This window comes from Leucopleurus acutus (genome assembly GCF_964270905.1).
Source record: "Leucopleurus acutus genome assembly, chromosome: 8".
Classification (NCBI taxonomy): domain Eukaryota; kingdom Metazoa; phylum Chordata; class Mammalia; order Artiodactyla; family Delphinidae; genus Leucopleurus; species Leucopleurus acutus.
In genome coordinates, this window is record NC_139151.1 from 21,871,155 (window position 1) to 22,015,333 (window position 144,179).

A 144,179-nucleotide genomic window follows, 5' to 3' on the forward strand; every position below is an offset into this window, starting at 1 on the left:
ACAAATTACCACAAATTTGGTGAATTAAAACAACACAAGTTTATTTTATGTTCTGGAGTTCAAAATTCCAACATAACACAACTGGGCTAAAGTCAGCAGGGCTGCATTTTTTTCCCCTGGAGGCTCTAGGAAAGAATGCTTCCTTCTCTTTTCCAGCTTCTGGAAGCTGCCCACATTCCTTGGCTCAAAGTCCCTTCCTCCATCGTCAAAGCCAGCAACACAGCATCCCTCTGACACTGCTTATGTTGTCACTTCTCTTTCTCTGACTCTCTTCTTCTACCTCCCTCTTCCACTTGTAAGGACTCTTGTGATTATCTTGGGTCCAGATAGATAGCCCTCCATGATCTCCCTATTTTAGGGTCAACGGATTAGCAACTTTGGTTTCATCTGCAACTTAATTCCCCTTTGCTACATAAGGTAACACACAGTTTCTAGAGTTCAGAACATGGATATTATGGGCATATTATCCTGCTACCATACCTCTCAACAACACTATAGTACTTATGGAACTACTATTATTATTACCCCCACTTTACAGATAAGACACAGGGAAGCTATGTGGATTCCCTAAGGTCACAAAACTGATATTTGAACCCAGGCAGTCTGGGTTTGGAGCCTTTGCTCATAAAAACTACATTTATACCAAGATAACTCACCATCAACATATTGTTGTACTTTTTATTTTAATGTCTTTTTTTTTGGTGCTTTTTAAACATAATTGTTAGATTATAGGCATAATTTTGTAGGTTTTTTTCCTTATACTATTTCTATTTAACATTACTACATGAACTTCCCCCACATCTTTAAAATGTCTGTATGGCATCCAATTTCAGCCTCAGGGCCTTTGCACCTGCTATGTCCCCTGAATGCAGTGCCTGTCCTTATATCCATGTGGCTTACTCCCTCTTCACTATGCAAACGTCATCTCAACAAGGAAGCCTTCTTTGACCACTGTTTCTAAATGAGCATGTTATCACTCTCAATCTGCCCAGTTCTCTTTATTTGCTTCATATCATTTGTCACTAACTGATTTCATGTAATATATTTATCATTTGTCTCCCTTACTAGAATGTAAACTCCATGAAGACAGGGACTCTATTTTGCTCATTGATGTAGACAGTCAATAATTATTTCTTGAATGAATGAATGAACAGTGGAAATTTTAAAATTAAGGAAAGCCATTCACAACACCAGTATGTTAACAAGGAACAGCTGTCCTCATGTTGTATTCATTGCCTGTCTGCAAATATAATTTTATGTAATTATAGCATAGAGGCAATTATATACATGTGTGTGTTTAACTAAATTTCAAATCTTACACATTTTCCTTTTTGCTCCATGGTTTTCATAACTATTAGTCTTAATGGCTGTATGGAAAACATTAAATTGATGTACATAATTAATTAAGCAATATTCCATTCACTGTCACTTAGGTTATACTTTGCTCTTATTAACCATGTGTTTAATCTTTCACAGGTAACATAATCTCTTTGAGCTCATTTCCTCATTAGGAAAAGAATATCTAGATTATTACTGTTAAATATAACTTAGATAAAGTACCCAGATAATGCCTGACAAATAATTGTTACTCAGTAAATTATAGTTTCCTTTATTTTGGTTTCATTTCTAATATATTCCTATTACAAAATAGTGCTTCATTGAACATTTGCTGCTGTTGAAAATTTTGTATTCTTTACTTTAGAATAGATATCCAGGAGTGGTATTACTATGTTGGAGTGGTTAAAAATATTTGCTAAATTAATAAAACTGAATCAATTTAGAGTAAATATCCATATCTTGGTTTTAGTATGAATTTCCCTAAAGGCAGATAAGTGATATTATTCTTAATATTATATTTTATTTAGAGTATAAAGTTTTTATTATTTCAGAAATATTTTTTTCTATTCCCAGTAATACGTTAATTCTTTCAAGGTATAACTCTCCTTTATGCCTTAAAACATTCAGAATTTTGTTTAAAGTTGCAAAATGATGATCTCACCTCTTTCTGGGCTGAGTGGATTGCTCGTTTACTCTAGTTCTGAATCTCCTTTGAATTTCTTAGAATTGGTGCCTAAATCATTTCCTTCTATGTTTTTTTCTTTTAATTTGACAAATCTTTCTAATTTAACAGTTGCTCTTAAAAATAGATTCATCATCAGTTTGTTGCTATAGTTGTCTGCATCTTTCCTGGTCTCAATTTAGCCACAGCATCTGTGCAAAATGGTATAAAGTTATTTATTACTCTACGATCCAAAGGGAACGCTTGATTTCTGACATTTATATTCCCTTGAACATAAAAGCCAGTTAAAAAGAAAATCAGACTTCATGCTCTGGGGACTGAACAGATTGCTCACCATGGTTAGGGGGGACTGTCCTCCCCCGCCTCCTTTTCCTGAATTATAAATACATTTTCAAGTCTTGTGTCCCCAAGTGACCAGATATTTTCCTTCTAAATCACATTTGAACTGGGGGGAAAAACCTATTGGGCTGGTTGCTGAATGGTTAAGAAAATAGTCTTCGGAGGCCTGTGGGCCTGAGTGGGTCCTCAGCACCTCTGTGACTGGAGCCAGTGCTCTGCCACTGCTCATCAGATTCCTGAGCTGTCAGTGTGATGATAATCACTAGCTCATAGTTTGTGTAAGGAGTGAATGAATGCAAAGTGTATGCAAGACAATGGAGTAATTTTATATGTTTGATGTAGTAAATTTTATATCCAGACAAACCATTATTTAAGTAGTAGGATGTAATAAGGATATCCTCAGGCATATATGACCTCAGAAGATTTACTACACAAAGATCTTATAAATCCAGAAGAAAATGGTAACTATGTGGGATAAAAAATAAGCATTATAGATTGAATGTGTCATCCCAAAATTCACCTGTTAAAATCTTACTCCCTCCCCAAAGTGGTGGTATTAGGAAGTGGGGCTTGAGGGAGGTAATTAGGATTAGATGAGGTTATGGGGGTGAAGCTCTTATGAATGCAGTTAGTATCCTTATAACAGTCACAAGAGAGATTGCTTCCTTTCTCTTTCCTTTATGTGAGAATACAAGGTGAAGGAAGTAGTCCGCATCCCAGAAGAGGCTTCTCAGCAGAACTTGTACATGCTGACACCATGATCTCTGAATTCTAGCCTCTGGGATTGTGAGAAATAAATGTTTATTGTTTAAATCACTCATGTTTGGGAATTCCCTGGTGGTCCAGTGGTTAAGACTCCATGCTCCCAATGCAGGGGACCCAGGTTCAATTCCTGGTGGGGGAACTAGATCCCGTATGCCACAACTAAGTGTTTGCATGCCACAGTGAAGATCCCATGTGCTTCAACTAAGACCTGGCACAGCCAAATAAATAAATAAATATTAGAAATAAATAAATTGCTCATGTTTGGTAATTTGCTATAGCAGTCTAAACTGACTGAGGCAGTTAGTAACTTAGTAAAGTTCACTGTTGTTCCAAAAGAAAGGACCATAAAAAGTATATTCATAATGATCTGGAACAAAATTATGGTTGTTTAAAAACATAGTTGGGAGAAAGAAAGGTGTAGAGACCAGAGGTGAAGAGATACAAAGTACTTGTTTTATTTATGAAGTGTATATTGACATTACTAATTTAAGAAATTAAATGATAAATATAAATAAAACTTTTGGTTTTAATAAATTTGGCATAACCATCAAATAATAAGCATAGAATATGTAAACTTCAAATGAGAAGATGAGAACCCAATTTATCTTTTGAAGCGCAGCAAAAGAGAAAAAGAAGCAGAATAAAAACGTAGTAAATTGAAAAGATGAAAAGGGTGGTGGAAAGGCATTCTCATATAAAAATAATACTAAATGCAAATGGACTTAGCTTACTGGACAAAAGACAGAGTTTCAGAGATATATTTTAGAAGTATGTCCCGCAGGGCTTCCCTGGTGGCGCAGTGGTTGGGAGTCCGCCTGCCGATGCAGGGGGCACTGGTTCGTGCCCCAGTCTGGGAGGATCCCACATGCCGCGGAGTGGCTGCGCCCGTGAGCCATGGCCGCTGAGCCTGCGCGTCCGGAGCCTGTGCTCCGCAACGGGAGAGACCACAACAGTGAGAGGCCTGCGTACCACAAAAAAAAAAAAAAAGTATGTCCCACAAATAGAGATTTTAGAAGAGGCACATTTAAAACTGAAAGATAAAGAAAATTTGAAATTACATGTATGGCAAAATATAAGCTGGATAAAGTTGTGATAGCAATTTTGATATTAAAAGAAGAATTCAAGGTGAAAACATAAGGGTAATAGTGTAGCATAAAAGAACAATAGATTAAGAAACTAATGAGAAACATATATGTACCTTACAAGATAGGGTAAAAGAAAAGCCACAGGGGCTTCCCTCGTGGTGCAGTGGTTGAGAGTTTGCCTGCCGATGCAGGGGACACGGGTTTGTGCCCCAGTCCAGGAAGATGCAGCGGAGGGGCTAGGCCCGTGAGCCATGGCCGCTGAGCCTGCGCGTCCGGAACCTGTGCTCTGCAACGGGAGAGGCCACAACAGTGAGAGGCCCGCTTACAGCAAAAAAAAAAAAAAAAGAAAAAAAGCCACAAACAGAATTATGGGGGAAAAGGAAGTAACACATTTAAACATACTCCTTTCAGAAACTGCTAGATCAAGCAACATGTAAATGCATTACTAAAAACTTTGGTGAAAGAGAAAAATTATAAGAAAAATTGCAGAATATTTAAAATTGAACAAATGAAAACACTACAAGCTAAATTTGTGGACCCAGCTACAGTAGTACAGAGAGTGAAATTTATAGCTCTAAAAATGTTTATCACTAAACCACACAGATGAAAACAAATGAGCTAAAGATCGACAGTTGTAGAAATTGGAAAAAAGTAACAGAGCAAATTAAAACAACCAAAGAGAAAAGATGTGTTAGATATAAGGGAAAAAAATCAATGAATTAGAGAATAACAAGAACTAATGACTGCCCACTAAGAGGTGAAACAAAATTGAAAAATCAGAAAAGGAGAAACTAAATAAAAGGACTGGGAGTAGACATCAACTCTACTTAAATATGGAACTGAGACTAAGTAATTGTGAGAATCACAAGTACAGAAGAGAATGCAAATACTGTAAACCATCACTTGTTGGAACAATAATAAAATAATTGTGTTAGGCTGAATAATGCCCCCTAAAAGTTAGCTATGTCCTAATCCCCAGAACCTGTGAATTTTACCTTAAATGGAAAATAGAACTTCATAGATGTGACTAAGTTAAGATGGGGAGATCATTGTGCATTATCTGGATCAGCCCTTAATACAGTCACATGTGTTCTTTTAATCAGAGATAGAGGGAGATATGACAGAAGAGGAGAAGACCATGTGACCACAGAGGCAGATTGGAATGACACAGCCACAAGCCAAGGAATGCTGGAAGCCACCCAAAGTGGGAAGAAACAAGGCAAGGATTCTCTCCTAAAGCCTTCAGAGAGAGCGTGGCCCTGCCGACACCTTGATTCTAGCCCAGTGAAATTGATTTTGGACCTCTAGCTTCCAGAACAGTAAGAAGGTAAATTTCTGTTGTTTCAGGCACCAAGTCTGTGGTGACTTGTTATAGCATCACAGGAAAATAATATAATAACCAAGGAAAATTTGAGGTGGGGAGAGGAGAAAGAGGGAAAGGAAGTGCAATCTAGTAATTTCCTCATCTCTAACAGTTAATAAATATTGTCTAAAGCTAAATAAAAAGAACTTTAATGACCTTACCCCTTAATGTTTTCATATTTTTAAAGAAATTTTTTTGGTATTATCTCTGACAGTTATGCAGATTTACTTCAGTTTCTTTTTAATCCTGTTAAAATCAAGCAGAAATTTATTATATCTATTTTTTCAAGACCATATACAAAGCATGATTTTTTTTGTAAAATATGTTCATCTATATTGCTCTGTACTTATTCTTCCCTTTCTGTGGGACATAGAAAAATATCTGGAATAAGGTGATCGAATATTAATGATGGTTGTTTTAGGTAGTGAAATTTTGGATGAATTTTAAACATTTTTCTTTGTACTTTTCTGTATTTAGTTGACTTTTAAAAAAATAACAAGCATCTATCTATATCTATCTATCTATCTATCTATATCTATCTATCTATCTATCTATCAATAATTTTTACAAATACAGAGTCAGTATTCTTTTTTTGGGGGGTATCTAAGTGAATGTTTATTTACTTATTTAAAAATTTTTTTTTAAATTTTATTGGAGTATAGTTGATTTACAATGTTGTGTTAGTTTCAGGTGTACAGCAAAGTGAATCAGTTATACATATACATATATCCACTCTTTTTAAAGATTCTTTTCCCAAATAGGCCGTTACAGAGTATTGAGTAGAGTTCCCTGTGATATACAGTAGGTTCTTATTAGTTATCTATTTTATATATAGTAGTGTGTATATGTCAATCCCAATCTCCCAATTTATCCCTCTCCCCCTTTTCCCCTGGTAACCATAGGTTTGTTTTCTATATCTGTGACTCTACTTCTGTTTTGTAACTAATAAACTTGGTTACAAAACAGAAGACTATGATTTAAAATTATAAGTTATTTTTTAAATTATTAAAAATTTTAAATTATTTTAAAATTATTTTAAGAAATCTGAAGTGTCTTTTTTGTGTGTTCTTTGCAGACTAATCATTTAGAATTTCCTCAGTCATTTCTCTTATAACCCACTTTTCAGACCCCTCAGTTCACATGCTGGATTTTCCATGCCCTTCTTAAAATGAAATGAATACAAAACAATACGCTGTGAATGGTTTGACCCTGTCCAAGATCAACAAGACTTTTTCTGTATATTATCCTGAAATGCTTGAGATACTGCTCCCTGAAACTCCCTAAAAACTGTGACAGAAAATACTAGATATGTGGAGAAGAAATCAGGGGATAAGGCTGTCTGAAATGTCCCAAATTTAATATTACTGTGGATTTTGTCTCTGGGGAGATGCTATGATTCAAATGTGTGTGTCCTCTCAAAATTACTATGTTGAAGTCTTAATGCCCAATGTGCCTTTGAGAAGCAGTTGGGTCATAAAGATGGAACCCTCATGAATGCAATTAGTGCTTTGTAAAACAGACCCCAGAGAACATGTTTGCTTCCCTTTCACCGTGTGAGGATACAGGGAGAAGGTACTGTCCATGACCTAGAAAGTGGGCCAAACAACGAATCTGCTGGCACTGTGATCTTGGCCTTCCCAGCCTCCAGAGCTGTGAGAAATACATTTCTGTTGTTTCTAAGCTACTCAATCTGTGATATTTTATTATAGCAGCAGGAATAGACTAAGACAGGAAATTTATTGAGGATAGAAATCGTATAGTTAAAGAGCCCATTAGCATCCCTTCAATAGTTTGCATCCTGGTCAGTGAAGTTGGGGGTGAGCAGTAATATTCTTCCTGGCATACTGGCTGTCCTGCAACTGAGTAAGCATAGTGACTCTGTGAAGTTTCCAAAATAAAGCAAATGACACTTTGTGCTCCCTCACAATGACCATATTCATTCAGGTTTTTAGCTGGTATACATCCTGCTTGCAGAAAGCACCTTTGAGTGGCAGACACTTTGCTTCTGTTAGTGCCCAAGAGGGTTTGGCATTGACTGTGCACTTATCATGGTAGGCTGTGTGCCTGTCAATCTCTGGGTGATAGGGCTGCCTCTCTAGGCTCCTCTGATTGCCTGAGGAACAGAGAGTGTTGTATACAGCTACCCTTTTGATACCTTTCTTTTCTTTCATTGTTCTGGCAACTGGGACCCCTGCATAATAAGACTGCCAAGCCAGGTAAGGAAATGGCTGGTGACGTGAAATGACCCTGCAGTGGGAATCAGGAGATTTGGGATTTATTTCTGTTCTGCCACTAATTTTTTATGTGCCTCCTGAAAAATAATTTATTTCCTTGTGCCTTTTTTTCTCAGCTGTATATGAGGTGGTTGGACTGGAGCAAAGTTCTTTACAGTTTTATCATTCTGTCACCCTCGCACTTAATATTTAATCAGCAGCAATAATAGGGATGTTTCTATCCATGTATGTGTTTTTAATTTAGTGTCATTATCATAAATAATAGTGGTCAGGAATGATCCTTCTGGAATATTGGAGCTGAAGTTCCTCTGAGTGCTTTTGTGAAAACATTATCTCAAAGTAAATGACATTTATCTCTCAGTTAGGTAGTAAAGGACAGGAATGGAATTTACATTCTACTGATTTATGCGCTTATTTTATTGACTTCATTAAACTTTACATTTAAACACTGTATATGTGTGTAATTTATTAGAAAATTAAATGGCAGTGACATTTGATACAGGCAGATGAGATGGAAAGGTTACATTTGCATGAATCCATGCTTTAGTTTTTAGTTTTAAGTTCTGAATTATAGCAGAGTCTTTTCTCTAGTTATTAACCCATTTTGCAATATATTGATTAAACTATCATTTGCTTGGAACTAGGAACTGTTTTTCATGGCTTTCAGTAAGCATTCCATAAATCGTTGAAAGAAGGAGTGAGAGAGGCAGTCATGCAACCGTGTGGATGGACACTGGTTCCATCCATGATCTAATCTGAGTGAAGCCAGCCCTCTGTTGGTGGTAAATTCTTTAGGTGCTTTTGGTCACTTTCCCCCATTTCCCTTAGATATTTTTCCAAACTTCATCATTAACCATAACCCACTTATACAATTCTTGCTGCCTTCACTTTCAGCAAATGACTCCCACACCTCCTTCCCTAAGAAAACTGAGGTCATCTCAGGGCAATGATGCTGCAACTCACTGACTTTGATGCTCTACAGACAGTAACACCTTGTTTAATGCTATTAAGTGGTCGGGAGTTCTGGGGTCTGGGAACACAGCACCCATCACATTATATCTGATTGTGTTATTGCCGGGTGTGTTACAGTTGAGTATGCCAATCAAGTATTGCACTCTTTCTCACAGACCCGAACTCCTCCAATTCTTATCTTTCTTTCATTACAAACCAGAAATATGTCTATACACCTACCCATTCTTTCCTCCCTTCCAGCAGAATCCTTCCTTTTCAAAGTCCACCTTCCACCAATGCATTTGATCTCTTCATCCCCTGCCTTCTCCAAGACCATGCTTTTTCTTTTGTGTCTTCGATTTCTCTCTCTCTGCTGCTTATTTTTGTCAATCTAATTCACTTTTGCATTCATTCATTCAGATCAGATTGAATTATTGATCCTAATTCTTCCTTCCCCTTTAATAGGATTATACATCCACCCCTTTGCCATATAACTTGGCAGTGTTCTCTCGCTCTCATTTCTCTGGGTCTGTTTCCTCATGTGCAAAAGGAAGTAGTTGAATGAGATCAGATTTTTTATATAGTTTAATATCCTGTGACACACTCAATATTTAATCAGCAGCAATGATATGTGTTTTGAGTTGAGTGTCATAATTCTGAATAATAGTGGACAGAATATACTTTCCCACTTCTTTGGTGTTGGACTTGGTCCTGTGATTTGCTGTGACCAGTGGAAGGTTCACAGAAGTAACAGTGTGGCAATCACAGCCCAGGCTTCAAGAAGCATGACATGATTTTGCCTGCCTTCTTGTTTTCCAGTGATCTGCTGAGAGAAGAACATGCCCCAGGCAGACTCTAGCCCAAAAAGAATGAAGAAACACATGGTGTGGAGCTGAACACAACCCACAGCCTGGAGCCAGGCTCAGCAGAGTTCATCTGAGATCAGCTGAACTCAAGCTGACCCATAGATTCATGGGCACGAAAGGAATGCTTGTTATTTTCAGACCTTGAATTTTAGGAGGATTTGTTATTTAGCATTACTGTAGCAAAACTAACTCATACACTACCCAATCTACTTTTCCACTCGACAATTATTTATTGGTAACTAATAAATGTCAGGCACTTATTGTAGGCTTCAGGGATACTATGGTGAATAAAACAAAGCAGGCAAAAATATATGAACAAAGTGATTTCACATTCTGACAAATGCTATGAATGAAACAGATTGGGGTGAAAAACAGGGATGGGGGCCATGGAAGAGTGTACTTTTGGTTTGGGTAGTCAGGGAAAGCCTCTGCAAACCCAACTGAATAAGACATAAATGACAAGAAGGAGGCAACCAGAGGATGATCCAGCCATAACACATTCCTGCAAAGGAAGAGCAAAGTCCTGCAGTGGAAAGTCCTTGGCCTTGGAACAGACTTGTGTCTCTCAAATAAGCAAAAGCTGTAAAATTAACATTAAACATAATTCCAACCAGTAGAAACTGGGCTGATATCTAGAAATAAAACCAAGCCTCAGGCAGCAGCTAAGCCAGAATAGAAAACCAGGGTGGCTGCAAAGAGGGGCCGATTCCGGACTTGCCTTTTTGGCTGCTCGTCACGGACATCTAGGGTGGGTCAGACTTAGTGTGCAGCTGACAGATAGCTGTTGTTGCACTGAATTGGATACAGTTTCTCTTCATTGTCTGCATCTTGTTTAGTATTTCTTGGGCCAAAGCTTTTTCATCTCAGCTTGAGATGCATTACATAATTTTCACCAGATGCAAATGATTTCACAATTTTCTATGGGAAAACTCTGTTGTTTTTCTTTTGTTGTTTTCTTTTCCCCCCATTCTTTTAATCAAAGTTACATGCATACATGGTTTGAAGAGTCAAATAAGTCTATAAAGTTTCTTATAAGAAACAACCATCCTCCATGAGCAGCTTCCTCACACTCACATCCACCTATCCCAGAAGAACTTGAACCTCTTTTACTTGATTATTTGGCCTTTTGCCTTCATGTCTTTAAATAACAGACATTGCTACTTCTTGATTTGCCATTTTTGGATATTTTATATTGATTCCTCACAACTGACTATGAGAATTTAATTTTCTTTCTTCCTTCCTCTCCCATGAAATACATATATCTATTCTATCACCTTTTCCTCTCAGTATAATGCTATGGTAATTCTACTTACATCAGCGTTCAGTATTTACATTATCATTTATAGAAATGCTTTTAACAGGTGAATCATACAATAAAAAGTAATTACTTTTCTTTTCTGCCTCTAAGATGGTCCCCAATGATCCCTGCCTACTAGTATTCAAGGCTTTACATATTCCCCTCCCTTGAGTGAGAGCTGGACTTATATTTGTTGCTTCTAACAAATAGAAGATGGCAGAAGCAATGAGATGTCACTTATGAGATGAAGTGACATAAAGACAGCTTCCATTTGGGGCACTCTCTTTTGTTCACACACTCTAAGTGTGATACAGATCTAAAGATGTCCCCCCAAATTCCCATTCCCTAGTTATTCAATCAAACACTCATCTCAGTACTGCTGTGAAGGGATTTTACAGATGGAATTAAGGTTCCTAATTAGCTAACCCTAAAATAGGAAGTATTATGAACTAAGTGTTTGTGTTCCCCCAGATTCATATGTTGAAATCCTAATACCCAATGTGATTGTATTAAGAGGTAGGCCTTTGGGAAGTAATTAGGTCTTGAGGGTGAAACGCTCATGAATGGGATTAGTAGTGTTATGAAAGGGACCCCAGACAGCTTTCTCAGCCCTTCTGTCATGTGAGCACCCAGTGAGAAGACTGCTGTCTATGAAGAAGGAAGCAGGTCCTCCTCATATACAGAATCTCTCAATGTCTTGATCTTGAACTTCCTAGCCTCCAGAAATGTGAGAAATAAATGTCTGTCATTCAAGCCACCCAGTTTATGGGAGTTTTGTTATAGCAGCCCAAACAGATTGCAACAGGGAAATTATTCTGGGTCATCCAAATAGGCCACTGTAATCACATGAACCATTGAAGGCAGAAGAGCCAGGTGGAGATGAGGCAAAAGAAACAGGAGATATGTGACAGAAGGGGAAACCAAAGAGATTCAAAATGTTAGAAGGACTTAGTTCCCCATCACTGGCTCTGAAGATGAAGGGGGTCATGAGCCAGGGAATGTGGGCTTTAGAAGCTGAGTGTGACTCCCGGTCAACAGCCAAAAGGAAATGACAGCCCAGTCCTACTACCACATGGGACTGAATTCTGCCAACCACATGAAGAGTCTGGAAGTGGATTCTCCCCCAGAGCTCCAGACAAGACCCCGGTCTGGCTGACAGATTTTATTCAGCTTTTGAGACTCAGATCAGAGACTCTGAGCCTACCTGGACTTCTGACCCACAGAGCTTGAGATAATAAGTGGGTGTATTTTTTTGTTTTTTTTTGCTATACGCGGGCCTCTCACTGTTGTGGCCTCTCCCATTGCGGAGCAACAGGCTCCAGACACGCAGGCTTAGCGGCCATGGCTCACGGGCCCAGCCACTCCACAGCATGTGGGATCTTCCTGGACCCGGGCACGAACCCATGTCCCCTGCATCGGCAGGCGGACTCTAGACAACTGCACCACCAGGGAAACCCTAAGTGGGTGTTTTTTAAGCTGCTAAATTTGCAGTAATTGTTACAGCATCAATAGAAAACAAAAACACGGCAGAAACCACTGGTCAAGTTGTGAGCATACAAAGGGAATTGGGGAAGTGGTAGTGTCAAGGATCCATCATGATAAGGCTACTTTATTAAATAAAATTTTCTCAAAAGATTACTCGAGAGAGGTCATGCATTTACTCAACAAATGCTTATTGAGTGCATGCTGGCAACACTACTATGAATAAGACAATGGTTCTGTTTTTGTGACTTTCACAATTCTAATCAGAAAAGAGGGTGTGTGGCTATTGATTACTTTTGTGTTCTGTTCTTCCAAGTCTACTCATAACCAGGGGAGAATTCATCATACTTATTTTGATACTTTTTAGGAAAATCTAAAATTATTTGACAAACATTTAATAAACACTGACTAAACCCTCAGATTGTTCCAGGTCCCATGTGGTAAAAAATGATTCCTGGCCTCACAACTCTTATGTAAGGAGAAGGCAGATGTGGAAGTGTATTGCTACTGCACAGGGCAATGCTTTTAAGAGGAGAAGGGAAGGGGGCCCAAGGAGGAGCAAGGTTAGGTTTCTAGAGCACTGATCGAGATGCACACTAGTTAGATATTTTTAATTTAGCAAGAACTGACTTTTTCACTTTGTCTTTCAGAATAACAAGGAAGACAGTATTTCCTTCTCTTCCTCTTATTTCTGATTCTAGTACAGATCCCAGAGAAAGGTAAGAATGCATTGCCCTTGAGCATTGCCTAAATTTTTACTTCTGCTCATAAAAAGTAGGGGTCTATTAGATATTTGGCCTTGAGCTAGACAGATGTGTTTGTGCAATAGCAGATTAGGATTTCCTGAAAGGCTTGGTTGCTTGTTTCATGCTCATGAGCACTACGATGTTTTGACGTGTGCTTTTCCCAGAGTAATCTCATTACCATTACTCATTTACTTATTTAGTAAGAGACTGTTTGCTTGGGGGGAGCCCTGTGTGTATTTAAAAAATAGTTACACTTTCAGGTTTCCTTGATCTTGTAAAAAGAACAAAAAGAAGCTGTTGGTTTTCCACACAGAAATAACTGATTTGAAATCAATCTGTTTTCTTCTATATACAAACATGGGCACAGATGTGTGTAACCTGCACTGAAAGAGTTTTATATAAGTTTGCATATATATGTCTCTGTGTTCTTTTTATTGAATATTGCTCTGTTTGGCTTTCTCATTAAGAACCAAAGAGATCAGAGGCACAGCTTCACATTTGTAACTCTCCTCTATTGTTTACTAATTCCACCAATAATTACCTGCTATGTGCCTAGCACTGTGATAGGTCTTAGGGATATAAACATGAGCAGGAAAGAGTCCCAGGCTTTAAGTAACTCAGTTTGATTGAGGAGCTGACGTCTAAATTAATTTCTGGAGAAGAAGAATAAGTAAGAAATGCTCTCCCCTTGAGAGAAGTTGGACCAGTGACAAGATGATACACCAACCTTGGTGACAAAAATAATTCAAGGTAGAAGAAAAGCTTTCTGCCTAGGAGAGTCCCTCCTTAGGAGATAGAATTGTGGGAAATAGAATTCCATTAGAATGAATCAGGTAGGAATTAGAAGTGGAAATTTGATGGGGAGCCCTATTTAAAAAAAACTGTATTAGTTAAGACAATGTTAACTATTACTAAAAAAATAAAAGCAAAATGTGTAATTGTTTAAATAGGATAAAAACATATTTCCCAATCATGTAAAGTCCAAAATAAACATGCCTAATTGGTGGAAACTTTCCTCCATGTAGTGACTCAGGGATCAAGGCTCCCTCCATCCTGCGGCTTTACTACATTGAGCCCTGGTTTCCAAGGTCACTGCAATCTGCACCAAGTCCAAAGATAGTGAAAGAGTCCAGATGCATGGGGAGGTTGTTTATGGTCCAGGCTTCAAAGTGGCACACATGCTATTGGCTAGAATTTAGTCATGTGAACTCACCCAACTAGAAGAAAAGTTGAGAAATAATAGTTTAGCTATGTAGATAGAGGGAAGAAAGAGACAAACAGTTAATTTCTGTCACAAAATCCTTAAGCTGAATCATAATACTTTAGGGTTGGAAAGTACTAGAGCGTTTTGCATCTATTTATTCTCTTCTTCCCTGGCTGGAGAACCCTTCAACTATTTCTTAAATGATGTATGTTCTAGGCTACTTTACATTTTTTGTCGCCTGAATCTGAACTCTCTGTAATTTGTCAACATCCAACTTTAAATAGTGGTGTCCAGAAAGATCATATTATTCCAGATATGGTTAGCCAGAAAGAAGCTTAGTGGGGCAACATTTTTCCTCATCAATTTGAAGACTGATGAAGAAAAATGTTGCCCAAGACAACCAAATAGCCCAAGATTAGATAACCAGATAGTTCTTCTTACTTTTTATCATATAATTTATTCACTTAATTTGTAGGTGTCATGGATTAGAAACATATGAACCACATTTTGGTGAAGTCACAATAAATGGCTTGAGTAAATGTTACTCTTTCTTGTTCACTATTGTGTTCCCATGTCTAGCATAATACCTGGTACATAGTAAGTATTTAACAAATATTTAATGAATGAAAAGAGTTTACCAGCATCTTACAAGTTTCCTTGAATTTAATAGACAAATTTCATATTTTCCATTTCTTATCTTTCTGGGCTGCATTCCAGGTGATTTCTGCATATCAGTTTTCTAATTTAGTCCTTATTCTCTTTAACTGTGTGCTGTTGAGTGGGTCATCAGTTGAACCACTTTTTTTTTTTTTTAATTTCTGTGTCTGCACTTTTAATTTCTAGAATTAATTTTGCTCAGTTTCCTTTTTGGATTTTGTTCCTTCCTTTATTTCTCTGACTATTTAAACATCTTTATCTTAAAGTCTCTTTCAGTATGCTCCAAGTTTGTAAGGTTCTGGCATTTGGAAGTTCTTATCTTGATCATCCTCACTGCGCATGAGCGCCATCTCTGGCTGATACTGCTGACCACAGGCACCTCAGGTACACCAAGCCGGGGACAACAGTGGTGTGTTTTTGGATGTGCCTCGGTTGAGGCTCTGTCCATAAAGTGACTTTTGGATCAATTTTTATGTTAATATCTCATTTTAGGGTTCTTTCATCTTGATGATAGTACAGATTTCGGCCACACGCTCCAGACAGGGGTTCGCAGTTCTTGTTTCTGGTGGATGACTGGGAATGGAGCCCAAAGCCTTCATTTCCTCCTCGCTGGGCTTAAAACCATATTCCCCTAGGGCATATATCTGGTTCTTATGCTTTGCCTGTCAGTTCCTTCTTCACTTTTGGCACTGTTTCTTGCTGTTTTATGCTTGACCATGTATTAAAAACATTAAAAGAATACATTCTCTCCAGCATTTCTATGGGCTTGGAGCAGCCACTGGGGTTTCCCACTGCGGTGGACACTGTGATACATGGCCCAGAAACCCCCTCCCTGAAGGATTTGTTGACCCAGCTGCTGGCAGTGCTGTCCGTGGAGAGTCTTCAGCTGTCAGCCCCTTCAGGGATTGCCTCAGCTGTGGAGAGTCACCTCGTCCAAGGTCACGTCCTTTTCCCTGGGCGGCCCACATCCAGTGATGGATTCATGTGGGAGTATAAGGCTGGACCATCTTGGCCCAACTTGGCACTCTTCAAAGAGCCATTCTAGTTTTAAAGCTCCCCATGAGTTTTGTCAAGGCAGTTACTGGACCTGCCTCAGGTCAGCTGTTCCCTTTGCCAGCTCCTGCTCCCTTCCTTGCCCCTCCACAGGTGTTGATCACAAGGTCACTGCTGGTACACAACCTGTCCTCTAAATGCCACTTCACTGTTTGCTTCCTGGGAGCCAACCTGTGACACCACATCCGGCCACTGTATATGAACCACAAGTCTCACATCTGAAGGCATTTAGGGAATGTTGTTATGATGGTGTTGATGAAAAACAGCTGCCAAGCCAGTGGCCTCTTCTCCCATACTAGGTAATAGGATCTCACCCATTTTTCTAAGATTTAAAATTCTCTTTAAAGAGTTATACCTTATGTTTCAAGCCATCAAGATTGTTTAAAATTTTGATTTCGTTTTTCGCCATTTGATTTCTTCTGTTTTGCAGCTTTATAACATATTGTAGTGTGATATGCATACCCCCTATATCGTCATCTGAATAACTGAAAAAATATTTAATAAGAAGGATTAAGAACCTTTCCTGATAATTCCTCCTAGGAGCACAGATCACTATTCAGACTCTAATTTCAAATAGCTGCAAATCTACACTACAATCTGTCTTTCATCATCTTTCCTGGAAGAACATCTAGAGAGGCTCGACTAAATAAATGAATTCATGAAATCCAGGTTTACTCTGTCTACTGAGTACCCCTCATTTAATAACTTTATAAAACGTATAATCTGACATGTCTTATTCTCAGTGAATATATATTGGCTGTTGCTGATGCCTTGTTTTTTCCTAAATGTTCACAAGTGCTGAAAATGTTAGCTGCGATTACTATGATTATGGAATTTAAAAAAATTGATCGTGTCTCCTATTCTAAAAACTGAACATATATACAACTGTAGTGATTAGGAGTTTTATTGGTCCATTTATTAGTTCTATATGTGCCTTAAAAATCTGTAAGAGCTGACAATATTTTATATCTTTATTTCTGGCAAAACATAAGCATGTAGACTTAATTCATAATATAAAGTTTAAATTATGCATAAATAAGAGTGTTTAAACACTGGAAAGAGCTGCTACTTGGGGTGTTGAAATGTCTTTCACTGGAGGCCTTTAAATATCTTTAACTGAAGGTCTTTAAAAAAAGTTTAGATATCCGTTCTTGACCTAATTTTTATAAAACTAGGAGTAACATTTTAATTCCTTAACACACAAAGGACATCTTTCTAAAAACAATACCCAGCATCATTCTCAAGATTGCATAAGCTACTTTGGTAACAGAAAAGATTCCAGTTAAAATAAAGAACAAGACCTACCCGATGTATATCACCATTGATGACGCAGTAGAACACAGCAGTAGAACACAAAGCAGAAACAAAAGCAATAAAATGCGGAAACATATATATGATTATTTGCAGATAGTTTAACTGCAAACTTATGAAATGGGAAGATAACTGACTACAGTTTTCTTAAAATTAATAAAAAATTTAGTAGAGTGGTTGATTACAATTTAAAAACACAAATTCCTATATTTAATTTAAAACTCAATAACCAGTTTTAAGCCACAAAAGAAAAAATATTGCATTCATAGTAGCAATAATAGAAACATCAATTAAACAAATCATAAAATTTATTGAATTGAAACCAACAATAATTGTGTAGAATATAATGAGGATGACTATTATTAAACTTTATTTGTATCCAAAAATAGTTGGATAAAAGGAGAGGCACCATATTCTAGATGGTAACATGTATATTGGAGAAAAGTAAATTCTCTCCAAATTGAAGGTCCAGGACTATTCCAATAAAAATCCTAATTAGTAATTTTATAAGAAATTTAAAGTTAGTCTAGAAAAAGAAACAGATTAGAACAGCTAAGAGCTTTTTTTAAAAAAAAAAAGAGGAGAGAAATAACTGGGGTCCTTCTTCTGCCAGATATTTGACTGAGTTCAACTTGATAAGGTATAGGTAGAAAATAACCTTGTTCTTCCTCACTGTTGACCCTTGACCCCTGGCTTTGTGGACTATTTCTTTCTCATCAGATGAAAACATGGGAGATTTTTGTAAGTTTCCAGTTACTTGAATGATAAGAACAGTCTCATTTCAGTGATTATAATGTCCAGTCTAGGTTAAAACTCTAAATTTCATTTAAAATTATATCTTCTTGGCCATAGGATTCATGACTGTTAAGGATACTGCTCATCTGCTCTTTGATTTACTGCAGGCTCTGGCTCTTCCAGTGGTGAAGAGAGAGATGGAGGAGAGATGAGGGACCGAAAATGTCTTGCTGGCTGGCGCAGGGACGATTACCCATCATGACGCCATCTAGATGTGCTGATTCTTTGTCTCTACTGCTGATTGTTCCTTTCAGGGGGCTCTCAGATGGTAAGTTCTTAACATGCACTGTGGTTTTCCTCTATGAACCACTTCTAATTCTTCCATCAGCTCCCAGGCATCTGGCCACCACCCCCACCACCTTCCACTGGCTGCACCACCTCTCCAAGTGCGCATCTTTGGCAGGAGTCAGGACATCTTCCAGTGGTCCCATCTGATTGGTGAGATTCACTGTCCCTCCCAATAGGGGGTAGTGTGGTCAAGCTGAGGGTGTTCCCCTCTCTTCTGTCTCCTCAGGCAGCTTGTAGGCTCAGCTTCTCATAATCTGTGCCCCAAATTTCAGGGGACAGGGTTAAACACTCTGAGTGGTGTTCATGGAACCCTCACTCTCACTTGGTTAAAAGTGAGAAAACTTTTTCTGTCCCCATCCCTCCACAGGGGTGGTGGGATGGGGAGAACAAAGCGTCTTGACAACTCTCTAAAAAGAAATCCTCCTTCTGGGCTTTTAAAATTTCAGTACTTTTATGCCCTTGAGCCAGGTGAGACTAAAGTCTCAAAGTCATTTTGAGCTGGTTGTGACAGACAGACTTGAAGGTGGACCCAGGACCCCTGCTTCCTGGTGTCCATGCCTTTGTGTAGTCCTCTCCTGCATAGGAAAAAAAATCAGCAAAAGCCATTAATTCACAAAAGAATAAATGTAAATGACCACTAAATGTAAATATATATATATAAGAACAAAATAAGATATTAATTTCCAACAACAAATTATACTTAAAAAAATAAAATGTCAACAAAAATGACAATACACTATATTAATTAAGATGCAGTGTGACAGATATTGCCATAACCTACTATGGAAATGTAAATTATTACCAATGTTTGTGAAAGCACTTTGATAATAACTATTAAGAAATTTAATGGAATTCATAACTTTTGGTTAAATAACTCTGCTTTTAGGAATCTATCTTAAAGAAATCTGAAAAATGAGCAAAGCATTATGTAAAAGCATTTCCCAACAGCATTGTTTAAACTAGCTAAAAATTAGGAAAGAATTAAATCCTTAATAATGGTAGACTAGATAAAAATAGACAAATGATTTAATAATACATATATGTGATGAAATAGTAATCAAACATTAAAACATTTTTAACAACGTGAAAATACTCATATGAAATATTCATTGAAAAACTGGATATAAAATGGAATATGCTCATCCACTCATTAAAATTCTTTATTAAGTGTAAATGTCTACTATTTTTTAGGCATTGCGTTAAATCCTGAGTATGCAGTGATCCCAATTTTGTTATATATCTCTATAGAAATAAATATCATCATAGTTACCATTGTTTTGAGTCATGGAATTATATTTTTTTATTAATTGCCTAATATTTCTCTTTATTTTCCAAAATTTCTCCATGTAGATGGAAAGCAATAAATGAAAAGCTTTAAAATGTCATTTCTTGTAGTACTTTCACCGAGGCTCTGCCTGAAGATTAGGCGGCCTCAAGCCCTCAGTGAGGCAGGAAATTTGGTAACACAAATCTTCTCCTGGTTTATCACTGGTTAATGGGGTGTGGGAATGGTGGGTAGTTAAAAACAAACAAACAAGAGAAGCTTACATTTCTGGATGCAGTAGAAGATTGCAAGGGTTGCATAAGGAGAGCTTTTTAAAGAGGGCAGTGGCTTCCTGCTGAGATTCTGCAAAGCTTCATGAGTGTTTGAGCTCCCTGAGAGCCTGGCTGCCTAGCAACCACCACATAAAGTCATCTTTCTCTACTTTACAAAAAATTCCAGGCTATGCATGACTTATATGAAGATGTTCTAATTCACTGGAGCTTGGAGAGCAATTACTTGTAGCTGTCTTTGGCATTTGTGCCAGGCATATCAGAAAATAAAATGAAGATGCTGTGCACGCCCCGTGTCTTCATCTCCAGCATGCAGAAAGGGGTGAAATGAAAGGACCAGCTGTTCTCCCGAGGCCTTATTTCTTCTCTCCTGCAGACTGAAACTCTCAGAAAGTGCAGAGCCGCAGTTTTAGACCCAGTGGGCCTGGCAATCTTTGCGTTCTAAAGGCAAAGAGTGGGGGGAGGGTGGGGGCAGAGTGGGGGGCACTTGAGTTTACTAAGAGATCCTTCAGCTCCAGGCTCATTTTTCTGCCTTCTTCAAGGGCAATACCCTAGAGACACTTTCTAAGAGCGAGATTAAAGAAGGCATTCTTTTCCCTGAAGTCACTCCATCCCTCTTAACCATGTCCTATAGAAACTTAACATGGCCCTAGAGCCTTCCCCATTCAAATTTTGCCCTGCTGTCCGCACACCCACACATGTTATGTTTTAAAACTCTTCACTGGACATTCCTGGATGATCCTGATCAACACCTTCTCCAAAGTGACTGATGTACTTCTTCCCATGTCACTCAGGTCTCCAAGGCCCCTTCATTTGCTGACTCCACTCTTGCTTCTGGGTTGTCTTCAGAATAGCACCTCAGTTATGAAGCCATCTTTTCTGTTACCAAAGTAGCTTATGCAATAGGGTGTTTAAAAACAGCAACAGTGATGGCAAGGAGGGACAGATGAGGGAGAGGAATGGCCTCTGTGACAAATTGGCTCTCCTCTTTTCTTTGTGAAGGTAACAAGTATTAATGACTTCATATGCCTGCACTGTCTCTCTATGTAAAATTAAAATTAATTTTAATTAGTGACTGTCTATTGTTTGTAAGGGGTATTTAAAAAGAATTACGATATCCTGCTCTCCAAATTGCTTACAGGCTAATGCGAAAGACATACTAGTAAACAAATAATACAAAGGACAAAGAAAGAAGGGATGGAGGGGACAGTGTTTAATGCAAACTGTCGCCTGGGGAGAACCGCCTCTGTGTCTCAGGCAGGGAGGCTGATATCATGGCACAGAAGGGTTCTGGTGGAACAGCTAAATGAAATGTTCCCCCTGGAGCTGGGGGCTGAGGAACAGGCCACATGGAGGGCTGAGAAGCTGAAGACCAGAAGAAAGATTCTTCAGGATCAGAAATGGATAGTACTAAACATAATGGTAGGACATCTAACATGTGAAGCCTGAGAACTTACAGGAGGGCAAGGATCCTGCAGAGTGGAGGAAACTTGAGGGATCAAAGAAGCAGAAGCCTTCCTTAACTAGAAGAACCCAAAGGACCAGCCTGCGGAGCAGGGAGGAGAGAAACGGACCACACTGAGAGGACACCTAGGATGTGGGCCCTAGAAACAACAGACCCTGCTGCTGCTGGCAGGAGGGCGACCTATGTGAGGAAACCAACATTTACTCAGCAACCTCTGTATACCAGCCACTGTGCTGTTGCCAAGAATTGTGAAAGGTCTGAGATTTTACCCTAACAAGTTAGCCTGCCAGTTTCAGGGATGCTGGTAGAAGACATGGAACTCCTGGGTTAGAGAAGACACAGCCTGTGGCCTGAGCATCTGCATATTTGCATCAGTTCCCTGCTCAAGTTCCATGAGAATGATGCAGATGGGACCAAACGGCCACCTGTGCATGCAGTAGGTTTCATTACAGGGGAGGAACCTGGAGCTAAGGGGCCATATCTGTTTTTTTTTCTTTTCAATAATATAAGTGCTTTAAAGATACAGCATGTGAATTACAAAAAATTGCAAAATGCAGGCTCAGAAAAAAGCCCCCTCTCCTTGTGTTATGACTCTTTCATGCCCTCACTCCACTGGGGTCACGTGGAGCTCTAACGGTTCTTCTGAAGAGTTTTTCTCAACTAACCTCCTAGAGGATTTTTTTTTGAGGTATAATTGACATAAACATCATGTTAGTTTCAGGTGTACAACATAATTATTAGGTATTTGTATATATTGCAAAATGACCATCAAATAAATCTAGTTAATATTTTTCACCATACATAGGTACAAAAATGTATATTTTTAAATGAACAGTATCTTTCTTAATGAGCAGTAAGCATGTTTTGCTCTTTTCTCTGGAGGGAGACATTTTTCCAAGGCTGTTTGCTGTACACATACCCTTTAAAATATAGTCTGAAAGAAAGGATAGTCAATGTTTCTGCCTGCAAGGTGTTCAGACATGCCACAGATTCCGGAGAATTGTCTCCTAATAGCTGTGTGCTTAATAACTGTACCTGTACTAGCATTTAAAATGGTATGAAAAAGGTTACTGAGCATACTTTCAAGATGGAAGTTGAGAATTTTAAAAAAGGAAATTTATAAAATTTCTAGAATGTTTATAATTTTCCTCATGTTTCTTAATTTTGTACATGATGTCTTTTTTTTTTTCCCTAGGAGATGGACAGTGATAGTTAGATAAAAGGATTCAGCAAGGAAGGAGAGAAATAGAAAGACAGTTGAGATCTTCTAGCATCCTACATGAAACAGACTGGGGTAATCAGCCTTCCATCAGGGCATCCGTTTGCCTATTTCTCCAATGCCTTCATGATGGGCTCACCTCCTTGGGCTCTGCACCACTGGGCAGCCTCTGTTTCATTTCAGGTCCTGCCTCCCACCAGTATTGAGAAAGAGGGCAAATAATTGTACCCAGAAATCCAGCCTCAGGCTACAGCTGCATGTGGATACTGTCTGGACAGGCAGTTTCCTGGATATTATACAACAATGCATTTAAGAAAGAATTAATCTAGGCAGCAATGACAGTGCTAATTTTAGGCTCTTTAACATTGATCGTAACTCTCACACTCAAGGATTTCTAGAAAGATTAATTTGATCTATAAGATTCAGTCTTAACCCTTTCAGAAGAGCTGAGGCTTCTGTGGATTTCCAAAGCGTTGCACTCCAATATTCAATTCCTGTTGTTTTGTGCCAGTCAATTATCACATTGTTCTGCTTTGCTAAGATTCCAGTTCCTTTTTTTCCATCTCTTTTTTTAAATGGCCTGCTTAAGACATTTTATTATCCATCAGCTTCTAGACCAGAATTAATTTCATTAAGGAAAGTGACAGGATAGGAAGTTGTAGACTTCTTGATTGCTAGTAGTTGGCTCTTAGCAAAGAAAAATTGGTTGGAGAAAACGGAAAACACCTGACGTCACCTATGATTTCTCACTTCTCTATGCAAAATTAACTAATTCTCTGTCTAAATTCTAGAATTTATCACATCCAGAGAAATAATTAATCAATGATGAAAGCAATGCTATATGATAGCAGTTAAGTTTAATCAACGTTGTCTACTTATAATGCTGAGGGGGAAAAAACATTATAGAAAGTTTTCTTAAGGCTTTCCTTAGATGACACCTGGAAATTCATCTGGAACTTCTTATTTGGTATGGGATCAAGCAAGAATGTAATATTGAAACTCACCACATTAAAATTTATGATGCCCTTCAGAGAGACAACATTGATTCATTGTTTTTCTGCAGAACCTTTGTTCAAATTTCTTGAATATTTTTCAGAATTAATCAATAATGGCTTTAGACTAGCATATATCCTTGGCAATGGGGTTTGGTAATTCTTTTAGAAGATATAGTTCTTAGGGTTAGACAAACTGGTGACCATTACTGAAGAACCTTTAGTATCTGAGTTAACGTATAACTCAGGTTTATGGGGTAGGATTACATTCATCCTAATAAATGAACATGGACCATGAATCAGAATGGAGCTCAGACTAAGAAGTATAAATGGCTTGGCCATAGGCCATACTTGCTATTAAATAATTATACTGAAAGTATTGGTCTTTGGAGGGTGGGTCTATACAGCATATACTTCATATGCACAGGACATTGTGTCCTGTGAACCTATATTTTTTCCTGTTACTGGGGTGGGTTTAGCACAATGAACAGGAGCTTAAGCTTTGGAGTCAGAGAGACAGAGACAGAGACAGAGAGAGAAGCAGAGAGAGAGAGAGAGAAACTCAATGGTTTATTTGGTTTATTCACTTGCTAGCCAGTAATTTAACACGTTGTCTCTTAAGATTAAGAAGGAGAATATAAGAGCACCTATCTTCTAGAACTTATGAAGGATAAAGTAAAATAATACATGTAAGGTGGTTAGCATAGTGTCTGGCACACAGTGTCTGGTACTAGCATTCATTAAATGCTAGCTCTTATAGTTACCACCATGGGATTTATACCCAGCAGTCCTAAAACAAATTAGTAGTGTCAACCACTAAACACACTCAGCAACAGTTTAAGACTGGGAAACCCAGAGTGAAGAGATTGGTCTTGCTGATGAATCTACCAGGGAAATGCTAAACGCTGTAGTTCAGAATAGTTGACCTACTAAATTAGAAAATTTCTGATACACATGAAATTAGAGGGAGATTATAAAAACAAAATCAACTTAACAAAATTCAACAATCCATTAATTTTTTCATTTAATAGATAGTTTTTGAAGACCTAGTGCCTACATGAAAGATATATATGCTTCATCCTTGCCCTCCACTCCAGGTATTGTTAAGGGCAAAAGGACAGAATTAATATTTTTTTATTTAAAATCAATGACAATTTATCTATGTAAACTTCAAGCTACTTTTACATTTTTTTTCCCATAAGTACAGTAAATAGAGTTCTTGGCAAACAGAAATAGTTTTCAAAATTTCAAATGTTAGATTTCACTTCCCTCAGTTCTTTTTCTAGCAAGTCTATTTAGCCTCCAAGAGTGTGACCTATTTAGTTTTCTATTTGCTTCTAGGCTAAATATTCTGACAGCTTGGTCTCAAGGATAACCTCCACCAAAGACAATGCCAGTCTTTCAGTCTTTCTTGTCAGAAAGATATGAATTTATCAGAAATTTTAACTTTTCCTAATCTAGGACAGAAAATAAAATGCCAAGTTCTTTTTCCCAATAAAGTTCACTTTATGTTTAGTTGCCCAGAAAACCTTCTCCCAGGCAACACCCACCAAAATCTGCACTCATACTTTCAGGCAATGACTCCAGAACACCGTATAGCATTTCCTAAGGTAAAGTTTCATGGCTATAAGTAGGCCCCAGGGCACTCATGACTGTCACAGGGTGACCTCAAGTTGCCAGGGCTCTGTTGGTCACAACAAACTGCAGGTAGCTCATGGAATATTCTGTCCATACCACAAGCCAGCACTAGGCAATCTGGGTGGAACAGTCAGAGATGGGGCAGGGATGACAAAGCAGGGCTTCTCTACCTTCTGCCTATCTTGGCACACCTAGAATTTAGGGAAATGGGTGAGATTGTTAAATACCCTGAGGTGACTGGCTTTCCCTAGTGTTCACAAGATCTAAACAGTCCATATTTTCTCATATCTGTGACCCTTCAGAAGTTCTGACTATGAAGAAGGTCCACTAAAGGGCTCACCTGCCACATCCTGAGCTAAGGCTCCTTCTGCCCCATATTGAACCTCTTCTACTGTAGCCCTAGAGATGTCATCCTGCCTTCAAGTGTCCCAGAAATCTCCCTTCCCTTGGAAGCCCCCACCCCAGTTTATTTTTTGTCAGTATGCAAGTATGTGTGCATGCGTGTCTGTCTACCTCTCTGTGTGTGAGTGTGTATGTGTGTGTGTTGGAGGATGAAGAGCTGGATTTGGATCTATGTCTCCCTGACTTAGGACCTGTTCTGAAAAATGAGTCATGGAGCAATCAGTGTAAAAGCAAGAGTAAGAGCCAAGAAAAGTTGGGCCAAACATAACTCTAGAGAAGTGAGGTGTTGGCATGGATTGCCGCAATCAGAAGAGGCTCCATGAAGGATCTGGGACTTGCTCTAGTCCTGAAACAATGACTAGAACTTGGATAAGTGGAAGATCACTGGGTTAGATGTCAGTGTGTGCTTTAGTTCTGTGTCTTCTACTTGACTAGCCATGTGACTTTGGATAAATTTCTTCACTTTGTTTAATTTTCTTCCTTTACAAATGAAGATACTTGCTCCAGGATCTAAGGTCACTTTTAGTTCCTAACATATATACTTGATAATCATAAAAGTATTTGACAAGCAGTTAAATGCTATATCAATGTAATGGCAAGCAAAAAGATGTATTTTTGTGTTGTCTCACATCAGAGTTTGCTATGGAGAAAATGCTTGTTAAAATGTGAATTTATTTGATGATAACCTATTCAATTATTTGTTCAATTCAATAAGCACTTATTGAGTACTTGCTGTGTGCTAGGATCTGTGCTAGGTGCTGGAATCATGATGCTAGGTGCTACAGAGATGAACCAGACATAGTCTATAAAAGAAGTCAGTGTTTAGGAAAGTGAAATATCACTGTAAGTTCAATAACATAATTATTTTCAGAATATAGAGGAGGACATGATCTAAGTATTGGATAGAGAAGGCCAGGGAAGCCTGCTCAGAGGTTGTGCTTCTGATCTGAGGTTTGAAGAATTACAAGGAACTCCTAAAATAAATAAGAGAGCATAAGAACATTCTAGGCAAAGGAGAAGGTATAGAAACAGACATAAGGTAATGAATCTTCTTGTGAGTGTGGAGAGTGAAACGTGAAGTGGGAAAGTAGGGAGGGCTGCTGGGGTGGGAAGTAGGGAAGGACTGTAAAAGATGAAGCCCAGGGAGGTGATTAGGTATAAAATATTGATGGTTTTTGCATAAGGATGTATAGTAAAAATGCTAATCTAGGAGGCATTATGAGTCTAAGATCAGTAAACTATTACAGTGAATGATTAAGTTTCCTAAGGCTGCCATAATGAAATATCACAGACTGGGTGACTTAAAAAAGAAAAATGTATTTCCTTACAGGTCTGGAGACTAGAAGTCCAATATCAAGGTTTCACAGGGTTAATTTCTTCTGATGCCTCTTTCCTTGGTTGTAGATGACCTTCTTTGTTACGAGTCCAAGCTTGTACTGCTCACCACACGAAAGGCCAATACAGTTGTTGGGGCAAGGAGTAGTGACTTTATTTGGAAGACCAGCAGACCCCAAAGATGGTGAACTAGAGTCCCAAATAACCAGCTTACCTGAGTTAATATTCAGCCTTCTTTTATACTGAAAGGGGTGTATGGCTAGTTGTTGAAAACTTCTTGATGCTGGAATCCTTTGTTCTTGCAGCTGTCCACATAGGTCAGGTCACAATGTTCCTGTAAACCTCCAACAAGACAAATATTATTCTCTGTTCTGCAACTTTTTATCTCTATTTGAATGGAAAAGTGTTACACCTTTAAAGGTCAGAGCCTTGAGAATGGGCTATCCTGTATATTTCAGGCTATAGGCAACATTCTTTTACAAAAGGTTTAGAACCAGTATGACTAAGCACAGGAAACAGATCACAAATGTTAGAGCTAAAGGAATAGATCCAATATGGAGTCAGGTTTGTTCTTCTCTGTTACATCTTCTCTACTATGTCTTCACGTGGTCTGTATCCTAATCTCCTCTTCTTATAAGGACACCAGTCAGACTTGATTGGGGCCTACTGATATGACCTCATTTTACCTTAATTACATCTTGAAAGACTAGGTCTCTGAATACAGTCACATTCTAAGGTACTGAGGGTTAGGGCTTCAACATATGAATTTGAGAGGGACACAGTTCTACATGTAAGAGGAAAAGTCATTCACTCAGATTGACTGGAACCTGAATTTTTGTGACCAGCACCCACAGTCAGGAGGCTTGTAAACTGTCTTGTCTGGTAAGAGGAGTGTGCCTTTTACCTTCTTTCAAAGATTCCTTCACATATCCTCTGTTGAAAAACCTTCCCTGATTAAGTGAAAGCAAAGTGGCTATTTCCCCAAAATTCTAATTTCTGGACCCAAAGCACAAACGTTATAGCCAGCATGGGATTTAAAGAATATCCAAATCTCCCTGTCTTTTGAGGCTCAACTCAAATACTGCTTCTTTTGTAAGCCTACCCAGATCTCACCTAGATGGAGGACCATTTTCCTGTCTCTGAACTCCTATGACACTTCATCTGTGCCTCTCACGGAGTTTATCTTATTTAGGTTTCTGTGCCTCGCAGCTCTGAAATAAGCTCAAAAACACCCCCACCTTATTTCTTTCACTCCCTTGAGGCCAGAGTTTTAAATTTTTGCCTCCCATTACCTGGCACATGGTGTGCATCAGTATGTGGTAAAATAATGAATGTGGTTTATTGCTAAGTTCTTTACAGAACTTTGGGATCTTGTTGACCTAAGATTCTCTTTCAAGCCTCATTACTATATTTCTTCTTGTGTTAAGTCCAGATAACTCTGGTCCTTCCTGAAATCCCAAAGGAGAAACTACAGTACTAGATACTAAGTATGGAGCCACAGACCTTAAAACAAGATTACCCAATGATAAAATAAATGATAAAAGAGACATTCAAAGTTTCCTACACTTTGAGGAAATATGTCAAACAGGAGGAAGGCAGACAGAGAGCACAATGTGACAGGACTTTCACCAAATCTCAATAGTTTTCTACAGATATCACAGTGAATTCTGTTCTTTGACAAAACAAAAAACAAACCTAAAAGAAACACAAAACACTACACCCTTGCTGTTTCTTCTGAGTCACGGTGATTTTCAATCTGTGAGTGGAGGACTCCTGTTGGGGATGGAGTGTGGGAAAGAAAATTCTTGCAAAGGCCTCCATGATCAAAATGCTTTCCAAGAAATTGTTGGCAACACCTCAGACTGAACAGAAGAGAGATGCTTTATATGTATATATATTGTCATTTTCAATGGTCAGATAAATATACTGTTATAATTAATAGAATTAAAATTCCTCTAAATACTTTTATGGAATTACTATTATTCTCAACTGCCTGATATTGACAGTGAGTGTTCTGGAGAGTTCTTGAAAGTATTGGAAGCTAAAAAGGGGATCCTCTTAAATGAAAAGTTTGAGAGTCAAATACTCTTGATATAAATGCTTGTCTTTCCAAAATGCAAAAATCAAAATTTCTGCTCCAAGAAGTGAAGTTAGCAGCTACTGAGATCTTTAAGGTTTTGTTTCCATCTTTTTGGTTCAGTTTGATGACACTTTGTTTTCAGTGTAATTCCCTAGGACAGCTCGAGGGTAGGGCTGGGGGCCAGCGGTTTGTTTATCTTTCAGCCAGCAGGGAGAAACTCCGGGATTCCTCTACAGGACACATGAGGACTAGTGCAGAGTGCAGACAAAACAGGATATTACTTTCTGATTTAGTTACATGCGAGAATTTCCCAAAGGGCTCTCGTGTTGCTTCTCCTAAATAATCTGCATGGCAAAGTGGCCCCAGACCTGCCCTGTGACCCCTTTGCATATTAGTGTGAATGAGTGTTGCCAAAGAAAAAGTGATTCACAAAGAGGGATTTAACAGAAAATAGAGAAAATGCTAGAAGGAGCAGTGATGAAAGCATATATTTATGAAAGGTATTTTAAGCATGGTTTTGAGTGGAGAGATGTATGTTCATAGACATTTACAAAGACTCAAACATCTGTTCTGACGGGGGAGGAGTATGATCAACTCAAGAGAGAGGGAGATGAATCACACTGGGTTTCAAATGCACTGTCAGTATGTTTGGCACCAGCTTCACTTTCCTTATCATTTTGGACTTGGACTAATATACATGGAACTTAGAATTCCCTGAACATATTCTATAGGAGAGTTGGGTGAGGGGTGGTGGGGACAAGACTAGGCTATTTACACCAGCATTCTTTCCCAAAGGTCCAGACAGAGTAGTGGCTCCATCCCTCTGCCCCTTCTCCTTTTCAGGATCCTTGATCCATTACCTCTATCTAAGCCTGCCCTCAGGAAGGGCCATAGAGGAGCTGGTTAAAATTTGGATGCCTTCTCACTGGTTGTAACATAGAGTTCAGGTTCCCTCTAGTCCCAGACTAAGTTTGTAGCCCCTTCTCTTATCCTATGCTGTTTTCCTTTGTTCACTGAACCTGCTAGGCTTGTTCACAATCCTTTGAATATTCAATTTTGTCTGAAATACCTTTCTCTAGCTGACAATTTTCTTATTTTGGAAGGGAAACCTTCCTGCAAAGCCATTCCTGATTCCTCAATCAGGCAAAATGCTTGGCATATAGTAAGCACTCAGTAGATGATAGCTGATATTATTGTTAGGTAATTAGTCTTTCCCACCTCTGGATTCCCATAGTTCTTTGTCTATGTCTGTTAGAGCTCCTGGGTTCCATTGTCATTGTTTGTGTATCTCACTAGTCTGTTTTGTACATCTGGTGTCCAGTACAGTACCTGGCACAAGATTTGTTAAATGAATCAGGTTCCAACTCAGGTCCCTGGAAGAGTCATTGAGTGTCACATTAAGAAGATGAGTTATAACTACAGGGAAGGGTAGAGGCTAGGGAGAGAGCTTCTAGCCTAGAGGGCCTGCATCTACTCCACCCTGGGCAATTGCTGCTATGCAGAAATATTCAGATTAAAAAAAAAGGAAAAGAAACTGTAAACCCGAATTTTGATGTGTACTCTATGAATTTTTAAATCTTGGCAACTAATATGATTTTTCAAAACCACTGTGTGGGCCAAGTGAAACGAGGGCTGCAGGTTTCCATGGTTTAGAGACTGGAGGAGGCAAATGAGTGTTGACTGGTCTCCAGATGATGCTCCATTTCCCCCAGAGCAGGATGGCCCCTGCGGGTCTTTGTGCCAACATCAGAAATAAGAGTGCTTCCCTTTCCACTCCCCAGAGCACACCACAATCTTCCGTTTCCAGGGTCTTTCTGGGTTTTCACACTACTGACAAGCTGCCTGCCACAGAACTTCCTGTCTATGTTAATGATTGGGTATCAATGCAGTTCAAAATCTGGCTTGGAATCCTTGAATGGGCATGTCTGTCTGAGTCTGGATAGCACCACCTCTGAGTAGGAAGTGAAGACAGGGGGACCCTGATTAGAAAGGAAGGGTCGACCCCATCTTCAGATGGGGAAAGAGGACATGGTTGGTAATCAGGGGACTTAGATTTCAGTTCTGATAGTTCTTAGAATTGTCTGAGTGGTTGTAAGCCCTTTATTTGTGTTTTTCATAGTTATTCTTCAAACAACCTTGCAAGGCAGGTATTTTTATCTTTATTCCATTGGTAAGGATACAGAGCTTAGAGAGAAAATTCACCCAATATCTCACAAGTACAAGGCTGAGAACTGAACTTTGTCTATATGCCTTCAAATTCTTTGATCTTGTTTACTTTTTAATGATGTCCCCAACAGCACAAGTGGGGCTTAGCCTGGGAGGAGAGATGGAGAAATGTGTCTCCCTCACTTTTTTCTTCTATCTGCAAGGGTCAGGTAACTCTGCAGGGAGGGGGCAGTTCCTCTGCCCCTGATTACCTGATTTCATAGTCCCAACAGCTCTAACAGGAGAGAAAGAGAGGGACAGGTTTCTGATAATAAATAGGCTCAAGTTTTATGAAAACCACAGTTAATGATATAGAAAGGTTGCCATGAAGAGAATGTTCAAGAAAGCACCTCGCTTATGAGAAAGCTTGTCAACTCCAGGAGTGTCTATGGACAGAAGGCCAGGAAGGGAGAGGCTAGGAAACATTTCTCTCTGTAGGAATTTTAAACAGAATAGTTTCCCCTTGGCAAGGCTCAGGTGTGGTTGTTTCTAGAGTCGGAGGATAGATTTGATTATCTCAAAATCCTTAGAGATCACCTAATTTAGCCATAATTTAAAAAACCACATTTGAAAAATGAGGACCAGAGAAGTAAAGGGACCACACAAATTTGCAAGCAGGTTGATTGCAGAGCTGAGCCCTGCAGCCTCATCTTAGAAACTTGCTTTCTGCTATAATGTCCTCTCCCTATAAATCTTCTGAACAGATACAAATGACCAGTGATTGCAACAGACTTCTTCTTGCTGCAGCCAAGCAAACATGAGATGTGTGATGACCACAAATGGTCGGCCCGGCTGGGGAGCATGCCTAATAAGAAGACTCACCCAAAATAAACAAAATACTACAGGATTTGGGATTCCTGAATGTCACCGCAAGGCAAATTCCAACTTCTTGTAACTTTATGAGATGTCATAATTAAAAATAAATATGCAAGCCTGGGAACCCACCCCTAGGTAAAGATTTCACAGTCTCTCGTGCTGTGACAGGCCATTAGTTAGGGTGATTAGGCTATGTGTGCATCTCTCCTTGCATTGCCTTCTCACTGCGGGCAGGGTGCTGGTTGGAAGTGGCACTGGGGACTCTAAGCTCTGAGACGTGCTCATACTGGGAGGGGAGGGTGGGACTCCCCCTGGCACTAATGAGAGAGGGTCCCTGGACCATCTCCAAGTGCTTCAGGCTGCAGTCAGCAAGGCTCATTAGTTAGCCCTGACAGGTGATGAGTTATCCTTCCAACTTGAATGAGGCTCATTATTCACAACGAGGTGCCACAGTGCCAGTTGGCATGGCTGAAAATAAATATATCCGAGTGTTGTCAGCAATGTCATCTCAACTCCTACTCTGAAAAATTTCAGATGCGTCCCACCTCCCTGTTGTTGGTGCGCACTGTGTAGCATAAAGTAGAAGGCTTGGCTCAGCTGTCTGAGGAAAGAAGTAGAGGTGGTGTTGTCCTCATTCTGTGGACCGAGAGATCTGGAAACATTGTATAAAGGAAAGCACTCAGCAGAGTGCCCGCCCAGCCCAGCCATGCAGAGGAGAGCCGCAGTTTACTCTGAAACAATAACCTCAGGTCTCTGAAGCTTAGATGGGCTTGGGTTTGAACCGGGGTTCTGTCACCGTATAGATTTGGACAACTTACTCGAACTTCACTTTCCTCATCTGCAAATGAGCAGAGTAGTAATATCTTACTATCCACCTTGAAGGACTGTTGAGAACATCGAAGACCATGAGGTGCCCAGTACAGTGTCTGTACATCGCAGAGCATCAAATACCCATGATTGCTCATCTAAATACTACTCAGATATAATCAGAATTCCCTTTCATAATCTAGATAACACTGTTTGCCTGATCCTTCCTTCTGCCCCACCTTGAATGTTTCCTCAAGTTAAGTCTATGTACCTCTGCTTGTATGAAAAAGAAGAATACATATAGATAATACCTGCTGAGTACTTAGTACTTACCACATTCTATTCTAACACTTTATAATGCAAACTTGTCTGATCTTGACAACCACCCTATGGGGTTTTAGAGATGACACAGCTGAGGCACAGAGGAGGGTAATGATCTCCCCGATCATGTCACGTGTCCAGTGAGTAGCTGTGCTAGTATTTATACCCAGGCAGCTCTCCCCAGGAGCTACACCCCACTATGCCTCTACCTCTTACAAGACCCAGATACCTTTCCTTTTCTCTCCCTCAATTCACTGCAGGGGATTTCATGGACAGGTATCTTGTAACCATAAATGTAACCTTTTGAATAGACCTTATGAAATAGTTGATGGACTTCTGTGCTTTTAGATTTGTATGCTGGCTCCATTTTGTGGATGGGACAACTAAAGACCAGAGAGAAAGGCTCCTGGACCTTGGTTTAGCCCCAGTTGCTCAATCTCAGTGCTGTTTCTGTGATGCTGAGCACTTGAAACTCCCTTTCCCAAGCAGTTTAGTCCATTTTTTCCAGCTTATGTGTCTTGGGCTTGAATCAGCTCCCTGAATATCTGTGTGATCAAACTACTCCTTAATTTATTTTTACTTGGAGGTGTTTTAAAAATGATTCTGCTTCCAGGCAGCTAAAACTGAAAAACAAAGTGTCTCACATATAGTCATATAATTAATTCCCTTCTTCTAATTGGAATTAAATTAGATATAAAAATAGGCTTTTTACTAATAAAACACAAGTAGTGCAATCATGATAAAGTAGTTAGAACTGCTGTCGTTTCAGCTAACGATCCCTGCTTGTTGCTCTCCTGAACTGGGGTGTGACAACCAATAAAGGATCTGTTACCAAATACAAGTTCATGTGCCCAACCCACAGTGAGGCCAAACAGTGCCAAAACATTGACGTTTGGAGTAGAGAAAGGTTTATTGCAGGGTCATTCAAGGAGAATGGGTGGCTCACACTCAGAAAAAACCCTGAACTCCTTGAAGGTTTTCAGTGAAGCATTTTCAACGGTCAGGTGAGGGAGGGGCATCCCAGGATATGTGATCAGCTCATGCACAATTGTCTGGTTAATGGTGATCGATCCTTAGGTGCCAGAAGATCTGGGAACTATGTGCTCATGATCATCAAGTAGTTAATTTCTTCCATTTGGTGGTGGTTTTTAGCATCTGAAAAACTCACGAAATATGCATAAAATACTATTATCTATGTACTTTAGAGAGGAGCTACAGCAGAGGATATGGAGGAGGAGTCTGTCCCGGGAAGGCCCTGTAGGGTCCTGCTTGTTACAGATCCATGCTGAATAGGCTAGTAGTGACAGTCCTGAAGTCTGTCTTATACATTGTGTTGATGGGTCCTCTGAGAAAATTCATTTACTAGAGACACATCTGGGAGCCAAGTAGTCTCATCCCACACTGTTGATACCATCCTGAACTCTCTCGCTCACTCTTTTGAGAGGTCATTTATTTCTTCCAAATTGCTGTAGCTGGCAGGGACACTACCATAAGCAGTCACAAGATTTGGGGGCCACAAAATTCAAGGAAATATTTTAATTTGCTTTGAAAATTAACATGTGATAAATCACAAACTTATTCAAAACCTTTGTCCAATCCAACTCGGAGTACTGTCCATCTGGAGCCTTTAGTTAGTGTTCCTTCTTTATTAGACCAATATTTTCTGAGACTTATCTCCAACCTTGGAGCTAGAACACCAAACATGACAAACATGTTCCTAGAAAACCATATATCTAAGATATTCTGTAATATACAGTTCCAAATATATATGTAATTAATGTAATTACTTAGTGGGACTTCTTAATTTGAATGATGGTGGTTTCTAGCAGGATTATTCAGCCTCCTTTTTTTTTTTTTTTTGCAGTATGCAGACCTCTCCCTGTTGTGGCCTCTCCCACTGAGGAGCACAGGCTCTGGACACGCAGGCTCAGCGGTTATGGCTCATGAGCCTAGCCGCGGATGTGGGATCTTCCTGGACCAGGACACGAACCCGTGTCCGCTGCATTGGCAGGTGGACTCTCAACCACTGCGCCACCAGGGAAGCCCCAGCCTCCTCTTTTTTGAAATGTTGTCTTTTGAAAATCTACTTCATCTCAACTTGCTGGTAAGAAGAAGGTAAAACTGTGGGCCTCACATGCAGACAGTCTAGGGTATGGTGTCCTAAAGAGAAGGCAGGAGTTCAAGTTCCTCTGTGCTGTAAACCAGCTGCATAACCTTAAACAAGAATTCGGTTTTCTGAGTTTCCGTATACTACTCTGTAAAAAGAAATTGGGATAATAACACAGACTCAGAGTGGTCACCATGAGTATGAAATGAAACAAAAGAAGAAAGCAGTTTGTAAATTCACAATGCTAACCAATTGTTCAAAATTTGAGGAAAATTTGACTGGATCTTCTCTTGCCTCCAGATGATCTCCCTTCCCTGCTGCCACAGCTTCCTGGCATCGCAACACTGATGCCTTGGGGTTAAAGTGGGAATACTGTGCAGATGTACAATGTATGTTTCTAGAAGTGGAGACTCATCAAGGCATAGATACCCTTCTAGATGTATTTGTCCCATTGCTTAATAACAATGTTGGTCATGTCACAGATTGTTAAAATGCCCTCTTTCTGGCTTCAAAGGCCCAGAACAATAGGCCAACTACCCCAGATCCCAAAACAGTGTTTAGACCACCTATGCAAGACTTTCAAAGAGAGTGGCACAAAACTCATTCGGGTACCCTTAGCCCATCATCATTTAGAGAGATCAAGTTAGAGGATAAGGCAATAGAAGAAGTCTGTGTAGAGAGATGGCAGAGAGCTGTGTATTTCACTCCCCTGTCCCTACCCCACCTCTGGGAGTGGAGAAGGGGAGTGATTCTGCTCTGTTTCTTCTTAAGCCACAAAGAGGGTGCCCCAAGGAAAGAACGCAAGTACATTGAAATAGCCCTGTTAGAACTGGGGAGCATAAGGACTGGAGTGAATCTGTGCCTGGATCAGACTGGCAGTTGCAACCCAAGGATCCCATTTGGATTGTCTCTGAGGAAGCCTCAAATTGCCCTAAGAGAGGAGTAGCTAGCAAGACATCTGCCATGCCCAGAGTACCATCTCCAGGTTAGGTCTGTGCAGGTGAGAGGTTTCCTGCTCCTTATCTCTCCTCCTCCTGTATCCCTTCCATCCAACCCCCAACTCTACAGGCTCAGAGGCAACCTGAGAGGGAGGCAGAGATAGTGGAGAGCAAGATGCAGAAGGAGAAAAAAATCAGCTATCCCCTTCTCCTCTAGTAATTTCCTGGGTGAAGCCTGCTGTAGCCAGAGAAGGGGAAAAGTTTTAAACTGGGTAAGAATATGGAGTTATATGATTATGACTTAGGAATAAATATTTAAATTGTTAAAATCACTCTTCTTGTGGATGACAGTGACTTGAAGACTAATTTCCTGACAATGGTGAGAAAAGCTGTGTGATTTTCTTTTCTCTTTATGGAATGTTTTACTTAAAAACATTTTTAATGCTTCTTGTTTAATTGCAGTATCAGGGAAAATGTTCTAAATGATATTGATTCTTTGGTAAACGTTGATACTTACTTTGTGAGGCTTCATTTATGAGTCTGTGTTCCCTTCAAATGACCTATATGAGCAGCCTTGGATGTTTGAATTTGACCTACCCTGGTCCTATTCAAAAGTAGATATTGTGTAATCACAGAATCAGTATTCTAAAGTCTAATATGCTTTGAGCAGAAAAAAACAATTACCAATATGTAGCCTTTTTTTGGTAATTGATTCATGTCTTTTTGAAAAATAAAAACATATTCTTTATTTAAAGTACAGGGTCCTCTCTCTATATATCCATCAGGTTAAATATGTTAATTATATTGTTCAAATTTATTCATTCTTACAATTTTCTTGTCTGCTTGCTCTTTCTAAAATAGTGTGTTGTAGATTTATTAATTTCTTTTTGTAATTAGGTTAATTTTTGCTTTATGTATTTTAAGGTTAAGTTGATAGGTACATACACATATATTTGTTACATCATGTTTATTATTGTATAGTGTCCCTCTTAGATTAAATTATATTTTGTGAATTAAAGTTGTTAATTTTGTTAATTCTATTAAATTCTACTTTAATACTCTACTTTACTTTTTAAATTCTATTTTTCCTGATCACCACACCAAATATTTTTGGTTAGTTTTGTTTGTTTGTTTTTACCAACATGTTGTTTTCAAACTTTCTGTGTAAAATTTTCTTTAGTAGATTCTTTTGTAAACAGTAAAGAACTTTATTTTGATTTTGTATCTAATATAGAAACCTCTGTCTTACAGCAGACTTCAGAACAAGGACAGTCATCAAGGGGTTAAGAAGGGCATTACATAATGACAAAAGGGTAAATTTCCAAGGAGACATAATAATCCTTAATGCGTGTGCACGAATAAAACATCAACGTGCTTGAGGTAAAAACTAAGAGAACTGCAAAGATAAATAGACAAATGTATAGTTGGAGACATCAGTATCCTTCTGTCAGTAAATGACAGATACAGAAGTCATAAAATCAATAAGGATATAGTTGAAATAAATAGCATCATCAATCAACTGGATCTAGTTGACATTTATAGATTACTAAATTCAACAACAGCAGAATACACCTCCTTCTTAAATTCACATGGAACATTCACCAAGACAGACCAAAATTTGAGCCATAAGAATACGCCTTAACAAACTTAAAAGAATAGAAATCACAAAGTATGCTCTCAGACCACAGTGAAATTAAATTAGAAATCAATAACAGAAAGAAAGCTGGCAAAATCCAAAATACTAGAGATTAAACAGCACACATCTAAATAATACATGGGTCAAAGAAAGAAGTCTCAGAGAAGTTAAAAAAATATTTTGAATTAGATGAAAATACAACTTTTCAAAATTTGCAGGATGCAGCAAAAACAGTACTTAGAGGGAAATTTATAGTATTGAATATATATGTTAGAAAAGAAGAAAGACCTAAAAGCAATAACCTAAGCTTCCATTTTAGGAAACTAGAAAAAGAAGAAATTAAATGCAAAGTATGCAGAAGAAAAGAAATAATAAAAACCAGAACAGAAAGCAATAAAATGGAAACCAAGAACATAATAAAGTCAATAAACCCAAAGCTATTTCTTTGAAAAAGATCAATAAAATTGATAAACTTCTAGCCAGACTAACTAAGAAAAAAGACACAAATCACTAATATCAGAAATGAAATAAGGGCCATTATTATTGATCCCATGGACATTAAAATGATAGTAAAAGGGAAGTTATGAACAACTCTTTGTCCACAAATTTGATAACTTAGATGAAATGCACCAATTACATGAAAGAATTTCTGTTTTAATGGTTATGTTTTTATTTCCTCTCTCTTTCTGTTCTTTGTTTATCAAAATTTTTCTTTTTCTTTTCTATCTTCTACTGAACTGATCTAATGTTTTTCTTTTAAAACCACCCTCCCCAAATTTGGAGGCTACACATTTCATTTCCAGTGTTCAAATGGTTTACCCTTAAGGAGACTGCCAGAGACTGCTAGTTATTCCTTATTATTAATTTCCCCCTTCTCTTTTAGTAATAAAAAGGCTGATTTTAGTTGAGATGTGGCTGCCTGGAATAAAGACCACACTTTACAGCTTTCCTTGCAGCTACGTGTATCTACAAGTGACCATGCTATTTAGTATCCTGGAGGTCATGATGACCATAACAATAGCAGTTTGGGTAGAGTGATGGAGGTGAAAGCCCAATTTGTGTGAGGTTCAGAGAAATTGAGAGATGAACAATTAGAGTAGAAACAACTCTTTTCAAGAAGGTTTTTTTTAAAAGTAATTTATTGAGGTGAAATTTATATAAAATTAACTGTTTTAGAGAGAAAATTCAATGGCACTTCATACATTCACAATATTGTGCAAACACCACCTCTAGCTACTTCCAAAAATACTTCCATCACCTCAGAATAAAACCCCATACCCATTAAGTGGATTTTCCCTATTCTCCACTCTCCCTGATCCCTGGAGCAAACACCAATCTACTTATATCTCTATGGATTAATCTCTTCTGGATATTTCATATAAATGAATTTGGAAAGTTTGTTTGCTTGTTTGTAAAGAGAACACAGAAATGAGGCAATAGCAGATAAGGATATGGAACCACATAACTAAAAGTCAAGCCCCTTGCTCTTTGCATTCTCTGAAGTTGAAATCTCTGCACTTCTGATAGTGGTTTGACTCTATCTCCTGTGGCCACTTTAAGTGCCATCTCTGCAGCTTTCTATTTAAACAGTTCCAGCCCTTTCCCAGTGACTGCTTCCAAGGGGGTTGGGCTGGGGGTGGTAAAGGGAAGGGGTCTCTGTTCTTTCTGGTTCCCAGCAGCCCTCATTTAGGCTGTAGTTGAGATTATACTTGCAATGTCTTCAAAGGCATTTTAACTGCCCTTATTGTCCAGAAATGGATGAGAACAGACCAGTGGAGAGGTGAAAACTTCAAAGCTTTAACTCACTTCTCCTGTCTCAATGACAAAGTGGGAGAACAATCAGGATGGGCTCAAGGGGAATATTGTGCATCCTCAGCTGGAGGGACTGAGATCTTCCAAGGCCATGCATGGATTTGGTTCTTCGCTGAAAAGCAGTGCTTATGTTAATTACAGCCACTATTTATTGGCACATTTTCCAGCCAGTGTTATGCTGAGTGCTCTTCATGCTTATTCTCATATATCCTTACCAACCATTTTGTGAGGTAGGTGCTATTATTGCTAGTATTCCCGTTTTATAGGTGAGCAGCCATTTCACAGCAGGAAAGTAACTAGCTCAAGATAATACAGCTGGAATAGATGGGGATTTAAGGCCTGGTTTAGCCACTACCCGATGTTGCCAGAATTCTAGCTGAACTTAAAAAGCATCTAAGAGATGATGGCAGAGCAGTGGTGCCAGGGGAGCTTGCAAGAGAACTCTGAAAAGTCTTTCTGAGGATGCCACTCATATTCTGTATTCTATTCAAATCAACTTGACTGACTCAATGCTTCCTTATATTTTATGAATTTACCTTGCAGTTAGAAATTGGTTGGATGTTACCTTTGGCACCGAGCCAGTATTTTTTCATTTTTCTCACGTTTGCATTCAGCCATTTGAGGGTTGCATTCTGTCCCTGTTTGCTCCCAAGATCTACTTTGGCTGCCATAACCCATCCATTGCTATTGACTTACTCTTTCCTCACTTGAAATTTCATCAGCCTCATTTCTCACTTCCCACCCTTGGGATGAATGTTCAAGTGCAGCTTTTCACACCCTCATTCACACTTGCTCTCTTGCCTCCTACTTCTGAAGGCTGGTGAGCACAGCTCAGATGTCAGTTATGAGCTCAGGAGACCCTCTCCCGCTTGGGCCCCTCAGCCTGAGGCTGTGCTCTGCAGCCTGTGGTGCATCTGGCCACAGGGCTGTACCTTCCTGAGGGACATTTTGAAGGAGGCTGGGCATACAATGGCAATACTTACGTTTTATGGGCATTGGAGACAAACTCAGGAATTTCAAGCAGTATTTGTTTAGTCTGTGGTATTGATGGTGAAGGAGGTTTTGGCAAACTTGGAGGCAGGGAAAAAACAGATGGAAGACTCTCAAACACAAAGAAATGTGTCACAAAGAACAGGAGAAGAATACTAGGAGATGATTTAAAAACCTGTTTCTATAACATATATGGTTTTATGAGATATTATCATTGGAAGAAGCTGGGAGAAGAGTATATGGTACTATTCCTGAAACTTTTTGTGAGTCAAACTATTTCAGTATAGAAGGTAATAATAATTTAAAACATTTTAAAAGCCTGTGTTTACTTTTGTAGCTATATCCATATCCCTATCTATACCAATTTTACTACAGATCTCACTATTGATCTACAGTGGGGACTGGGAGGAGCCAACCTGGTTATGCCACTAAGTACTCTGTGGCTTTGAATTGCTCACATGTCACATTCTCTACGATTAAAATTATATTTTTTAAACAACTCTTTGAGATATAATTCGCATGCCATGCAATTCATTCATTTTAAGTGTACTATTCAATGATATAACCATATTCGCGAGAGTTGTATGAATATCACCCCCAAGAGAAATCCTGACCCATTAGCATTCACTCCCTTTTCTTCCACACACACCTTCCCGAAGTCCTAAACAACTACCAATCTTTCTGTCCCTATGGATTTGCCTATCCTAGATATCTCATATAAATGGAATCATATAATAAGTGGTCTTTTGTGAGTGGCTTCTTTCACTTAGCATACTGTTTTCAAGGTTCAACCATGTTGTACTATGTGTCAGTATTTCATTCCTTTTTATTGCTGAATAATATTCCATTGTATGGATGTATTTCATTTTTTTTAACATCTTTATTAGAGTATAGTTGCTTTACAATGGTGTGTGAGTTTCTGCTTTATAACAAAGTGAATCAGCTATATATATACATATATCCCCATATCTCTTCCCTCTTGCATCTCCCTCCCTCCCACCCTCCCTATCCCACCCCTCTAGGTGGTCACAAAGCACTGAGCTAATCTCCCTGTGCTATGAGGCTGCTTCCCACTAGCTATCTAGTTTACATTTGGTAGTGTATATATGTCCATGCCACTCACTCACTTTGTCTCAGCTTACCATTCCCTCTCCCCATGTCCTAAAGTCCATTCTCCAGTAAGTCTGCATCTTTATTCCCATCTTGCCCCTAGGTTCTTCATGACCATTTTTTTTTATATATATACCAGAGATATGTGTTAGCATATGGTATTTGTTTTTCTCTTTCTGACTTACTTCACTCTGTATGACAGACTCTAGGTCCATCCACCTCATTACAAATAACTCAGTTTCATTTCTTTTTATGGCTGAGTAATATTTCATTGTATATATGTGCCACATCTTCTTTATCCATCATCTGTTGATGGACACTTAGGTTGCTTCCATATCCTGGCTATTGTATATAGAGCTGCAATGAACACTGTGGTACATGACTCTTTTTGCATTATGGTTTTCTCAGGGTATATGCCCAGTAATGGGATTGCTGGCTCGTATGGTAGTTCTATTTTTAGTTTTTTAAAGAAGCACCACACTGTTATTCATAGTGTCTGTATCAATTTACATTCCCATCAACAGTGCAAGAGGGTTCCCTTTTCTCCAAACCCTCTCCAGCATTTATTGTTTGTAGATATTTTGATGATGGGCATTCTGACCAGTGAGAGATGATATCTCATTGTAGTTTTGATTTGCATTTCTCTAATGATTAATGATGTTGAGCATTCTTTCATGTGTTTGTTGGCAATCTGTATATCTTCTTTGGAGAAATGTCTATTTAGGTCTTCTGCCCATTTTTGGATTGTGCTTTTGGTTTTTTTTATATTGAGCTGCATGAGCTGCTTGTAAACTTTGGAGATTAATCCTTTGTCAGTTGCTTCATTTGCAAATATTTTCTCCCATTCTGAGGGTTGTCTTTTGGTCTTGTTTATGGTTTCCTTCACTGTGCTAAAGCTTTTAAGTTTCATTAGGTCCCATTTGTTTATTTTTGGTTTTATTTCCATTTCTCTAGGAGGTGGGTCAAAAAGGATCTTGCTGTGATTTATGTCATAAAGTGTTCTGCCTATGTTTTCCTCTAAGAGTTTTATACTGTCTGGCCTTACATTTAGGTCTTTAATCCATTTGGAGTTTATTTCTGTGTATGGTGTTAGGGAGTGTTCTAATTTCATTCTTTTTCATGTAGCTCTCCAGTTTTCCCAGCACCACTTATTGAAGAGGCTATCTTTCATCCACTGTATATTCTTGCCTCCTTTATCAAAGATAAGGTGACCATATGTGCATGGGTTTACCTCTGGGCTTTCTATCCTGTTCCATTGATCTATATTTCTGTTTATGTGCCACTACCATACTGTCTTCCTTTCTGTAGCTTTGTAGTATAGTTTGAAGTCAGGGAGCCTGATTCCTCCAACTCTGTTTTTCTTTCTCAATGTTGCTTTGGCTATTCAGGGTGTTTTGTGTTTCTGTACAAATTGTGAAATTGTTTGTTCTAGTTTTATAAAAAAATGCCATTGGTAGTTTGATAGGGATTGCATTGCATCTGTAGATTGATTTGGGTAGTAGAGTCATTTTCACAATGTTGATACTTCAAATCCAAGAATATGGTATAGCTCTCCATCTGTTTGTATCATCTTTAATTTCTTTCATCAGTGTCTTATAATTTTCTGCATAGAGGTCTTTTGTCTCCTTAGGTAGGTTTATTCCTAGATATTTTATTCTTTTTGTTGCAATGGTAAATATGAGTGTTTTATTAATTTCACTTTCAGATTTTTCATCATTAGTGTATAGGAATGCAAGAGATTTCTGTGAATTAATTTTGTATCCTGCTACTTTACCAAACTCATTGATTAGCTCTAGTAGTTTTCTGGTAGCATCTTTAGGATTCTCTATGTATAGTATCATGTCATCTGTAAACAGTGACAGTTTTACTTCTCTTTTCCAATTTAGATTCCTTTTATTTCTTTTTCTTCTCTGATTGCTGTGGCTAAAACTTCCAAAACTATGTAGAATAAAAGTAGTGAGAGTGGGCAACCTTGACTTGTTCCTGATTTTAGTGGAAATGGTTTCAGTTTTTCACCACTGAGGACGATGCTGGCTGTAGGTTTGTCATATATGGCCTTTATTATGTTGAGGTAAGTTCCCTCTATGCCTACTTTCTGGAGAGTTTTTATTATAAATTGGTGTTGAATTTTGTTGAAAGCTTTCTCTGCATCTATTGAGATGATCAAATGGTGTTTCTCGTTCAATTTGTTAATATGGTTTATCACATCGATTGATTTGTGTATGTTGAAGAATCCTTGCATTCCTGGGATACACCCCACTTGCATGGTATATGATCCTTTTAATGTGCTGTTGGATTCTGTTTGCTAGCATTTTGTTGTGGATTTTTGCATCTATATTCATCAGTGATATTGACCTGTAGTTTTCTTTCTTTGTGACATCTTTGTCTGAATTTGTTATCAGGGTGATTTTGGCCTTGTAGAATGAGTTTGGGAGTGTTCCCCCCTCTGCTATATTTTGGAAGAGTTTGAGAAGGATAGGTGTTAGCTCTTCTCTAAATATTTGATAGAATTTGCCTGTGAAGCCATCTGGTCCTGGGTTTTTGTTTGTTGGAAGATTTTTAATCACAGTTCAATTTCAGTGCTTGTGATTGGTCGGTTCATATTTTCTATTTCTTCCTGGTTCAGTCTCGGAATGTTTTGCATTTCTAAGAATTTGTCCATTTCTTCCAGGTTGTCCATTTTATTGGCATATAGTTGCTTGTAGTAATCTCTCATGGTCCTTTGTATTTCTGCAGTGTCAGTTGTTACTTCTCCTTTTTCATTTCTAATTCTATTGATTTGAGTCTTCTTTTTTTTCTTGATGAGTCTGGCTAGTGGTTTATCTGTTTTGTCTATCTTCTCAAAGAACAAGATTTTAGTTTTATTGATTTTTGCTATCATTTCCTTCATTTCTTTTTCATTTATTTCTGATCTGATCTGTACGATTTCCTTCCTTCTGCTAACTTAGGGGGCTTTTGTTCTTCTTTCTGTAATTTGGATGTATCTCATTTTATTTATCCATTCCTTAGCTGATAGGCATTTGGATTGTTTCCACTTTTTGGTTCTTATGATAAATGCTTCTATGAATATTCTTGCACATGTTTTTGTGTGGCATATGTTCTCATTTCTCTTGGGTAAATAGTTAAGAGTAGAATTATTGGATCATATGGTAACTCTATGTTTAACATCTTGAGGAGCTGCCAAACTGTTTTCTAAAGTGGCTGCACCATTTGATATTTCCACCAGCAGTATATGAGAGTACCAATTCTTCCACATCCTCACTGATATTTGTTATTATTTGCATTTTTGATTATAGCCATCCTAGTGGGTTTGAAATGGTATTTCACTCTGGCTATTATTTGAATTTCCCATGATCACTAATGACACTGAGCATATTTGCATGTGCTTATTGGCCATTTGGCTCTCTTCATTGGAATAAGTCTGGTCAGACCTTTTGTCCATTTTTAAATTGGGTTATTTATCTTTTTATCATTGAGTTGCAAGACTCCTTGGTATGTTCTAGATAGAAGTCCTTTATCAGATATATCATTTACAAGTATTTTCTCTCATTTTGTGGGTTGTCTTTTCACTCTCTTGGTGATATCATTTGCAGACACATCTCCTGAAGTCTCAGTATCTTCATGGGTATATATCAAAAAATGTGAATTAAGATTTTTTAAAGGTATTATGGGTAGAAGCTGAAACATTTCAGTTGAGACTTGCCAGAAGTTGTCTGTCTTGCTGAAGATTAGACCCAATTCTTCCTAGAGAAGCCTATTCCTTTGGTCTGGCAAGATCAATTAAATAGGCCCTTGAGCTGCACAGGTATAAACCAAATCCTGACTCACTGCACTGACTTGACAGTTTTCTTAATGCTGAGGCTTTAAACAGAGAAGCTGGGTTCTTTTAGTTAATGTAAGCTCCTGTGTTTTAGTCAAAGCAATGCCTTTGCAGATTTGCTATTGTTTATTTGGTAGTGGGGTGGGTGGGGAAAAATGTTTCCTGGCACTGTTTGCACTGTGCCTGTACTGTGACTCTTTCTGACAGAGATGGATGGTGTTTGTGTATTTGTCTTAGAGTTAAGCATGAGAGATGCACACAGAGAAAAGAAGTCATAGAGGCTGTTTTCACAGGAGGCCTTCTGCTCTTCTGGGCTCACCCAGTGTGGCTTTGGGATCCAGGTGCCAGCGCAGCACTGAATTGGACAGAAAAAGATTCTCTCCTCTCTGTAGCCTGGGAAATGGTGGCATTGAAGGCACTGAGGTAGCATCCTTGGAACGTACATTGGTGTTTCCACAAAGGCACATTCAGTATTAGCCATAGTAATATTTCTTCACCAGCTTTGAGATCAGCAGCCCAAGAGGAGATAGAGAGGTGAGAAAGGGAGAGAGCAGAGCAGACAGCACGTGTTGACTGAAGATACAAAGTTGTGATGCATCCCAGGAACAACTGGGCTTTCCTTGGAGGGGGAGGAGTTTGAAGTTTAACAGTCAGCTGAGCCATTGTAACTTGTGTCTTATGTACTCATGTGACTGCAGTCATACCCTCAGGTCACCTTTAAAACAAGAGAGTTGGGTCAGGAGTCACTGACTGACAGCTGGGGCCAAATGCGGTCACTCTGTGGACGTGGTTTGATAAACACAACTTTTAATTAGATTTGAATTTAAATGCTATAAGGCACATTCATTCTCTCTTTATTTTGCCACAGACCCTACTACTCCCTATTGTTTCATACCACCTGATTCACATATTCATGTTACCTATCTAACCCCTGGGGATATTTGAGTTACTGAGCCCTTCATTATAGTCTCTCAAGTGACTTTCTATTTCTGACATTCTGTGATTCAGAATGATCTTGGTAAGAGAGCTTTGAGTATCCCTTCCCAGCTTGTGGACATACAAACTCAACCAGCAGTCCCCTGTGTTAGGGTGGGGATACTTATGGTGGCTGATGGTAAACTGTGATCATGGGAGGTAATTGCTGCTTTACCACTTTTTCCTGCCATTTTAATGATGAACTAATGGACCAAGAAGTGAGATACGGCCCAGAGAAAGCCAGTATACATAAATCCTTTAGAAGACTGGTATACCAAGCAAGGATCAGTCCACTCCCTAACATCCAAACCTACCTCTAGGACAGGTTCCAGAACCAGTTTTTAATTTACACCATAGTTTTGAATCCATGTCAGTTTCTCTGTTTCAGAAGTTTCTCTTTGCCAGCCTCTCATCTCTAACAAATGTGTCCTTGGTGATTGATTGCATTTTCAAATATCAGTGAGTAGGTGGCAAAGGCATCTTTGCATCAGAGATGTTTTCTAAATCTCTTGGAATTTCACCACACAGGAACTGTTTATTCTGTTTATCCAAAGGCCAACACTGAGAATTAAGAAGACATCACTTAATGAGAAAATAACTTCTTCTTGCAATGTTATGTCTACCCCTCTAATGACAATATTATCAAATTATGGGTGGAATTCTATACATTTTGAACTCATTTTCATGCAATCATCACTTATGATTCAAACTCCTAAGAGATTATACAGCAAACAGTATCATTCTGATTTTACAGAAGGAAGCTGAAGCACAGAAAAATTAAGAGCCTGCTCAAAGACACTAATTGAGTGGTTGAAATATAAAACATCATGAGTTCTCACACATAATACACTCAAATAAAATTTTTTTGGAACACTGAATTTACCTTAAACTCTTACTCATAAACAATATTTATATAAGACTCTTAATTCCTAGTTTTGTGCTTTTCCCCCTTCTATTTGTCCTCTTGATTTGGATGTCTGCAGACTGGGGCAGCAATTATGATAAGGAGAAAGCTGAACTATGATACCCAAGCACAGTTCCTGTGCCATCTTATGATAAATTACTGAAGGGATGTCCTCAGAGGAGAGGTTAAGTGTGGTGGTGTTGAGAACTGCTGGCACATAAAAAGTGTAATAAAATCAGTGTAGCACAGAAGGAGAAGACGGTTTACTGTGAACTTGATCTAATAGAATCAAATCAAATAATATCCAAAGTTACACAAGCAGGATATAAGAACTGCAATCTCTGATCAAGATATTCCTGTGCAGATAAAACCTAGCCAAAGGTGCTGGTCATGGTTTGCATTAGCAATGCTACACTCCTAGGACAGAAGGGATTTAAAGAGTGCATCAGCTGAAAGTGTGTGAAGTTAAAAGCCAAGAGTAAGAAAACAATTAGAAACAGACATCTTCTGCTTTACACAGCTTGACCAAAGAAAAGTGAAGATGGTTTACATAAGCAACAGGGCTCCCCGAAAGAAAGAAATGTAGCTTTTGAGAAAATCTTCAGGGGAAATTATTTTTCCTAGGAAAGAGAGAATGCAGTATTTGTAGGAGCATGGTAGGTAAGCACCTTGGAAGAATCCCAGAACCCCTAAGGAGCTGCACACCACAGAGGGGTTTGTCTCTCCTGAGAGAATGGGCATGAGGAAGTTGGTTTGTATCTTGAGCTTGTGGTGCTGTTGTGAAGCTCAGTTGTTAACTTTAAATAAGCCTCTAACCAACATTGAGAACTTTGATTCTGTGGCAATATTGACTGTTTACAATCATGAGACAGTGAATTCTAAGAAATTGTGCAATAATAGTCACTACGAACTATAATTAAGGGATAAAGCTCTTATTCAAAAGAAACAAATGGCTGGAAGAACAAACAGGATTCTCATTAGTGACTTTTCTAATTTATTTTCTTCTGCAGCAGCTCATCAGTTGAGAATCACTGTGTTAGGCAAAATGCATCTGAAAGGTGTTATCAGGGCATGTCCTTTTTTGGACTCATGTTCTGATTCTTGGTCATTCATTCATATCTAGGTTTTCTCCTGCACTTTTTTTTTTTTTTTTTGCGGTACCCAGGCCTCTCACTGTTGTGGCCTCTCCCATTGTGGAGCACAGGCTCCGGACGTGCAGGCTCAGCGGCCATGGCTCACGGGCCCAGCCGCTTCGCGGCATATGGGATCTTCCCGGACTGGGGCACGAACCCGTGTCCCCTGCATCGGCAGGCGGACTCTCAACCACTGTGCCACCAGGGAAGCCCTCTCCTGCACTTTTTAGTGGACTTTCTGTATTTCATTTAGACATGGTGCAAGGACTGGCAGGACAGGCCTGCTAAAGGTCTGTTTATGTGAGAAGCAGAACTTGCTCTAAGGAAAAAGAGAACTGAGCAGCAAGTGTTTAGCTAAAGGTGGTGCTGGGCAAGTACAGAAATGGAAGAAAAGTTCTTAATTCAAATGTTTACCACTCAATTGTCCAATGACCCAACAACTACGGATTCACATCTGAGTCCTAGGTTTAGGGAGCTGCAATAAAAAATCAATAACAACCAAAAAAACTGGTTTGCTAGAATCTCCATGGGCTATTGAGAGCCCAAGGTGTCAGCAAAACAGTGCCAGCAGAAACAGAGGACAGCACCCTTGTTGCTGACGTAAGTGTCCCTGAAGTAGTGGGAGTGTGTTGTGGGGAGGAGACAGTAAGCAGATACAGTGGGGATGTTGATGAGAATCAGCTCTCTCCTGGCATCAGCAACAGTCAGAGATGGAGCACCAGGGCCTTGGGCACAGAGACCAGCCCTGCCCACTTTGTGGCTAAGGTAGAGGCCCTGACAGTGATGGCATAGCCATCAGCATAGCTGCTCCTTTATCATTGGCAGCAATGCAAATCATCATTACTATTGTCCAGAGCAGAGGGAAAAGTGGGGAAGGGCAGAGACAGGCATGAGCTAGCCAAAGCTTGTGCTTTCCCAGAGCTGTATGGGAAGAATTTCAAGGGACTTGGCCTTCTTGAAGGTTGACAGTGAGCGTATCCTAAGAAACTCTGTTTTGTCATTGTAATCTCACTGTAGTCACAGGTAGGTGAGGGCTGAGGGAACTCAGATGATACAACAGAGAAAGAGAGAATGAAGAATGGGTGCTTCCCCTTGGCTGAATCTTGCCCCTAAAATGGTTTGATTATGTTTGGAAGTATTTGTTTTTCAAATCATTTGGCAAGGAGAAGGGATCTTTCTTGGATTCAGGTGGTGAGCAATTCCTTCCTTCTGTTCACTGCAGGGAAGAGACTTTGAAGCGAGAGGAAAAAACGTCTGGAAGACATGGAGTATGCTGTAATTCCAAACTTTGGTAGCACAGAAGGAAAGAGTCAGCTTTGAGAGTGGAAAAAGAAAAGCAGACCACTTAGCATATTAGCTTTATGTTCACAGAAATAGTGGAGAAGAGAAGAAGAGGGTGAATTATGATAGGGGAGAGTATTTGGATCCAGGAGAAAGCAGCCATGACTAGAGGGAAGTCTGGTGGAGAGCCACAGAAAAGTTTGGGGAGTAAAGAGAAGACACAGTCAACACATTAGGCAAAGTATACACAATCTTTTTAAATTTCAATCAAGAGGAAAGAGCTTCTTAGCCTGGTGAGAGAAGCTAGTTACAATTTCTCCCCCTCCCCAAATAATTGAGGCTTAATATGACAGGATATAGGAGGGATTAGAGGAAGAAGTGGTTATTGGCTTTAATGAGACCTAGTAGTAGGAAGAAAAGGGGGAGTCCTTGTGGGAGCTTTCTGAGAGCAGAGGTCCCATCTTAGTCATCTTTCTGGTCTTGGGGCCTGGCACAATCCCAGCGTGTAGTTGGCACTTAACAAAATAGTCATTTCTAAGGTTATATGCTTGGAAATAGAATCAGCAAATGGTGTTTGCATATTTCTTGTTCTTCCTCCTTTTTTCTGAGTCAGTTTTTTAAAAATTTGTTTTTAGTTCCAAGGTATATTTTTCTCATTGCAACTTGAACAGATAAGCATTTTTTTCCCCTATATCCTCTCCCTTTCTTCTTTGGTAACCATAAGTTCATTTCCTATGTCTGTGGATTTATTTCTGTTTTGTATATAAGTTCATTTGTATCATATTTTAGATTCCACATTTAAGTGATAACATATGATATTTGTCTTTCTCTGTCTGACTTACTTCACTTAGTACGATAATCTCTAGGTCCATCCATGTTGCTGCAAATAGCATTATTTCATTCTTTTTTATGGCTGAGTAATATTTCACTATATATATATGTGTGTATATATATATATATATATATATATATATATATATATATATATATCACACCTTTATCCATTCATCTGTTTATAGACACTTACCTTGCTTCCATGTCTTGGTTATTACAAATAGTGTTGTTATGAACATTAATAATAAATTCTAGAGAGGGTGTGGAGAAAAGAGAACCCTCCTACACTGTTGGTGGGAATGTAAATTGGTGTAGCCACCATGGAAAACAATATGGAGATTCCTCAAAACACTAAAAATAGAGCTACCATATGATCCAGGAATCCTACTCCTGGGCATGCATCCAGAAAAATGAAAACTCCAAGTCGAAAAGACACAGGCACACCAATATTCACAGCAGCACCATTTACAACAGTCCTTCTTTCTTTTTTCTTTTCAGCATATTTAGTGTCATAGTGTGGAAAATAATTGCAGTTTCTTACATTCTCCATAGAATATTGATATTTACTTTAATTTGTATGAGATTTTCAGGCACTATTGACTTTTGATTATACTCAGAACAAACTTAGGTCTGTTCTTTGTGAATGCAATAAATGCAAATGCAATAAATTTTAGTCTTTGATAAGATAAAACTAGCCTTGTTCTATTTTTAGGCACATCGTAGGTTTTGTCAGCAAAGGGAAGGAACAACTCTTGCTAAAGGATAAAATGCCTGGAAACATTTTGTTAAGATTCAATGAAAACCACCTTGGAGGAATAACTTTCTCCTGGTTGGACCATTCTGAAAATGATATACAGTCACTATTATTTATTCATGTGAAATTAGTATTGAGTTTGGTTATTGGTATTTCCATCTTTAAAAGTGAGTGGCCTGCTGGAGAGGGTGTGGAGAAAAGGGAACCCTCTTGCACTGTTGGCGGGAATGTAAATTGATACAGCCATGATGGAGAACAGTATGGAGGTTTCTTAAAAAACTAAAAATAGAACTACCATATGACCCAGCAATCCCATTACTGAGCATATACCCTGAGAAAACCATAATTCAAAGAGTCATGTACCACAATGTTCATTGCAGCTCTATTTACAATAGCCAGGACATGGAAGCAACCTAAGTGTCCATCAACAGATAAATGGATAAAGAAGATGTGACACATATATACAATAGAATATTACTCAGCCATAAGAAGAAATGAAACTGAGTTATTTGTAGTGAGGTGGATGGACCTAGAGTCTGTCATACAGAATGAAGTAAGTCAGAAACAGAAAAACAAATACCGTATGCTAACACATATATATGGAATCTAAAAAAACAAAAAACAAACAAAAAAAAACGGTCATGAAGAACCTAGAGGCAAAATGGGAATAAAGACACAGACCTACTAGAGAATGGACTTGAGGATATGGGGAGGGGGAAGGGTAAGCTGTGACAAAGTGAGAGAGTGGCATGGACATATATACACTACCAAATATAAACTAGATAGCTAGTGGGAAGCAGCTGCATAGCACAGGGAGATCAGCTCGGTGCTTTGTGACCACCTAGAGGGGTGGGATAGGGAGGGTGGGAGGGAGGGAGATGCAAGAGGGAAGAGATATGGGGACATATGTATATGTATAACTGATTCACTTTGTTATAAAGCAGAAACTAACACACCATTATAAAGCAATTATAGTCCAATAAAGATGTCAAAAACAAAAAATTCAAAAAAAACACAGAAAACAAAAAAAACAAACAAAAAAGTTAGTGGCCTGTTGTTCTGTTTTTCATGTGTTCAGTGGGTTTGAATATTGGTTGTTACAATTGTTCCAGACAAGGGTGGCATGCATTTCTCACAGCCTATATGGGCTTCCTCTATCACGTGGCAATCTGTGCTGTCCACACTGCAGAGAAGGGCTGGCATCATTTTATAACCAGTGACAGGAAGAGAATGTGGGCAGGAAGAATGGCCACAAAGAATGCCTTCAGGAACCTGAATATTCCGCTGCTTTCTGCTTTTGCAGAAGTGAGATTCCACTCCATAGAACCCTAAAACAAAGGCCTGTTTTCTGCTCTTCCGTTTGCTGACATCTTTCGGGATTATGAGGTCATTATGGCTGAAAACATTCCTGAAAACCCTGTGAAGTACCTCTATCCTGACATTCCCAAAGACGAAGACTTCAGTAAACACTACAGCTCCCAGTCATGCAAAGGTTGGGTGTTTTCTGTTTGCTTTCTTCTTCAAGATTTTGGAAAATAACTTCCCACTGCAGTAAGGTAAATGAAGTTCCTCTTTTTATATTTACTTTGATCCTTATAAGATCTAAGGGGTACGTAAAGGTCAAAGCCTTAGAAATGAAGCGATGTGTCAGCAGTTTCTGAAAATGTTTGGTGTTGAGGGGTGGGTAACCAGCTCTACTACTACTAGCAGAGTAGTTAGTAATCAGTACTTGTAACCAGATTTCACCATGGCCATGGGAACCTCTCAGCCACGGTAGTTTCCGTTTTCTCCTTCTTAAAGCAGGAGTGGTACTGACTTCACTTCTATACCCTGTTATCTCTTTAAGCTGAAGTGATTAATCTGAGTCACATTCCTCATCAGACCTTCTTCCCATGTCTCCAGGTGTATATGCAGTGCTGAGAGTTTCACAGCAATTGAAACTGCAGTATGTTTCCTTTCTTTCCATTGCTGTCAAGGGCATTTCTGGTGAAGCAAAGATGGTGTGTGAATCAAAGGGGGTGAAGATCTGCCTTAGGCTTGACAGTCATCCCCTTAGATATCTCACAGGATGTTTCAGATAGAAAGAAACTTAGACGACATCCAAACAAGGTGGAGATGGGGGAGAGGTTAGAGGCGTATGATAACATTTTGATTCCCAATGCTTCTCTGGTTTTTAAAAAGTATAAGCTGAAGTAGTTCAGCTTCCTAGTTAAATAGGTATTCCAGACCATTAGGACCTTAGTGCATAATTTGGGCCATTGAATGAAGCAAATAGTTCTTTTTTAAAAATTGAAGTATACATACAATATTATATTAGTTTCAGTTGAACAACATAGTGGTTCAATATCTATATATATTACAAATCAATCACCATGATACGTCTAGTAACCATCTGCCCCTATAGAAAGTTACTGCAGTATTACTGATTCCCCTATGCTATATTCCCCTATGCTATGCATTATAACCCCATGACTTATTTATAAAATTGAAAATTTGTACCTTTTGATCAATCCCCTTTACCTATTTTGCCCACTTCTCTGCCCCCTCCCTTTTGGTGACGACCAGTTTGTTCTTTGTATCTATGACTCTGTTTCTGTTTTGTTTGTGTATTTTGTTTTTTAGATTCCACATATAAGTGAAATCATACAGTAATTGTCTTTCTCTGTCTGACTTATTTCACTTAGCATAATACCCTCTAGGTCCATCCATGTTGTCACAAATTGCAAGATTTTATTATTTTAATGGCTGAGTAATGTTCCATTGTGTGTGTGTGTGTGTATATATATATATATATATATGTGTGTGTGTGTGTGTGTATACATATATATATACCTCATCTATTGATGAGCACTTAGGTTGCTTTCATATCTTATCTATTGAAAATAATTCTGTAGTGAACAGAAGGTAAGGGTGCATACATATTTTCAAATTAGTCTTTTCATTTTCTTTGGATAAATATCCAGAAGAAGAATTGCTGAATTGTTGGTAGTTCTATTTTTAATGTTTTGAGGAATCTCCCTACTGTTTTCCATAGTGGCTGTAGCAATTTACATTCCCACCAACACTACCAACAGGGCACAAGAGTTCCCTTTTCTCCACATCCTCATCAATGCTTGTTATTTGTTGTCTTTTTGATAATAGCCATTCTGACAGTTGTAATATCTCGTTGTGGTTTTAATTTGCATTTCCCTGATGATTAGTGGTATTGCGCATCTTTTCATGTATCTGTTGGCCATCTGTATGACTCCTAGGAAAAAGTTCTATTCAGGACTTCTGCCTATTTTTTAAATTGAATTGTTTGTTTTTTTGATATTGAGTTGTGAGTTCTTTATATATTTTGGTTGTTAACCCCTTCTCAGATATATCATCAGCAAATATCTTCTCCCTTTCACTACGTCATCTTTTCATTTTGTTGATAGTTTCCTTCACTGTGTAAAAGCTATTTAGTTTGATGTAGTCACATTTGTTTATTATTGCTTTTGTTGCCCATGAGGAGGCAGATCCAAAAAAATATTACTAAGACTAATGTCAAAGAGCATACTACCTGTATTTTCTTCTAATAGTTTTATGGTTTCAGATTTTAAATTAGGTCTTTAATCCATTTTGAGTTTATTTTTGTATATGGTATGAGAAATGTTCTAGTTTAAGTTTTTTACATGTAGCTGTCCAATTTTCCCAAAACCATTTATTGAAGAAACTGTCTTTTCCACAGTGTGTATTTTTGGCTGCTTTATCATAAATTAATTGACCATATAACTGTGGGTTTATTTCTTGGTTCTCTATTCTGTTCCACTGAACTATGTGTATGTTTTTGTGACAGTATCATACTGTTTTGATTACTATGGCTTTGTAGGATAGTTTGAAACCAGGAAACATGAGATATCCAGCTTTGTTTTCCTTTCTTCAGATTGCTTTGGCTATTTGGGTTCTTTTGTGGCTCAATACAAATTTTAGGATTATTTGTTCCAGTTCTGTAAAAAAATGTCATTGATAGGGATTGCTTTGAACCTGTGGATTGTTCTGGGTAGTATGGAGATTTTAGCAATATCAATTCTTCCAACTGGTGAACAGGGTATATCTTTCTATTTATTTGTGTTTTCTTCACGTTCTTTCACTGATATCTTAAAGTCTTCAGAGTACAGGTCTTTCATCTAACTGGTTAAATTTATTCCTAGATATTTCATTCATTTTGATCCAATTGTAAATGGGATTATTTTCTCAATTTCTCTTTCTGAAAGTTTGTTATTATTGTATAGAAACATAACAAATTTCTGTATATTGGTTTTATATCCTGCAACTTTACTGAATTTACTTGTTCTAACAGTTTTTTGGTGAAGTCTTTAGACTTTTCTATATGTAGTATCATGCTGTCTGAAAATGCTGATTTACTTCTTCCTTTCCAATTTGGATGCATTTTATTTCTCTTTTCTTGTTTAATTGTTGTGGGTAGAACCTCTAATATGATACTGAATAAAAGTGGTGAGAGTGGACATCTTTGTTGTGTTCCTGATCTTAGAGGGAAAGCTTACAGCTTCTTACCATTGAGTATTATGCTAGCTCCAGGCTTGTCATATATGCCCTCTATTATATTGAGGTATGTTTCCTCTGTTCCCACTTTGTTGAGCATTTAGTCATAAATGGGTGTTGAATTTTGTCAAAAATGTTTCTACATCTACTGAGATGGTCATATGATTTTTATTGTTCACTGTGTTGATGTGGTGTATCACATTGATTGTTCTGTGGATATTGAACCATCCCTGGAATAAATTCCACTTGCTCATGGTGTATGAACCTTTTAATGATCCTTTGAATTCGATATGCTAATTTTTTTTGGATTTTTAAATCTATGTTCATCAGGGATATTGTCTTGTAATTTTTTTCTTTCTTTCTTTCTTTTTTGTTTTGTTATGTCTTTACTTGGTTTTGGTATCAGAGTAATGTTGGACTCATAGAGTGAGTTTGGAAGCATTCTTCCTCTTCAATTTTCAGGAATAATTTGAGAAGAATAGGTAGAATTTAATAGGTGAAGCTCTTTGGTCTTTCTTGGACTTTTGTTTTGGGGGAATTTTTTTTTTTTTTTTGCAGTATGCGGGCCTCTCACTGTTGTGGCCTCTCCCATTGCAGAGCACAGGCTCTGGACATGCAGGCTCAGCAGCCATGGCTCACGGGCCCAGTCGCTCTGTGGCATGTGGGATCCTCCCAGACCGGGGCATGAACCTGCGTCCCCTGCATCGGCAGGCAGACCTTCAACCACTGTGTCAACAGGGAAGCCCTTTGGGGAATTTTTTGATTACTTATTCAATTCCACCACTAGGTATTGGTCTGTTCAAATTTTCTATTTCTTCCTGATTTAGTCTTGGAAGATTGTTTCTAGGAATTTATTCACTTCTTCTAAGTTGTCCAATTTGTTGGTGTACAATTGTTTGTAGTGATTTCTTATGATCATTTCTATTTCTGTGGTGTCTCTTTTAACTTCTCTTTCATTTCTGATTTTACTTCTTTGGGCTCTCTCTCTCTTTTTTCTTGATGAGTCTGCTTAAGGTTTATCAGTTTTGTTTATCATTTCAAAGAACCAGCTCTTAGTTTCATTAATCCATTCTTTATTTTTCTCTATTTTGTTTATTTCTGCTCTGATCTTTATTTTTTATTTTTTCCTATTAACTTTGGGCTGTATTCTTTTTTCCTTAGTTCCTTAAGCTGTAAGGTTGGATTGTTTATTTGAGATTTTTCTTGTTTCCTGAGGTAGGCTTGTATTGCTATAAACGTTTTTCTTATAACTGCTTTTGCTGCATCTCATAGATTTTGAATCATTCTGCTTCTATTTTTATTTGTCTCCAGATATTTTTTATTTCCTCTTATTTCTTCAGTGACCCATTGGTTGTTTATAGCATAATTTTTAGCCTCCATATGTTTGTGTTTTTCTTGTAGATTTTTTGTTTGTTTGTTTTTTAGTTGATTTCTAGTTTCATACTGTTGTGGTCAGAAAAGATGCTTGATATGACCCCAATATTTTTCAGTTTGTGAGACTTATTTTATGACATAGCATGTGATCTATCCTAGAGAATATTCCATATGCACTTGAAAAGAATGTGTATTCTGCAGTTTGGGGTGTAATGTTTTGTATATATCCATTAAGTTCATCTGATATAATGTGTCCTTTAAGGCCACTGTTTCTTTATTATCTGTCCAGATGATTACCCATTGATGTAAATGAGGTGTTATGGTCCCCTACTAGTATTGTATTACTGTAAATTTCTCACTTTATATCTGTTACTATTTGTTTTATGTATTTAGATGCTCCTCTGTTGTGAGCATAGATATTTACAAATGTTATATCCTCTTGTTGGATTGATCCCTGTATCATTGTGCAATGTCCTTCTTCATCTGTTACATTCTTTGTTTTAAAGTCTATTTTGTCTGCTATATGTATTACTACCCTTGCTTTCTTTTTTCCCATTTGCATAGATTTTTTTTTCCATCCTTTCACTTTCAGTGTGTGTGTCTTTAGATCTGAAGTGAGTCTCTTGTAGGCAGCATATATATGGGTTTTTCTTTTAAAAAAATCCATTCAGCCATCCTATATCTTTTGTTCAGGGCATGTAGTCCATGTACATTTAAAGTAATTGATAGGTATGTATTTGTTTCTTCTCTCTTCCTTTCTTCATCTCCTGTTCTCTTCAAGTGTGATTTGATGACTTTCTTTAGTGTTGTTTTTGTATTCTTTTCTCTTTATTTTTTTTATTCTTTATATTTTGTATATTTTTTGTGTTATTTTTTGATTTTTGGTTACTATAAGGTTCATATATAACAACATATATATATATATATATATATATATATATAGTGGTCTATTTTAAGTTGGTTGCTTAAGTTCGAGTGTATTCTAAAAGCACTATATTTTTACTCCCTCTTCCCAAGTTTTATGTTTTGACATTATTATTTTATATCTTTTTATTTTGTGTATCACTTAACTAATTATTTTAGAGATATAATTTTACTACTCATGTATTTTAACTCTCAAACTAGCTTTGTAGGTGGTTAATCTAATACCTTTACTATATGTTTGCCTTTACCAGTGAGGTTTTTTCTTTCAAAATTTTCTTGTTTCTAGTAATGGTCTCTTCTGTTGAAAAAGGTCCCTTTAACATTTCTTGTAAGGCCAGTTTAGTAGTGGGGATCTATTCCTTTAGCTTTGGCTTGTCTGGGAAACTGTATCTCTCCCTCAATTCTGAATGATAACCTTGCTGGGTAGTGTATTTTTGATTATAACTGTTTTCTTTTCAGTACTTTGATTATATCATTCCAGTCCCTTTTGGTCTGTAAAGTTTCTTTTGAAAAGTCAGCTGATAGTCTTATGGGGGGTACCCTAGTATGTAACTGCAGGCATACCTGATCTGATAGCAAAGATGGCTACTAAGAGACTAATGAGTACATAGCATACAGGTACACCTTGAAGATATTGTGTGTTTGGTTCCAGACTACCACAGTAAAGTGAATATTGCAAGAAAGCAACTCACAGGAATTTTTTGGTTTCTCAGTACATATGAAAGTTAGATTACAGTTATACTTAATAGACTACTGTAGTCTATTAAGTGTGCAATAGCATCATGTCTAAAACAAACAATGTACATACCTTGATTAAAAATACTTTATTGCTAAAAATGCTAACTATCATCTGAGCCTCCAGCGAGTTGTAATCTTTTTGCTGCTGAAAGGTCTTGTCTTGATGTTCACGGCAGCTGACTGATCAGGGTGATGATAGCTGAAGGCTGGGGTGGTTGTGGAAATTTCTGAAAAAAATACAACCATGAAGTTTGCTGTATTAATTGACTCTTCCTTTCATCAACAATTTCTTGGTAGCATGCAATGCTGTGTGATAGAATTTTACCCACAGTAGAACTTCTTTCAAAATTGGAGCCAATCCTCTCAAACCCTAAAGCTGCTTTATTAACTAAGTTTATGTAACATTCTCAATCCTTTGTTGTCATGTCAACAATCTTGATAACTTCTTCACCAGGAGTAGGTTTCATCTCAAGAAACCACCTTCTTTGCTCATCAGTGGAAAACAACTCTTCATCCATGAAAGTTTTATCATGATATTGCAGCTAATTCAGTCACATTTTCAGGCTCCACTTCTAATTCTAGTTCTCTTGCTATTTGTACCACATCTGCAATTACTTCCTCCACTAAAGTTTTGAACCCCTCAAAGTTATCCATGAGGGTTGGAATCAACTTCTTCCAAACTCCTGTTGATGTTGATATTTTGACCTCTTCCCATGAATCATGAATGTTTTTAATGACATCTAGAATCGTGACTTCTTTACAGAAGTTTTTCAATTGACTTTGCCCAGATCCATTGGAGGAATCACTATCTATGGCAGCTATAGCCTTACAAAATATATTTCTTGAATTTCTTAAGATAAGACTTGAAAGTTGCAGAATGGATGTTGTGTTATCAGCCATAAAAACAACATTAATCTCATTGTACATCTCTATCAGAGCTCTTGGATGATCAGGTATATTGTCAATGAGCAGTGACGTTTTGAAAAGAATACTTTTTTTCTGAGCAGTATGTCTCAACAGTGGGCTTGAAAGATTTATTTACTAAACCATCTTGTAAACAGATGTGCTGTCATCCAGGCTTTGTCATCCACTTATAGAGAGCAAAGGCAGAGTAGATTTACCATAATTCTTAAGTGCCCTAGGATTCTTGGAATGGTAAATGAGCATTGGCTTCAACTTAATGTCACCCGCTGCATTAACCCTTGACAAGAAAGTCAGCCTTTCCTTTGAAGATTGGAAGCCAGGTATTGACTTCTCCTCTCTAGCTGTGAAAATCCTAGACGGCATCCTCTTTCAATATAAGGCTATTTCATCTATATTGAAAATCTGTTGTTTAGTGTAGCCACCTTCATTGAGTATCTTAGTTAGATCTTCTGGAAACTTGCTGCAGCTTTTGCATCAGCACTTGCTGCTTCAACTTGCAGTTTTATATTATGGAAACAGCTTCTTTCGTTAAAGCTTATGAATCAAACTCTGCTAGCTTCAAACTTTTCTTCTGAAGCTTTTTCACCTATTATAGCCTTCACAGAATTTAAGAGAATTAGGGCCTAGCTCTGGATTAGGCTTTGGCTTAAGGGAATGTTGAGGCTGATTTGATCTTCCAACCAGACCACGAAAACTTACTTCATGTCAGCAATAAGTTTGTTTCGCTTTCTTATCATTTATCTGTTCACTTGGAGTATCACTTTTAATGTTCTTCAATAACTTTTCCTTTGCATTCACAGCTTGACTAATTGGCACAAGAGGCTTAGTCTTTGGTCTATTTCAGTTTTTGACATGCCTTCCTCACCAAGCTTAATCATTTCTAATTTTTTATTTAACGTGAGAAACATGCAAATTTTCTTTTCACTCTAATTCTTAGAGGTCATTGTAGGGTTATTAACTGACTTAATTTCAATACTGTTGTGCCTCAGGGAATAGTGAGACTCAAGGAGAGGACGAGAGACAGGGAAACAGCTGGTATGTGGCACAGTCAGAACAATCATTATATCTATCAATTAAGTTCACTGTTTTTTATGAATGTGGTTCTTGGCACCCCAAAACAAAATAGAAACATCAAAGATCACTGATTACAGATCACCATAAAAAATACCAGTGAAAAAGTTTGAAACATTGTGAGAATTACCAAAATGTAAAAGGTAGATGTGAAGTGAGCAAATGCTGTTGGAAAAATGGTGCTGATAGACTTGCTCAATGCAGGGTTGTCATACACCTTCAGTTTGTAAAAAATGCAATATCTGTGTAGTGCAATAAAGTGATGCATAGTAAAATGAGGTTGTCTTCCTCTTTATCTTTTGACATTTAATTATAATGTGTCCTGGTGTGGGTCTCTTAAGGGTCATCTTCTTTGGGATTCTCTGTGCGTCCTAGACTTGAATGTCTGTTTCCCTCCCCAGGTTAGGGAAATTTTCAGCCATTATTTCTTCAATAAGTTTTCTGTCCCTTTCTCTGTCTCTTCTCTTTCTGGAATCCCTATAATGCAAATGTTAGTATGCTTGATGTTGTCTCTGAGGTCTCTTAAACTATCCTTATTTTGTAAAATTATTATTTTAATATTATTATTATTATTTTACTGTTTCAATTGGGAGATTTACACTATGCTGCCTTCCAGACTGCAGATCCTTTCTTCTGTACCATCCAATCTGCTCTTCATTCCCTCTAGTGTGTTTTCCATTATAGTTATTGTATTCTTCAATTCTGATTTATTCTTTTTTATATTTTTCTATTTCTTTGTTGAAGTTGTCACCAAGTTCCATGAACATCTTTATAACTTTTACTTCAAACTCTTTATCAGATAAATTGCTTACTTCTGTATCATTTAGTTCTTTTTTTCTGGGTTTTTGTCCTGTTTTTTCATTTGTAAGATATTCCTTTGTCTCCTCATTTTGCATAATTCTTTGTTTTTTTCTCTGTGTTAGGTATATCAGATATATTTCCCAGTCTTGAAAGAATATATCAGGCTACATTTACCTTATATAAAAGGTATCCTGTGAAGCCCAGTGACACAATCTTCCCAGTCACTACAGCCAGGTTCTCCAGAGGTATCACCAGTGTGGGCTGCATGTGTCCTCCTGTTGTGGTTTAGCCACAATTGCTGCAAGTGCACTTGTAGGTGGGGCTGGCCCCCAGACTGGCTGGCTGTGAGGCCTGGCACCAAATGCTGTAGATGCCCTGGTGGGTGGGGCTGACCCCTGGCCCAGCTGGCTGAGAGGTCCAGCTACTGGTGTGTGGTGCTAAACCCCCAGAGGTGGGGTTGCTTTGAAGGGGTACCAGTGCTGGTCAAGGTCACCTGCCCAAACTTTTATATAAGATTTGTCATTTAGAGTTGGGAGTCTGTGATGCCCACTGAAATGGGCAGGAGAAATAAACTTCATTAATCAACTAAGTTCCTCATCACTGGTCCTTCTAATTGTTACCTGATGTCAAACTTAAGTAGCTTAATAACTGTAAACAGATGTGCTGAATTGGGTTGAGCACAATGAAAAACTTTTGTAGCCAGGATCAAAGAAAACACCATTTTTCTATGTCCTCTATCTCCTGATGTACATGGGTCCTGAGTGGGCAAATGACTAAGAGGAAGGGTAAGCAAACTGTCCAGGCCCATAAGAACATACTGGATGTTAGGTCATCATGAAAGAAGTAGTGATATCATGTGAAAACCCCTGGAGTGGAACTTGAATTCCAGCTATGCCAGGTGACCTTGAGAATGTCATCTAACTTCCCTAAGTATCGGTTTCTTCATCTTCAGTGAACTTGGAGTAGTTGAATCCTGTGATCCTGATTAGCACTAAATAACTACTATGCTTATGGGTGCTCTCCAAAGTTAGAAGAATTAGTGCACTTTTGGTTGTTGATTGTTTACTGTAGTATTTAACCTTATTTTGAAATATGGGCAGCCTCTAACATGTGCTCTCAGCCAGAGATTAGGATGCATCAGGAAAGGCATAAAGATGGAGAGAAAGGCTTTTTATTAAGAAGAGCCCTCTCTGTGGTCAGTTTAATGAGGAGGGGAAAAAAGAGAAAATGCTTTCATATGTATTTCTTATCTATATGCAAAAGTTACTTGAGACAGTTTAATGAAGAACATGTACATATATGTTTATACGTGTTTACACATATATAAATACATATATATATATATATATATATATCTCCACAGATAGATCTATTTCTAGATGGATTATATTTTGATGAAAGAAAGACTTATTCATTCATTCAACAAATATTTACTGAGTATTAGCAGCATACCAGATGCTGTACTAGGTCTTGGGTTATAAAATAAAGTTCATAGAGCTTCTAAGATATAAGGGAGAAAGAGAGTCTTCTTTTAGTAACATTTATAGAGTACCACTACAATTGTTACTAATCATTGTTAACCCTTATAAATGCAAGAACAGGAAAAATAAAGACTTTGATTTGGTTAATGGGTCAGCAAGTAAGTCTTTTGGTGACTATAAAGAGGAGAGAATAATGTAGATGTTTGAGGAGAGTAGTGAAAGATGGAAACAATAATTTATAGGAGAGAAAAGTGACTATGGTATGAACAATGATTGTGAGGTGGTGTTGAGAAGAGTACTGGAGACCATGCATTAAAAGCAAGATATTCATTAACTATGCTGGAAACAGAGAAGTTAAATGGTAACAATGGTCCAGGAGAATTATCAATAATTAGGAAATAATTAATCTGATTGCAAGTGCAAAACAACCCAACCCAACCTGGCTTAAACAGTGGCTGCATCAGCTAAAAAACTGAAAATACAAATGTAAGGCTGTCTGCAATAAAATTTGATACTGGGGATCAAATGATGTCACTAGGGTCTGATGTTTCTCAGTTCTGATTCCTCTGGGTTGGCTCCATTCTGAAATAGACTATTCTAACTCTAGCAGAGACTCCTCCCTATTCCTGACCCCTCAAACAAAAGCCCTGGCATTCACTCTGATTGGGGCTGATGGGTTGAGTCATGTATCTATTCCTGAATCTGTCATTGGGGCCAGAATGAATAAAGTACATGGATTGACTTGAGTACTAGTAAAATGTTCTACCTGCAGCATCATGGACCAAGTGGTGGCAGGGGTAGCTCACCAGAGGAAAATTGGGAAATTTTCATTTAGAGAAAGATAAATTGATACTAGGCAGCAAAAACAAGTGTCTTTTTCTGAGATTTTTCAAAATAAGCATGGTTGAAGGACAGACCCAGAGGTGAGGGTTTCAAAGGAAAACATGGGTAAATGATTAAAGATTGATGGGCTATGGGTCTGTGTCAGATAGGAAACAAAGTGGAAGAAAGTAGAGCCATATCAAGATGGGAGATCCTGGTGAGGCTGAAGAATATCTGCATTGGAATTAAGGGAGTAAGAACTGTGTGGTCACTGGAGGCAAATCTATAAAGGAGAGGCAATTCCAGTCCAGAATATAGCTGTGGGAGAGTTTTAGCTGGTCTTGTCATGGAAATCAGTTCCTGAAGCAAGAGCTTGTGTTTAGATGGTTTATTTTTGGATTATTTTATTCAGTCCTAGGGAACAGGAGTGAGAGACTGGGGAGGGCACATAGGGAAGGTGGGAAATGAATGCAAGAGTATGTTAGTGAATAAATTAGTTCTTACTATGGTGCTTCATCCTGCTTTTTTTTTTTCTCTAAGGATTATATACAGTATGTCCAAAAAACAATCTATCTAGAGGAAAAATGGGAGAAGAATTTATCCAATAGCTACCACTGACGATTTGTTGAGGGTTGCCTCTTGAACCCTTGTTAACTCCTGTTAACTCCTCTCTATTTATTGGTTGTGCATGAAAGGAGCCAATAGTGTTTCCTTGGGCATCCCTCAATAAAGCCCACGGTACACATCTGAGGAGGGGCATTGTCAGTGCAAAGTGGGTCAAAGCCTGCCTGGAACTGATTGTCATACCTCTGTCTAGAGTCAAAGGTAAGGCCAAAAACAGGTTAGCAAACAAAAAGCAAAGGATAAAAGCCCACGCTTTACACCATTCATCATTCAGATCTGGGGCAACTCAGATCTTTATCCCCAAGATGTCTAAGTCCTTAAGTCACCTTGCCATTTTTGAGTTTTGGATGTTACGGTTCTCTATCTACTATCATCATTGGGTATGGACCACTGGTCATAGATCCACCACAAAGAATCTCTTGAGTTCCCTGTCCCCATTGTGCTTATCAAGGTAATCAGGGTTGATTATACTCACTAATATTGTTTTCTTTGCCCATTGGTCCACCAATATGAGGAACCCAATGAGAGCAGTTGGAAGTCATAACTTGAGATCCTTTAACATCCCTTAGTGGGAATGTCCCTTCCCACTCCCATCTCAACAACTAGGACATGTAATCTGGGAGAATCCAAGTGTGTGGGGATGGGAAGCAGTAACCATATGTGAGTCTCTGGGAGTAATGATTAGAGGGGCTGATCTTAAATTCTCTCCTTGATTTCAGGTGATGTGCATTGTACATTCCAGCAGTTGGGTACCCAACACCATATATCAACTGGTGGTTCAGTGCATATACTACATCTTGGGGGATAGCACCCAAACACTGTGGAGAGTTGTCCTGGAGTCAGTGCCTTAGCTAAGCCTTTAATAGGCCATTTCATGATTCTAGGTCAGCTGAATTCACATGATAAAAGTTTGTGGTAAAAACCAGAGTATCCTGCAATCGTGCACCCACTGTTACAACTTCTTTGCTAAAAATTTGTTCTGAAGTAAGGTCTAACATCCCATACTGGTAAATTAGACATCCTATTAATTCCTTGGGTGTGGTACTAGCAGAGGTATTGAGGGGAACAGTGTAAACCTATACCCAGCGTAGTATGATCAGCTCCATAAGGATGTTTGATTGTCTTCTTCAGGGTAAAAGTGCTGTGATATAATCAACCTGCCTCCAGTGACTGGTTTCATCATGGGATGATACCATGTAGAAGGTTTAGTGTCGTCTCTGCTGCTGGCAGTTTGGGCACTCAGTTGTGACAGTAGCTAGATCACCCTTGGTAAGGGGGAGTCTGTTGTTGGGCATAGCCTCCATCCACACATGCCCATTTTGCAAGCCCCAGGGTGGCTGATATTCACAGGACAAGCATCCTGTTCAGCTGGTTGTTAAGTACCTCCTCTCTGGTGGGCATTAATGTGAAGCAGCAACAAAGATCTACATGCTTTGTGCTCACTCCCATTGGCCCATTCACAAGTCTCTTTCCCAGAATTCCTTATCTCTCATCTTTCAATCTCACTCCTTCCAGACTCTAATCAACCAAAGAAGTCATTTACTATGTACATCCCAACCTCAGGCCACTTTTCCCTCCACACAAAGTAAATGAACAACTTTACTACTTGAAACTCTACCCAGTGATAGGATTTCCATTTGCTATTGATCATGTAAGTCATCCCTGAGTGCAACTAAATGCAGGGGCAGTCCCCTTTTGGCTAGCACCAATGTAATAATCTCATTCATGTACACATCAGCCCAAATAATTTTCCTCCTTGGTCAGTTGGTCATAGGGACCCCATGTGAGGACATAGGTAGGTGACATGGAAATATGAGTCTACTTGCTCAAGATTCTTACCTGGGCTCCTTGGACCTGCCGAGGTCCAATCCTGACTTTACCATTCCCATTGTGTGATATGTTACTGCTGTGTTCACTCAACATTATGACATAGTGGATCTGTTAATACTAGATCGTGATGAATAGCTCCAAATATACTAGGGCCCTGTGGCTTGGCAGAATCTGCTAGCTCTCTGACCCAGAAGGATGGCCCTTCTCCAGAACTCTAGGGCTTTTTGGTTCTCCAATGGGGTGTGACAGAGATTCCAACAGCATCTCTGTGTACCACAGAATCCTTAGCATCGTGGGATCTGCTGGCTCATAGGCCCAAATCATAAGTATGCAACTTAACAAATTCGTACAAGCAAATACTCCTGTGAAACCAGCACCAAGATCAAGGAATAAAACATCAGCTCAGGGCTTCCCTGGTGGCGCAGTGGTTGGGAGTCCGCCTGCCGATGCAGGGGACACGGGTTCGTGCCCCGGTCCGGGAAGATCCCACATGCTACGGAGCGGCTGGGCCCGTGAGCCATGGCCGCTGAGCCTGTGCGTCTGGAGCCTGTGCTCCGCAATGGGAGAGGCCACAACAGTGAGAGGCCCGCGTACCACAAAAAAAAAAAAAAAAAAAAAAATCAGCTGACACTAAATTTTAAGAGAATTTGTCAGGTGACATTTTACACTGAGGAATATAAGAGCCATCATATGCTGAAGAAATCACAGAAACTCTCTTTATATGGTTGTTCTTTATATTCACTCTGAATAAACACTAAGAGTGTAGTGTTGCATTCTGAGGCTCTTTTATGGTGAGTAAATGAATAAAGCACAGTGCCTGCCTTTATGGAGCTTGTAGTCTAATAGGGGAGATAGGTATTAATCATTAATCATTATGCAAATGAATATTAGATTGTTTCTTCTCCCTCAGGTTCTCAGCTTTCTGTCAGCTTGATGTCATCTTCTCAGCCCAGCCACTTAGGGTTATGACCACAGATTTGTCCCATACTTCTGGTTCCTTTGGTCTTGGCATCCAGCCTTTCTCTTCATGGTAAATGGACTTCTGCTTTCTTATACAAGCTCTGGCTAACTTCCCACCTCTTGCTCCCAGGTCTTCTAAAGTCTTGGGAAAAAACAACCTGCTCCAGCTTAGTTCCTGGTGGAGTCCAATACCCACTTCTAGCCACTGGGCTCTTATAGGTGGATTGGAGGCAGCAGGAACAGCAATGTCCCAGTGGCTGTCCTGACACAAGAGTGACCTCACTCTCAGAGGCTGTAGTTTAGTTGATCTACAGCATTTAGAGTTCAGCAGAGCAGCAGATGCAGTGTCCTTCCCAAGCTGGTCCTGCTGTATGGTTTGGGGAAGATCTCCTGGAAGATTGGTCTCAAAGCTGCTCCTTCAGCCTCTTCTTAAATTCTGGGAATTACCTAAAATCTAAAATTAATCCCTTGTCTGCTTAAAATGGAGCCTGCCATTTGCAACTAGGAACACAGAACCATATGCATGGTGGGACCATTGGTGAGTCAGAGTCATGGAATGCCAGAATCAGAAGGAACACTTAGAAATTAGACAGACTAACTGCTCCACACCCAACTTGATTTCCTGATCCATTCTAGCTCCTACAATTCATTTTCCACAGAGCAGACAGGAGGATTTCTAAAGCAGTTAAATCAGATCATATAACTTACTTGTTTAAATTCTGTTTAAAATCTTAGAATAAAATCCAAACTCCTTAACACAGCTACGAAACCTCATATGCCCTAGGCCCTGCCTACCTCTTTGACTTTATTTCCTACCACTCTTACCACTCTTCCCATAGTGGTCATCCTTCCTGGCACCTGAACATGCCAAACACAGTCCTGTCTCATACCTTTATCCTTGCTCTTCCTTATAACTGCAATATTCATCCCCAAATCCTTGCATGACTGACTTCTCATCATTCAAGTATCAGTTCTTCAGAGTGAGCTTTCCTACCCTCCTAAGAAGTCCCCCTATTGCTTGCTAGCTCATCACTTTTATTTTCTTTATTGCCCTTTCCCTTTCTATAATATGTTTACAAATATTTGCGTGTAGTCTCTCCCTATGAGAGCAGCAACCTTACCCATCATGTTTATGGCTGTATTCCTAGTGCCTAGTAATAATTGTGGAATGTATGAATAAGCTATTAGGGAAATAGTTGTGAAGGACTTGTGATGTGAATCAGAGAAATTGTATAGAAGGAATGAGAAATGGGGCCACTCAAGGGAGAGGCAACACACAGTACTACTGCACACTGTCATGCATCCACAAAGACACAAGATCTAAAGAGGCACATCTACATGGTAGAGGGCACAATTTGTATATTATTATGACACTTTTCTGGAAGATAAGAGTTAAATGTTCTAAAACAAGAGTTTTTGTTCTAACAAAATTAGTATATTCTGAACAATCATCCATCAGGTGGAAGGACGTCTTCAGATGGGAATACTTGTTTCTAATGCTTACATACCATACGGGCTAGCAGTGACCTTAACATGAAAGGAAGGTACGGAAGGCTGAGAGGAGTTTGGCACACTTGTGCCACAAGGGAGGGGCGAGGCTGGTGCAGCTGAATGATGCAAGAATTGAAAGTCAGGTAAAGGAGTCTTGACTTTGTGTGTTAGTAATTAGGCACCATTGTAGAGCTTGCTCCGGGTGGGTTCAAGGGTTCTGCTGCCCTCCACAGGTGCCTGGGAAGAAGTCCAGGAGGTTCTAAATGAGCAAAAGGCCATTGGGAGGCATTGCTCACAGCCACAGACTTCTGCTTTCTTCCATGGTGCTGCTGAGCAGGAAGGGATGAGAAATAATGCACAGTGCCTGCCACATGGAAGACAATCAATCAATAATTGCAAAATGATGTATGAGGCAAAAACCTACATAAGCCATAGCATGGAAAGTATCTCCTGGGATCTAGTTGGCTATAGATGACAGTGTCAGCATAGTCATGGGGACAGGTTGGCAGAAGAACTTACAGAGAAGATATGCTTGTCCTTAGGAAAATTATGACTTCCACCATCTCCTCAGTAAACACAGCCCCAGAAGACAAAGTACAACTGGCAATCAGACTCCACAGGGCCTAGTGGGTGTCTTTTTTTTTTTTTTGGATCTCTGTTTTGTCCAGATGAAATCTCCTGAGGTGGGCATAGCTCACAGAGAGAAAGTAAGCCAAGAATCACTGGTGAAAATGCCTCTGGGTAGAAACAACTCCCCGTCTTCATTTTTCTCTGTTCCTTGGCCGTTTTTGTGAACACAAACCATGTATTTTTATAACTGTTCTTCATTAAAATCATTAAGGACTGAAAACAGGAGAGCAGGCTGGCGCCGACATTACTATTTCTTTGCCTCGCCAGAAAGTCCAGGAACAGGGACTGATGAACTGACCCACCTGGATGTGGTACAGGATGCAGGTTTCCCTCCTGACACACTCTCCTTCTCTGCCTCTTTCCTTTTTCCTTTCCTTCCCTACCTCTCTCCTTCCTTCCTCTTCCTTCCTTTCATCTTTCCCCTTTTCTTTCCTTCATCCACTTCAGGTCCTTCTTAAATACCACCTTTGTTGCAGATAACACACCTATGTTGAGGACAATTTGAGGAATTAGTGAGAAAACTCTTTCTTGAGGAGTACACACTTGAAACTTTCCTTGCATTTTTCAGGAATTTGGCTCAAACTCAGGATTAGGGGTAAAATGTCTTGCTTTGACTGTCAAGGCTGCCGGAGCTCAAATTCCTACGTCTTTGTTGATAAAGAGAAATTCATATGCCTTTGTTGATAAAGAGAAAAGAAAATTAGTTAAATTCAGAAGTTGAGGACCGCAGATCAAGGTTCTGTTAACAGTTTAGTTACTAATAAGTTGAGTGACTTTGAAGAATTAGTTAACTAATTTATCTAAGTCTCATCCTTCTTACTATCAAATGGGTTTCATAACATTACCTACTTCACAGTATTATAAGGGTTCATTGTAAAAGGAACATAAAAGTCCTTTGCACAATGAAAATTACTGCTTAACTAGATCTAGGCATGATAAACCCTGTGTCTCAGAGTCATGATACATGAGGATGCTGTAACACTTAGCTCAGGTGCCAGTGACGCTCCTGAGATTAGCCTGAGATTCTTCCCCGTCTTTGCACTTGCTGCCTCAATATTGAACTTCCTTCCTCTTTCACACATTTCACTCAAACTTGGCCCTTTAAATGAGAGTTCCTGATATTTCTCTCCATAGCAATCTGATCTGTACTAAACAAGGAAGCAGGGGTCTGATGACTTTTAGCATCATCCTCTCCATGCCCCCCTGCGTCTAAGAAGCCTAATTCAAATACCCTCTGGCCACACTGAGCCCATCTACCCATGGCTATCACGTGAGCCCTCCTGGCCTCCCTCATGGGGACCCTCTCATCTCCAATCATCTTCCTGTCAGAAGGGTTGTCCCCACCTTCACAAGTGACCATCTTATTCTCAGTGGCTTTCTAGGCAAATTCCTCTGAAGTGTCTGTCTGCTGGTTAGGATTTGACAAAGTCTTTATAGCTGATTCATAAACCCCATGAGAAAGCTTATTTGTAACATATTTTAAATAGTCATTTGGCTTTGGACCAAAGTCTACCTTTCTCAGTCTAATCACTCATCTTTTTCTAGAGTTTTAATTCTGAATGACTGTTATGTTTCTAAAAATTAAACTCCCCACCCCCAATGTGAATTTGCCATCATTTTAAAGATGTAAAAATTATGCCATAGATATTAAAGGCAATTCCCAAAGAGGAGTCATTTTAATGTTTTGAAATATTAATCACTGAATTATGCCTTTAGCCTCTGGAGACTTCCCTTTTAAAGGGGCAGCCCTTATTTGGATTCAGGAATTCTAGTATGTTTGCATTTAAAAAAAATAACTTATTTTACAATCAGGGCTATGGTCCTCCTGCAGCTAGTTACTCATCTAAGGACGCTGTATTTGTAACCTACCTGTTTCCAAAAGAATGTAAAATGGCTTACAATAAACATGTCTATAATAGAGCTCTTAAAATAGAAACTTCAAAACCATGAGAAAATTGGGAGGGGATTAAATACTCATGAATCAGAGTTACTGTGTTTGAGCATTGCATTGAATTGCTTGTGAGCCAAAGAGGGAAAAACACGAAAGACTAGAACTCAGTCTTTCTATCATTAAAAAGGGAATATTTCAGTTCTTTAAGGGGAACAGGACAAGGCAGCTGATATTTAGTCAGCACCCACTTAATAACTGCCAAGAGCTTTCAACTGCATCACCTTGGACTCCACTTGCTGGGAGATACTTACCTTCCACCTTGGGGCTGCAATCCCTTACCTCTGAGCTGGGGAGATGTTGATCCTGCACTCACTCACACGTTTGTTGTGAGAATTCAGTGAGATGCTTATTAGGCTCTAGCAGAGTGCTTTGCACATTGTAAACATCCAATAAACAGCACCTGCAATTCCTATAACACCCCCTCCAGGTAGTGTTACTATCTCCATTTAAGAAACAAAGGTACACCGTTTGTCAGAGTGTCAGTAGTGCATGGAAGAGCTGGGATTCCAATCAAGCTCTCCTTAATCAAGAAGTCTATGCCCTTTCTACTGTTCCTGTCAGCTCTAAAAGGAATTTGCCAAATGGAAGTGGTTTTTTTTTTAATTTTAAAGAATTTGAATGACATGATGAACAGTGTAGGAAACAGCCTTCCTGGAGCTATTACACTTTTAATAAGAGCCTTGAGATTAACATTAGACCACGACTCAGGGAAACCATTTCTGTAAAGGGCCAGGCTACAGTCCAGCTCTCTAGGGAGCTAACTTAGTATACATAGAGAATGGGCCCCACCATCTGCTCCCACACCCTGAACCCTGGCTGATTACATGGGTATTTTATAATATCAATGATAGCTTAATTGGCCTAATCACAGAAACAGCTCATCATAAGTATCCTTGGATGGCTCACAGATCACGTTAAAAGAAGCCTTTTTATGGCTGAGTCACATCTTCTTTATCCATTCATCTATCGATGGACACTTAGATTGCTTCCATATTCTGGCTAGTGTAAATAGTGCTGCAATGAACATTGTGGTACGTGAGTGAGGTGGATGGACCTAAAATCTGTCAAACAGAGTGAAGTAAGTCAGAAAGAGAAAAACAAATACTGTACACTAACACGTATATATGGAATCTAAAAAAAAAATGGTTCTGAAGAACCTAGGGGTAGGACAGGAATACAGACACATGTAGAGAATGGACTTAAGGACACAAGGAGGTGGAAGGGTAAGCTGGGACGATGTGAGAGAGTAGCATTGACATATATACACTACCAAATGTAAAATAGATAGCTAGTGGGAAGCAGCCGCATGGCACAGGGAGATCAACTCGATGCTCTGTGACCACCTAGAGGGGTGGGTTAGGGAGGGTGGGAGGGAGACGCAAGAGGGATACAGGGATATAAGTATACGTATAGCTGATTCATTTTGTTATACAGCAGAAACTAACACAGCAATGTAAATCAATTATACTCCAATGAAGATGTTAAAACAAAAAGGGAACATCTACAGAAAAAAAAAAAAAAAAAAAGCTTTTCTCCACACCCCAGCAGCCCATCCCCAGGCTGCCTCTTTGTTTTGCTTCTAGTTTTCACATCCTTGGCAACAGGCTCCTGCTAGGCATTGTGGGCCCTCAGCCTGCCAGGATCCTAGGATGTGTTTCTGGCAGCACAGCAGAGAAACGGTATCCTCCTCATCCTGTCTCCTTGACCAGTTTACTCTGTCAACATTCCTGGCTGGAGCTGGCACGTGGCCAGCTGTGAATCAGTGTCTCCCCCTGCCCTGGCTCCACCCCTGCTGCATCCTCCTTGGGCCTTACCTCTGGGGCAACAGAAGGAGAATGCTAATGATCCTAGGTGCCACCTCACTTCTGCTCCTTCTCGCCTTCACCAGCTTCTGTTTTAGGCTCTTTCTGATCAGAATCTCTCCTGGATAACTGGGTCTATTTGCCCTAATCAAGGTCTTTTGTTTCCTACTGAATTATGACTTTGATTAAAGTAAATGTAATTGATTGAAAACACAAGTTCAAGCTGCTATTGATTACCTAGGCTATTTTGTTTGATCCTCATAGTAAGGCCTAGGAAGTGAGTAAATCAAACCTCAGGGTATCTCAAAGCTCAGGAAGAGAAATAATTTGCCAGGTGTCATAGCACTTGTGAATGGGAAGAGGTAGGGCTTAAACCCAGTCTGAATGACTCCAACCCAACTCTCCCTCTTAACCAACTACCTCTCTCTGATCAGGTTTGTAGCTTTCTGGGCAGAAACAGAGCTTAGAAAATCTTAGTGGTCATTATCTTTGTCTTGCTGGCCCTTAGATTTAGAAAAGACTATTTCCCAGGAAACTAGTGATAAAGAACCTCTCAGTCTCTGGATATCTTACTGCAGAGATTAGTTTTATCCACTGTCTACACATGAGCACAATTCTATTTCTTCTTTAATAATAATGAGTGATGAAAATGGGCCCAGATGCCTGATGGATGTTCAGTCTCCTGTTTTATTTGCCAGGACGTGCCAAGTCAGTGGGCCTTTTTCAGCATGGATGCACAGGACTTCCGACTCACTGTGTATTGGATTGTGATGATGGAATCACTTATTTTTAAGTCCAGGCAACTGTGGGGAGTTGAATTCTGAACTTTAGGGGATGAAAAGATGAAATGTAATTTCCAGCTTGAAATTATTTTTTAAACTCCTCAGCGGGATGGATTTTCACTCTTGGCTGGTTCTGTCTTTTCAGACATGTAGGGTTGGCAGCTCTCCTCAGAGCCTGTCCTGAGACAACACTGCGGAGAAGCTGCCTCTCCACCCTATTTCTTACTTCCTCATCCACACCGAGCTCTCTCCTCTCCTCTCGGGACCCTCAGCTCGCCTGACTGGCAGCACAGTGTGGGGCAAAGAACAGTCCCTCTGGAGGGCAGGGCCTGGTTTGGATCCCAGCCCAGCCAGTTACTAGCTGAGTCCTTAGAGAGGTCTGGTATCCACTTAGGCCTTCATTTCCTCATTTATAAGGTGGTCCTGATAAGCATATAACTTACAGCAATGCTCAGAGACTCAGTGGAGATAATGCATGTGAAGCACTTTACTAACTGTAAGAATCTCACAAGTATTGATTACATTTTTCAACTTTTGATTATCTCAAGCTACTCTCCCTCATCACCCCCACCTTCTACTAAGGCTTACACTCGAGTTTTCTTTCCCCTCTTCCATCCCTAGTGAAGTTTACAACTCCTCGGGTCACTTAAACTGGAGAGAGAGGCCAGAGGAAGAACAAGACATTTAGCCACCCTCTTCCCTCCCCACAGGGCCAAAGGAGGGGGTCAGTGCCATTGATGTCCCCTTCCAGGAAGGACATATGAGCTGAGCCACCTTGGGAAATGTTGCTTCTTCATCGCAGCTGTAGGGAGCCCCAGGAAGACTCTTATTCTAAAATTTCTTATGAAGGATACGGTGGAGATTCTCCTCCTGAAAAAATTTGCTAACCAAGGGTCATTATTATTTTCTTTTTATGGAATATACTGTGCTTGGAAAGAAATTCTATGGAGAGGGATCATGAGTTGTTCAGTCAAATGAAGTGTGGGCCTCTTTCTCTCCTTCTTTCAGCTTCTGATGGGAAGCATTGGTAGTTGAGAGAGAATACCTTGTCCCAGCCCCACATGGTGATCTAAGGAGCCCTTATTCTACTTTTGTGCTTTGAGCAGAGCTTAGCTATCATAACACTTATGGAATCACTTTTTAATTATTTGTTCACTTGTGTGCCTCCCCTACTAGCCTTAGAATTGCTTTCTGAGAGTGAATGTGTTTTACTATTCTCACAGCCCCATCACCTGGCACAATTTGGCTCAGGGTGGAAGCACATTCAAACTGGTCTCTCTTTGGCAACCTCAAGTATTTAATCTTAATGCTATACATGAATTTATTTCCCTAATTATTTTGTAAAGGAAAAAATCAAAGTGCTAATTTTCATAAGCTGGTAAAGTGGAAAATACCTTCCCTCTGTCTGTGTGGCCTCCTCCAACCTTCTCCAGTCAGTGTTTTGCAAAATTCCTAATGCTGTCAAATGAGTCTATTGAGATGAACATTCATGGTCTCAGTGTCTCTCTGGGGAGCAAAACAGATGCAGGTGTGATGTACTAGCAGGAATGTACGTAAAAACATTGTTTCCCTCCATAAAAATCAATTTCCTTTCTATTTCATTTTTTAGTAGTTAGTTAAATTAAAAATTGACACTTACATATAGTACTTATTTTTAAGTACAAAGGTCTATCCATTGAAAAGAGGCTTCCCTCCATCCCAGTTCCCAGCCCACTCACCACAGAAGAGCACTAGCAACAGTTTCTTGTGTAATTCTCCAGAAACTTCTATGCATGTGCAAACATTTAAACATAAAAATGAATATAATATATATCCTTTTTCATTTTACACAAATGAATTCATTTTATACATGCTGTTCTGCAACTCGTTTTTTAAACCTAATTGTCAATTTAGGAGATATTTGCTTCTAAGCACCTTGTTCTTTTTAACAACTGTACAAAACTCTTTTGTTTCAGTTTATCAAAATTTAACCAATCTGCTTTTAGTGCACATTTAGGTTGCTTGCAACATTTTGCTATTAAGAAGACTGCTGCAAGAGCATTTTTGTGCTTGTAACGTTCTAGTGTTAGTGCTGCCAAATTGGCCTCTGACATTCCCACTTAGATACTGTGGTGTGCTGTCCACTTATAACTTTGGTAACAGTATGTATTATCTGATATTTTAATCTTTCCCATTCTGATAAGTGAAAATGGTGTCTCATAATTAAAATTTCATTTCATTTTGTTGATGGTTTTATTTCCTTCTTCAACCTCTCTTCTGAACTTTTTCTGCTCACCATCAACTAATTCTCGTCCCACAATTTCTTACTCTCTTTTGCCTCTTTCTTCAGCTCTTTCTTCAAAAGCCTATGTTTATTTAGTTAGTGTCCATGGAAAAGTACTTGTTTGAATTTTTCTCATTTGGTGGGATATTAGGAAATTTGTCCTTCATGTATATTTTTATTTGATCAACTTCTTCTCTCTCCCTCTCTCTCTGGTTGTTACCTAAGTATAGATCTCATGCTGGATTGTTTCTGATAATTATTCATCACTGAAGGGGGTCAATCCATCAGGGAGAGCCAGTTACTAAAGAATAGTGTTAGAAGGCATGGAAGGCAGAGGGATGGGCTGGTTGGCAACTTCAGGTCAGGTGTATTGTCTCACAATGCCTTCTTTCTCCATACGCTGCCTCCTCTGCCTAGGAATACATCTAGTCAGCTTTTGGTGTTGTTCCTTTAAGGTAAGATAGGATAAGAATGATGTATAATGAAGCCCTCTATGTAACAGGTATTCTCTGTGGTGGTTTGTCCGGATCACTACAAGAGAAAACCTGCTGTTGCTTGTTTTCTCTCCTTTTCCCACTGTCCTTCCAGTAGTGTCTTTAAGAGGTGGCACATCTGTAGTGCATCCTTCCCTGTCTCTTCTGCCATCCTGGAATGTGGAATGGATTCAGGGATGCTCCTGGGGCCCTCTCACACCCATAGGCATTGAAAATTTGTGTCAGCAATCATTGGATGGACCTTTGTACCAACTACCATTTGAGAACTCTGTATTCTACACATCTGTAAAGACATGTTTCTGCTTGGAAGATTTTATTTTTCTTGAACATTTTTTTTGGGGACTTACAGGTGATTTTTTCCCTAGTTTTTCTGAAGATAGCAATTTCTCTGTTTTTCATTCTTTTTGTAGTTTTTAATTGACTTCAGGGAGGGGAAGGGAGTAAAGTGTCCTTTAACATTTTAAGGTAGAAGTCCTTTAAAATCTAGCTCTGATTTTTTTTTTTTTCCTGCGGTACGCGGGCCTCTCACTGCTGTGATCTCTCCCGTTGCGGAGCACAGGCTCTGGATGCACAGGCTCAGCGGCCATGGCTCACAGGCCCAGCCACTCCGTGGCATGTGGGATCTTCCTGGACCGGGGCATGAACCCGTGTCCCCTGCATCGGCAGGCGGACTCTCAACCACTGCGCCACCAGGGAAGCCCCAGCTCTGTTTTTTAATGTATAAGAAAAAAATATCAACCTTTACATTGTATATTGTCTTGCAGTTGGAAGAATTATTCACAGTTGATGTGATCGTCAAAACAGCAATCTTTTGAATAAGCACAATATTCCCACATCACACCACATCCCTTTTTACATGGCAGCTGAGTCTCAGAGTAGAGAATAATGATTTTTCATGCTTGCCCAGATTTCCTTTCTTCTTATGCTAACAGTAGTTCTGTTCTGCTTTTCCTTGGGGAAAATGTTCCTTCCTCATGCCATGTGATTCTAATGTGTTGTCAGTCATAGGGACATCAAGGAACATGGTCACTTGACCCAAGGCAAGCAATCCTCTGGAGATTATAATTCAGATGACCATCATGACACAGAAAGCGGGGCCTATTGGCCAACCCTGGAGAGACTATAAGTCACTGCTACTGAGATCCCTAGAGGGCTCTTTCTTCCTGTCCTTCCCAAGGCCAGGTCACTTGACTACTTGATTCTGTGAGCTATTTGTGTCCTTTCCATGAATTTCACATACACAAGAGTAGGTTTTTGTTGCTTGTTCTCAAGTATCCTAATTAGTACATTCATGGAAATTCTGGAATCTGCCCAAGGCACGCTGCCAGGAAGTGGCAGAGCTGGGGGTTGAACCAAGATGTTTTGACCCTCAGTTTTGTGACCTTTCCTCTAAACTTGAGGTGAACTAAATATACAATAATTGTTTCACATCTTGGGACTGGAGTGGGTATAGCCTGAACATTATTTCAGGATAGCCAGACTAGGAAGGCTGAGGACCAAGAGTCTGGCTCGTTACTAGGCTGGAGCAGGTAGAGGGGGCAGTCCAAACTGCAGACACTGAGGGAAGATTCAGTAAAACTATAGTATCCAAGAAGTGAGGCAGAATTAGGATGTAGTTTAAACAAAAGTAACATTGAGGGTCAAAATACGGTATGCGTGTGTGTGTGTGTGTGTGTGTGTGTGTGTGTGTGTGTGTGTGTCTTTATGGGATGGGTAAAAAGTGAGGTGGTAAGGCCACTCCAGGTGGGCGAGTCTCTGTAGCCACAAATGTGAGTGAGGAACAGGCAGGAAGGCAGTTGTCATCAGAGCTCTGAAAAGGGCAGCAGAGGCCCCGCCACTGACCTGTGTCTCAAAGGTAGGACTCCCTTCTCCATCTGTTTGTTGACCAGGAGCAGCAGGATAGCACAGGCCTGGGAGTAAGACACACACCTGGGTTCAAATTCCAGCTGCAGAAATTACTCATCATGTGACCTGGCAAGTTCCTTAACCTCTATTTTCTCAATTTCCTCAACTGTAATTGGGAATAAATGTGTCTACCTCATAGTGCTGGGGTCAGGGATGAAACACGAAAGCTGTGTGTTCCGCCTGACAGATTACAGATGCTCTATAAAAAGTAGTTGTTACTGCTGCTAGTGACAAAATTAAATAATTATAATACAACTCCTAGTCTCCAGCCTCCCCCAACTCCAGTTCATCCTCTGCATTGGCCAGGTTTCCCTCTAAACAGAGACCTGACTGTGCCAGCTGCCAGCTCAGAATCTGTCCCCACATCCCAGGATGTCCGGCTTTCCTTCCCAGGCTCACCAGCCACCACCCACCCACCCCCTTTTTTTCTCAGTCATGTGAAACGTCCTTTTATTTCCAGAGTCTGTAAATTACTTTCGAGTTGCCTGTCTGTTCTGAGTGATGCTCCCTCTGCCTAAATGCTTTCTGCTTCTTTCCACTTGCCCCACCTCTGCTGCCCCATCAGTACCCACTCACTGTCACCTCCTGCCTGAGGCCCTTCCATCTCCTCAGAGTTAGGTGTATGCTCTTGTGTCTGTAGCACTTTGCACATGTGCTTACTTCAGCAATTTGAAAGCATGAGAAGTAGCAATTAATTTCTTTGTTATTTGTTCAGCCAGAGGAACTATCCCTCATCAGGAGCCCCCTCTGTGACCAAAGCTCTGCTTAGGTTCTTCCACATACTCTAATTTATCGCCACAATAAATTCTATCAGCTGGGTGGCATTCTCTCTACTTTTCAGCTCAAGACATAAAGGTTCAGAGGGATTAAGTACCTTGTTCAAGATCACCCAGCCAGTTAGTGGTGAATACAGGTTCTCTCTCATTCTGAAGCCCAGGCTTCAGCCAGCACCTGAGAAGGATAAAGTGAACAGTGCTACCCAATGAAGATGCTCAAATTCCAGGCAGAAGAAAAAAATCAACACTTCAGTTAGCCCACCCTAACACATAGGGTGTTAGGTACATGTGGCACATAGATGATGTTCATCATGCTTTTGGAAAATCAATCCCAGCCAAATACCATCATGCCATTGGTTTGGCACCATTGAAGGAGAACGGAGAATGCATTTACTCAGCGTGTGTCTGTCCACACACATTTCTTTCTGAGGAAGTGCTCAAGCCAAATGTGTCTAATATCCCTGCCATCCTGACAGTGTCCTGCATGGTCCCACCCCTGTGCGGGTTGTGCAAAATAGAGTCCACACTCCCGCCTCTGTCTTTTTCTCCACGCTCTGCTACTGGAGCCTGTGTATCATCCAAACACCCCAGTGAAGCTGAACTTACCCTGTCCTCGTATCTCCCTTCACCCTGTCGGGTGTTTGGAGCACCTACTGTGTGCTGAGCTTTGCCGGCTGCCCACAGCCTCTGACAAACAGGTATGGAGACTTAGCTCAGCACTCCTTGAACCTCTAGACTGTAAAGCATGTAAGCAAGCACTCAAGTAAATGTCGCCCTTCTCTGAGGCTGACTTGTCTGGATGTCTTATGCTATTACCTCCTTCACCTAAGAGCCCTGCTGACATTACTACTTTTATGACATTTACATTTGCCAAATTATCTTTATGTCCCAGAGCTTCTTCTGGTGGAGTCACCTTATTTGTATTCAGGAAATTGTATGATGAACTCATACAAAGAAAAGAAGGGTTTCTTGGGTTTACAAAAAACAGAGATGAATGGACCCACCAACCACTCTGCAATGTAACCCAAGACTGAATTTCTTCCACACCATAACAGAGGTAAACTCTTGCTACATTTTTATTTTCACCTTTGACCCCCTCCACTCAGTTCTCCCAGCTTCCACCTTCTATTGCTGTTAACATATATAGTTGCAGTCAGAGCAGGAGGGCTCTTATGACGTGAAAGACACTTTCATTCAGATGTGCATGTTAACAGGCTTAGATCTGAAAGATGGGTCTGGGGTTTGTGAGTAGGATCTGGAGAGAGAGAAACTCAGATTAAAAAAATATGAGTTCCTAAGGGAAAAATGAGTTGGAGCAGAAAGAGGATGAGAGAAGGAAGAGGGGTGACAGTAGCATGAAGAGGGGTGAGGTTATTGAAAGGGGTGGTACATCCCCGCAAAAAATTTCTCCGGAGCTGAGTGGCCAAATATTCCTAAGAATAGGAATGTTTAATATTCCATTTGAAATTGTTTGCTGTGCTGTGATGCAAACCACCCCATCTATCTACCCCCAAACATAAGTAAACTTTGGTATAGACAAAAGTTTTCTGGGCAAAAATAGAGAAAAGAACACAAAGTTCCAGTTCTGAGTCATTGTGATGTGCTTTAGGGTCCATGTGTGCATGAAAATGAGACAGTCCAGAAACTGAACCAGTTCAGGGGGTTGCCATTTTAAATTTGGGTTTGACATTCCATATGACCTAATAGTAAGGTGATAATTGGACAGACACCTAGAGAAAGTAGGTGAGTCATAGGGGTATCTGCAAAGAAAGAGTTCAAGCAAAGAGTACAAAGCAAGTTCAAAGTCCCTGAGGTAGACAGAGTCCAGAGGGCAAAAGAACTAAAAGGAGTACAAGCTACACTGGAGGAAAAGAAGGAGTCTTTGTTTCCAGAGCAGCAGTCTGGAGGGGGGGAGGGTGAGGGTGGCAAGGGTGCAGCCTGGTGACCAGTTCACCTCTCAGGTGCCAGGCAGCTTCAGGTTGGATGATGCTCCTGACTGTCAAAGAAGGCACCTTTCTGAGTGTCAGTAGTAAATTCCAAAGGTCTGAAAATCAATGTGTTCTTCCTGAAAAACTTTGCTGAAGTTTCTCAGGTGCCCTGTTCTCACTTAAGTGTATGCTGCATTATAACTCTGGAAGCCATTAACTGTGGGCATTACCTTTTTAGCAGAGCCACTGAACAGCTGTTGATAAAAGGTATACTCAGCAACTCACACCTGGGGAGTTAGCCTTATCCATGGGATTGTGTGGCACAGAGAAAGGGTTTATTTTGATACCTACACTACAGTTCCCCTCCCCCAAACCAACAACCCACTTTGCTTAAGTCACTTGTCTGAAGATCAGATTGCAAAGAGTATAGAATTGGACATAACTGCCCTCTTGTGAAGTGAGATAGCCACATATGACCTCATGTCTGGGGTGCAGGTTCAAAGAATCCCAACCAGGTCCACCCCTTGTGGCCCTTGGTGCACATGACTTATATCAAGGCAGAGCTGAGCATGAAACCTGCCTGGAAGCTGACTACTGCTGGCTTGATTGTGGTGATCTCTGGCTCATCACTAAAAATACTTTGCTTCTGACAATATGCAGAGCCAAAGCATACCTAGATGGTTCTAACCTAGCCCTTCGAGACCTATACTTGAAATTGCCATAAGGAGAGCCTGCTAGAAGGAGATAATTCTATGTCCCTGTGATTAATGACAATTCCACCTATGTCACAAACTAAATGGAGAACATTTCACTCTAGGTCTAGGTCTAAAGTGTCTCACATGTCTTTTTCCAGTAATGTAAGTGATTATATAGCATTTTCCCCTCACTTCCCAAATCACTCTGGGCACTGTTCCCTACTCCCCACCCCCACTTTCATCCTTCCACCTCCTACCCCCTTCATTCCTACCTGGATATATCCAAAGAGATCCTTCTCTTTCCCAAATAACCAAATGTGATGCTTCATCTGGTCCTCCAACTGTAAGAAAGAAAGATATAAATGAGAAGAACAACTTGGTCCTCGTCTTCCTGTTCTCTGGCCATTGTTTTCAGCTTGTCTATTGTTGGCTCCTTCTCTTCCATGTGCACCCTAAGTGCTGGTGCCCTAAGTCCCAGCCTTGGTCCTCTTCTCCCTTTTTTTTTTTTAAATGAAAGCTTCTTTTTTTCTTCCTTTCTTCCTTCCTTTCTTTCTTTCTTTTGGCTGTGTTTGGTCTTCGTTTCTGTGCAAGGGCTTTCTCTAGTTGTGGCGAGCAGGGGCCACTCTTCATTGCAGTGCATGGGCCTCTCACTATCGTGGCCTCTCTTGCTGCAGAGCACAGGCTCCAGATGCTCAGGCTTGGTAGTTGTGGCTCACGGGCCTAGTTGCTCCGCGGAATGTGGGATCTTCCCAGACCAGGGCTCGAACCCCTGTCGCCTGCAGTGGCAGGCAGATTCTCAACCACTGCGCCACCAGGGAAGCCCCTCTTCTCCCTTTTAACCCTACAGCTCCTCACTGGTGGTCTCATCCAAACCCATGATTTCAGAGAACGTAGCTCTCAAACACGTCTTTCACCCAGACCTACCTCCTGAGCGTTAGACATGCTACATCTTACTGCCTGTCAGAAAATCCACTTCAGGAATGAAGTGAATGGCATCACAAACCAGACATGACCAGTCCAGAATCCATGATTTCCCCATCCAAGCTGGCCCTCCACCCTGGTCTCAGTGGGTCTTCCCAGTTGGTCAGGCACCTCTCCCTCTCCCGGAATCAGTCAGCCAGCTGCTGCGTCCTGACTACGCGGTCTGTCTTCTCCATGTTGGAGTACCCCCTACCTCAAGTCTCACTCTCCTTCGGGGTTACAACAGCGTCTTCTCATTGGTCTCCCTGCTTCCTGCCTGGCCCTCTTGAATATCTTCAACACTGCCATAAGAGTGAGCTTTCTAAACATCTGTATCTGTTAGTTCTCTAACTTAAAACCGTCAGTGGTTTTCTCTGGGTATATGCCCAGGAGTGGGATTGCTGGGTCATATGGTAGTTCTATTTTTAGGTTTTTAAGGAACCTCCATACTGTTCTCCATAGTGGCTGTACCACTGTACATCTGAAACTAATACAACATTGTAAATCGACTATACACCAATAAAAAGTTTTTAAAAAAAACACAAAACTTTCAATCGTTCTGCTTTCCCTTAGAACACAATCCCAACTCCTTAGTCACATACAGCCCTTCACCGTCTGGCCCTGCTCACTCTCCAGACTCACACTCTGTGGCTTCTCCTCGCTTACACCAGTCTTGGCTCCTGCCACACTCACAGGCCCCTGTCCACACCAGCCTGGTCACACTTCTGAGTCTTTGTTTATTCCCGCTGTCCAGAAAGCCTGCCCTGCTCATTCTTGAAAACTCGCGTTCATCTTTCAAGACCTGAGTCTTCCTCCTCTGGGAATCTTCTCTGACTTGCCCCCACCTCTCCTTAACCAAGGCCAGCTACTTACTCCTTTGACCCATTCCCATGCCAGCTTCTCTTCTCTCCTCTCTGAATCTTCCTGGCCCCATAAGGTTATACAATACCAGAGGGCCTTTGTTGAATCATCATCAATCATCCAACTAGTTCATTTTGTAAACACTTGAGAGTAAAACCAGACGTGAAGTAACTTGTATAAAGTCACACTGCTAGAACCAGGGCTCCTGACTGCTGCTGCAGTGCGTGTTTGTGACTGAGGTCTGCAAGGTCAGTATATCTCTAGAGACCAGCAATAGACCAATGTGCACTCACACCACACTGATAATTTCCCAGAGACACAACATGGTAGAGATCAGGTAGGCAGAAATCAGGCCAAACTCAGTGTCAGTGTGCTCCTTCCCATGGATCTGAAATCTAGTGAAGGGGCCTGGAGGGCAGGGGTACAGGTGTTCATAGAGGGTATGCTCAGAGGATTCTGAGGAAACCCACAGCAAGGGCTTCTGAGAATAAAGTCAACCCAAGGGCAATAATCCCTGGGAGTCACTTAGGACTAGGCTGTCTCTGACCTGTCTGTCAAGGCATTTCCTTCTGTGGATTTCTTTCCAAAAGCCTAAATTAACTGAGCAGGCCAGGGTCCAGGAACCAGGGAACGTCTCTGAAGACAACATGGAAGAGAGAGGTTCCCCCCAGGCTAAGGGTGCAAGGGGTAGCGAGGAAAGGGAAGGCTGTGTCCTCACAGCCCCGAGAGGTTGTGTTAGGACCTCAGCATGTGTCACCAGGAAAGCCATGTCCCAGGCCTGAGAACTCCAGCCTCACCAAATGCTCCTCTGCCCCATGTCTGGGGGCGGAAGAGTACCAGGGGAGAGGACTCATCACAGGCACCGCAGACAGACCACCAGAGGAGAGAGGACACCCCAGAACCACAGTGCTGCTTGAAACCCCACAGCTGGAGCACAGTCCCAGAAAGAGCGGGAAACTTTGAGAAGGCTGATTTCAAGTTTCTCACCAGCTCATTAAATCAAGGACTTAAAATTGAACTTGGTTTATAAAATGAAAGAAATGGAATTTTCCTTGCTTTCTCTCTCTTAATTTCCTTTTTCTCTCTTAATCCTTTTAGGGGCCAACATGGACTTTCTTGGGTTTGAACTCCCCCTCTGCTATTCACTTGCCTTTTGATTTGGGAAAATCACTTAACCTCTTCAAGCCTTAGTTTCCTGATACATAAAATTGGGGTGATAAGAGAACTCACCTCATAAAATGGTGGACAAGGGGAAGTGAGGTCATGCACATGTAACAGAGCGATGTCTGGCTCTGGAGTGATGTTTCTGGTATAAAATAATATTAGAGTCGACACCTTCCAGAACTCTGCACTGTCCATCTGGTTTAGATGTGGCTCATTTATTCCTTTCACATGGGGATGACCAGCGTTCCCATTGAGCACCCTGGGACTAGTGCTAAATCCCCACAAACTCTCTGCCTAGAGGCACACCTGTCTCTCCCTGCTCCCTACGGGTTCTCCGGGCCCATGTGCTCTTTCATTGCCTCAGATGTGCTCTGTTTTATTGTTTACTCGGGGCCTTTCAGGCATGCTGGTTTCTCTGCTGAAAATTTTCTTCCCTCCCTTTGCCCTGAATTCTCTTCCCTCCTCTATGTGTGGCCAAATTTACTCAGCCTCAGGTCTTAGCTTAAATATTACTCACCCAGAGAAGCCTTTTATGTGCACCTAGACTGGGTTCAATCCTTTTATGTGCTCCTGTCACACGTGAAGTTTTGAACTTTTCTTCTCTGACAATCCTCATACTTACATAATTACTTACCTAACTTCTGTTTTCTCCAGTGGATGAAAAACTACATGAGGTAGGGGGTGCACATCACTCTCATTCTTGGCTGGATAATGATACAGTGCCCAGGACATGGTTCATATTTATGAATATTTGATGAATAAATGGAGGGACACTCTTCTCAAATATCTCTAATCATTCTCCCCCTGCTGTACATCTATTAACTTGTGTATATCTCTCTTTTTAGATCTTATTTGCATATGATCGTTAGGGGGCAAGAGAAAAGGTAAAAGTGATGTTGATTCTAAACTAACTGATGGGACAACTTTGCTTTATGTATTTAAAATTTATTATGTAAATAATGCATACTTGTAGAAAAATTGTAAAACGTGAATAAGTAAAAAGAAAATGAAAATCACTTGTCATCCCACAACTATTAATATTTGGTTGTATATTCTTTTAAACTTTTTCCCCTGTAAATTTACGAAAATGTAAATCATTCTTTACATACTGTTTTATAACCTGGTTTTTATTTTTATTTATTTATTTTTAAATTTTTCTAAACATTTTTATTGGAGTATAATTGCTTTACAATGGTGTGTTAGTTTCTGCTTTATAACAAAGTGAATCAGTTATACATGTACATATAACCCCATATCTCCTCCCTCTAATGTCTCCCTCCCACCTTCCCTTTCCCATCCCTCTAGGTGCTCACAAAGCACCGAGCTGATTTCCCTGTGCTATGTGGCTGCTTCCCACTAGCTATCTATTTTGGTAGTATATATAAGTCCATGCCACTCTCTCACTTCATCCCAGCTTACCCTTCCCCCTCCGAGTGTCCTCAAGTCCATTCTCTACAACTGCCTCTTTATTCCTGTCCTGCCCCTATGTTCTTTTTTTATTCAGCTTTAAAAAGGAATCAAATTCTGATACATGCTACAACATGGATCCATCGTGAAAACATTATGCTAAGGGAAATAAGCCAGACACAAAAGCACAAATATTGTATGTTTCACCTTATATGAGGTACCTAGGATAGTCAAATTCATAGAGACAGAAAGTAGAATAGCAATTATCAGGGGTGAGGGGGAGAAGGGAATGAAGAATCATTGATTTTTCTTTTCTTTAAAATGAAAAGCAATGATTTTTATTATTGAGGTATAATTGACATATTATATTAGTTTCAGGTGTACAACATAATGATTTAATACTTGTATATATTGCAAAATGATCATCACAATAAGACTAGTTAACATCTGTCACCACAGTAAGATACATAATTTCTTTTTCTGATGGGAGATTTTCAGATCTACTCTCTTAGCAACTTTCAAATATATAATACAGTATTACTAGCTGTCATCACCATGCCATGCATTATATTCCCAGGAGTTATTAATCTCTTTTTTAAAAAATTTATTTATTTTTTTATACAGCAGGTTCTTATTAGTCATCAATATTATGAACATCAGTGTATACATGTCAATCCTACTCACCCAATTCATCACACGACCACCCATACCACCCTGCTGCTTTCCCCACTTGGTGTCCATATGTTTGTTCTCTATATCTGTGTCTCAATTTCTGCCCTGCAAACCAGTTCATCTGTAGCATTTTTCTAGGTTCCACATATATGCATGAATATATGATATTTGTTTTTCTCTTTCTGACTTACTTCACTCTGTATGACAGTCTCTGGATCCATCAACATCTCAAAAAATTACCCAATTTCATTCCTTTTTATGACTGAGTAATATTCTGTTGTATATATGTACCACAAATTCTTTATCCATTTGTCTGTTGATGGGCATCTAGGTTGCTTCCATGACCTGGTTAATGTAAATAGTGCTGCAATGAACATTGGGGTGCATGTGTCTTTTTGAATTATGGTTTTCTCTGGGTATATGCTCAGTAGTGGGATTGCTGGATCATATGGTAATTCTATTTTTAGTTTTTTAAGGAACCTGCATACTGTTCTCCATAGTGGCTGTATCAATTTACATTCCCACTAACAGTGCAAGAGGGTTCCATTTTCTCCACATCCACTCCAGTATTTGTTGTTTGTAGATTTTCTGATGATGCCCATTCTAACTGGTGTGAGGTGATACCTCATTTTAGTTTTGATTTGCATTTCTCTAATAATTAGTGATGTTGAGCAGCTTTTCATGTGCTTCTTGGCGATCTGTATGTCTTCTTTGGAGAAATGTCTATTTAGGTCTTCTGCCCATTTTTGGATTGAGTTGTTTGTTTTTTTAATATTGAGATGCATGAGCTGTTTATATATTTTGGAGATGAATCCTTTGTCTGTTGATTTGTTGGCAAATATTTTCTCCCATTCTTAGGGTTGTCTTTTCGTCTTATTTATGGTTTCCTTTGCTGTGCAAAGGGTTTTAAGTTTCATTAGGTCCTATTTGTTTATTTTTGTTTTTATTTCCATTACTCTAGGAGGTGGATCAAAAAAGATGTTGCTGTGATTTATGTCAAAGAGTGTTCTTCCTATGTTTTCCTCTGAGAGTTTTATACTGTCCGGTCTTACATTTAGGTCTCTAATCCATTTTGAGTTCCCTTGTATGTTATTTGTCGTTTTTCTCTTGCTACTTTCAATAATTTTTATTTGTCTTTAATTTTTGCCAATTTGATTACTATGTGTCTCGACATATTTCTCCTTGGCTTTATCCTGTATGGGACTGTCTGTGCTCCCTAAACTTGGGTAGCTATTTCCTTTCCTATGTTAAGGAAGTTTTCAACTATAATCTCTTCAAGTATTTTCTCAGGTCCTTTCTCTCTCTCTTCTCCTTCTGAGACCCCTATGATAAGAATGTTGCTGTGTTTAATGTTGTCCCAGAGGTCTCTTAGGCTGTCTTCATTTCTTTTCATTATTTTTTCTTTATTCTCTTCCACAGCAGTGAATTCTACCATTCCCTCTTTCAGATCACTTATCTATTCTGTTGCTTCAGTTATTCTGCTATTGGTTCCTTCTAGTGTAGTTTTCATTTCAGTTATTGTATTGTACATCTCTGTTTGTTTGTTCTTTAATTCATCTAGATCTTTGTTAAACATTTCTTGTATCTTCTTGATCTTTGCCTCCATTCTTTTTCCGAGGTGCTGGATCATCTTCACTATCATTATTCTGAATTCCTTTTCTGGAAGGTTGCCTATCTCCACTTCATTTAGTTGTTTTTCTGGGGTCTTATCTTGTTCCTTCATCTGGTACATAGCCCTTTGCCTTTCATCTTGTCTATCTTTCTATGAATGTGGTTTTTGTTCCACAGGCTGCAGGATTGTATTTCTTCCTGCTTCTGCTGTCTGCCCTCTTCCCTAGGTTCTTCATAACCATTTATTTCCCTTTAGATTACATATATATGTGTCAGCATATGGTATTTGTTTTTCTCTTTCTGACTTACTTTACTCTGTATGAAAGACTCTAGGTCCATCCATCTCAATATAAATAACTTAATTTCCTTTCTTTTGATGGTTGAATAATATTCCATTGTATATATGTCCCACCTGTTCTTTATCCATTCATCTGTTGATGGGCACTTAGGTTGCTTCCATTTCCTGGCTATTGTAAGTAGAGCTACAATGAACATTGTGGTACATGACTCTCTTTGAATTACGGTTTTCTCAGGGTATATTCCCTGTAATGTGATTGATGAGTCTCATGGTAGTTCTATTTTTTGTTTTTTAAGGAACCTCCATACTGTTCTCCATAATGGCTGTATCAATTTACATTCCCATCAACAGTGCAAGAGGGTTCCCTTTTCTCCACGCCCTCTCCAGCATTTACTGTTTTTAGATTTTTTGATGATGGCCATTCTGACTGTTGTGAGGTGATACCTCATTGTAGTTTTGATTTGCATTTCTCTAATGATTAATGATGTTGAGCATTCTTTCATGTGTTTGGTGGCAATCTGTATATCTTCTTTGGAGAAATGTCTATTTAGGTCTTCTGCCCATTTTTGGATTAGATTGTTTGTTTTTTTGATATTGAGCTGCATGAGCTTGTAAACTTTGGAGATTAATCCTTTGTCAGTTACTTCGTTTGCAAATATTTTCTCCCATTCTGAAGACTGTCTTTTCATCTTGTTTATGGTTTCCTTTGTTGTGCAAAAGCTTTTAAGTTTCATTAGGTTCCATTTGTTTATTTTTTATAACCTGGTTTTTAACTTAACAAAAGGTTGTGAACATATTTCAATATCAAGAAATATAATCTCCAGCATATTTTTTTAATGGCTGCATTGAATGCCATTATACAGAATAATTTACTTAACCAATTCCTTACTGGGAGATGCTTAGACTTTTTTTAATACACAATGGACTTGTGTTGTAGGAAACTGCCTTGTAACTAAATCTCTGTGTACATCCATTTTTATTCCTTAGGATACGTTCCTAGAAACTGAGTGACTAGATCAAAAGACATGTTTGTTTCAAACTTTTTTTTTAATAAATTTATTTATTTATATATATTTGGCTGCATTTGGTCTTTGTTGCGGTGTGCAGTCTTCTCATTGTCGTGGCTTCTCATGTTGTGGAGCACAGGCTCTAGGTGTGCAGGCTTCAGTAGTTGTGGCTCTCGGGCTCAGCAATTGTGGCTTTCTGGCTCTAGAGTGCAGTCTCAGTAGCTGTGGCTCACGGGCATAGTTGCTCTGCGGCATGTGAGATCTTCCCAGACCAGGGCTTGAACCCGTGTCCGCTGCATTGTCAGGCAGATTCTTAACCACTGTGCCACCAGGGAAGTCCCTGTTTCAAACTTTTAAAATACACATTGCCAAATTGCCCTCCAAGTTTTCAGAAATGTATATTTCCTCCAAAAGGGTATAATGGGATTCTTGTAGAGAAACACTGAATCCCCTAGAATGCTTTCCCTGCCTCATCTACTTGCCTGTGGATTGGCTTGGCCAGCCCATCCTTTTAATGACTCCAACCAAACAGCTGCAGCTCAGTTCTTGGTCACCTCTCTTTGCCTTTCTATTTCTTTCTTTCTTTTTTCTCTTCTTTGTTCCTTTCTCCCCTTCCTTCCTTCCTTCCTTCCTTCCTTCCTTCTTTCCTTCCTTCCTTCTTTTCTCTCTCTCTCTCTCTCTCTCTCTCTCTCTCTCTCTCTCTCTCTCCCTCCAGATTTCACTTATTCTCAAATGGTTTCACACATATTCTGCATATTCTGGGATGTATTTCATGAACAAACTCAATGTGCTGATATCTCTTTTACCCAGATCCTGACTCTTGCCCTCTCTGAAAAGAAGTCCCACAATCTCATTAACAAACAATATAAATTCTCATCTTTCAGTATACCAGTGAAGAGAAACATTTAATATCCAAGTTAGGAAAATGAAATTCCTCCTCTTTATAGGAACTGGAAGAAACCTTTCCATTAGGGCCAGGGGTGGTTACCTTATATGATCAATACCTTTCCTTTTTGGTTCAGCATTGAAGGAGGCTTTGCAGGCTTTGCAGGAAATATTTATAATATTTCCTCTCAGAATGTAGAAAAATTCCTTTGCTCATCATATAACTTAGCACTTATGCTGCTAAATCCTTTGCCTATGGAATGTTGATTAATCCTCATAACAATACCTCAAAAGTATGTATTATTTTTTAACAATGGTTAAATTTTATTTAATACATGTTATATGTATTAGATCCCATTTTATATTTTTATGTAAATTTTCACATTTAATCTTCAGAACAACTCTACGAAATAGATAGCATTATTTAACCTATTTTTTAGATGTGGAAATTAATACCTAGAGGGGTTCAGTAAGTTGCCAATTATCAGAGGTTATTTATTTTAATTTTTTTAACATCTTTATTGGAGTATAATTGCTTTACAATGGTGTGTTAGTTTCTTTTGTATCATAAAGTAATCAGCTATATGTATACATATATCCCCATATCTCCTCCCTCAAAAGTACGTATTATTTTTTATCATTATTATTGTATTTTTTTGCGGTACGCGGGCCTCTCACTGTTGTGGCCTCTCCCGTTGTGGAGCACAGACTCTGGACGCGCAGGCTCAGCGGCCATGGCTCACGGGCCCAGCCACTCCGCGGCATGTGGGATCTTCCTGGACCAGGGCACGAACCCATGTCCCCTGCATCGGCAGGCGGACTCTCAACCACTGTGCTACCAGGGAAGCCCAAAAGTATGTATTATTGTCTCATTTTATATATGAAGAAAATGAGGCTTAGAATGTTTCATTCATCCACTCTGTAAATATCTGCTGAGGGTCTACCATTGATTTCAACAACATAGGAGTTGCCAGTGGTCTTAATAAGAGCCCTTTCATTGGAGCAAAAATGTGATTGGTGTGAATTCAAAAAAGAACAGAAAAAATTATTTGGAAATAGTGATTATTGCACAGGCCAGCATTTTAAGGAGTTTTGTGTAAAGGTAAAAAGAGAAATGGGGCTATACCTATAGAGGAAACTGGGAGGTCAAAAGAGGTTTTTTTTTAGTAAGATGCGATAACAGCATCCTGCAATTTCCTTAGCTGAGAGTGGAGAGGTTTTATCCATAGTAGCAGAAATCAGATATAGGAAGATGGGTGGGTGTGGAGGTGGGAATTTGTGGTGCATTTCTTCTGATTCCTTCATTTTCTCAGGAAAGTAGGAAGCAAGGCCAGTAACTGAGAGAAAAGATCAGTGAGGATGTTTGAAGAGTGTAGAAAAAGCATGAGATAGTCGGGAAAGTAGACCATGAATGGACCAGGGAAGTATGATCCAGTTGAAGGTGGTAGTCATAAATTTAATGAGGTTAGTCAGTAAGATGATGTGTTTTTCTCCAATAATATCTAACTGTATAGATGCAATTGAGGAGAAGGCAAAGAAGTGAATATAACTACATTTGTGGTTTAGCCAAACAAGTATGTTAAAGCAAGAGAGGGACAGGAAATGAGGGATATTTGCAAGGGAATAATGACTGAATGACCATGGAATTTTAAGATGGATAATGAATGAGAAGAGGCCATGAAAGTGATGAGGGATGGTGAAACACTTGTAGATCAACAGACGGGAGGCCCTGATGAGGGGTCAAAGTGCTGATGGAGTTGAAGTATTGATGGAGGCAGCATATTGGAAGGGTAGAAGATGGTGGTCAGAGTGGGAGAGTCGAAACTGGAAAATGGAAGTAAATTATGTTCCCAAGATCACACAATAGTATGCTGCAAATTCAGGATTTGAACCAAGTCTCTCTTCTCCCAGAGCCCACCCAGCAGTACCCTGAGGGCAAAGTGAGAGTTGCATCAGCTCAGAGAGTCACTTTGGCTTTTGTGGTATCTTTCATGCAAATGAGAAGCCAGAGCTTTCTAAGGGCAACTATTTATAGCACCTCACAGGCTTGCCATGCAACGTTTCTCCTCCCTTTCTCCTCCCTTCCACTTCTTACAGAAATACCAACTGGTTGAAACGGGCTCTTGGCTGGTTCCATGGTGAACATATGTTTGCTGATGACAGGAAACAGACAAGACCAGCTAATGTGAAAATATGGGGGTCCCTTATGAATTGGGAGTTAAAATACCAGTTTCTGGTGTTTGTGTCTGTGTCATTTTCTCCATGAAATTGATCCGTATCTTTCCAGCTCCATATCTCCCCTGGGGGTGCTTGGTAAGGGCACCCACCCTCTTCAGATATTAACCATCCTCTAACAGCAAAACCGTGACGGGTTTCACGTGGTGTCAGATGTTGGGCAGAGTTAAACACGAAACAGACACCAAGGCACATTGAGATCCTGAGGCAGACTGACGGCAGCCCAGGAATGCAGAGATTGAGGCCCGGTTTCCTATGTGAATGCCGACATATGAAGGTTAACTCTAAACTTCCTGACTGTTGTCTGATCACAGCAGGGTGTCATGTATTCTCCCTCTAACACTCTCTCTCTCTCTCATTCTCTCTCACACACAAATGCATGCATACACCAGAAAACCTGGAGGAGTGTGCTCAGGCTTTTTGAAAGCTGTGTGTCTGGAGGCCACATACCGTGAATTTCAAAAGTAGTGAAAAAGATATAATCTCTAAATATATATATACCCACTCTTTCAGATTCTTTTCCCATATAGGTTATTACAGAATATTGATAAGAGTTCCCTGTGCTACACAGTAGGTCCTTATTAGTTATCTATTTTATGTATAGTAGTATGTATGTGTCAATCCCAATCTCCCAGTTTATCCCTCTCCTCCCCTTTCCCCCTGTTAACCATAAGTTTGTTTTCTACATCTGTGACTCAATTTCTGTTTTCACTTTGCTGTACAGCAGAAACTACCACAACATTTTAAATCAACTATACCCCAATAAAAATTTAAAAATAAAAATATGAACACTGTAAAAAATATGTATATATAATCTCTAGTCCTCAGAGATGACAATAATCATTTAGATGAGAATGATCAAAGAAACAACAGGATTTATTGCTATTGTGAATTTGGGATATTTCGGAGTTGTGGCCTTTCAAATGATCCCATAATCTGGCAAAGGCTCCCTCTCTCCCCTGGGGGGTCTCAGAGAAGAAGGCCTGTGTCTGCCGCAGCCTCCCCGGTGTGGGTGTGCCCTCAGTGAGAGATGCAGCTTCCCCCTCGAGGACGTAGAGAAGCTTGGCTTCTGTCCAAGAGGAATTGTATACCTCATTTATTTCATAGAAAAACATGACTCAAGCAGAGATGCTGGATTTATCTAGAAACGGAGGAGCAGAAAGAATAGTGCTGGTGTGTGTGTGCGCATGCGCACGTTGTGGGGTGGGGAGAGCAGGGAGCCAGGGTGCCGCGGGGGAGATTCCTGAGAATTAGATGTGACTGACAGTGATAATGAAATAGAATATAAGGGTGGGGTTGGCAGGGAGCTCTAGAAACATCTAATCCAGTTTTTTCATTTATAAGGGGGAAAAACCGAGTTTGTAGAACGGAAGTGATTTGCCCACGTTTAAGGCTTTTGGCTCGATAGTGACATTTTATCTTTAGGAGCAATCCAGCCAAGATAAGTCAAGGAGAGGGCTGGCCCCAGGGGAAATTATAGTTCATAATAAGAATGTGACAATAATAATCATTTATCGAGCAACCTATACCCTTGGTACTATACTTAGGTGCTTTATATACATATTCATATCATTTAACCCTCTCAATAACCATATGAAGAAGGAAATGTTTTTTCATTTTATAAGTGAGAAAACTGAGGCTCTGAAGTGTAAGTCACGTGCTTCAGCACATCCTGCTAAGAGATGGCAAGATGGGATTTGAACCAGGTCTGTCTAGTCCCAGAACCAAACTCCTGTTTTCCACCTCCCTTGTTCCTGTTCTTTTGCTGTTTTTCATTATTCTGGGTCATAATCTTTTTTCCTCTCCATGCTAGCCTGAATCTCCTCCTGCAATATCACAGCCAGACCCAGTCTTCGGATGGCAAGTCATACACCAGAAGCTTTCAATCTCTTCTCTACCTTCCCCCAAAACTCCGTGTCTGTGTTCTCTCTCTCTCTCTCTCCCCCCCTTTCTCAGACATATGTACACACAAACACACACACACACACACACACACACACACACACACCTCTTTGAATTAGAATAAAACTTCAAATACTCCTACCCACTACCTTAGTTATGATAAGAATTCTCTCTACACCATCTTTTTTTAAAAAAATTATTTATTTATTTTTGGCTGCGTTGGGTCTTCGTTGCTGCGTGTGGGCTTTCTCTAGTTGTGGCGATATATATATCGCCACATATATATATATATATAATTATATATATATAATTATATATATATATAATTACATCTACTCACATAATGTGGTGCGCGGGCTTCTCATTGTGGTGGCTTCTCTTGTTGTGGAGCACGGGCTCTAGGTGCATGGGCTTCAGTAGTTGTGGCACACAGGCTCAGTAGTTGTGGCACACGGGCTTAGTTGCTCCGCAGCATGTGGGATCTTCCCGGACCAGAGCTCGAACGTTCCCTGCACTGGCAGGCAGATTCTTAACCACTGCGCCACCAGGGAAGTCTGTCTCTACACCATCTTGAGGAATCCTACCTCTGTCTGAAACCCTCAGTGACAGAAGGACTATGAAGTGCCCACACCATATTTGAGTAACTCTGATGTCTAGAAAGTGATTCTTTGCAGAGGATCTTCATATAATGTCTGTTTTTTAGTTTTGATCCCTTTTTCTAGAGTTGAGTTTCATCCCTCTTCTACATTACATTCCTTCTAATACTACATACCACCATACCTCTAATGACCAGCCTATAGCCTGGCACTTGATAGCTTCTTACAAAAGGCTTTTGGATAAAATTTTCAGTGGTGGCACCAAGGGGGTAGTTGGGGGTCTTAAACTCTCCCATAAGCTCTAACAACTCTCCTCTCCAAGTCACTCCAAATAAGTTTTTTAAAATGTGAGCTTGTTATGTATTGATAAATACAGCTTCAAAGTAAATTCCCTTAATTAATACCACCTCACCTAGACTGTCATGTCAAAGACCCCCATATATAGAATGCTAGAACTGGCACCATCCCTCTTATGGGCGTTCCTTCCTTCTTGCTAAAAAATGTTGGTGGGTTTGAGATAATACATACCAACGCACTGAAGTGCTTACTCTGGCTCTTAATAGCTCTATGACATCTTGAGCCAATTTCTTAACCTCACTAGACCCTCCTTCTTCTCATCTGTAAAAGGGAATAAGAATATCTACATCTTATTGTAGTTTTGATGATTTGTTATAATGTATGTATGTAGCACTCAATAAATAAGCAGTCATAAGAAGTATCCATACTATAAAATATAGGTTGAGTGGTAATTTGGCATTATCTCTCAAGGAACATATTGTCATTTTAACAGGGACCTATGGTGTTCACAATGATTTCCTTAGATAATGACTCTAACTAAGGCCATTATAGTCATAATGATAGTCAGTGGAAGTGATGGCTTTGGTTATGGTTCTTAGGGACAGTTCTCCTTTTACACTACATTGGGACTGACCACCCCTGGAATTTTCTATGAACCTCAGAGTCACAACCAATGTGGTCTACATAATGGCGAGCTGCTCCTCCACAGAGGCTACCAGCTTTGTACTTCCCTGGGCAATGAGTGATACTCCCATCAGGAAGCCTGTCCCAGTATATCCACAGCAGCTTTATCAAAAGGAGACTCCTCCACACTGGGCTAAGCAGAAAGAAGAACTTACACAGGAAGCATCCTTTTCTTATATGTGCACAGCATCCTTATTCTAGAGGTTCTTGTTCAGTGACGTACCAAACCAGCACGCCCTGAATCAGGCGGCAGGGTGGAGGGAGATATATAGCTTGAGAAATTTGTTGTGGAGATTCTGATATGTTCTCTCACCACAGCCACCTACACATAACCCCTCCCCCTACACACAGTGGCACTTTCATCTTCCACACCCACTTGAGAATCACTGTCCCAGTTGCTTTGCATAGTACCTTTCTAAATGTACACACTCTTGTTGAGTAATTATCCAAAATAATCATCAACCATTTCATCAATGTGGATTGACTTTTTAGGGTTCTTGCTGAGTAATTGAATCTGAATGTAATGATTATGTATTTAAATAATCTTCTGTACTTTCTAGTTTAAATCCACTAAGATCACATTAGGAAGGATTCCCCAAAGAGAAAATCAATTTAGCAAAAGCCTTCAAAGCAGAGGGCCAATACCCAGCATTATGGCTACTCAGGGCTTGAAGTGGAATTAGGCCTAACCTCATTTGTCACCCCATCAAGACTGCTCCTAACTCAGGAAGATATACTGGACTTTAAAAATGCCTTCTTAGACACCTAATATTCAAGGAATTGGCTCTTTCCCATCCCATCTTACCTGTTTATATATCTCATTATCTCCAGAATGTCCTTTTGTTAGTCCCCATCCAAGTTCCAATTGATAAGCTGACAGAAAGAGACAGGGAAAGAAAGAAGAAGAGTAAAAAGGGAGGAGGGAAGGAAGCGAGGAAGAAAGGAATGAAAAGATGGAGAGAATATGCAGTTGTTGAGCACTTAGTATCTGCTAAGCAGCAGAAATGAGTCATAGGACTCAGCAAACATCTTCTATGAGAAGCCAGATACTGCTCAAGTGTTGATGATGTTGTCCTTGCCCTTCAGGAGATTATGTCAGTTTCTGTTGGGTAACTGAGTGCCACCAGCTGTCATACCAGCAGGATTAGATCAATTAGTGATTGAAACTCTATGTAAATAATTACATAATTTATAATTTTGTGCTGTTCTAGTTCAAAGTTACTGTAAACACATCGCAGAGTTTGAGGTGGATTCTCACCAAAGGAAACATCAATATGACTAAAGCTCTCACGTGCACTAGGCTCATGTTTGGGTCACATCCAATTCTCATATGACTCACCATTGTTAGCAATAAACCACGAATGTGACCTACTCACATCTGGATTCTGACCATTGGCTAACTATGGAAAGTACTTACATGTCCTGCTCTGGAATAAATGAGAATAAGGGGACCAAAGCCCAGGTAGACTTCAAAAGACACTCTATACTCACAACTCTCTTGCTTTGGGAGGTTTGATTGAGCCAAATTTTTTACCTGGCAGGGAGCAAAAGCTAATTTGGGGAACTTTTGGAGTTGGTTCAAAGGATGAGCAGTTCTCAAGAGGAAGAGAAATTCTGTGTTGCTGGTTAGCAAATATCAAGTGCCCCATCTGTTCTGTGAGACAAAATCATCACTGTACCCATCATTTTGTGTTAGCCTCAGAAGCATGATGTGGCTGCTGCTGCTGCTGCCGCCCTGCACATATCCTCTTGGGCCTTTCATTTTGGTGCCTATGGCACTAATTTCCAATTTTTGGCATCTGCTTCTCTTTTCCTGAGGGTTTTCTCTGACCTCCAGGCATGATCTGTCCATAGGAATGGCAAATTGGGAAATGCTGAGGATTCACTGCTTCTGGAAGCAACCATCAATCAATAACTGATGGGAATGACTGGTCTCTTGCCTCTTGGGTGGGGTAACTCCAACACTCATACTTCACACTGTCTTCCAGACACAAGAATGATTAAACTCCTTCCCACAGCAGTTACTTAATTGATAATGCATTCTTTATTGGTTACCTTCTCTTCAAATCACTTCCCCACTATACTGCTGCGGTTTCTTGGGATCACCTCCCAAATAAATTACTCACAATTAAGTCCTTATCTCCAGGTCTACTTCTGAAGGATTCCAGACTAAGTCACAGGTCATCTTTTCTCACCACAGTTTTTTTTTTTATCACCTTGGTAGAACCAGAAGCTTAAATAATCGAAGTTCTCTTTATCCTTGATTATAAACTAGTGTTGAAAATCCAAACACCCACAGAGATGAGGCAAGTTACATAAACAGGAGAAGAGAGCTGGGTAGAAATTGTGCTAACCAGATGGTACATACTCCATCTCAAACGGCCAGCTGCTCTTCAGCCCTAGCCAATTGTTGCCATGTGGAAAATTAGGCCCAATGTGGCCACATCAAGTTTTTCATGAGATTCCAGAAATCCATATTTTTGTGTAGAATCTCTTTATATGTAAATGTTGGCCACAAATTCAGATGCTTTCATAACATTGGACTAGCCAAATAAAACACATCTGTGAGCTATATTTGACCCAGGGACCACCAGTTTTCAATCACTATTGTAGAAATACAGCCTTTAGCTGGAAATTCATAGTTAACATTTAAAGTAACAAGAGCTGCTGCTCTTAAAATGGATTTTCACAACCATTGTCACATTTCTTCTAGCAGGTCTTATTCTCACCCCATCCCTTCATGGTTGTATCCAGCATTGCATATCTGCTCAAAAAACAAAAGAGACCCAAGTGGAAGGAGAAAGCTAATTATGGGCTTGGCATCTGATTGTGGTCTGGCTTAATATGACATTCTCAGAGCCAACTGGAAAGGAAACCACCACCCAAATCCATCACGACATGTGCTATCACAGTAAGTTTAAATTGGGTGGAAATGTTGTGAGTTTAATAAAATAGAACTGCTGAGATGTACATATATATCTGGGTTTAGTTGATAGCTCTTTCAAGGGCATTGTGATGTCAAATATGTTTGGCAGGTTCAATTCTCTTAACACCACATTTGCACTGTTCTTAAGACAGGGGATGATTGAAAGCATATGTGCTAACAGTAACTATGCATAATGTGTGAAATTAATGAAAATGTAGAGGTTTCACTCTGACTTTCACGGACTTAAGCTAAGCTAGCTCTTTCTAGCTGTGTGGGGAAGAGGAGCAGAGGGTTTCATCATTTTTCCTTCCTTTTCTTCTTCTTTTTTTAATTTCAGGAAACAACTTGAGGCTTTTAGCTTTCCTTTTATTTTGACATTTAGGAACCAAAGTGCATAAATAATAAGAGCTGGGACCCTGGAATCCCATCTCCTCCAGTAAGAAAAATCAGTATCCAGTGGTGCTTTTAGTTCTATGTGTCAACTAGTCACCAACTGAGAAAATGGAAAACAATGACATGCTACTGCTTTAAGAGAAAATAACTTTATTTTGAGAAAAAAAAACTGTTATTAAAATAATTGAGGGCTTCCCTGGTGACGCAGTGGTTGAGAGTCCGCCTGCAGATGCAGGGGACACGGGTTCGTGCCCCAGTCCGGGAAGATCCCACATGCCACGGAGTGGCTGGGCCTGTGAGCCATGGCCGCTGAGCCTGTGCATCCGGAGCCTGTGCTCCGCAACGGGAGGGGCCACAACAGTGAGAGACCCGAGTACCGCAAAAAAATAAATAAATAATTGAGCAGTACTCTCCAAAAGTGTCAGTCAACAAAGAGTAGGAAAGACTGAGGGACTGTCACTGATTGGAGAATACTAAGGAGACAAGACAACTAATGTAATGTGAGATCCTGGATGAGATCATGGAATTAGAAATGGATCTTAATGAAGAAAGCTGGTGAAATTTTATTAAAGTCTAGTTTAGTTATCAGTATTGTACTGAGACTAATAACTTAATTTCGATAATTGTACTATGGTTATATAAGACTTTAATGTAAGAAGAAGCTGAGTGAAGGATATATTGGAACTCTGTGTATTATTTTGGTACTTCTCCTATTAATCTAAAACTATCTTAAGGAGATCAACCATGAAGGCAGAGTAAAAGGACATGGCACTCACCTTTCCCCTACAAAGACATAAAAAATACATCTACAAGTGGAGTAATTCTCACTGAAAACAAACTGGAAACTGGAAGAGGGGCTCCTGTACAACAAAGGCTGTAAGAAAGATACACATATAGTCAGGTAGAAAGGAGAAAGAGTGATCAGGTCAGGACCTGTGCCCCTGGGAGGGGATTCAGAGGAAAAGGGAACTTACATGGGCAGACACCCACGCTGGGGAGTAAGTGGTGAGAGCCACAGATTGGATTCCCCAGCCCTGGGGTGTTATGTGGTGGAAGATGAGCCCCCCTGGCTGGTTGGAGGACTGCTGGGAGTAACAGGAGGGCTGTGGGAAGCCTGGATACCACTTGTGAGGAGCATGCATGTGCTGGCCCACCCCCCAAGGCAGGGCAGTGAGAGGTCTGCTCTAGCAGATGGCAGATTTCCTGTGACCACTTCAGTGTGCACCCCAGCCCTAGCCGAGCGAATGCTCCAGCCCTGCTTACTTCATGTCACAGTGTAGCACTGGACCTGGGGTGGCCATGATTAGGGGGAAAACTAGACCCTGGATGAAGAGATTACGAGTCCTCAGGAAGAGCCTGGGTGGGGCAGTGGTCCTTGTTGGCACTTACTCAAACAGCACATCAGAAACAGCCCAGATCTCTGATGGAGCCTGCTCCACCACAGCTCAACCCCCAGTACACATTGAGAGTCCAAGCAGCCCTGACTGCCCTGCAGTGTGACTCCATAATAGGGCAGGGGAGGTGGAGGCTTGGGGGAGTGATTGGCTGTGAGGGACAAAGGAGACTTGCACAGGAGTCTGCATCTGAGCAGAGCAAGGGAAACAATTGCTGGCACCTGCACAGGCAGTGCATTGGAAACAGATAAGACCTCTGTCTGTGGCTGACACAAGCTGAGAGCCTGCAACAGGGCACACTTGCTTCAGCACTCCCCCCACTGCTGAAGCAAGGGTCCTGGTGCAGGGAGAGGGGAAAGCACACACTTAAAGGGAACAGAGCCATCTGGGGCCCAACCCTCAGAGCTGCTACTCCAGCAACTTGGAAATCAGACCCTACCCCGATAAGGCAATTATGGCCGCTGAGCAGAGGGAAGTCCCATCCCATACCCAGCTCCAGCAGTAACCCCTCCATCTCCAGGCCCAGTATCTACCCAAGTGATAGCTGTCAGCACACTCTGAGGAAAAACATGACCTGCATCCATGTCAAATCCAGCTCTCCCACCAAAGGCATTGGGCACATGCAGCCTGTGTAAGAATGTTCCCACAAAAGAACAATACTTTAAGAGCATAATAGGTAACTTTTCCCCCTAAATTCACAGAGGCAGAGAAGGTTAAGCAAAATGAAAAGGCTGAGGAACTAGTCTCAATTGAAAAAGCAAGAGAAGAACCCTGAAAAAATAAATATGAAATGAAAAAAACAACTTACCAGATAAAGAATTCAAAACATTGTTAATAAAATGTTAACTGAATTAGAGAAAAGAACAGATGTACACAGTGAATATTTTAATGAGGAACTAGAAAATATAAAAAAGACCCAATCAGATATGAAGAATTCAATATCTGAGATAAAAACACATTAGAAGGAATGAATAGCAAACTGGGTGTTACAGAAGAATGTATAAGTGATCTGGAAGATAGAATAATAGAAATCACCCAATCAGAAAAACAAAAACAAAAACAAATTTTAAAAAAGAAAACAATTTAAAAGATATTTGGGATAACATGAAGTGTATCAGTGTTCACATTATAGGAGTCCCAGGAGGAGAAGAGAGAGAGAAGGGGACCAAAAATGTACTTGAAGGTGGGCTTCCCTGGTGCCACAGTGGTTGAGAGTCCGTCTGCCAATGCAGGGGACACGGGTTCGTGCCCCGGTCTGGGAGGATCCCACATGCTGCGGTGGCTGGGCCTATGAGCCAGGGCCCCTGAGCCTGCACGTCCAGAGCCTGTGCTATGCAACAGGAGAGGCCACAACAGTGAGAGGCCCACGTATCACCAAAAAAAAAAAAAAAAAAAAAAGTACTTGAGGAAATTGTGGCTGAAAACTAGACAAACCTGAAAAAGGAAACAGATATATAGGTAAAAGAAGCACAGAGGGTCCCAAACAAGATGAGTCCAAACAAACACACACCAAGACATATCACAACTAAAATGGTGAAAGTTAAAGATACACAGAGAATTCTAAAGCCAGCAAGATGAAAACAAAGAGTCATATACAAGGGAATCCCCATAGGCTATCAACTGACTTCTCTGTAGAAACTTTGTAGGCCAGAGGGAGTGGTATGATATAACTAAAGTGTGGAAAGGGAAAAACCTGTAATGTAGGATACTCTACCCAGCAAGACTATCATTTAGAATAGCAGGAGAGATAAAGGATTCTCAGACAAGCAAAAACTAAAAGAGTTCATCAATACTAAACCTACCCTGAAATAAATGTTAAAAAGTCTTCTCCAAGTGGAAAAGAAGTCAGAATCTATAAGAAAGGGAAAGTCCCACTAGAAAAAGCAAATATATAGTATGGACTGAGGATTAACCACTTAAGTAAGCCAGTATGATGATTAAGAAACAAAAAAAATTATAAAAACAACTATAACTATAGTAAAAAGTTAAGAGATAAACATGAAGATTAAAATATGACATCAAAAATACAAAATGTGCGAGAGGCAAGTAAAAAATGTAGCTCTTTTAGAATCTGTTTAAACTGAAATGGCTACCAGTATAAAACAAGTAGATATAGTTGTAAGTCAAGATGTATGGACACCATGGTAACAGCAAATCAAAAATCTACATTAGATACACAAAACCTAAAAGGAAAGGAACACAAGCATACTACTAAAGAAAATCATCAAACCACAAGGGAAGGAACAAAAAGAAAAAGATATGAACAGAGAACTACAAAAAAAGAAAGAAAACAAGTGATAAAATGGCAATAAGTACATACTTATTAATAATTACTTTAAATGTCACTGGACTAAATGCTTCAGTCAAAAGACATAGGGTGGGATTGGATTAAAAAACCAAGATTCTACTATATACTGTCTACAAGAGACACACTTCAGAGCTAAAGACACAAACAGAATGAAAGTGAGGGGATAGAAAAAGATATTTCATGAAAATGGAAATGACAAGAAAGTAGGGGGTACCAATACTCATACCAGGCAAAATAGGCTTTAAAACAAAGGCTATAAGAGGCAAAGAAGGGTATTTTATAATGATAAAAGGATCAATATAATAAGAATATATTATATTTGCTAACATATATGCACCCAATACAGGAGCACCTAAATATATAAAGCAAATACAAACAGACATAAAGGGAGAAATTGACAGTAATACAATAATAGTAGGGGACTTTAACACCACACTGACATCAATGAACAGATCATACAAACAGAAAATCATTAAGGCAACAGTGGTGTCAAATGACAAAAGAGACCAGTTGAACTTAGTAGATATCTACAGGACATTCCATCCAAAGACAGCAGAATACACAATCTTTTCAAATATACATGGAATGTTATGCAGGATACATCATGTGCTCAGCCACAAAATAATTCTCAACAAGTTTAAGAGGGCAGAAATTATATCAAGCATTTTTTCTGACCTCAATGGTATGAAACTAGAAATCAATTACAGAAAGAAAAAATGGAGAAAGAACAAACATGTGCTACTAAACATGCTACTAAAAAACATGCTACTAAAACACCAATGGGTCAATAAAGGAATCAAAGAGAAAATCAGAAAGTATCTTAAGACAAATGAAAATGGAAACACAATACTCTAAAATTTATGGGATGCAGCAAAAGCAGTTCTGAGATGGAAGTTTATAGCAATACAGCCTTCCTAAAAAACAAGAAAATCTCAAACAAACAGCCTAACGTACCACCTAAAAAAATTAGGAAAAAAAAGAGCAAAGCCATAAACCAGCAGAAGGGAGGAAATAATAAAAATTATAGAGGAAATAAATAAAATAGAGATTAAAAAAACAATAGAGGGTGGGAGGAGTGGCAGCAGCCAGGCAGCTCAGTTTTGCAAAGGCTCTCGGCATGCAACAGCCCACAGGCACCTGGCACGTGCCTGCCCCACCACCTTCCTGCCCAAGAGGAAGGTCAGCTCCTCCAAGGGGGTGGTGAAGGAGGAGCCCAAGAGGAGATTGGCGAAGTTGTCAGCTAAACCGGCTCCTGTAAAAGTGGAAACAAAGCCAAAAAAGGCAGCAGGAAAAAATCTTCAGACAAAAAAGTGCAAACAAAAGGGAAAAGTGGAGCAAAGGGAAAACAGGCTGAAGTGGCTAACCAAGAGACTGAAGAAGACTTACCTGCAGAAAATGGAGAAACTAGAAACGAGGAGAGCCCAGCTTCTGATGAAGCAGGAAAGAAAGAAGCCAAGTCTGATTAATATCACACACCCAGTCCTATCAATGGTCCCTGTCTCCCTTCTTGTACAATCCAGAGGAATATTTTTATCAACTATTTTGTAAATGCAAGTTTTTTAGTAGCTCTAGAAACATTTTGAAAAAGGAGAGAATCCCACTTCATCCCATTTTTAAAGTGTAAATGCTTTTTTTAAAGAGGTGGAATCATTTGCTGGTTGTTTATTTTTTGGTACAATCAGAAAATAGTGGAGTATTGAATATGGGAGGCTTTGACTGTCTTGGGTTTCAGCTTAACATTCCACAGATGGAGGGTAGCTTTTATATCCTATAATACAAAGCATATTAAATGGCATTTTGGAGTCAGTTATGCATTTAATGTCTTAAACACTTTAAATTACTTCTCTTCCCATGTTGTTTTTGGTAGAATTGTTTCCTAAAGCAAACCACTCACCCCTTGATCTTGGCTCTCCTGGGCAGAATTTTGTGCACTCTATAACATCTTTGGTCATGGTAGTCCAGTTCTTCTAGTAACTGTTAATGTGCTGTGAACGATTGACAATTTGAGTATGTAGTGTACATGATATTAAATTGTGAATTAGTGGGACTTACAATGTAACAGCATACCAATATTTGAAGATATTGGTACTTGATATCCTGTGAAGGAAAATTTGCTTCCAAATTTTAAACTGGAAAGTCACTGGAATAACTGTTCAGAAAAGAATCACGACTACATGATTTTTTAGATTTTTGGTATGTATGTTGAGAATTGTGTACAAATTGAAATTTCTGTGTACTGATCCTCAAAACAACCAATAAAATCTCAATTATGAAAGAATTTCTTGAAGCACACACAAAAAAAAAAATTAGAAAAGATCAATGAAACCAAGAGCTGTATTTTGAAAAGATAAACAAAATTGATAAACTTTTAGGCAGGCTAAACAAGAAGGAAAGAGAGAGGACCCAAATAAACAAAATAAAAAATGAAAGAAGAGAAATAAGAACCAATATCACATAAATACAAAAAATCATAATGGAATACTACAAACAGTTATATGACAACAAATTGGACAACCTAGAGGAAATGGACAAATTTCTAGAAATATACAACCTGCCAAGACTGAATCAGGAAGAAACAGATAATTTGAACAGACAAATCACTAGTAGTGAAATTGAATTTGTAATAAAACAAAACAAAACAAAAAAACTCCCAGCAAAAAAGTTCAGAGCCAGAGAGCTTCACAGGGTAATTCTACCAAACATATAGAGAAGAGCTAATTCTTATCCTTCTCAAACTATTCCAAAAAATTGACAGGATGGAACACTCCCAGATTTATTTTAAAAGGCCACAATTACCCTGATACCAAATCCAAACAAAGACACTACAAAAAAGAGAGAACATTACAGGCCAATGTCTTTGATAAATATATGCAAAAATTCTCCACAAAATATTCATGAAGCAAATTCAACAAAATGTAAAAAGGATTATACACCACGGTCAAGTTGGATTTATTCCAGGGACACAGGAAGGTTCAATATTTGTATATCAATCAATGTGATACACCACATTAACAAAAGAAAGGATAAAAATCACATGGTCATCTCAATAGACACAGAAAAAGCATTTGACAAAATTCAACATCAATTCATGATAAAAAATGGGTATGGGAGAACATCTCAACATAATAAAGGTCATTTATGACAAACCAACAGCTAACATCATCATCAATGATGAAAAGTTGAAAGTCTTTCCTTTAAATTTACAAACAAGACAAGGCTACCCACTCTGTCCACTTCTATTTAACATAGTATTAGAAGTCTTGGCCACAGCAATCAGACAAGAAAAAGAAAAGGTATCCAAATTGGAAGGGAAGAAGTAAAACTGTCACTATTTGCAGATGATGAGATACTCTATGTAGAAAACCCTAAAGTCTCCACCAAAAAGCTATTAGAACTAGTAAATGAATTTAGCAAAATTGTAGAATACAATATTAATATACAGACATCTGTTGCTTTTCTATACACTATTAATGAACTATCAGAAAGAAAGTAAAAAAGATTCCATTTAAAAATCACATGAAAAACATAAAATACCTAGGAAAAAATGTTAAGCAAGGAGGTGAAAGACCTATACTCTGAAAACTATAAGACATTGATGAAGGAAATTGAAGATTATAAAGAAATGGAAAGATATCCTGTGCTCTTGGATTGGAAGAATTAATAATATTAAAATGGCCATGTTATTCAAAGCAATACACATATTTAATGCAATCTCTATCAAAATACCCATGACATTTTCCACAGAACCAGAACAAATAATCTTAAAATACATATGGAACCATAAAATACGAGCAACACCCCCCCCCAAAAAAAAAACCAAACCAAAAAAAAAGAAAAAAACCAAACTGCTGAAGCAATCTTGAGGAAAAAGAACAAAGCTGGAGGTATCACTCTTCCAGACTTCATACTATACTATAAAGCTACAGTAATCAAATAGCATGCTACTGGCACAAAAACAGACACTTAGGTCAAGGGAACAGAATAGAGAGCCCAAAAGTAAACCCATGTACCTATGATCAATTAATCTATGACAAAGGAGAAAAGAATATACAATGGAGAAAAGACAGTCTCCTCAATAAGTGGTGTTGGGAAAACTGGACAGCTACATGTAAAACAATGAGACTAGAACATTCCCTCACACCATATACAAAAATAAACTCAAAATGGATCAAAGACCTAAATGTAAGACCTAAACCCATAAAATTCCTAGAAGAGAACATAAGAAGAGCACTCTTTGACATAAATTATAGCAATATTTTTTGGATATATCTCAAAAGCAAAAATGAACAAATGGGACCTAATTAAACTTAAAAGCTTTTGCACAGCAAAGGAAACCAGTGTCAAAACAAAAAGATCATCTATAGAATGGGAGAAAATATTTGCAAATGATATTACAGACAGGGATTAATATCCAAAATATACAAATAGCTCATGTAACTCAACATGAAACAAACAACCCAATCAAAAAGTGATCAGAAGACCTGAATAGACATTTTTCCAAAGAAGACATACAGATGGCTATTAGGCACATGCAAACATGCTTAACAACACTAATTATTAGTGAAATGCAAATCAAAACTACAGTGCGATATCACCTCACAGCTGTCATAATGGTTATCATCAAAAAGACCAAAAATAACAAATGTTGGTGAGGATGTGGAGAAAAGGGAACCCTTGTGCACCATTGGTGGGAATGTAAATTGGTGCACCACTATGGAAAACAGTATGGAGGTTCCTCAAAAATCTAAAAATAGAACTACCATATGATTCAACAATTCCACTTCTGAGTATATATCTGGAAAAGATGCAGGCAGACTCTCAACCAAACAGTAATTCAAAAAGATACATGCACCCCAATGTCATAGCAGTACTATTTACAATAGCCAAGATATGGAAGTAAACCAAGTGTCCATCAATAGATAAATGGATAAAGATGTGATATATATGAATATTAATCATTAAAAAGAATGAAATTCTGCCACTGCCAGCAATGTGGATGGACCTAGAGAATATTATGCTTAGTGAAATGAGTCAGAGAAAAACGAAATCCGTATAATATCACTTATATGTGGAATCCAAAAAGTAATACAAACATTCATATATAGCAAAACAGAAACAGACTGACTGACAGATATAGAAAACAAACTAGTGATTAACAGTGGGGAAGGGGAGGGAGAGGGGCAGGATCCCATCCCCCAATGGGATTAAGAGATGTAATCTAATATGTATAAAATAGATAATCAACAAGAATATATTTTATATAGCACAGGGAATTATAGTCATTATCTTATAACTTTTAATGTAGTATAATCTGTAAAAGTACAACCATTATGCTGTACACCTGAAACTAATATAATATTTTAAATCAACTACAATAAAAAAAAATATTTCAAAATAAAAAAGGTTTTTTTTTTTTTAGCGGTACGCGGGCCTCTCACTGTTGCGACCTTTCCCGTTGTGGAGCACAGGCTCCGGACGCGCAGGCTTAGCGGCCATGGCTCACGGGCCCAGCCGCTCCGCGGCATGTGGGATCCTCCTGGACCAGGGCACGAACCCATGTCCCCTGCATCTGCAGGCGGACTCCCAACCACTGCGCCACCAGGGAAGCCCCAAAAAAGCTTTTTTAAAGAATACTTATAAACAAGATTCTGGTGCACAAAAGGGCTAATCCAAGTAAACAGAATTTCTTACCACATCATTTATTAATAGGTTTTTGAATGAGGAGCATCTGGCATGCTATATGTAATAAAGAGAAACGTATTTTAGTTATATTTTACAGACAGAGAAACTGAAGTTCAGAGAACATTACTTGTCAAAGTTTACCCAACTGTTGATTTCATGAATAGTAAAAGTAGATGATTAGGAATTCCCACTGGAACATTTTCTGGTCCTTAAATGATTTATTATGGTGATTCTCAGGCACAGAAAAAAAGAGGTAAAATGTACAGATATAAAAATCCAGATATAGTCAGTACAAGTAAATGTAAGAATATTTTAAGTGATTAAGATGTTATTTCAAATCAGTGAGTAAAGGATACATTATTTAATAGTGTTCAGACAGTTGATTCTACATTTGGAAAAGAATCAATATGGAGCCCCATATCTCCTAATCCAATCTATAGAAAAATTGATTTAAAAGTGGAAATCGGGGGGGAGGAGCTTCAAGATGGCAGAAGAGTAAGACGTGGAGATCACCTTACTCCCAACAAATACATCAGAAATACATCTACATGTGGAACAACTCCTACAGAACACCTACTGAACGATGGCAGAAGACCTCAGACCTCCCAAAAGGGAAGAAACTCCCCACATACCTGGGTAGGGCAAAAGAAAAAGCAGAGACAAAAGAATAGGGATGGGACCTGCACCAGTGGGAGGGAGCTGTGAAGGAAGAAAGGTTGCCACACTAGAAAGGTCCTTCGTGGGCGGAGACTGCAGGTGGTATAGGGGGAAAGCTTCCGAGCCACGGAGGAGAGCGCAGCAACAGGGGTGTGGAGGGCAAAGCGGAGAGATTCCTGCACAGAGGATCGGTGCCGACCAGCACTCACCAGCCCGAGAGGCTTGTCTGCTCACCCACCGGGGTGGGTGGGGGCTGAGAGCTGAGGCTCGGGCTTCGGTCGGATCCCAGGGAGAGGACTGGGGTTGGCTGCGTGAACACAGCATGAAGGGGGCTAGTGCACCACAGCTAGTCGGGAGGGAGTCCGGGAAAAAGTCTGGAGCTGCTGAAGAGGCAAGAGACTTTTGCTTGCCTCTTTGTTTCCTGGTGCGCAAGGAGAGGGAATTAAGAGCACCACTTAAAGGAGCTCCAGAGACGGGTGCAAGCCGCGGCTATCAGCGCGGACCCCAGAGACGGGCATGAGACACTAAGGTTGATGCTGCTGCCACCAAGAAACCTGTGTGCAAGCACAGGTCACTATTCACACCTCCCCTCCCTGGAGCCTGTGCAGCCCACCACTGCCAGGGTCCCATGATCCAGGGACAACTTCCCCGGGAGAACACACGGCACGTCTCAGGCTGATGCAACGTCACACCAGAGCAGGCTGGCCCCACATTCCCTCTCCTCCCTCCCCCTGGCCAGAGACAGCCAGAGCCCCCGAATCAGCTGCTCCTTTAACCCCATCCTCTCTGAGTGAAAAACAGACATCCTCAGGTGACCTACACACAAAGGCAGGGCCCAATACAAAGCTGAACCCCAGGAGCTGTGCGAACAAAGAAGAGAAATGGAAATTTCTTCCAGCAGCCTCAGGAGCAGTGGATTAAGTCTCCACAATCAACTTGATGTACACTGCAGCTGTGGAATACCTAAATAGACAATGAATCATCCCAAATCAAGGAGGTGGACTTTGGGAGCAACAATATATATATTTTTTTCCCTTTTTCTCTTTTTGTGAGTGTGTATGTGTACACTTCTGTGTGTGATTTTGTTGGTATATCTTTGCCTTTACCATTTGTCCTAGGGTTTCTGTTTGTCCATTTTAATTTTTTTTCTTTTAGTATAGTTTTTAGCACTTGTTATCATTGGTGGATCTGTTTTCTGGTTTTGTTGCTCTCCTCTTTCATTCTTTTTTTTATGACTTAAAAATTTTTTAATAATTAATTTTTATTTTAACAACTTTTAATTTGATTTAATTTAATTTTATATTCTTCTTTCTTTCTTTTTTCTCTCTTTTATTCTGAGCCATGTGGATGACAGGCTCTTCACTCCAGCCAGGCATTAGGGCTATGCCTCTGAGGTGGGATAACCAAGTTCAGGACACTGGTCCACAAGAGACGTCCCAGCTCCATGTAATATCAAATGGTGAAAATCTCCCAGAGATCTCCATCTCAACACCAAGGCCTAGCTCCACTCAATGACCAGCAAGTTACAGTGCAGGACACCCTATGCCAAACAACTAACAAGACAGGAATACAGCCCCATCCATTAGCACAGAGGCTACCTAAAATCATAATAAGGCCACAGACACCCCAAAACAATCCACCAGAAGTGGACCTGCCCACCAGAAAGACAAGATCCAGCCTCACCCACCAGAACACAGGCACTGGTTCCCTCCAACAGGAAGCCAACACAACTCACAGAACCAAAGTTAACCACTGGGGGAAGACACCAAAAACAATGGGAACTACGAACCTGAAGCCTGGGAAGAGGAGACCCCAACACAATAAGTTTGCAAAATGAGAAGACACAGAAACACACAGCAAATGAAGGAGCAAGGTAAAAACGCACGAGGCCTAACAAATGAAGAGGAAATAGGCAGTCTACTGAAAATGAATTCAGAATAATCATAGGAAAGAGGATCCAAAATCTTGGAAATAGAATAGAGAAAATAAAAGAAACGTTTAACAAGGACCTAGAAGAACTAAAGAGCAAACAAACAGTGATGAACAACACAATAAATGAAATTAAAAATTCTCTAGAAGGAATCAATAGCAGAATAACTGAGGTAGAAGAATGGAGAAGTGACCTGGAAGATAAAATAGTGTAAATAACTACTGTAGAACAGAATAAGGAAAAAAGAATGAAAGGAATTGAGGAGAGTCTCAGAGACATCTGGGACAACATTAAACACACCAACATTCGAACTATAGGGGTCCCAGAAGATGAAGAGAAAAAGAAAGGGACTGAGAAAATATTTGAAGACATTATAGTTGAAAACTTCCCTAATATGGGAAAGGAAATAGTTAATCAAGTCCTGGAAGCACAGAGAGCCCCATACAGGATAAATCCAAGGAGAAACATGCCAAGACACATATTAATCAAACAATCAAATATTAAATACAAAGAAAATATTAAAAGCAAGAAGGGAAAAACAACAAATAACACACAAGGGAATCCCCATAAGGTTAACAGCTGAACTTTCAGAAGAAACTCTGCAAGCCAGAAGGGAGTGGCAGGACATATTTAAAGTGATGAAAGGGGAAAAAACTACAACCAAGATTACTCTACCTAGGAAGGATCTCATTCAGATTTGATGGAGCAATTAAAACCTTTACAGACAAGCAAAAGCTAAGAGAATTGAGCACTACCAAACCAGCTTTACAACAAATGCTAAAGGAACTTCTCTTGGCAGGAAACACAGAGAAGGAAAAGACCTACAATAACAAACACAAAACAGTTAAGAAAATGGGAATAGGAACAAATATATCGATAATTACCTTAAATGTAAATGGACTAAAGGCTCCAACCAAAATACATAGAATTGCTGAATGGATACAGAAACAAGACCCATATATATGCTGTCTACAAGAGACCCACTTCAGACCTAGGGACACACACAGGCTGAAAGTGACAAGATGGAAAAAATATTCCATGCAAATGAAAATAAAAAGAAAACTGCAGTAGCAATTCTCATATACAAAATAGACTTTAAAACAAAGATTATTACAAGAATAAAAAAAGGGCACTATATAATGATCAAGGGATCAATCCAAGAAGAGGATATAACAATTGTATATATTTATGTATCCAACACAGGAGAACCTCAACGCATAAGACAAATACTAACAGCCATAAAAGCAGAAATTGACAATAGTTGGGGACTTTAACACCCCACTTTCACCAATGGACAGATCATCCAAAATGAAAATAAATAAGGCAAAACAAGTTTTAAATGATACATTAAACAAGATGGACTTAATTGATATTTATAGGACATTCAATCCAAAAAAACAGAATACACTTTCTTCTCAAGTCCTCATAGAACATTCCCCAGATAGATCAAATCTTGGGTCACAAATCATGCCTTGGTAAATTTAAGAAAATTGAAATTGCATCAAGTATCTTTCCCGACCACAATGCTATGATACTAGACATCAATTATAGGAAGAAATCTGAAAAAATACAAACACATGAAGGCTAAACCATACAGTACTTAGTAACCAAGAGATCACTGAAGAAATCCAAGAGGAAATTTAAAAATACCTGGAAACAAATGATAATGAAAACACGATGACCCAAAACCTATGGGATGCAACAAAAGCAGTTCTAAGAGGGAAGTTTATATCAATACAAGCCTACCTTAAAGAACAAGAAATTTCTCGAATAAACAACCGAACCTTACACCTAAAGCAATTCGAGAAAGAAGAACAAAAAACCCTAAAGTTAGCAGAAGGAAAGAAATCATAAAGATCAGACCAGAAATAAATGAAAACTAAATGAAGAAAACGACAGCAAAGGTCAATAAAACTAAAAGGTGGTTCTTTGAGAAGATAAACAAAAGTGAAAAACCATTAGCCAGACTCATCAAGAAAAAAAGGGAGAAGACTAAAATCAATAGAATTAGAAATGAAAAAGGAGAAGTAACAACTGACACTGCAGAAATACAAAGAATCATGGGAGATTATTACAAGCAACTTTATGCCAAAAAAATGGACAACCTGAAAGAAATGAACACATTCTTAGAAATGCACAACCTTCTGAGACTGAACCAGGAAGAAATAGAAAATATGAACAGACCAATCACAAGCACTGAAATTGAAACTGTGATTAAACATCTTACAGCAAACAAAAGCCCAGGACCAGATGGCTTCACAGTGAATGCTATCAAATATTTAGAGAAGAGATAAGACCTATCCTTCTCAAACTCTTCCAAAATATAGCAGAGGGAGGAACACTCCCAAACTCATTCTACGAGGCCAGCATCACCCTGATACCAAAAGCAGACAAATATGTCTCAAAGAAAGAAAACTACAGACCAAAATCACTGATGAACATAGATGCAAAAATCGTCAACAAAATACTAGCAAACAGAATCCAACAGCACATTGAAAGGATCATACAACATGATCAACTGGGATTTATCCCAGGAATGCAAGGATTCTTCAGTATACGCAAATCAATCAATGTGATAAACCATGTTAACAAATTGAAGAAGAAAACCATATGATCATCTCAATAGATGCAGAGAAAGCTTTCAACAAAATTCAACACCCATTTATCATAAAAACCCTCCAGAAAGTAGGCATAGAGGGAACTTACCTTAACATAATAAAGTCCATATATGACAAACCTACAGTCAACATTGCCCTCAATAGTGAAAAACTGAAACCATTTCCACTAAGGTCAGGAAGAAGACAAGTTTGCCCACTCTCACCACTTTTATTCAACATAGTTTTGGAAGTTTTAGCCACAGCAATAGGAGAAGGAAAATAAATAAAACAATCCAAATGTGAAAAGAAGAAGCAAAGATGTCACTGTTTGCAGATGACATGATATTATACATAGAGAATCCTAAAGATGCTACCAGAAAACTACTAGAGCTAATCAATGAATTTGGTAAAGTGGCAGGATACAAAATTAATGCACAGAAATCTCTTGCATTCCTATACACTAATGATGAAAATCTGAAAGTGAAATTAAGATAACACTCCCATTTACCATTGCAACAAAAAGAATAAAATACCTAGGAATAAACTACCTAGGGAGACAAGAGACCTGTAAGCAGAACATTATAAGACACTGATGAAAGAAGTTAAAGATGTTACAAACAAATCGAGAGATATACCATGTTCTTGGATTGGAAGAATCAACATTGTGAAAATGACTATACTACTCAAAGCAATTTACAGATTCAATGCAATCCTTATCAAACTACCACTGGCATTTTTCACAGAACTGGAGTCAAAACTTTCACAATTTGCATGGAAACACAAAAGACCCCGAATAGCCAAAGCTATCTTGAGAAAGAAAAATGGAGCTGGAGGAATCAGGCTGCCTGACTTCAGGCTATACTACAAAGCTACAGTAAACAAGACAGTATGGTACTGGCACAAAAACAGAAATATAGATCAATGGAACAGGATAGAAAGCTCAGAGATAAACCCACACACATATGGTCACCTTATCTTTGATAAAGGAGGCAGGAATATACAGTGTAGAAAAGACAGCCCCTTCAATAACTGGTGCTGGGACAACTGGACAGCTACATGTAAAAGAATGAAATTAGAACACTCCCTAACACCATACACAAAAATAAACTCAAAATGAACTAAACACCTAAATGTAAGGCTAGACACTATCAAATTCTTAGAGGAAAACATAGGCAGAACACTCTATGACATAAATCACAGAAAGATCCTTTTTTACCCAACTCCTTGAGAAATGCAAATAAAAACAAAATAAACAAATGGGACCTAAGAAACCTAAAAGCTTTTGCACACAAAAGGAAATCATAAACAAGACAAAAAGACAACCCTCAGAATGGGAGAAAATATCTGCTAATGAAGCAACTGACAAAGGATTAATCTCCAAAATTTACAAGCAGCTCATGCAGCTCAATATCAGAAAAACAAACATCCCAATCCAAAAATAGGCAGAACACCTAAATAGACATTTATCCAGAGAAGATATACGATTGCCAGCAAACACTTGAAAGAATCCTCAACATCATTAATCAGTAGAGAAATGCAAATCAAAACTACAATGAGGTATCATCTCACACCCGTCAAAATGGCCATAATCAAAAAATCTGAAAACAATAAATGCTGGAGAGGGTGTGGAGAAAAGGGAACCCTCTTGCACTGTTGGTGGGAATGTAACTTGATACAGCCACCCTGGAGAACAGTATGGAGGTTCCTTAAAAATCTACAAATAGGACTACCACATGACCCAGCAATCCCACTATGGGGCATATATCCTGAGAAAACCATAATTCGAAAAGAGTCATGTACCACAATGTTCATTGCAGCTCTATTTACAATAGCCAGGACATGGATGCAACCTAAGTGTCCATCAACAGATAAATGGATAAAGATGTGGTACATATATACAATGGAATATTACTCCGCCATAAAAAGAAATGAAATTGAGTTATATGTAGTGAGGTGGTGGACCTATAGTTTGTCATACAGAGTGAAGTTAGTGATAGAGAAAAACAAATACCATATGGTAACACATATATATGGAATCTAAATAACAAACAAAAAAATATGGTCATGAAGAACCTATGCGCAAGACGTGAACAAAGATGCAGACCTACTAGAGAATGGACTTGACGATATGATGAGGGGGAAGGGTAAGCCGGGGACAAAGTGAGAGAATGGCATGGACATATATACACTACCAAATTTAAAATTTATAGCTAGTGGGAATCAGCAACATAGCACAGGGAGATCAGCTCAGTGCTTTGTGATCAGCTAGAGGGGTGGGTTAAGGAGGGTGGGAGGGAGGGAGATGCAAGAGGGAAGAGATATGGGGACATATGTATATGTATAACTGATTCACTTTGTTATAAACAGAAACTAAGACACTATTGTGAAGCAATTATACTCCAATAAAGATGTTACAAAACAAACAAACAAACCCCCCAAAACAAAAACAAACAAACAAAAATGTGGAAAACAAAACCATAAATGTGTAAGAAGAAAATAAAGTGACTTTTTCTTTATGATCTTGCTGTGTGCAATATTTTTCTAAGAAAGACTCCAAAGGCCTAAACTATAAAAGAAAAGACATGGATTTACCTAAAGTAAAAGCTAATACATTTTTACATCCAGAAAACCTGAACAGTATACAAAACCCCTCAAGTTTCCCCTTTGTAGTCACATCCACTTCCTTTCTGCCCCCATCCCCTACTTAACCCCTGGAAAACACTAGTATTTTATGCCTTATTATAATTTTGTCATTTCAAGATTTTTATATACATGGAACTGTACAGGTTGTAACCTTTTTGAATTCGCTGTTTTTGCTCAACATCATTTTCTGGAGATTCATAAAGGCTATTGCACATATCAATAATTCATTTTTACTGCTGAGTAGTATTCCATAGTATGGATATACCATACTTTGTTCAATTATTCACCCATTAAAGACATCTGTATTGTTTTCATTTTTTGGCTATTACAAATAAAGCTACTACAAAGTTTTATGGACAGGTTTTTCTGTAGGCATATGTCTAAATTTCTCTGGAATAAATTCCCAGGAGTGCAATTTCTGGGTTGTATGGTAGTTTCATATTTAGGTTTTCAAGAAAATCCCAAACTGTTTTCCAGGGTGTCTGTATCATTTTGCTTTCCCAGCAGTAATCCATGAGTGATCTAGTTTCTTTGCAATCTCTCCCGATTTGGTATTATCACTTTTTTTTTAATGTCAGCCATTCTGATAGGTGTGCAGTTATATCTCATTTTGATTTAACTTTGCTTTCCCTCAATGGCTAATGATGTTAACATCTTTTCATGTGCTTATTTGTCATTTGTGTATATTCTTCAGTGAATGTCTTTTACCCTTTAGGTCATTGAATTGTTTCTGGTTTTTTCACTGTTTAGTTTTGAAAATCCTTTATATATTCTAGGTACTAGTCCTTTGTTAGTTATGTGCTTTGCAAGTGTTTTCTCTCATTCTAGCTTGCCTTTCATTGTCACACAGTAAATGTTTTAATTTTGATGAAATTCAGTTTATCATTTTTTTCTTTATGGGTCATCCTTTTGGTATCAAGTCAAAGAAATCATTGCCTAGCCCTAGACCCTGAAGATGTTTTCCAAATTTTCTCCTCCACTTTGATTTTGGCATATTTATCTTTGTTTTTTTCTGTGCCTTTCTGAACTTATTTATTAGTTCTAGATGATTTCTGTAGATTCCTTGGGATTTTCATATATACAATCATGTCATTTGCAAATAGGGACAGTTTTGTTTTCTTTTTTCTTTTTTTTAACTTTTAATTTTATATTATAGTTGATTAACAATTTTGTGTTAGTTTCAGGTGTACCGCAAACTGATTCAGTTATACATGTATCTATTCTTTTTCAAATTCTTTTCCCATTTAGGTTGTTACATAATGTCAAGCAGAGTTCCCTGTGCTATACAGTAGGTCCTTGTTGGTTATCCAATTTAAATAGAGCAGTGTGGTTACCAGGCCAGAAGCATGGGGGAAAGGAATAGTTAGGGAGTTTGGGATTGATATGTACACACTGCTTTCTTCTTTTCTGAACTACATGCCTTTTATTTCCTTTTCTTGTCTTCTTCTTTTCTTTTCAATATTGTTAAACTGTGTTTTCTAATATTTTATTAAGGATATTTTAATCTATACTTCTGAGGTAGATTGGTCTATCGTTTTCTTTTTATATCTACTGTTTATGTTTGGTTTTCTTATTAGGATAAGACTAGTTTCGTAAGATGAAATGGGAAGTGTTTCCTCTTCTATTTTCTGTAAGAAATTGTGTAGAACTGATGTTAATTCTTTAATTATTTGGTAGAATTCTCCAGTAACATCATCTGTGCTTGAAGATTTTTTTTTTTTTTTTGCGGTACCGGGCCTCTCACTGTTGTGGTCTCTCCCGTTGCGGAGCACAGGCTCCGGACGCACAGGCTCAGCGGCCACGGCTCACGGGCCCAGCCGCTCCGCAGCATGTGGGATCTTCCCAGACCGGGTCACGAACCCGCGTCCCCTGCATCAGCAGGCAGACTCTCAACCACTGCGCCACCAGGGAAGCCCTGTGCTTGAAGATTTTATTTTTGAGAATTTTAAAATTATAAATTCAATTTCCTTAATAGTAACAGAGCTATTCAAATGACCTATTTCATGCTGGGTGAACAATGATAGTTTGTACTTTTTAAGGCATTAGTCCATTTCATCTAAGTTGTCAAATTTATGGGTGTAAAGCTATTCATAATATTACTTTATTATCTTTTTAATGACTATAGAGTCTGTAGTGATATTCTTTGTTTTATTCCTGATAGCAGTAATTTGTGTATTTTTTTTCTCTTTCATTCTTTCTTTGTTAGGCTTTTTAAAAATAATTTTTACTGGAGTAGAGTTGATTTACAATGTTGTGTTAGTTTCAGGTGTATAGCAAAGTGAATCAGTTCTACATATACATATGTCCACTCTTTTTTAGATTCTTTTCTTTTTTAGTCTTGCTAAAAGTTTGTCAACTTCATTGGTATTTTCAAAGAACTAGCACTTTCTTCTCATTGACTTTCTTTACTCTTTCTGTCTTCAATTCCATTGATTTCTGCTCTTCATTATTTCCTTCTGTCTGCATACATTGGGTTTATTTTGTTCTTCCTTTTTCTAGGTTCTTGAGGTGGGGGTTTAGATTGTTAATTTGAGACTTTTTCTCTTTATATGCATTTTAGTGCTATAAATTTTCTCCTTAGCACAGATTTATCTGTTTCCTACAAATTTCAATATAATTTATTTTTATTTATTTTTCTTACTTCTCTTGACACTCCCTTTTGACTCATGAATTATTTAGAAATGTATTGTTTAGTTTCCAAGTGTTTAGATATTTTCTTATTTCCTTCTGTTATTGATTTCTAGTTTGTTTAATTTGTGGACAGAGAATACTCTGATTTTAATTCTATTATATTTGTTGATATTTGTTTTATGGCTCAGGTTATGGTCTACTGTACTGCATATTTCATAGTTTTCAACTACAATTATAGACTTGTCTATTTCTCCTTTCAGTTCTATCAGTTTTGCTTCACATATTTCACAGGTCTGTTGGCTAGTGCACACACATTTTGCTGTGTCTTCTTGGTAGATTGGTAGACCATTTGCATTTAAAGTAAATATCAATATATTGGGCTTAAATCTGCCATTGTATTTTTTCTTTTGTGCTCTATCTTTTTAAAAATTTTTCTATTTTCTTTTTTCTTCCTTTCTGTGGATTTCTTGAATATTTTTATGAATTTTATTTTAATTTATATATAGTATTTTTATGATATCTTTATGTATATCTTTTTAGTGGTTGTTACAGTTATTACATTAATATATCAGAGTATACTGTGTTGTCATTTTATCAGTTTGAATGTAGGACAGGAAACTTTCCTTCCCTTAATCCTTCCTAATTTATAATATAATTGTCTTTTTCATTTAGAATTATATCAGATAGTGTTAAAATTTTTGTTTCCATCATCAAACATAACTTATAAAACTCAAGAAGAGAGGGAAAGTCTATTATGTTTACTCATATTTTATCTTACCATGTTTTTTCTTCCTTCCTGATATTCCAAAATTATTTCTTTCATTGTTTCCTTTCTGTTTAGAGAATTTCCCTTAGCCATTCTTTAGGATATATCTGCTCGCAAAAAGTTCTCTTTGATTTCTTTCATCTGAGAATATCTAGACTTCCCCTTCATTCTTTTTTTTTTCCCCTTCATTCTTGAAGGATATTTTTGGTGGAGATTGAATTATGGATTGACAGGTGTTCTGTTTAGCACTTGAAAACATATTTGGTCACTTCCTTCTGGCCTCCATGATTTGTGATGAGAAATCCACTGACATTCAAATTGTCTTCTGTGTTTTTCTGAATGCTTTTGAGGTGTTTTTTTTTTTTTGTCTTTAATTTTTAGAAGTTTAATTATGTGTATTGGTATGGATTTTTTTAGGTTTATCATGTTTGGTGTTTGCTCAGCTTCTTAAATTTGTACACTTATATTTATTTGCCAAATTTGTGGATATTTCAGCCATACCCTCTTTCTCCTTACTTTCTGAGGATTCAGTAACATGAACATTAGATCTTTTATTATAGTCTCATAAGTCCCTGAAGCTCTGTTCACTTTTTTCCAGTCTATTTTCTTTCTGTTGTTCAGATTGGATAATTTCTACTTTTCTATTATATCTTCTAGGTCACTGATTTCTTTTCTCTGTCTCCTCCATTCTAATGTTGAATGCGTCCATTGAACATTTTACTATAGTTATTGTATTTTCCATTTGGTTCTTCTTTATATTTTCTATTACCTTGATGAGACTTTCAGCTTATTTGCTGAGGCCTCCTACTTTTAAAAAATTCTTTCCCAAGAGTGTTCATAATTGCTCATAGAATCATTTTTATAATAGCTTCTTTAAATAGTTCTAAATTCTCTGTCATTTCAGTGTTGATATTTATTGATTGTCTTTTCTCATTAGTTTGAGATATTCTTCATTCTTGGTATAAGTGATTGAAACCTGGACATTTTCATATTGTGTCATGAGACTATGAATCTTATTTAAACTTTCTGTTTTTGCTGGTTTTCTCTGACACTGCTCTAACAAAAGAAGGTTGGAGGGACACCACCTCATTACTGCTGGGTAGGGGTGGGAATTCCAATTCTCCATGTGTTCTCCACTAACACTGTGATGCAGGTGGCCTTGTTATTGCTGGGTAATAATGAAAGTGTTGGCTCCGACTTGATGTTTTCTGATATCACCCTGGAGGTGTTATTGGGACACCTCATTACAGCCTTACAAGGGTGGAGATCTAGCCTTCCTACTCACTCTTGTCTGCTATGTGTGGAGATGATGTTTAGCTGGAGTAGTGCAGTTATTCTCAAAAAGTTTTTTTTCTTGTTCAGCTGTCTTTTTCCTGGTTCTTTGGTTACAGGGATCAAGCTTTTGTCAGGGCCAATTGTCTTTGTCTGTTGCCATTTCCCAGTTTCCAGTTTCTTCAACTCCAAATCTGGAGTATATGAGGCAAAACGAAAGCCCAGGGAACTCACCACTGTGTCTTCCTTTGTATTGCAAGATTCCTAGCTGATCAGCCTTCTTCTCTTTACCTTTTAGAGTGTTATTATGCCTGATTTACACATAATGTCCAGGGATTTTAGTTGTATTTAGTGAGAGGAATATTAAATTGACACCGTATTCCCAGATGTGGAAGTCCCAATATTGTTTTCATTCATATCTATTTTAGAGGATGACCTTGGAAGTCTTTCAGAAACTTGAGTTGCACATGCATTATCTCATTTATTCTTACAGTAGAACTATAATGGAGGTAATGTCTTTTAAGTGAGAGATGAAGGCTCAGAGGGATTAAGCAAATTGTCCAAGATTATACAGCTAATAACTGATAGACCAAAATTCTAACCCCGGTCTCTTTAAGAGAGGAACCAACAAAATGTCTGTAGTCTCTGTCCCTGGCACTTTGTTTATCTTTGCTAACTTTTACTAAATACTCAAATATATAATAGGAGGTTAGGTATGGGGTGTGTGTGTGTGTGTGTGTGTGTGTGTGTGTGTGTAAGTATGTAAAGCAAAGATACCCATCAGTTGGTAACGTGAGGGACAGCATTAGTATGTAAGAGCCTAAGAGATAGAGGTTCCAGGAGAACCTGGTCTCCCAAGAATTTACACAGACCTTGAAATTGGAAGTGGTTGGGGTGGGTTCAAGACATTTTTATTTACCTAAAGCTTAAATACACTCCACTTTACTCAGATGTACTCTGATTCTATAAAATACATGACAATGAGACTGTAAAGCTATATCTGTGGACTAGGGGAGCTAAACAATTTGGTGATCATTTCACACTCTAAAGGACAGAACAACTTGCCCCAGGTCACTCCCAGCAATGTTTAAAGTGAAGAAAAGAACTCACACCTGATTCACAGATGCTTTCACTATAAAGGATAGACTCAGTATTTCTTCTGCTGCTCAAGGGTAAAAGATATGGAAAATATGTGGCCTGCATAAATAGAAGAAAATGTACTGCTTCCTATTAGTCAGCAACATATCTCTTTTTAACTTAAAACAAAATGATTAGGTCTGATGACCTAGACTTCTCTAGAATAGATAAATTCTATATGCTCAGGAAGAAATGTGGGTCAGGATGAATTTATTTAGATTATTCACTCGCCATTTCATTGTGTATGATTTCTTCTAGAATCCTTACAACGTTTCAAGTAAGCATGACTTTGGAATCTGTCTAATCCTAGCCCACTGGGAGCAAGTTGCCTTTCTCCATTACTCAACCTACTTTTCCAGTGTGCAAATAAGTCCTATGGACATGAGTCCCATAAGCATTGATGGTAAGTTGCCAAAGGTCAAAGGCTAAATTTTGCTCAGGAAAGCCACCTTCTGAGGGTCTTTGTCCTTTTTGAACAGAGAGTGACCTTTGGTTTCTTGCTGTTCTCAGACCTTTCACAATATCATATTTTATCACTGGCTCTAACACCCCAGTGTTACTTGATAAAGTACACATTGCAAATAACAAATTAATAAGAAGGCAAAAGGAGATTTAGAATTACTGAGTTTCACATTGTAATGTAGTTGTTTTTGATATTTTCATTGAAAAGAAGCATTGGAGCTGACAGACTCAAACTTCTGGAATTTATTTAAAAGTTTTAATGATCTTGCTTTAGGATGAGATATACATTCTGATTTTCAGCTCTTGTCCCTTTCAGAGTGACCGAATTTAAAGGGAAATATCAGATGGCACAGGCCCTGCAGAAGTACTCTGTAGGTAGCACCTGAAACTATCACTCCTGTCTCAATCCTGTAATAAAGGAACAGGACATGTCCTTTTAGGAAGAGACTCAAAGAAAAGGGGGTGTGGCAGAGTCTGTGCTATGCCCAGTGTAGTAGGAAGAAATTTCTCTTTAGTTTTGAATGTGCCTTTAAAATGTCTTTTCACTTATGGCTGATTTCCTTAGCTTCTGGCCCTCAAATCTACTGAAAACCATCAACAGTATACTAGAGTAATTGTGTTCTTCATTTCCAGGCACTCACAGTGAAAAGAAAATGTCTGTTTGACTTAAGAATAACTTTAATGAAGCAGTAAAAATAATTACTTTGTAGATAATAAATTATTAAGAAATCAACTAATTATTTTATAATAAAATTGTGATTTATAAAGTAATAATGCATTGTAAAATACTTTTAATAAGTTAATAAATTATTAAAATAATTTGACCCTGATTACCCCATCTTTATATTACTCTGTGTTGTGAAATAGGAAGTGTATGTAAAGGAATTTTGATGCACACCAGAGTAAAATAGTTGACTCAAGATAAAATATCTGTGTAATTACTTGCATAGTGAGCAAAACTGGCCTTATTTTCATGAAATACCATTTCCACTAGGAAGAATGACTGATGGACAAACTGTCATTATTCAGACTTGGGTATTTTCTCAAAATGAGCCCAATGAACCTATTATTTCAAGGAAAACAATGGGGAGCAAGCACTGCCAATGATAAAATCTGTAACTTTCAAGCAAAAATTAGAAACTCATTTTTTCTACCACAAACTTGACAGCTTCCCAATATTTAAAGACTTTTCTCATGAGGTTGTTGATGATATGACCAAATCGAAGTTTTATATATTATATAGTGAAATGTTTTTAACTTTTTGAAGGTCTGCATAGCTCAGTGAACCAATATTTTGGAAATGATCAAAGCATGATATTAAAACACCATGGGTGGTAAAAAGTCTATTTAAAATGCAAGACTGGCCAGTAAATATTAACATAACAAGGTAAGGAAATTTCATTGACATGGTTCAGATTCCACACTGCAACCAAAAAGCTACCCCATGTCGAGTGATTCTTTTTCCCACCACATATCTGTGTGAGGCCACTTTTATTCATATTAACATATCACAACCAATTGAATGCAATACCAGATATGGGGGTGGGGAGACCTCCAAAATGGTGGAGAAGTAAGACGTGAAGATCATCTTCTTCCCCCCAGATATATCAGAAAAACATCTACATGTGGAACAACTCCTACAGAACACTTACCGAACGCTGGCAGAAGACTTCAGACTTCCCAAAAGGCAAGAAACTCCCCATGTACCTGGGTAGGGCAAAAGAAAAAAGAAAAAACAGAGACAAAAGAATAGGGATGGGACCTGCACCTCTGGGAGGGAGCTGTGAAGGAGGAAAAGTTTCCACACACTAGGAAGCCCCTTCACTGGTGGAGACAGTGGGTAGTGCTGGGGAAGCTTCAGAGCCACAGAGGAAAAGGCAGGAACAGGGGTGCAGAGGGCAAAGTAGAGAGATTCCTGCACAGAGGATCGGTGCCGACTGGCACTCACCAGCCTGAGAGGCTTGTCTGCTCACCCGTCAGGGTGGGTGGGGGCTGGAAGATGAGGCTTCAGCTTCGGAGTTCAGATCCCAGGGAGAGGAGTGGGGTTGGCTGTGTGAACACAGCCTGAAGGGGGCTAGTGAGCCACAGCTAGCCGGGAGGGAGTCCAGGAAAAATTCTGGAACTGCATAAGAGGCAAGACATCGTTTTAGGGTGCATGAACAGAGGTGATTCAGAGCACCACCTAAATGATTTCCAGAGACAGGCGGGAGACGCGGCTATCAGCGTGGACACCAGAGATGGGCATGAAATGCTAAGGCTGCTGCTGCAGCCACCAAGAAGCCTGTGTGCAAGCACAGGTCACTATCCACACCTCCACTACTGGGAACCTGTTCAGCCTGCCACTGCCAGGGTCCTGTGATCCAGGGACAACTTCCCCAGGAGAACACACGGTGCGCCTCAGGCTATTGCAACATCAGGCTATTGCAACATCATGCTAGCCTCTGCCGCTGCAGGCTCACCCCATATTCCGTACCCCTCCCTCCCCCCAGCCTGAGTGAGCCAGAGCCACCTAATCAGCTGCCACTTTAACCCCATCCTGTCTGGGCAAAGCGATGCCCTCAGGTGACCTACATGCAGAGGCAAGGCCAAATCCAAAGCTGAACCCCAGGAGCTGTGTGAAAATAAAAAGGAAATTTTCCCAACAGCCTCAGAAGCAGCAGATTAAACCTCCACAATCAACTTGATGTACCCTGCATCTCTAGAATATCTGAATAGACAGCAAATCATCCTAAAATTGAGGCGGTGGACTTTGGGAGCAACTGTAGACATGGGGTTTGCTTTCTGCATGTAATTTGTTTCTAGTTTTATGTTTATCTTAGTTTAGTATTTAGAGTTTATTATCATCGTTATATTTGTTTATTGATTTGGTTGCTCTCTTCCTTTATATATATATATATTTTTTTCTTTTTCTCTTTTTGTGAGGGTGTGTGTGTATGCTTCTTTCTGTGAGTTTGTCTGTATAGCTTTGCTTTTACCATTTGTCCTAGGTTCTGTCTGTCCACTTTTTTGGTATATTTTTTAGTATAGTTTTTAGCTCTTGTTATCATTGGTGAATTTGCTTTTTGGTTTGGTTGCTCTCTTCTTTTTTTCTTTTTATTACTTTATAATTTTTATTTTAATATATTTTTTATTTTCTATTTTAATAACTTTAAGTCATTTTATTTATTTATTTTTTCTTTCTTTCTTTTTTCTCCATTTTATTCTTAGCCATGTGGCAGACAGGGTTTTTGTGCTCTGGCTGGGTGTCAGGACTGTGCCTCTGAGGTGGGAGAGCTGAGTTCAGGACATTGGTCAACCAGAGTCCTCCTGACTCCATGTAATATAAAATGGTAAAAGCTCTCCCAGAGATCTCCAGCTCAACCCTAAGACCCAGCTCCACTCAGCAACCAGCAAGCTACAGTGCTGGACACCCTATGGCAAGTAACTAGAAAGACAGAAACACAACCCCACCCATTAGCAGAGAGGCTGCCTCAAATCATAATAAGACCACAGACACCATAAAGCACACCACCAGATGTGGTCCTGCCCACCAGAAAGACAAAATCCAGTCTCATCCACCAGAACACAGACACCAGTCCCCTCAACCAGGATACCTACACACCCACTGAAACAACCTTAGCCACTGAGGGCAGACAACAAATACAACGGGAACTACAAACCTACAGACCGTGAAAAGGAGACCCCAAACACAGTAAGTTAAACAAAATGAGAGGACACAGAAACACACAGCAGATGAAGGGGCAAGGCAAACACCCATCAGATTGAACAAATGAAGAAAAAATAGGCAGTCAACCTGAAAAATAATTCAGAGTAATGATAGTAAAGATGATCCAAAATCTAGGAAATAGAATGGAGAAAATACAAGAAACGTTTAACAAGGACCTAGAAGAACTAAAGAGCAAACAAACAGTGATGAACAACACAATAAATGAAATTAAAAATTCTCTAAAAGGGAACAATAGCAGAATAACTGAGGCAGAAGAACAGATAAGTGACCTGGAAGATAAAATAGTGGAAATAACTACTGCAGAGCAGAATAAGGAAAAAAGAATGAAAAGAATTGAGGACAGTCTCAGAGACCTCTGGGACAATATTAAGTGCACCAACATTCAAATTATAGGGGTCCCAGAAGAAGAAGAGAAAAAGAAAGGGACTGAGAAAATATTTGAAGACATTATAGTTGAAAATTTCCCTAACATGGGAAAGGAAATAGTGAATCAAGTCCAAGAAGCACAGAGAGTCCCATACAGCATAAATCCAAGGAGAAACATGCCAAGAAACATATTAATCAAAATATCAAAAATTAAATACAAAGAAAACATATTAAAAGCAGCAAGGGAAAAACAACAAATAACACACAAGGGAATCCCCATAAGGTTAATAGCTGATCTGTCAGCAGAAATTCTGCAAGCCAGAAGGGAGTGGCAGGACACATATAAAGTGATGAAGTGGAAAAACTGACAACCAAGATTACTCTACCCAGCAAGGATCTCATTTCATATTTGATGGAGAAATTAAAAGCTTTACAGAAAAGCAAAAGCTAAGAGAATTGAGCACCACCAAACCAGCTTTACAACAAATGCTACAGGAACTTCTTTAGGCAGGAAACATAAGAGAAGGAAAAGACCTACAATAACAAACACAAAACAATTAAGAAAATGGTAATAGGAACATACATATCTATAATTACCTAAAATGTAAATGGATTAAATGCTCCAACCAAAAGACATAGACTGGCTGAATGGATACAGAAACAAGACCCATATTTATGCTGTCTACAAGAGACCCATCCCAGACCTGGAGGTACATACAGACTGAAAGTGAGGGTATGGAAAAAGATATTCCATGCAAATGGAAATCAAAATAAAGCTGGAGTAGCAATTCTCATATCAAACAAAATAGACTTTAAAACAGAGACTATTACAAGAGACAAAGAAGGACACGATATAATGACCAAGGGATCAATCCAAGAAGAAGATATAACAATTGTAAATATTTATACACCCAACATAGGAGCACCTCAATACATAAGGCAAGTACTAACAGCCATAAAAGGGGAAATTGACAGTAACACAATCATAGTAGGGGACTTTAACACTCCACTTTCACCAATGGACAGATCATCCTAAATGAAAATTAATAAGGAAACAAAAGCTTTAAATGACACCATAGGCCAGATTTATTTAACTGAAAGTTATAGGACATTCCATCCAAAAACAACAGAATACACTTTCTTCTAAACTGCATATGGAACATTCTCCAGGATACATCATATCTTGGGTCACAAATCAAGACTTGGTACATTTAAGAAAATTGAAATCATGTCAAGTATCTTTTCTGACCACAACACTACAAGACTAGATATCAATTATAGGAAAAAATCTGTAAAAAATGCAAACACATGTAGGCTAAACAATAAACTACTAAATAACCAAGAGATCACTGAAGAAATCCAAGAGGAAATTAAAAAATACCTAGAAACAAATGACAATGACAACCCAAATCCTATGGGATGCAGCAGAAGCAGTTCTAAGAGGGTAGTTTATAGCAATACAATCCTACCTCAAGAAACAAGAAATATCTCAAATAACCTAATCTTACACCTAAAGCAATTAGAGAAAGAAGAACAAAGAAAACCCCCAAAGTTAGCAGAAGGAAAGAAATCATAAAGATCAGATCAGAAATAATTGAAAAAGCAATGAAGGAAACGAGAGCAAAGATCAATAAAACTAAAAGCTGGTTCTTTGAGAAGATAAACACAATTGATAAACCATTAGCCAGATTCATCAAGAAAAAAAGGGAGAAGACTCAAATTAATAGAATTAGGAATGAAAAAGGAGAAGTAACAACTGACACTACAGATATACAAAGGATCAAGAGAGATTACTACAAGCAACTATATGCCAATAAAATGGACAACTTGGAAGAAATGGGCAAATTCTTAGAAAAGCACAAACTGCTGGGACTGAACCAAGAAGAAATGGAAAATACAAACAGACCAATCACAAGCAGTGAAATTCAGACTGTGATTAAAAATCTCCCAACAAACAAAAGCCCAGGAACAGATGGCTTCACAGGCAAATTCTATCAAATATTAAAAGAAGAGCTAACACTTATCCTTCTCAAACTCTTCCAAAATATAGCAGAGGGAGCAACGTTCCCAAACTCAGTCTACAAGGCCACCATAACCCTGGTACCTAAACCACACAACAATGTCACAAAGAAAGAAAACTACAGGCCAAAATGAACATAGGTGTAAAAATCCTCAACAAAATACTAGCAAACAGAATCCAACAGCACATTAAAAAGATCATATACCGTGATCAAGTGGGGTTTATCCCAGGTATGAAAGGATTCTTCAATATACACAAATCAATGAATGTGATACACCATATTAGCAAACTGAAGGATAAAATTCATATGATCATCTCAGTAGATGCAGAAAAACCTTTCAACAAAATTCAACACGCATTTATGATAAAAACTCTCCAGAAATTAGGCATAGAAGGAAGTTACCTCAACATAATAAAGGCCATATATGACAAACCCACAGCCAACATCATTCTCAATGGTGAAAAACTGAAGCCATTTCCTCTAGGATCAGGAACAAGACAAGGTTTTCCACTTTCACCACTTTATTCAACATAGTTTTGGAAGTTTTAACCACAGCAACTAGAGAAGAAATAGAAATAAAATGAATCCATATTGGAAAAGAAGAAGTAAAACTGTTACTTTTTGTAGATGCCATGATAGTACACATAGAGAATCTGAAATATGCTACCAGAAAACTACTAGAGCTAATCAATGAATTTGATAAAGTAGCAGGATACAAAATTAATGAACAGAAACCTCTTGCACTCCTATACATGAATGATGAAAAATCTGAAAGAAAAATTAAGGAAACACTCCCATTTACCATTGCAACCAAAATAATAAAATAACTAGGAATAAACCTACCTAAGGAGACAAAAGACCTCTATGCAGAAAAATATGACACTGATGAAAGTAATTAAAGATGACAGAAACAGATGGAGAAATATACCATGTTCTTGGATTGGAAGAATCAACATTGTGAAGATGACTATACTACCCAAAGCAACCTACAGATTCAACACAATCCCTATCAAATTGCCAATAGCTTTTTCCACACAACTAGAACAAAACACTTCACAATTTGTATGGAAACAAAAAAACACCCCTAATATCCAAAGCCATTTTGAGAAGAAAAACGGAGCTGGGGGAATCAGGCTCCCAGATTTCGGACTATACTACAAATCTACAGTAATCAAGTCAGTATGGTACTGGCACAAAAACAGAAATATAGATCAATGAAACAGGATAGAAAGCCCAGAGATAAAAACACGCATATATGGTCACCTTATTTTTCATAAAGGAGGCAGGAATATACAATGAAGAAAAGACAGCGTCTTCAATAAGTGGAAAAAGAAGGAAAACTGGACATCTACAAGTAAAAGAATGAAATTAAAGTACTCCCTAACACCATACACAAAAATAAACTCAAAAAGGATTAAAGACCTAAATGTAAGACCAGAACCTATATAACTTAGAAGAAAACAGACAGAACACTCTATGACATAAATCACAGAAAGATCTTTTTTGACCCACCTCCTAGATAACTGGAAATAAAAATAAACAAATGGGACCTATTGAAACTTAAAAGCTTTTACACAGCAAAGGAAACCATAAACAAGATGAAAAGACAGCCCTCAGAATGGGAGAAAATATTTGCAAATGAAGCAACTGACAAAGGATTAATCTCCAAAATTTACAAGTAGCTCATGCAGGTCAATATCAAAAACAAAACAAAACAAACAAACAACCCAATCCAAAAATGGGCAGAAGACTTAAATGGACATTTCTCCAAAGAAGATATACAGATCGCCAACAAACACATGAAAAGATGCTCAATATTACTAATCATTAGAGAAATGCAAATCAAAACTGCAATGAGTTATCACCTCACATCAGTCAGAATGGCCATCATCAAAAAATCTACAAACAATAAATGCTGGAGAGGGTGTGGAGAAAAGGGAACCCTCTTGCACTGCTGGTGGGAATGTCAATTGATACAGCCACTATGGAGAACAGTATGGAGGTTCCTTAAAAATCTAAAAATAGAACTACTATATGACCCAGCAATCCCACTACTGGGCATATATCCTGAGAAAACCATAATTTAAAAAGAGTCATGTACCACAATGTTCATTGCAGCTCTATTTACAATAGCCAGGACATGGAAGCAACCTAAGTGTACATCAACAGATGAATGGGTAAAGATGATGTGGCACATATATACAATGGAATATTACTCTGTCATAAAAAGAAAGGAAACTGAGTTATTTTTATTGAGGTGGGTGGACCTAGAGTCTGTCATACAGAATGAAGTAAGTCAGAAAGAGAAAAACAAATACTGTATACACACATATATATGGGTTGTAAAAAAAAAAAAGGTTATGAAGAACCTAGGGGCAGGACAGGAATAAAGAAGCAGACATAGAAAATGGACTTGAGGATGTGGGGAAGGGGAAGGGTAAGCTGGGACAAACTGAGAGAGTGGCATGGACATGTATACACTACCAATTATAAAATCGATAGCTAGCGGGAAGCAGCCACATAGCACAGGGAGATCAGCACAGTGGTTTGTGACCACCAATAAGGGTGGGATAGGGAGGATGGGAGGGAGACGCAAGAGGGAGGAGATATGGGGATATACGTATAGCTGATTCACTTTGTTATAAAGCAGAAACTTAACACACTATTATAATTATACTCCAATAAATTTGTTATATATTAAAAATAAACACAGATATGGGAATCCAGCTGTTTTCTATGAAACCAGACATTAAAGAGATTTGTAAAAATCAAAAATAAAACTACTTTTCTCGCTAATTTGTTGGTTTGTTTTAGAAAATGTAGTTATTTTCATAATGTATATTACTTATGCTAACACATAGTATATTATTTTTTAAATGTTAATAAATATTAAAATTTTTTCTGTTTTAATTTCTTCTGTAATAAAATATAGCTACATATAACCTACATAAACAAAAGCTTTTGGAAGTCATCAAAAATTTTAAGCATGTAAAGAAATCCCAATTCCAAAAGTTTGAGAACCACTGCTCTAGATCACCTGTTTACAATGTCTTTCCTGTTCAGATTTTAGGGGGAAAAAATAGTATACTTATCATTAGGGGGGCTATTTGGGATTTGTTAATCCCATTTTCTTCTTGGTTGTGAGAGTAAGCAAGCTGGTGTTTGCCTACTTTATGGACAAGGGGAGAAGGAGCAGGGCTGCTTCACCCAGCAACTCTGCCTGGAAGCCTACAGCAGTGGCCTTGAGCCAAACCAAATTTAGGAGGGGGCTCTGCACAGAGACCTAATACATTTGCATTGTTTAGTGTGATTTTCCTGACTTCATATTATGAATCTGCTCAATAAATATCTTAAGGGAAGAAAAATTATTTAGCCCCTACCAGGTGGAAATCACTGTATTTCTGAGAATACACATCAAGTAGGATATGGTCCTAATAGCACAGCCTATTGAGAGAAAGAAAATATCACAGGAAACTTGTATATGCCAGGCACTATTTTAAGACTTTCCTCCTGATAATTTTGTTTTAATCCTCACAACTCCCCTATTTTAGAATAATTCCCATTTATCAGAGGAAAAATTTGAGGTTTGGGAAAAATTAATATCTTGCTTAACATCACAGTAAGCTGCAGAGCTGGGAGAAAAACACAGGTGTATCTGATGTAAAAGTCTGAAATTTAATTGTCCCTGGAAATCATGATATTAGAAATGCTATAACAGAGTTCAAAGAGAGTGAGAGGAAGAGACTAATTACAAGAGAGGAAAACCTGGCATTGAGCTGGACCTTGAAGGAAATATAGATCTTCCACTGGAGGTTTTCTGAGGGAAGGAAGTACATTCCAGGCAGAGTTTACTGCTTGAGCGAAGGCCCATAGCTACTAGGGTGTCTGGCACATTTGGGATATTGTGACTTGAGATTGGAAAAGTACATAGAACAAAACTGGGGAAAGCTTGGAAAGTGAAGTTGATGATTTTAGACTTTGTTCAAGGAGGGCGGCAGCTTGAAAGTATTTTACAAAGGGAAGAAGCACGCTCCTGGCTGTGCCTTAGGGAGATAAGGTGGTACAATCAGACATCTGCACTAGGTTAGCCAGAGAGAGCTGTAATGCTTTCTCCAAGAAATTCCCAATGATTTCATTTGCAACAGGCTAGAGATTCTGCCCGTTTGGCATTAGGATATTGTGTGTGGCTTTGTTTTGACGAACTTTGGCCGTGACTCCCTAATACAAAGCAGAGACTGGGTCACAACTCCCTCTGCAGCAGGAGGCTCCCTGCCAACTGTCAAACCACATTCTCAAAGATAAACCTTCTTTCTGCCTTGACCTCCTTCTCTCTTGCCTTCTCCTTTCAAGCGGTGGGTGTTAACCTACTGAAATCTCCTTTGAGTGCCTGCGGGAAGTCAGTTTTTAAACGGGGGAAATCTCAAGCAAGCCCTAGGAGGGTGAGACACCAAGAAGCAGGAAGTCGTGTGGCATCCACCTGCACTCAGCTGTCACCTACACCTCCCCACGGAGACAAGGTCTCCATGGAAATCTTCTAGGGGGCAGATGACTGAGATGCTATTCCCAAGTGCACATGTGACTTACCGAAAATGACGGGGTGCCTTGCGATCATAAAACTAACATGAAATTATAACATATAAAAATAAAAACAAAATGCAAATGAGGTTCTTCAAAAATCAGAATCTAAATATATAGGAACACCAGCTAATCGTTGTGCGGGAGTGGCGTGGGAGGAGTGGTGGTGAAGTACGGTTTAAATTGTAAACCACTTATAAAAAATCAGAGTCTTAGGAAGTTCTTGCAGGGGCCACATACACAAGCCAGTTCATAAAAATCCAAATTACATTCAGGGGAAGCACCCATTCTTTGGGGGATTAGGTGGGTGGGGGAAGTCAGTAACTGTACACCTGTTAGACTAAATTTCAACATTGTTTTAATTTTTTTTCTTAACTTTTTTACAAGTTGTGTTTAAAAGTCCCAGGAAGCTAACAAAGAAGTAAAATAATTTCTTACCCAGATGGAGGTAATTTTTTTTTTGCTTCTATTTATATTCCTATTTCTATTGCCTGTGGTCAGATTATATACATTTCTGTGCATTATGTACATTCCTATATATTTCTTATTTCAGACATTTTTTTACATCATTATTGGAGTATAACTTCTTTACAATGGTGTGTTAGTTTCTGCTTTATAACAAAGTGAATCAGTTATACATATACCTATGTTCCCATAACTCTTCCCTCTGCGTCTCCCTCCCTCCCACCGTCCCTATCCCACCCCTCTAGGTGGTCAAAAAGCACAGAGCTATCTCCCTGTGCTATGCGACTGATTCCCACTATCTATTTTGCATTTGGTAGTGTACATATGTCCATGCCACTCTCTCACTTTGTCACAGCTTACCCTTCCCCCTCCCCATATCCTCAAGTCCATTCTCTAGTAGGTCAGTGTCTTTATTCCTGTCTTACCCCTAGGTTCTTCATGACAATTGTTTTTCTTAAATTCCATATATATGTGTTGGTATATGGTATTTGTCTTTTTCTTTCTGACTTACTTCACTCTGTATGACAGACTCTAGGTCCATCCACCTCATTACAAATAGCTCAATTTCGTTTATTTTATGGCTGAGTAATATTCCATTGTATATATGTGTCACATCTTCTTTATCCATTCATCTGATGATGGACACTTAGTTTGTTTCCATCTCCTGGCTATTGTAAATAGAGCTGCAATGAAAATTTTGGTACATGACTCTTTTTGAATTATGGTTTTCTCGGACTATATTCCCACTAGTGGGATTGCTGGGTCATATGGTAGTTCTACTTGTAGTTTTTTAAGGAACCTCTATACTGTTCTCCATAGTGGCTGTACCAATTCACATTCCACTAGCAGTGCAAGAGGGTTCCCTTTTCTCCACACCCTCTCCAGCATTTATAGTTTCTAGACTTTTTATGATGGCCATTCTGACCGGTGTGGGATGATATCTCATTGTAGATTTGATTTGCATTTCTCTAATGATTAATGATGTTGAGCATTCTTGCATGTGTTTGTTGGCAGTCTGTATATCTTCTTTGGAGAAATGTCTGTTTAGGTCTTCTGCCCATTTTTGGATTGTATTGTTTGTTTTCTTGTTATTGAGCTACATGAGCTGCTTGTAAATCTTGGAGATTAATCATTTGTCACTTGCTTCATTTGCAAATGTTTTCTCCCATTCTGAGTGTTGTCCTTTGGTCTTGTAAATGGTTTCCTTCACTGTGCAAAAGGTTTTAAGTTTCATTAGGTACCGTTTGTTTATTTTTCTTTTTATTTCCATTTCTCTAGGAGGTGGGTCAAAAAGGATCTTGCTGTGATTTATGTCATAGAGTGTTCTGCCTATGTTTTCCTCTAAGAGTTTGATAGTTTCTGGCTTTACATTTAGGTCTGTAATCCATTTTGAGCTTATTTTTGTGTATGGTGTTAGGAAGTAATCTAATCTCATATTTTTACATGTACCTGTCCAGTTTTCCCAGCACCACTTATTGAAGAGGCTCTCCTTTCTCCACTGTACATTCCTGCCTCCTTTAACAAAGATAAGGTGACCATATGTGCATGGGTTTATCTCTGGGCTTTCTATACTGTTCCATTGATCTAAATTTCTGTTTTTGTGCCAGTACCATACTGTCTTGATTACTGTAGCTTTGTAATATTGTCTGAAGTCAGGGAGCCTGATTCCTCCAGCTCCGTTTTTCGTTCTCAAGATTGTTTTGGCTATTCGGGGTCTTTTGTGTTTCCATACAAATTGTGAAATTTTTTGTTCTAGTTCTGTGAAAAATGACAGTGGTAGTTTGATAGGGATTGCATTGAATCTATAGATTGCTTTGGGTTGTACAGTTATTTTCACAATGTTGATTCTTCCAATCCAAGAACATGGTATATCTCTCCATCTATTTGTATCATCTTTAATTTCTTTCATCAGTGTCTTATAATTTTCTGCATAGAGGTCTTTTGTCTCTTTAGGTAGGTTTATTCCTAGATATTTTATTCTTTTTGTTGCAATGGTAAATGGGAGTGTTTTCTTGATTTTACTTTCAGATTTTTCATCATTAGTGTATAGGGTTGCCAGAGATTTCTGTGCATTAATTTTGTATCCTGCTACTTCACCAAATTCATTGATTAGCTCTAGTAATTTTCTGGTAGCATCATTAGGATTCTCTAATATGGTATCATGTCATCTGCAGACAGTGAAAGTTTTACTTCTAATTTTCCGATTTGGATTCCTTTTGTTTCCTTTTCTTCTCTGATTGCTGTGGCTAAAACTTCCAAAACTATGTTGAATAAGAGTGGTGAGTTTGGGCAACCTTGTCTTGTTCCTCATCTTAGTGGAAATGCTTTCAGTTTTTCACCATTGAAAACGATGTTGGCTGTGGGTTTGTCACATATGGCCTTTATTATGGTGAGGAAAGTTCCCTCTATGCCTACTTTCTGCAGGGTTTTTATCATAAATCGGTGTTGAATTTTGTCGAAAGCTTTCTCTGCATCTATTGAGATGATCATATGGTATTTCTCCTTCAGTTTGTAAATATGGTGTATCATGTTGATTGATTTGCATATATTGAAGAATCCTTGCTTTCCTGGAATAAACCACTGTTGATCATGGTGTATGATCCCTTTAATGTGTGGTTGGATTCTGTTTGCTAGTATTCTGTGGAGGAATTTTGCATCTATGTTCATCAGTAATATTGGCCTGTAGTTTTCTTTTTTGTGACATCCTTGTCTGGTATTGGTATTAGGGTGATGCTGGCCTCGTAGAATGAGTTTGGGAATGTTCCTCCCTCTGCTATATTTTGAAAGAGTTTGAGAAGGATAGGTGTTAGTTCTTCTCTAAATGTTTGATAGAATACGCCTGTGAAGCCATCTGGTCCTGGGCTTTTGTTTGTTGGAAGATTTTTAATCACAGTTTCAATTTCAGTGCTTGTGATTGGTCTGTTCATATTTTCTATTTCTTCCTGATTCAGTCTTGGCAGGTTGTGCATTTCTAAGAATTTGTCCATTTCTTCCAGGTTGTCCATATTATTGGCATAGAGTTGCTTGTAGTATTCTCTCATGAGTTTTTGTATTTCTGCAGTGTCAGTTGTTACTTCTCCTTTTTCATTTCTAATTCTATTGATTTTAGTCTTCTCCCTTTTTTTCTTGATGAGTTTGGCTAATGGTTTATCAATTTTGCTTATCTTCTCAAAGAACCATCATTTACTTTTATTGATCTTTGCTATCATTTCTTTCATTTCTTTTTCATTTATTTCTCATCTGATTTTTATGATTTCTTTCCTTCTGCTAACCTTGGGGTTTTTTTTGTTCTTCTTTCTCTAATTGCTTTAGGTGCAAGGTTAGATTGTTTATTCAAGATGTTTATGTTTATTCGAGATGTTTCCTGTTTCTTAACGTAGGATTGTATTGCTATAAACTTCCCTCTTAGAACTGCTTTTCCTGCATCACGTAAGTTTTGGGTTGTCGTGTCTCCATTGTCATTTGTTTCTAGGTTTTTTTTATTTCTTCTTTGATTTCTTCAGTGATCACTTCGTTATTAAGTTGTGTATTGTTTAGCCTCCATGTGTTTGTATTTTTTACAGATCCTTTCCTGTAATTGATATCTAGTCTCATAGCATTGTGGTCAGAAAAGATACTTGATACTATTTCAATTTTCTTAAATTTACTAAGGCTTGATTTGTGACCCAAGATATGATCTATCCTGGAGAATGTTCCATGAGCCCTTGAGAAAAATGTGTATTTTGCTGTTTTTGGATGGAATGTCCTATAAATATCCATTAAGTCCATCTTGTTTAATGTATCATTTAAAGCTTGTGTTTCCTTATTTATTTTCATTTTGGATGATCTGCCCACTGGTGAAAGTGGGGTGTTAAAGTCCCCTACTATGAATGTGTTATTGTCAATTTCCCTTTTTATGGCCGTTAGTATTTGCCTTATGTATTGAGGTGCTCCTATGTTGGGTGCATAAATATTTAAAATTGTTATATCTTCTTCCTGGATCGATCCCTTTATCATTATGTAGTGTCCTTCTTTGTCTCTTCTAATAGTCTTATTTTAAAGTCTATATTTTCTGATATGAGAATTGCTACTCCAGCTTTCTTTTGGTTACCATTTGCATGGAATATCTTTTTCCATCCCCTTACTTTCAGTCTGTATGTGTCTCTAGGTCTGAAGTGGGTGTCTTGTAGACAGCATATATATGGGTCTTGCTTTTGTATCCATTCAGCCAGTCTGTGTTTTTGGTGACAGCATTTAATCCATTTACATTAAAGGTAATTATCAATATGTATATTCCTATTCCCATTTTCTTAATTGTTTTGGGTTTGTTATTGTAGGTCTTTTCCTTCTCTTTTGTTTCTTGCCTAGAGAAGATCCTTTAGCTTTTGTTGTAAAGCTGGTTTGGTGGTGCTGAACTCTCTCAGCTTTTGCCTGTCTGTAAGGGTTTTAATTTCTCCTTCAAATCTGAAATGAGATCCTTGCCGGGTAGAGTAATCTTGGTTGTAGGTTTTTCTCCTTCATCACTTTAAATATGTCCTGCCACTGCCTTCTGGCTTGCAGAATTTCTGCTGAAAGATCAGCTGTTAACCTTATGGGGATCTCCTTGTGTGTTATTTGTTGTTTTTCCCTTGCTGCTTTTAATATGTTTTCTTTGTATTTAATTTTTGACAGTTTGATTAATATGTCTCTTGGCATGTTTCTCCTTGGATTTATCCTGTATGGGACTCCCTGTGCTTCTTGGACTTGATTAACTATTTCCTTTCCCATATTAGGGACGTTTTCAACTATAATCTCTTCAAATATTTTCTCAGCCCCTTTCTTTTTCTCTTCTTCTTCTGGAACCCCTATAATTCGAATGTTGGTTCGTTTAATGTTGTCCCAGAGGTCTCTGATACTGTCCTCAGTTCTTTTCATTATTTGTCTTTATTCAGCTCTGCAGTAATTATTTCCATTATTTTACCTTCCAGGTCACTTATCCATTCTTCTGCCTCAGTTATTCTGCTATTGATCCCTTCTAGAGTATTTTAATTTTCATTTATTGTGTTGTTCATTGTTGCTTGTTTCATCTTTAGTTCTTCTAGGTCCTTATTAAATGTTTCTTGCATTTTCTCTATTCTATTTCCAAGATTTTGGATCATCTTTACTATCATTATTCTGAATTCTTTTTCAGGTAGACTGCCAATTTCCTCTTCATTTGTTAGGTCTGGTGTGTTTTTATCTTGCTCCTTCATCTGCTGTGTGTTTTTCTGTCTTCTCATTTTGCTTATCTTACTGTGTTTGGGGGTCTCCTTTCTGCAGGCTGCAGGTTCATAGTTCCTGTTGTTTTTGGTGTCTGTCCCCAGGGGCTAAAGTTGGTTCAGTGGGTTGTGTAGGCTTCCTGGTGGAGGGGACTAGTGCCTGTGTTCTGGTGGATGAAGCTGGATCTTTTCTTTCTGGTGGGCAGGTCCACTTCTGGTGGTGTGTTTTGGGGTGTCTGTGGACTTATTATGATTTTAGGCAGCCTCTCTACTAATGGTTGGTGTTGTGTTCCTGTCTTGCTAGCTGTTTGGCATAGGGTGTCCAGCACTGTAGCTTGCTGGTTGTTGAGTGAAGCTGGGGATTTTTGTTGAGATGGAGATCTCTGGGGGATTTTTGCCACTTGATATTACATGGAGCTGGGAGGTCTCTTCTGGACCAGTGTCCTGAAGTTGGCTCTCCCACCTCAGAGGCGCAGCAATGACTCCTGGCTGTAGCACCAAGAGCCTTTCATCTGCACGGCTTAGAATAAAAGGGAGAAAAAGTAGAAAGAAAGAAAGAAGGAAAGAAAGAAAGAAAGAACAAAAGAAGATAAAAGGAAATAAATTAACGTAAAATAAAATAAAGTTATTAAAATAAAAAAATAATTATTAAGAAAAAAATTTTTTAAAAAGTAAAAAATAGAAAAAAAACGGATGGATAGAACCCTAGGACAAATGGTGGAAGCAAAGCTATACAGACAAAATCTCACACAGAAGCATACAAATACACACTCACAAAAAGAGGAAAAGGGGAAAAAATAATAAATCTTGCTCTCAAAGTCCACCTCCTCAATTTAGGATGATTCGTTGTCTCTTCAGGTATTCCACAGATGCAGGTCAAGTTGATTGTGGAGATTTAATCCACTGCTCCTGAGGCTGCTGGGAGAGATTTCCCTTTCTCTTCTTTTTTTGCACAGCTCCTGGGGTTCAGTTTTGGATTTGGCCCTGCCTCTGCGTGTAGGTCACTGTAGGGTGTCTGTTCTTTGCTCAGACAGGACGGGGTTAAAGGAGCCACTGATTCGGGGGCTCTGGTTCTCTCAGGCCGGGGTGAGGGAGGGGTACAGATGTGGGGCGAGCCTGTGGTGACAGAGGCCAGTGGGACATTGCACCAGCCTGAGGTGTGCCGTGCATTCTCCCGGGGAAGTTGTCCCTGTATCCCGGGACCCTGACAGTGGTGGGCTGCACAGCCTCCCCGGAAGGGAGGTGTGGAGAGTGACCTGTGCTCACAAACAGGTTTCTTGGTGGTGGCAGCAGCAGCCTTAGCGTCTCATGCCCGTCTCTGGGATCTGTGCTGTTAGCTGCGGCTCGCTCCCTTCTCTGGAGCTCCTCTAAGCAGCACTCTTAATCCCCTCTCCTCATGTACCAGGAGACAAAGAGGGAAGAAAAAGTCTCTTGCCTCTTCGGCAGGTCCAGACTTTTCCCCGGACTCCCTCCCGGCTAGCCGTGGTGCACTAACCCCTTCAGGCTGTGTTCACGCAGCCAGTCCTCTCCCTGCGCTCGGACCGAAGCCTGAGCCACAGCTCCCAGCTCCGCCTGCCCCGGCGGGTGACCAGACAAGTCTCTCGGGCTGGTGAGTGTTGGGCGGCACTGATCCTCTGTGCGGAAATCTCTCCACTTTGCCCTCCATAGCCCCGTTGCTGCGCTCTCCTCGGTGGCTCCAAAGCTTCACCCCTCTGCCACCCGCAGTCTCTGCCCGCGAAGGGGTTTCTAGTGTGTGGAAACCTTTCCTCCTTCACGGCTCCCTCCCACTGGCACAGGTCCCATCCTTATTCTTTTGTCTCTGTTTATTCTTTTTTCTTTTGCCCTACCCAGGTACGTGGAGGAGTTTGTTGCCTTTTGGGAGGTCTGAAGTCTTCTGCCAGCATTCAGTAGGTGTTCTGTAGGAGTTGTTCCACATGTAGATGTATTTCTGATGTATCTGTGGGGAAGAAGGTGATCTCCACGTGTTACTCTTCTACCATCTTCCTCTAGATCTCCAGGTGGAGGTAATTAAAGTAAAGTGACAAGAAGAAAGTTCTCAGCACTCGTATGAGAAGATAAACATCTTTCCTCGGAAGACAAGCCAGGGAGAGTGATAGGAAATTCTGAAGTAAATACAAACCACATGACATGAGCAAAATATCTCCATTTAGGATGAATTTTCTGGGGCGAGACATTTACTTGAACTCTAAAACAACTTGAATCTCTTGAAAGCAATCCTCTTAATTGAAAAGTTTTATTATTATTATTTTTTTTACAAAGCATCATATCTTTTGTATCCATTTAAAATACGTGTACCCATTTCATGTCCTTCTCAGTAAACAGATTCTGATTAGATTGTCAATTGGAAATGACCGGCTTCCATTTCTTCTTCTTTCTTTTTTTTAATAGACCTTCTTTGGAAAATCATTTCTTCACAATACTGTGTTAGTTTCTGTTTCACAACAAAGCAAATCATCCATATGCATACACATGTCCCCATATTTGCTCCCTCTTAAGCCTCGTTATCCCACCCCTCTAGGTCAACACAAAGCACCGAGCCAATCTCCCTGTGCTATGCCGCTGCTTCCCACCAACCATTTTACATTTGGTAGTGTATATATGTCGATACAATTCTCACTTTTCTCCAGCTTTGCCCTCCTACCCCATGTCCTCAAGTCCATTCTCTATGTCTACCTCTTTATTCTTGCTCTGCAACTAGGTTCATCAGTACCATTTTTTGTTTTGTTTTGTTTTAGATTCCATATATATACATTAGCATATGATATTTATTTTTCTCTTTCTGACTTACTTCCCTCTGTATGACAGACTCTAGGTCCATCCACCTCACTATAAAAAACTCAATTTCATTTTTTTGGTTGAGTAATATTCCATTATATATATGTGTCACGTCTTCTTTATCCATTCATATTTCGATGGACATTTATGTTGGTTCCATGTCCTGGCTATTGTAAATAGTGCTGCTGTGAACATTGTGGTACATCTCTCTTTTTGAATTATGGTTTTCTCAGGGTATATGCCCAGTAGTGGGATTGCTGGGTCATATGGTAGTTCTACTTTTAGTTTTTTAAGGAACTTCCACACTCTTTTCATAGTGGTTGTATAAATTTACATTCCCACCAAAAGTGCAGGAGGGTTCCCTTTTCTCCACACCCTCTCCAACATTTACCATTTCTATATTTTTTTTATAATGGCCATTCTGACTGGTGTGAGGTGATACTACACTGTAGTTTTGATTTGTATTTCTCTAATAATTAATGATGTTGCGTATCTTTTCATGTGCTTATTGGCCATCTGTATGTCTTCCTTGGTGAAATGTCTATTTAGGTCTTTTGCCCATTTTTTAACTGGATTATTTGTTTTCTTGATATTGAGCTCCATGAGCTGTTTGTATATATTGGAGATTGATCCTTTGTTGTTTCATTTGCAAATATTTTCTCCCATTCTGAGAGTCGTCTTTTTGTCTTATAAATGGTTTCATTTGGTGTGCAGAAGCTTTTAAGTTTAATTAAATCTCATTTGTTTATTTTTGTTTTTATTTCCATTACTCAAGGAGGTGGGTCAAAAAAGATCTTGCTGTGGTTTATGTCAAAGGGTGTTTTTCCCATGTTTTGCTCAAAGCGTTTTATAGTCTCTGGTCTTACATTTAAGTCTTTAATCAATTTGGATTTTATTTTTGTGTATGATGTTACAGAGTGTTCTAATTTCTTTCTTTTACATGTAGCTGTCCAGTTTTCCCAGCACCACTTATTGAAGAGGCTGTCTTTTCTCCACTGTATGTTCTTGACTCCTTTGTTGTAAACTAGGTGCTCATATGTACATGGGTTTATCTCTGGGCATCCTATCCTATACCATTGATCTATAGTTCTGTTTTTTTGCCAGTACCATACTGTCTTGATTACTGTAGCTTTGTGGTATAGTTTGAAATTGGGGAGCCTGATTCCTCCAACTCCATTTTTCTTTCTCAAGATCACTTTGGCTATTTGTCATCTTTTGTGTTTCCATAAATATTGTAAAATTTTTTGTTCTAATTCTGT

The 144,179-nt window shown here is 39.0% G+C and overlaps 1 pseudogene across 1 annotated transcript; it reads left to right on the top strand.

Annotated features, from left to right (window-relative positions):
- The first annotated feature begins 18,366 nt into the window (after positions 1–18,366).
- Positions 18,367–105,443, top strand: LOC309964916 (non-histone chromosomal protein HMG-14-like; annotated as a pseudogene). The gene is made up of 2 exons: positions 18,367–18,436; positions 105,023–105,443. The product of its transcript is annotated as a non-histone chromosomal protein HMG-14-like (transcript).
- Positions 105,444–144,179: the final 38,736 nt, after the last annotated feature.